Genomic DNA, 144,179 nt, shown 5'->3' with positions numbered 1-144,179 from the left:
TATACTAAGTGAAGTGAGCCAGACCCAAAGAAACATGGACTCTATGGTCTCCCTTACTGGGAGTAATTGGTATAGGTTTAGGCAAGTTACAGCAGAGGATCACAAGAGCCCATTAGCTACACCTTTATGAACACATAAGATGATGCTAAGTGAAATGAACTCCATGTTATGGAAACGATCGTTATATCTCAGTTGTAATTACTTTCAATGTACCATGTGTATCTGTAGCATCTATTATAGATGATGTTCTTGTATCACCTTCCTGTGGTTGTACCTAAACTATCTAAGTAACATTATGTGAGTATATTGGAAACCATGTATACTGCTTTTAAAACTAGGAAATTGAAAGGGAATACCAAAATTGGGAGACTCAGGGTAAAAAAAGAAAAAAAAAAACAAAAGCAATACTTGCAAAACTGTTTGGTCTAAGTGAATGGAACACCTCATGGGGGGAAAGGGAAAGGGGGTAGGGGGAGGGAGGTATGAGGGATGAGGTAACAAAGAGTACAAGTAATGTATCCAATGCCTAATGTATGAAACTGTAACCTCTCTGTACATCAGTTTGATAAGAAAAATTTGAAAAAAAAATCTAAAAAGTGAAATCAAAGAGGACACAAGGAGATACAAAGACCTCCCGTGCTCATGGCCAGGCAGAAAAAAAATATAGTGAAAATGGCCATATTATCCAATTGTTATACAAATTCAATGCAATCCCCATCAAGATACCAGCTACATTCTTCACTGAAACAGAGAAAGCAATCCATAAATTCATATGGAACAGCAAAAGACCTAGAATAGCCAAAGCAATTCTAGGCAAAAAAAGAGCAGTGCAGGAGGGATCACAATACCATATTTCAAGCTATATTATAGAGCCATCATAACAAAAACAGCCTGGTATTGGTATGAAAACAGACCTGAAGACCAATGGGATAGAATAGAAGACCCAGAAATAAGGCTGCACTCTTACAGTCACCTGCTATTTAACAAAGGAGCTAAAGACATACAATGGAAAAAAACATAGCCTCTTCAACTACTGGTTCTGGGAAAACTCAGCAGCCATATTTAGAAAACTCAAAGTAGACCCTAGCTTATTTCCATGCACCAAGATCAACTCAAAATTGATCAAGCACCTCAACATCAGACCTGAATGCTTAAAACTATTGAAGGACAGAATAGGAAAGACGTTAGAACTTATAGGCACTGGAAGGAACTTCCTGAATAGAGTCCCAGGGGCACAGCAGATAGGGGAGAGTTTTGACAAACGGGACTACTACAAAATAAAAAGTTTCTGCACAGCTAAAGACATAGCCACCAAACTAGAAAGACAGCCAACCATATGGGAAAGGATCTTTACCAGCATGGCAACAGACAAAGGCCTAATATCCATCATTTACAGAGAACTCAAAAAACTAACCCCCTCCAAGCCCAGTAAACCAATTTAAAAGGAGAAAAGGAGCTAAAAAGAGACTTCACAAGAGAAGAGATAAAAATCTCAAAGAAACATGTGAGGAAATGTTCAACATCCCTGGCAGTAAAGGAAATGCAAATAAAAACAACCCTGAGATTCAACTTCACTCCAGTTAGAATGGCCTATAATCTGAACACAGGCAACAACAAAAGCTGGATGGGATGAGGGGAAAGAGGAACCCTTCTCCATTGTTGGTGGGAGTTCAAATTAGTATAACCACTTTGGAGAACAGTATGGGGGTTCCTCAAATGCTCAACATAGACCTACCCAGCCATACCACTCCTAGGCATCTACCCTGAACAACAGGTCTCAGGATATCAAAAAGTCATCTGCACTCCCATGTTAATGCCTGCACAATGCACAATAGCCAAAATATGGAAACAACCCAGTTGCCCCTCTACAGATGAATGGATCCAAAAAATGTGGTACCTATACACAATGGAATATTACATAGTGATTAGAAATGATGAAATATTGGTATTTGCAGGGAAATGGTCAGAACTTGAACAAATCATGTTGAGCGAGACAAGCCTAGAACCCAGAAAACAAAGGGGCATGGTCTCCTTGATATATGACTGTTAAGGTAGGGGGAGGGGGAGACAGTAGAGACCAGGTATGCGAAACAAAAGACTTCTTGTCAAACTGTATCTCCTACAGGTTTGGGTCAGCGACCTTACATTATGTAACTAAAACCAAACAACTACTAAGCATAAAAAGGACTAAAATAGACCTCAATGTGGATCACAATAGCTCAAAATCTATGTATGTATGATCATATAAGGCAAGGATAAGCAAACTCTATTGTTGATGTTATATTTAAAGTTCTAGGTGAATTTCCTTTGGCGTATGCCACGTGGCTACTGTGTATGTTTTTGATACACTGGGTATTGTATATATGTCTACATGATCTAGGGAAGGGAAAGAAAAACAAAGGTGTAAGATATCACAAGAAATGTACACACTGCCCTATTATGTAACTGTACCCTTTTTGCACAAAACCTTGTCAATGAAATTTAATTAATAAATAAATTTTTAAAAACCCTCAGAGACCGTGCCCAGGCCTTGAATTCAAACCCTAGACCAGTAAAAAATATAAGTAAATAAAACAAAAAACAAAATCCATGAAAGATCTATCTGTAGTCCATGGAGCATACACCTACAAATGTCTCTGAAAAGTATCATGCTTTTCAAAATGAAAAGAAATGTTTCTTAATTTGTGATGCAATCTGTGAAGCCAAGGGCAGTAATAATTTTTGCCATCACTTCCACCAATTGTGATTGTTTATCTCCCTCACTGAAGAGGGAATGATCATTTTGTGAAGCTGAAAGGGGCTTCAATCTCATTCCCATTTTGAAGAAAGTTGGAAAAAAAGAGTGTTCGTTAAAAAAAAGCTAGGTGCAATGCCATGCGCATCTAATCATACAAAATAATAATTATCAAAATAAAATCCCAGAAATAGAAAAAAAACAGAAGTATTCATGGCTCACAAAAGTATACAAAGATTTCAAAAAAGTATACAAAGATATACTAAACATCTTTGGCAGAAAGAAAATGCAAAGCCAAATGACACTGAATTTTATCTCACTTCAGTGACAGTATCTATCCTCAAGAAGGCTAATAACAAACACTGCCAACAATGAAGACAAAGAGCCCTTACCCACAAATCACAGGAATTTAATTCCATGGACACATGAGGGAAATCTGTATGTCTGTTTCACAAGACATATATTTGTGTGATTATTCACAGCTATTACATTGGGACGCTGAGGCTCATTGCCTGCATACATATTCACATCTCAAGAAGACCTCTGTATATGCTACCAAGGATCTGTAAATTTATTGATAAAAGGCTGTATAATGTAATTAATAGTCAGGTATAATACACCACTATCAACCTCATTAGGAAGGTTTTTTTTCACCTTCATTTTTAAACTTCTTATACTGCCAAGTCCTTCCTGTATACTGTGGTAAGTATTTTGTGATAGTCACTGCATGACAATAGACAAGTGTACCATTAAATACACCTAACACTGCAGGCATGCAGAGTGTGTTCACTGCCCTGAGGTAGCTGTCTTCTCCAGGGTCACTAAAGTCTGCATGGAATTTGGGGCTCATATATTTTACCAAGCAGAAAACATAGACTTGGTTTCAATATGGATTAAGCATTTCGATAAAGAGGAATTTCATCCATCACTACATGTTTTCAGACGGGTATATCAGGGGAATAACTTGATCTATGTTAGAAAGTTTAGTACACATGACCTGTTAGAAGATAAAAGTGAAGAATGGAAATGGGCAACTCAATTTTGGCATGGACCTTGACTTTTTGAAGTGAAATTGCTGGCTTTGGTGCCTTCGCTGCTTCCTTGGGCATTAGTAACTGGGTGCATTTGTGGTGGGCTGTGCACATGGAATTCTTATTGAAACCTGCTTGAATCCACCAGTAATATCTAGTGGTTGGAATGGACTTTGGGACAGGAACGGACCCTATGGATACAATGTGCTAAGAACTTTGTTTGATATTTCACTGTCACAGATTGTTTTCTGGCCATTTCGATGCAGCCTCTGATGCAATCCAGTTGCTTCATCTCAAAGGGCTTTCATGTGAAAAATTTCTGGACACAAATGTGAAAACAACATATATCAAAAATAAGTTCATCCCTGGGGTCTCACTATCTGTGATCTGAGAGAAATCACAGCACCTGCGATGAAGAAGGAGAATGACAAACACATTTTCCAAATAATATTTTTCTCCTAGATGCAAGGCCTCAGATGCAGAGCCTCAGAGAAGGGTTTTACACACTGTCCCTGGGGATTCACAAGAGTCTACAAGGAAAGATGGACAACCGTGTATCTCTCGGTCAATAAAAAGACACATGTGCACCTGTACAAAGATATATGACTATACATCCCAGACACTGTGGGTCTCGCTTCCAGCCAGAATTTCAGCTAGGCAGATGCTTCAGGGATGTGCCCTTTCATTTTCATACTCGTTTTTCTCCAGTTTCCCCTTCCTGTCAATTCCTTGGCAGGCACTAGCTGCTTTTCCACCATGAAACGGCGAGCACACATGGATGGAGATGTGATGATTGTTGCGTTTTTCCCTCTCCACACTTTGGGAACAGATCGCAGAAACAGCGATGCTTCCAAGTATGAAGACAAGCGGTAAGTAACACCTCATCTTATTTCCATAAACTCTTTTGTTCTCAGGATTTTAAATCACTGAGGGAACTCTAGATGCACACTAGATGAATGCTCTCTTTTTCCTCTCCCCTTGCCTCCTATCCCTTTCATCAGCAGAACTGAACTCTCCAAATGGTATTTTTTTTCTTTTTGTAATACTGTTGTCAACTTTTCACAAAACCTTATCAACATATCCTCCATATGCCTACGTTCAATTAGATTTTCTTCAAAGTCACTGTTTTCTCAACCTGAGAAGACATAACTAACATGATAGGCTTCCATTATGAAATTTCACATATGCAAAATCTTCTTTATAATCACTTTATCCTATCTTTTGGATTTCCATCCTTCCTCTATTGTTTCCTTCTTCAAACAATATGTTTTTAATTTCATAAGAATGTATGTGCTTACACACATATACCTTTATACTCACAGACATGTCAGATAGAAAGTTACTTTGGTCGTTTTTCCTCCTCTGTATTTTTGCTTTCCAGTTTCTCAGTCTAACTATATTAGGAAGAGAGTAGTGATCATTGCATTTTACAATGGTGGCCTTAGAACTGGCATTTCAATATAAAGCTTGCTCACAATTCTCTCCTAATTCCCCATGTTGGAGGCTCCTCTCTCCAAGATGAGGTCCTCAAAGTTGGATGCATCCCTTTTGTTTTGTTTCATAAGAGAAAAAAAATTCTCTGATCTCATATTTGAGCTCTTTTGTCCTGGTTAATGTCACAGGAAACTGTTCAATATGTTGGGTCTGTGAGCAGAGCTTGCTATGGATTCTTAAATGACACTTTGCTTCTGAAAAATGCTCTTCAACTGAGGATTTGTTAGTTGGCCTGGCCTTGCCACAGGTGGAGGTGGTTACTCCAAGAAAAATACAACAGAATATTTGGTGTCTCTGATAGTCACATAGGACTCATTGAATTCACACACTAAGGCCAAAAGAGTATAGGCATAGGACTGGCTGACAAATCCTTAATAGCTATGTGCAGATGGTCATAGAAAATAATGCTCTATGAAATGAACTGCAAGGAAAGGAGACATTTTCAGTTGTCATTGTTCCTGTTTTTGTTTTCTTTTCCTTTTGTCCTGCTTGTATTTGAGTGGATAATGCAGTTTACATAAAAGGTTGAAGAAAGGTGAACAAGTACAATAGGGGTGCCCACTAGACAGTAGATGGACAAAGAATTGTATATCTTGTGGGTAGGGAGCGAAGGAAAATACCAGGAGGAAACGACAGAAGGAGCAACATGGTACAAAATGGAATGTACTCTTTATTTATTACCTGAACTGTGTAACTGTAATTCTTCTTTATATCTCCTCTACAATAATAATAAAAATTAAATCACTAAATTAATAAAAATATATTGTCTGCTGAGCAAAAATGAATATTTGGTGTCTCACGATAGCCTATTCCATCTCTAGTGTGCAAGAGGTTTTCACTGTGGTGCATGAAGTAGCAGGGAGCAAATAATCTCCCATTCTTGCCATAAGTAAATTTCTGAATCTCATTCATAACAAATTACCTACATATCCTTATCTAATCTTATATGCAAGCATTAGACATTATATACACACTCCATCTCCATTATTGGTGATGTTTTAACATATTCCTTGGCAGAAAAGCAAGGATTCAGTCCATCAAAACAATAATTTTCAAATACTCTGAAATTTCTGTGCTAATTACACAGGTTTACCTTCAAGAACTATCAGTTTGTTTTGGCCTTGACTTTTGCTATTGAAGAGATCAACAAAACTCCTGCTCTTTTACATAACTTGACTCTGGGATTTGATATCTGTAATGTTGAAGATAGATTGCCAACAGTATTTAAAAATTCCTTCATTTGTTTTTTTGGGAGCTACATGGTTCCTAACTACTCGTGTATAAGTGGCAGCAAGTCTATAGGAGCACTTACAGGACCATCAGGAGTAACATCTGCCCAGATAGGCACATTGCTGGACCTCTACAGGTTTCCACAGGTGAGGTTGGGAGGAGTGTCTGAATTTGTGCCATTTCAGGTGTTTAGAAGTGAATGAGAAATAGTGACTGCATTCATTATTCTATCAAATTTTGTGATATTAAAGAATAAGTATTCAAGAAAATGGGCTATCTTTGCTCCCATCTTTTGGAAAAGGAATAAAAATTCAAATCATAAAAAGGGACTATTTGGAGATTTAAAAATTATCAATAATTTTTTTTTAATTCAGGAAGTGGAAAATGACTTTAAAGTGTGAAGGAATGCTGAGCTGGGTGTTGTTGTTTCACACCTGTAAACCTAGCTACTTCAGAAACATATATCTAATTACCCTGCAAAAAACAGGAAGAAACTTGTGGTTCAAGTCTTGAGGAAAAATCAAAGAAAGTGCATGGAACTCTGACAGTAAATAATCCCGTGCAATCACACACATGCATACACACACACATACACACACACACTCGGACACGCACACACTCCTTCCCACCAGAAAGTGAAAGACATTATGTTGAAAGAAAAAGTCAGTCTCTAGAAGACAAAGGAGGCAATTGTTTCCTCATATATAAATATCAAATCTAACATAAGAGTATGAAATATGATATAAGGATAGAACACATATCACATATATATATATATGATTTACCTATAGAGTAGGTTAAACATAAATGTGGAATTCCATGCCACAATCTCTCTAATCAAATAACAAATAAACACCAGACAAATACAGCATATTTTAGCTGAAGGATGCGCGTGTTAAGGAGATGTGCAAAGGACCAAATGAAAAGGAAATAGATGGATGGCAAAATACAAAATACTATTCAAGGTACATACGGGAAAATGGAGCTAGGAATATATGGCTGGGATTGTAATAGAAGGGAGGATTTATTGGAAATAGTGACAAAGATAAAGAGACAATTTAATAACAAATTGGCATGTCGCACATATATTAACATTTTTATTTTTTTTTTCAAAAAGTAAAAGAAAATCCGGTTACCTAGTTCAACAGGTTATTTAATATACATCATGGGTGAGATTGTGATGGATAGAAATCTTCCCATTCATGAAGCATCTAATTTTCATTCCCTTTAGTTCACCTTTGGGCCTTTTGATCAGGCCTTGAATGACCACAGGAAGTTCCCTGCTCTCTATCAGATGGCCTCAAAGGACACATCCATAGCCACTGCCATGGTCTCCTTACTGCTTTACTTCAGATGGAACTGGGTGGGACTGGTAACCTTTCTAGATGAGAATGGCTTGTGGATTCTTCCTCTACTGAGAAAAGAGATGGACAAGAAAAGAGTTTGTTTAGCCTTCGATTTAGCAATCCCAAACTATGGCCTAACATTGGAATTCATGGCACTGTATAACCAGATTAACAAATCTTCAGCAAACGTCCTCATTATATACGGTGATGATGAATCCGTACTAGATTTATTGGTATGTATACATCAATATTTGATAAATGGTAAAGTTTGTATCCTGAACTCACAGTGGGAGTTAAACATGAAGAGGAGATATTTCATGCAAGGCTCATTCCATGTCCCTCTCGCTTTTGCACATCATCACCCAGATGTTTCCGGATTCACAGATTTTGTCAAGACAGTGAATCCTTCCACATACCCAGAAGACTTTTTCCTTGCTCGGCTGTGGTTTCTCTCTTTTAATTGCTCAGGTTCTGAGTCTGACTGTGTAACATGGGAGAACTGTCCTCATGAGGCCTCCTTGGATTGTTTACCTGGGCACATTTTTGACATGACCATGTCTGGAGACAGTTACAATATATATAACGCTGCCTACGCTGTGGCCCAGGCTCTCCATGAGATGCTTTTACATCACACAGAAATACAGACAATAGGAACCCAGAAAGAGACAGTGTCTTCCCCTGCACAGGTAAGGCCTTCTGTTGTGAATGACATGCACAATAAACACAGGAAATTCCTAGAGGACTTTCTTACCACGTGAAAGTAAATATTTAATTATGTTCCCCAAACTAAAGAAATTAAATTTCTATATAGGTCTGTGAGGTTTTCTAGACATGTGCTCCTGTGCTCTTTTGGAAAACAGGCCAGTTATAAGGAAGAAATCAATTCCATGCTTCTGTCCCTTCTTCTAGTGACTAACAACATCAACATACACATGGGTAATGTTGTGATAAGAGTATAAGCACCTTTTCTCTATGAGTTTCTAAGCATGACCTGCTGAGCAAGAGTATCTATATTTTTCATAAATAACCTAGTTTCATTCTTCTTTAGGTATTAAAACTTGAACAAGCTCAAGCTATAACTATTGATTCCCATAGAATTCGATGTTTTGGAAAACTCTAGCCACCTGAGAATTGCTGTATTTATGCTTATTTAAATGAAATAGGTTTCTCTTGAAAAGAGGATTTCTAGCACTTTTCTGAGTGTCCAGCTTTCTGGAAAATTATTTTTATTCCTCCAAAGACATTCTTCTGCAGTGCTTTATCACGTGTCTGCTTTTCTTGAATTCTAAATCAGAGATTAAAGACACTCAGGAGCTTTTCTTAATTTTTTTGTATAACCACTGGGATGTACTTCAACATAAGATTATGTATCTCTTGTAGCTGCACCATTTTCTAAAGAACACCCAATTTCAGAATCCTGCTGGAGATCAGGTGATTTTAGATGACAAAAGAAAATTGGAGGCAGAGTATGACATTGTGAACATTTGGAATTTTCCAGAAGGTCTTGATCTTAAGGTGAAAATAGGAAAGTTTTCTCCATTTGCTCTACATGATCATCAACTATCTTTATCTGAAGATATAATAGAGTGGGCCATAGGAACTACAGAGGTGAGTTGTTATTTAATTCTAATGACTTTCAGAATATATAAGAAAGTCAAATGTAGAACTGAATCAATGCCAGCAACTGACCACTGTAATAGTAGCTTCTCAGTTCTGAATGTCATGATTTGAAGTCAGGTCCAGTAGTAATACCTGTGAGACTCTTATCTTCATGTAACCACTACAAAACAGGTCCTGTGTGCTGGTTGATGCTTGTAATCCTATCTACTTGGGAGGCTGACATCCTCAGATCTCAGATTATAGATCCATTTAGAGCCCCACCAGGCCAAAAATCTGTGAGAATCTATGTCACTAAAACCCCCAAAAACTCAGCTAGAGCTGAAGATCAAGAGGCTGATCACTAATCTTGAAAACAAAACAGCTCAAGGACATTGCTTGGACACTGAGTTCAAACTCCAGGATTAGCACCCTCCATGAAAAATTCAGTTAGTTTCTAAATGTGAATTTTGAATATTGTAATAAAATACAAATTGCATGTTTCTTAGCAGAGTTCTAACACCAATGAAGTACCAAAAAATTGCTTTATATATTTGAAAGTTTTATTCAGTTCCCTCTGCTGGTGGTTTCATTTAATGATTAGTTGAGCTTCTACTTAGATCTCTTTCTTGAGAGGAATCATTGTATGCGGTAGCACATAAAGCTTGTGTGGTGACAGGATGTGGAATCCATGGCAGCATTCAAATCACTGACTGGATTTATTTGTATTGATATGCTATAGTAAGGAATCAAAGTTGTTCAAATAAGGGAACTTTGGGAATGTTACAAAAGCCTAAACAGTTTCTGACTCATATCTGTTGTTCCTCAGCCTGTTCATTCTGTCTGCAGTGAGAGTTGTGGTCCTGGATTCAGGAAATCCCTTCAGGAGGGAAAGGCTGCCTGTTGCTTTGATTGTACCCCTTGCTCAGAAAATGAGATGGCTAATGGGACAGGTATGTTTACGCATGGCAGATGGAGAAAAACAGGTTCTCTCCTAGTGCCCCACGAACCATGAAAAGCACTACCAACGTTATGTATTGGAATTGCAGTCAAAGCCGTCCTTCATTCACTTAGTAGTTTAATTACAACAGTGGATGATAGAGCTTCTTGAAAAGAAAAAAAAAACATGGGCTCTGTATTGTGTATAGGATTAACTTTTTCTAGTATAATGAATGCATGTTTATTTAACTACTCAGTAATGTTAGCATATTTTCTATCATATAAAATACAAAATCCTGTTAAGAATGAGATCTCCATGTTTTGGAATTTTTTTTTTACATTATAAAGAAAACACAGATCTTCATTTCCTATTTGTCCAGAATTGTTTTTAAACCAGAACAAAAGCTGTAGTTTGGTTCAAGTGTTGTACATGGACTGACTGTATAGCTTCAAAGAATGCTTATATTCTCTATTTTCTAGCGCTTTACAGGTGAGTAGGAGAAGCAAATATCACAATTACAAAGAAGGACCACAGTGCTCCTATCTATGTGACACAGAGACAGAAAAAATGCAACATCTTTTAGTCTTCATTTTACATAAGGACATTGAGTTGTGTACAAAAAAGGCTGAAAAATGTTATGGAAGAATGAAGAGATGTCTAAAATTGTTGTTAGGACATTAGGAATGGCAAAAAAGAAAATAAATAATATTCACTGCAAATTAATAGTTTCAACTAGAATTTAGAGCCAAGTGTAGGAACATCATGAAATTATAAGGATAATACTAAATATGTCTAGTAATACATGGTCATATGAAGTTGATGCGAGTAATTATCAATATGTCAGAATTTTTTTCTAGGTAGGGATTTTCTAATTATTTTTTAAGCACTGGAAAGGAACTAATGGTTATGTGTCTTCCTCACCAGACATGGAGCAGTGTGTGAAGTGTCCATATCACCAGTATGCCAACACAAAGAGAAACCAGTGCCTCCTAAGAGCTGCAAGCTTCCTGGCTTATGGGGAGCCCTTGGGGATGGCCTTGGCCTGCATGGCTCTAAGTTTATCGTCACTCACAACTGCTGTTCTTGGGGTGTTTGTGAAAAATCACAACACCCCCATTGTCAAAGCGAATAACCAGGCTCTCAGCTACATCCTGCTCCTCTCCCTCATCTTCTGCTTCCTCTGTTCCTTGCTCTTTATTGGCCATCCCAACACAGTAACCTGCATTCTACAGCAAACCACATTTGGGGTTGTATTCACTGTTGCTGTTTCTGCTGTTTTGTCCAAAACTGTCACTGTGGTTCTGGCCTTCAAGGCCACTTCTCCAGGGAGAAGGATGAGGTGGCTGCTGGTGTCAGGGGCTCCTAACTTCATCATTCCCATCTGCACCCTGATCCAGGTGACTCTCTGTGGAATCTGGCTGGGAACCTCTCCTCCCTTCATTGACACAGATGCACACTCTGAACATGGCCACATCATCATCCTGTGTAACAAGGGGTCCCTCACTGCCTTCTACTGTGTCTTGGGATACCTGGGCTCCCTGGCCCTGGTCAGCTTCACTGTGGCTTTCCTGGCCAGGAACCTGCCTGACACCTTCAATGAAGCCAAGTACCTGACCTTCAGCATGCTGGTGTTCTGCAGTGTGTGGCTCACCTTCCTGCCTGTCTACCACAGTGCCAAGGGCAAGGTCATGGTGGCTGTGGAGGTCTTCTCAATCTTGGCCTCCAGTGCAGGGCTTCTGGGTTGCATCTTTGTCCCCAAGTGCTACATCATCTTGATAAGGCCTGATATAAATTGTGTGCATGGCATTAGGGACAGAAAATGCCCTGAGCAAATTAAGCCCTCCTAAGAAGAAACTTACATATTTGTTCAAAAGTGTTTCTTCTGCCATTAGATATTATTTTACATAGTTATTTCAATAAATAAGCATCTTTTACTCATTTCTCTAGTAATGGCACAGTCCAAAGTTGTAGCTAGAGACAGGTCAATTTGAATTTCATTTCATATATTTGGGGTTCCTCCTAGTTACTATGCACATAGTTCCAGTTTTCTGATGGTTCAGAGATATTTGCAGAAAAACAAAGTATATCAGCCCATGGCACACTGTCACACCTCAAATCCTTGAGGATCAGGTGGTTAACTACAATCCACGAGGATCAAGTGGCTGACTGCAATTTGAGGACCACAGTTCAAAGCCAGCCCCAGCAGGAAAAGTCTCTGAGACTCCATGTGCAATAAAACCCCACCAAAAACCTGGAAGTGGACCTGTGTCTCAAGTGGTTGAACACTAGCCTTAAGCATAATTGCTTATGATAAAGCACAGGCCCTGTGTTCCAGGCCCAGGACAGGCACACGCCCCCACACACACACACACGCGCGCGCGCGCACACACACACACACCAGGACTTGTGGTACGGGGGAGAGGAAGGAGATCAAGGGGAATCAGGGTGAATGAATGGACAGAAGGAGCGTGGGCAAATGAATTCCTAATATTTGATGCCTAAATGTGGTGATGAAACTAGCACACATGAGAGGGTGGGTTGGGCGAGATGGAGGAGAAAGATGGAAGTGGTGACACGGATCAAGACGCCTTGCACTCACAAGGCAACATGGTGAATTTCAGCCTTTCTCTAGATGTGTGTTAATGTGTGTATGTGTGTGCCTGTGTGTGTGTGTGTGTGTGTGTGTGTTCCAGTACTGAGGCTGGCATTCTGGGACTGAGTGATGTCCCTGAGCTTCTCTTGTTCAAACCTAGGTCTCTACCACTTGAGCAACTGCACCACTTCCAGCTTTTTCTGAGTAGAACATTTCTTCCTGGGCTGACTTTGAACTTGATCTTCGATGTTAGCTTCCTGGGTTGCTAGGAAGACAACTGTGAGCTACTCATGCCCAGCATTTTTTCAAATGTAGTATGGCAAGATCTTCTCCCTCCCTGGATCACCACCTTTGCCTGTCTCTGGTCAGCTTGGTGTTTTGAGATTGCCTTCCTTATGAGCCTGATTCATGTAGCAAAGCCCTGAGCCAGAACTCCCTGTGCTGCACCCCTCTGTACCTTATCCCTCCACAGCAACACAGATTTGGGGCACCAAAAAAGCCATATATTAAGACGACTGGACTACACTTGATACACACAGAAAATGCACAGGAACAGAGATTCCTTTCTCAGGTCAGTAGGAATCAACTGAGAAATTCTGACATTTAGTGTTGTGTTGGGGACCTTCCTGAGATCATTCCGTCCTCCTATATCTCTGGTCCTGGGGTCAAAAATGAAGCTGAAGGTAGTGTTGAGTGTTGTCGGGAAATTCGTTCTGCAATCTGATAGGACCTGCTTGGTACCTATAATCCCTCTCTCAATTCTGCACCGAGAACCCCTGCATCTGGCTTGGTTTTCTTTTCTTTCTTTTTTTTTTTTTTTTTTTTTTTTTGCCAGTCCTTGGGCTTGGACTCAGGGCCTGAGCACTGTCCCTGGCTTCTTTTTGCTCAAGGCTAGCACTCTGCCACTTGGGCCACAGTGCCACTTCTGGTCATTTTCTGTATATGTGGTGCTGGGGAATTGAACCCAGGGCCTCATGTATACAAGTCAAGCACTCTTGCCACTAGGCCATATCCCCAGCCCCCCTGGTTTTATTTTCTAGATGCTTCACTTTGACAATTTTTTCCTTTCTGTAACTCCTTTTTCCATCTCTTTCAACTTGAATCAGGGTTTCATCATGATTCTTCCTTTTTAGCATGATAGTCCAAAATTTGCTTCACCTTAAAATTTTGCCCAGCTTAATAAGGGTGAACCACCAGTCAGGGTTTTATCAGGAAATCCAACAGTTCCATGATAACCGAGAACAGATATTTATTGCAGAGATTTGTATAGTACATAAGTAGCCTGGAGATGAGTGCACCGCTCTATAGAAAGCCTGTAGAGCCACAGTGAAGGACCAGAGTAACTCCATATTGTACTAAGACCCCATTCTTTACCTGACTGACTTTACTGTAAGCCCTACCCCCCACCTCTTTCTTCCCAGTAAAGACCATAAAATGCTCTGCTACAGAGAGTTCACAGAGAAACCATAAACAACAATAGGATTGACCGCCAGAGAAGAAAAACAAGTTTTGGAGTTATTCCAGAAATCCCCCACCCAGGTGTGGTTTCCAGTATCTAATTAAAAGATGCTATGATGTATGTTAAGTCCCTGCCTTCCCCAAAGAATATATAAAACAGTTGGCAGCCCTAGGCCAAGGACTTCAGTGTCATCAGTTTACTGAGTGTGTGGAGGAGTGAGCTAGCTAGAAATAAATGCCTTTTTTGCTTCTTGCATTGGTCTTTGTCTCTGGTGGGATCCACACTTGAGCATTTCAGTGAGTGCTCATACTGGATACCCCCCTAAGCCCACCCAGACACCTGACCAAGGGTTCGTAACAATCCGGCCGGTAAGTTGAGTGAGGAATTGCTGATGTGTATGTGTCCTGTGGCCCTGCAAGATGTGTGTATGTGAGGTTGCCAAAAGAGCCTTGGTGGATGTTCTATAGGGCTGCCAACAGGATCTGTGGGAGACATCCCCAGACTGCCATGTGGGTAAATTGTTCCTCGGTACAGACATTTTGGAGACAGACAATTTTTTGGATCCATGTGTAGTGTGTTCCTCCATGCATAGTCTGTTAGCTCATTTTGAACAATTTGCTACTTGCTGTGACTTCAGTAAATTGTTCCTCGGTACAGGCATTTTGGAGACAGGCATTATTTGGAGAAATCTGTGCTTAGTCTGTTCCGTGCATAGCCTGTTAACTGCATTTTGAACAATTTGCTATCGTTCTGTGATTTGGGTTTATGTTAAGTGTTTTGTATGTGGTCTGTGTGTAAGTGTTGTCTAACCTCCTCCACATTGGCAGGAGAAATTCCTCCTAGGCATTGGGCCTGAACTGAGAACGTGGCAAACAGAAGAATTCAAGGAGTGACTCCAACTTCTCTTTCTCTTTAGGTTCCCAGCAGAATTATCCTCCCTTCCTTTTCTTAGTAGTGCTGCTTCTCCAGAGTTGTCAAACTGATTTTACTCTTGCCACTTTTGTATGTTCTTCTGGTCTATGTAAAATGCTCTGAGTTGTCTGAATGATGTGCTTAATTGTACTTTGATGTAAACAGAAAGTGAAATTGAAAGCAGAAGGGCCTAGAATGAGATTGAGTACTAAGGAGACTAGGTCCAGTGGTGAATTAGGAAAGAAGGTAAAAATAAATGCAATCAGATACAAGAAAATATTGTGTTGTAGAAAAGGAAAAATTGGCTGTATTGTTACAGAACTGGTGTGGACTGTTCCTCTCTGTTTCCTGTATCTCCTGACTGTGACAGATGAAATGGGACAGACTCCCTCTACCTCCACGGATTTATGTTTAGCTCATTGGAAAGATGTACAGGTGACAGCTCACAATCAGAATGTGAATGTCCGCAAAAAGAACTCTGAGGGACCCCACCCAGCCTTCTTCAGCAGAAAATTATTTGGTGTGCTAAAATATTTTGCTAAAACTATCAAGCACTGGAAAATGAGATTGGAGAATGCTAAAATCATTCGGTAAAAGTTTGTCTTAAAATTTTGGTGTTGCAGAAGTAAGATTGCCAAAAATACCTCTTTCCACTGGAAAATGTACAGCCGATGTTTATTTTGCGCGCTTTAAGATCTTTTGAATATGTATGTGTGTGTGTATGTGTGTGAACATGTTCAAGACTGTTAGAATGATGTAAAATTGAATGAGTTTAAGTTTAAATTCAAATGGTCATCAAGTTTGGGTGTTACCAAATGCTTTAAAGGATTACTGCATTGTTTTAAAGAGGAACTATAGTTAAAAATGTTTCTCTAATTAAAAAAAAAATACTGCTTGGGTTTCTCAGTCAGAGACCAATAGGAAAGGACAGGAAAAATCTAAGATGGGCCTGTGTGCCTATCCATGGGAGGGAGGGTTGATGGGGCAAAGGTGCAGCTGAGCCAGTCCACGTAGTGGCACAGGCCTTGGAGGGAATCCACGTGGTGGGACAGCCATAAGGTGACATCCATTCATGGTGGAGAAGACAAGCCTGCACCAAAACTGTTCATCAAGCTCTGAGGAGTAGGATGGAATAGGCTGTTCTGTAGGACAGGCCAATGGGGGCCTTTCTTTTGTCTGTTTTGTTTTCAGGTGAACATTGGAAACCTGGTGGTAAAAATGGATGCTTGACTAGAATTTCTAAAACTGCTTCTTGAGAGGTACTAAGAATTGGAAAAGTTTTTAAAATGGTTAAAAAGTTTATTTACCTGATGTGATTTGATTCCTGTGCTATTTTTGCAATTTGGATGTATTGAAAAAGCAAAGATGCTGAGAGTGGATTTCTTGTGATTGTAATTCTGGTGAACACTGTTAAATGTACTTTTGTCACAATTGCTTTGGGTATCAGTTTAATGATGCAGGTACTGAATTTTATGTGTAGACTGTGATGTAATATTAAGACTCTTAAATATCTTGTTACATATAATAAGGCAAGTTTTTTTAAGTATATATATATATTAAAGTAATCGGGATAGAAGTAAACTCTCATTAACTCTCTGTATGTAGGAAGAAATGGCAAAATGCGCTATCGCTTCTCACTAATTTATTGGAAAGCTGAATGGACAAGTATTTCTAACTTTCTAATTGTAATACTTACATTAAGGAAAAATTGTCATTTGAGTTCAAAAGTCTTCATGCTGTAACTAGGACTGAAGGAAAAAAAAAAAAGGCTCTTTTAAAACAGGCATCCTGGAGGCAAAGGGCTGTACCTGGTTTCAGAATGTCTGTAAGCTTCAGAGTTTTTCCATGGCAGATAAAAGCTGAAGTGTTAGTGTTAAAGCTGAGGTTAGTAAAAGGCTTTTGAGATCAAGAATACATTTCTAGATAAGAAATTTGGAAGTGAAATTGTCCTAAATGATTGTTGCAAAGTGAGAAAAGGAAAATTATGGCTACCAAAATGAGTGTTTAATTGCCATTCTAGTTTGTTTGTAGGTTTTTTGTAACAGTTTCCAGGAGGCCCGCAGAGAAGGACAGATGATTGCTACAAGTTGTCAAGATGTAACATTGGCCCTTAATAAGTTCCAGGTAAGAGCATGCTTACAAACTACTTCTGTGTGGACCATATTGTTGCTTTTAATTGGAGTAAAGAGCCTTTTGTAAGACTCATTGGTCTGAAATCTGGGGTTCGAAGCCAGCTCATGTAGAGAAATGTCCCTGTGAGAGTCTTCATGTCCAGTTGGCCAGCAGAAGTGCTGGGAACAGAGTCATGAGTTGCTTTGAGGCTCAAAGTGGTAGGGTGGTAGTCTTGAGCTGGAGAGCTGGGGGACAGCACTCAGTCCCTGAGTCCAAGTTCAGTGATGGACCAAGAGAAATGCCAAAGGAGCTTTTATAGCAGCATGGAAAAGTCACTCCTGGGACAAAAGTGATGGACATCCAGAGGCAATAAGCCACTGCTTGGATGGCAGAGATGGTGTCAGATCCTAGAGTCACTCCTGTTTGGCCTTTCAAAAGTTAATCAGAGCTGGGAGGTCCTAGAAGAATAGTTCATAAGCATGCATTTTATTCTATGTACTTTGTAACTAGAGAGGAACTTGCCAGTCATCTGTGATAGTGGGTAGTAAAGCTAAGTTTGTTAAATGGGGGATAGTTTAAAATCCCAAACCCTTGCATCTACTCAAAGCCCTGACTGGCAGTGAGAATTTTAAGCTGATACATCTGTTCAGGAAAGAAAGTTCGTGGATCTGAGCTCTTGTGCTTATTGAGATCTAAGGTCTGCATTGGTAGTTTAGGTATAGTTACATCATCAGTTTCCCCATCCAGAGAGGAAAATGCTTTTACAAATCAGAGTGCTAAAAGACTACCATGTTATATCCCAAAAAGAGGTCTGTGCAGTTGTTAAAAGGTTAGCTGTTTACTGTCGGGGTCTTTGGCCCCCAGCACTCTCCTGACCTGTGGGAGAGATGGGGAAGCATGCCCCGACTGGGGTGGACCAAGAAAGGAGAAGGGTCAACGGACCGCCCGCACCCAGCTAAAAAGATTAGTGTCCGCCGGCCAAGGCCCAGCGCGGGCCAAGGTCTCCCAGACCCTTTTGGCCTGGGAGTCTGAGATGTCTAAACCTATGCTTTGAAGCATGAACCTCAATTCCCTAAGCGCCAATTCATCATGCTGAGTTTGAGATTGCCCCATCTTTCCCAGGGATACCCTTACCTCTCGGAACTCGCTTGACTTGGCTCGCCGATAGCTCTAAACCTACACTTTTTCGTGCCCCACGTTGGGTGCCAGTGGTCGGGGTCTTTGGCCCCCAGCACTCTCCTGACCTGTGGGAGAGATGGGGAAGCACGCCCCATCCAAGGCAGGCCAAGAAAGGACAACTGGCACCCAGCCTCCCCTCACCGGAGGACAGCAGACAAGTCCGGGAGAGTCTTGAACCCGTCTTGCATTTTTAAAATGAGCTCCACTCATAAATATGTCAGAGAGTGGCAGGAAGTGGAGGGGTGTAAGTGCACCTATCTAGGGACTGTGAAGGGAGGCCTGAGCTGTCCGTCAAGTGTGGAGGGTCTAGGGACCAATCCTAAGAGATGGCCTAATTCTATGCCACAACCCACAGGACCGCCTCCGGGTTCACCACCAGGTGCCATGTTGGCCACAGGTGGTCCCAAGGCTGAGAGGTGGGGCCAGTTTGAACCACCTTTCCGGGTTCCTCGTAATAGCCTCACGTGACCCAGGGGCCGAGAGACAGGTGGAGCCAACTAGGGCCACCTTTCCAGGTTGCAGCTTAACAGTCACATGTGGACCCGGGGCTAGGAAACCGGCGGGGCCAGGTAATTGCCTCTTTCTGATGCAAGGCATCCAGGCATTCCCCACAATTTACTCGAGTTCGTAGTAAAGTTCCTAGTAACATCTCGTCCTGACAACCCCTTGGTAAAGTAAGCTAAGGATCCAGAGGTTCCTGGCTAGGTAAGGTCAACACCCCTGAGTCAGCCTGAAGAAGTTACAGAAGATGGATGATCTCGGCCCATCAGTTCCACCTTCAAGATCAAGGAACCAGAGTCTAAGGGACTTGTGTGATGTCATCTGATTGTAAACCAGAAAGATCTGATGTGAATATCTGTAACTGCTTCATTCCCCCGCTAAGATGGTCTTGCAAAGTAAGTGAAGCCTGGATTTGCTCCTCATGTGTAGCCTTAGGAAAAGGGTGCAATTTTTATGCCAGTCAATCAGGAATCATTAAGGAAAGCTTGGCACTTGGAAAAATACAACAGAAAGCAAAAAGGAGAGAACTGGTATCAGCCACTGTTCTGCTGGTCACCGTGGGCGACTCTCCTGATAGCTGTGTTGACAGGTCCTTTGGTTCTACTGCTTTGGGCCCTAACTATTGGCCCATGCCTTATCTCAATACAAGCCCCTAGACAGGCAAGCCGTTGAAATGGACAGAAAGAAGCCATGATTGTCTCCCAAGATACCTAAGAGAAGGAGGAAAATGTAGAGCCAAAGTGAAGGACTACAGTAACCCCATATTGTAGTAAGACCCCCATTCTGTACCTGACTGATCTTACTGTAAGCCCTAAAGACCATAAAATGCCCTGGGACAAATACTTCTCAGAAAAACCATAAACAACTATATGAGTGACCAGCAGAGAAGAAAAACAAATTTTAGAGTTACCAGAACTCCCCCACCCAGGTGTGGGTTCCAGTATCTAAAACCCTGCAGATGTGCACATATCCCCATTGGTATACACTTATGGCTTAACCAATCAATTTTAAATGTGTTGGTCGCTTGATCTGACCAATGACCCTTTCCAGATTCATTCCTGCCACCAAATGTGCCAAACATGCTTTAGAATTATGTTATAATTTTCCCATGTTTTGTGTTTATTTGTTAAGATGCTATGATGTATACTAAGTCCTTGCCTTCCCCAAAGAATGTATAAAACACCTAGAAGCCCTAGCCTCAAGACCTCTTAGGGTCACTAGCATGGTGAGTGGGCAGCGGACGGAGCTAGCCCGAAATAAATGCCCTTTTGCTGCTTGCATTGGTCTTGGTCTCTGGAAGTCTTTCAGGGGATCTGAACTTGAGCATTTCAGGGGAACCCTCTTTTGAGTCCCTAAGTGCAGCAGGCTTAGGCAGGATATGGGGACTGGAGAAGGCCAAACCTAAGCCTAATAACAGGGGCCCAAAGCAGCTTGACCTAGAGCTGCTTGACCTTTGCCAAAGAAAGGAATGAACAAGACGACTCAGATTGCATATTTTAATTTAGGGGGAAGTTCCAGAAATAGAAAGATGTAAGGTTAATTAAGTTGAATAGGTACACACAAGTCGCACCCAAAACCAAGAATTGTATTGCTTTGATTGCTTTGTTACTGGAGCTTACTGGAATTATGATCACTAACAGCAATTCTCCTTCTGTATATCTGCTTGCGTGCGTGGCCTAACTTGCCAGACCACCTGGGAGTGGTACAGGCGATTTTTGCCTCTAAAAACACAACCCTACTGAGACCCAGTGCCATTTGTCACCATCCCAGTGGTGGAAATCAGATGCTATGCATAGCTAAATAAAAGACTCCTAGTCCAATTGACTGAGTGATGGTGACTATTGTCATGGTTTTGAGGCCAACCTGGGTATCTGGTGTCTAACAGACACTAGATTCCTTATGGGACAAATATTCTTCTGTATGAAATAATTTGCCCATTGAAGTAACTTGTCAAGAGGCTCAGTGACGATGCCTAGAGTAAATCCTATGAAGGGTGACTTCTACATCTATCTTTAAAAACCAGACAATGCCAGCTGCCCTTAAGATCCTTCCAAGTAGTTCCGAGTCCACAGTTGTCCTTAAGGAAGTCTGAGGACACGCTTGAATTTGGGGAAAATCACAATGTCAGCCAGGTACCTCTTGGCTCATGCCCGAAATCCTAGCTACTCAGGAGGCTGCTATCTGAGGATCATGGTTCGAGGGCATCTAGGGCAGGAAAGTCTATGACATTCTTGTCTCCAATGAACCACCAGAAAACTGGAAGAGTCGCTGTGGCTCAAAGTGATAGAGTGTTAACCTGAGCAAACAAGCTCAGGGAGAGTGCCCAGGGATGAGTGCAAGCATGAGGACCAAGACAAATGAAAATGTGCTCAGCAAATGGTTGTTGTTACTAAGGGGAATGTCTGCCTTGTTTCTGAATGAGGAACTCACGGAAGATTCAAATTAATGTCCAAATTCCACTGCCTTTCTGCTGGAGCCAGCTGGCAGTGAAAAGGGAATCCTGACTGAGGGGGGTGAGGATTAAAGAAAAGGAAAAATAGAAGACAAGAGAAAAAAGGCAAGAGGCAAAGATGGGGTACGAGAGGTCTGCCGCTCAAGACGGTAACTTAAGACTGCAGCCATGTTTATTCTTAACTTCCAGTTTATATGCAGTTTGAAAACCAGGAAATAGAATCGGCTTAAAATTCCAGAACACAAAAAGGCTTGGAGTTAGCAATACCCGACGATAGCTAAGACAGGATGAGGTTGGTTAACATAAGAATTAGCTCCAGAGCAATATTTGATGGTAGCTAAGACAGGATGAGGGTGGTTAACATAAGAATGGACTCATGGCAGACATAGTAACGCATTTCTGATTTTCCATTAAGCCATGCCCTTGCACGTCCATGAAAACACAGCCAGAGGTCAGAATGAGATTAGCTGCTAGCTTGGCTCCCAACACCTTTCCTAACTAAAGGCACTTGGGAGATGAACTGGCAGCATTCTTCCTGTGAGGTGAAGGGACTCCTAGTCACCTCTGTGATTTCTTTTTTTTTTTTTTTTGGCCAGTCCTGGGCCTTGGACTCAGGGCCTGAGCACTGTCCCTGGCTTCTTCCCGTTCAAGGCTAGCACTCTGCCACTTGAGCCACAGCGCCGCTTCTGGCCGTTTTCTGTATATGTGGTGCTGGGGAATCGAACCTAGGGCCTCGTGTATCTGAGGCAGGCACTCTTGCCACTAGGCTATATCCCCAGCCCACCTCTGTGATTTCTTGATGCTCTCTTGATAATATCATGCTGCTACCCATCAGGGTACCCAAAAACCTTGCTGGGATGGACATAGCCCAAGAGGAGAAAATTTAACAGTGTTCTGTGTCTTTATGTGTACACCTAGCCCTTCACCTAGGACTTAGTTAAAAAGTCACAAAGAAAAAGGAATAAAGATTAAATGCATATTAAATACAAGGAACCAAAAATATGTGAGAAAAATACCAATATATCCATATTAATTAAAGCAAAAATTTCATAATATAAACAACTATAGGACTGGAAAATAACTGTAGATTTATATCAGAAAATCTATAAACTAATCAAACATTCAAGTTTAATCTTAGCAATGCTTATTTCTACTTCTTTCTCTTTTATTCTTGAAGCCATGCCGACAATTCTTATCTGGCATTATCAAGATGATGTAGCACTTGGGGACAAAGATACAGTCCACTAACCCTGCACTGGAGGCCAATATGGAGAAGACCTCCACGGCTTGACTTGCCCTCGCACTGTAGTAGACAGGCAGGAAGGTGAGCCACACACTGCAGAACACAAGCATGCTGAAGTTTAGGAACTTGGCTTCATTGAATGTGTCAGGCAGGATCCTGGCAAGAAAAGCCACAGCGTAGCTGGCCAGGGCCAGGGAGGCCAGGTATCCCAAGACACAGTAGAAGGCAGTGAGGGAGCCCTTGTTACACAGGAGGATGAAGTGGCCATGCTCAGAGTGTGTGTCTGTGTCAATGAAGGGTAGAGAAGTTCCCAGCCAGATTCCACAGAGAGTCACCTGGACCAGGGTGCAGATGGGAATGATGAAGTTAGGAACCCCTGACACCAGTAGTCACCTCATTGTTCTCTCTGGACAAGTGACCGTGAAGGCTAGAACTACAGTCATAATTTTGGTCAAGACAGCAGAAACAGCGACAGTGAATGCAACTCCAAATGTGGTTTGCTGTAGAATACATGTAACTGTGTTGGGACGGCCAATAAAGAGCAAAGAACAGAGGGAACAGAAGATGAGGGAGATGAGCAAAATGTAGCTGAGTGCTGGTTATTTGTCTTGACAATGGGGGTGTTGTCATGTTTCACAAAGACCCCAAGAACAAGTGCTGTGAGTGTCAATAAACCAAGAGACATGCAGGCCAAGGCCATCCCCAAAAGCTCCCCATAAGCCAGGAAGCCTGCAGCTCTTAGGAGGCACTGGTTTCTCTGTGTGTTGGCATACTGGTGATCTGGACACTTCACACACTGCTCCATGTCTGGAAAGGAAAACTATTAGTCTGTTTGAATACTGAAAAATCAACTAGAAATTCCTACACAAAGGGAATTCTGACATGTAAATATTTACTAGCATAAAGTAAATATTACTGATTATTACCAGACATGTTGAGTATTATTTTATGTCGTCATCATGTCCTGCTCACATCCTCATAGTTTACTCTGATTTCATCTCTTTTACCTGCCCTTACAATAAGATATTATTTGTTGCAACTTCTAATAGCCAACGAATAAACAGATAATCAAATCCTTCTTTCAAGCTATAAAATTATGCTATGCAAAAAAAATTGCCCTCTTCTAATATGCCCAACCCAACCCAGATCATTTGCTCTGTTCCTAGAACTGGTCTTTGCACTAGGCACTAAACATGTGCAAGCTCTGTGTTTCCTTAGCAGTTGGAAGTTGATTTTGAAGAAGATAGAGTCTTTGTTATTTCAAAGGCTTTGCACGTAATATGATAGAAGTAAAACTTACATTACTGAGTAGTTGAGTAAGCATACATACAACAGACTAGAAAAAAATTATCCTATATGTAAATCAGAGCCCAAGATTTTCTTTTCAAGTAGTATCAACCATTGTCGCAATTAAATTACTAAGTGAGGGAAGGAAGAATGTGATTTTGCATGCCTAACACACAACTTTTGCATTGACATGCATGGATTGGGGATACTAGGACAGTGAGTTCTCCGCAGTGAATTTACCTATCCCATTAGCCATCTCATTCTCTGAGTATGGGGTACATTCAAAGCAACACGCAGCCTTTCCCTCCTGAGGGGCTTTCCTGAATCCAGGACCACAACTTATACTGTAGACAGAGTGGGGAGGCTGAGGAAAATCAGATGTGTGTGAGTAACTGTTTAGACTTGTGTAAAAATACTCCAACAACCTATTATTTTAAATAGTAGAATATTATGCATATTACTTCTGTACATACACATTCAGTCAGCGTTTGCCTGCTGTGATAGATGGCCAATCACATGACTACAAAAGGCTTATGGGCTCTAGAATCAATATCCAGCCTATTGAACTACAAAGAACCGTGGGAGCTTTAAAAATAGAGATTCAGGGTGAGAAGGTATGTTCTAGCGGCCAGCATGTCATCGCATGTTATCTCCTACTCACCTATGAAATTGTGAACAGCAAGAAGGGAGTATCCTCTTTGAAACTTGAACAGTATGCTCTAAGGTAGAGCACACAGCTCCCTTTACAGTTTATATGATCCCCATAAGCATCATATTTTAGAGTTTTCAGTGGCCATAAGAGAGAATCTACTGACAGAGTCTCAAGGATTCATCTCACCAAAGATGACTAGCAAGACAACTAACCCTTGAGTTAAACCTCCACAGAAGGAAGAAAAATAAACCTTTCAACCACATGAACTGATTCCATGGGTACTTTATGACAGTGTTCACCATTTCTTAAGCAATATGCAACTTATATTTTATGACTGTATTCTGAAATAACATTTAGAGACTGTTAATTTTCTTTTTATGTTTTGGTGCTGGTTTTGGAGTTTGATCTCAGATTATGTGCATTGCCTGGAGCACTTTTTTTGCTCAAAGTTAGTACTCTACCACTTGATACACAGTCCCACCTGAGGTTTTTGTTTGCCAGTTGAGATAGAGGTCCCAAAGACTTATCTGCCAGCGGGAGCCTCAAACAGATCTGTAATGTTAGGGTTGAGGATGTCTTCCTCCTGAGCAGATTGGATTGCAGGAATGAGTCCTGAACACTCAGCCCTGATTTTATGGTGGTTAAATGAGGAGTCTCACAGAAGTTCCTGCATGGAATGCCTTCAATCCATAATATTTGTATCTCAGCTACCAAAGTACCTAGTATTTACTGGAGTAGGTTGGTGGCGTCCTAACAGATATACATTCAGAGGGTGAATTTTTATTAGGTGTATGTCCTTAGGATCATCACAGTTCAATCCCACCCACCTCTGTAGATGCTATGGTCCAGTGTATCATTTCCTCAGATAAGGAGTGTTGATTAGTATATGAAGAAAACTTTCCTGCTTTCAGCTCCCCATAAGACCTGTGGGAAATTCCAAATGTTCACAATGTCATACTCTGCCTCCAATTTCCTTTTGACATCCCAAATCACTTGATCTCCAGCAGGATTGTGAAATTGGATGTTCTTCAGAAAAGGGTACAGCTGAGAGAGAGTCACCACATTATGGTGAAGTCTATCCCAAGTAAAGACAGAAAACTTGAAGAAAAAATTACCTGATTGCCTTTCATTTCTGATTCGGAATGCAGCAATAGCAGAGCCACCTAATGAAGTATCCCTGAAGAAAATCTATGCAGGAATAAAATGTATCCTTCTGAATCCTGGTCACTTAACAAAGGGATAATGTCTTTTCAAGAGAAACGCATTCCATCTGACTAGTCACGAATGAGATAATTCTCAGTTGCGTAGCTACAGTTTGCCATAATCTCTAATTCTATGAATGTTGTAAGTCAGGGGTTGGTAAAATTTAATACCTAAAGTAGAATAAAACTAGATCCCTTATGAAATATATGGACAATTCATTTAGTAGGTCATCCTTTGCTATTACAAACAAAACTTATAGGGAACTTTAGGGCAAAACTTATAGGAAACTTTAGGGCAAAACTTGTAGGGAACTTTAGGGCAACTTTATTTTCAAATCCCATATGTAGGAATCTATTTTTGATCTCTAAAGTCTTTCACCAATCTCAACTTTCACACTTACTCTTTAGCTTTCTCATTGGCATTTGTAGAACTCTGAAGCCTAAGTGTTGTCCATTGCTCCAGGTTGCTGTTTCCATTTTCAAGTATTTTAGCCTAGAAATGCATTCTTAATTTCTAAATCCTTTGACTAACCTTTGCTTTAACACCTTCACCTCACCCTTTATTTGCATCCAGAGAAACTATGAAGCCCAGGGGCACATTGCCTCTTGGCTGCCGGTTTTAAAAGAACCATTTTTTTCTTCAGTTCCAGTCACTGCTTGAAGAATTTTAAACTCAAATGACAATTTTTCCTTAATGCTAGAATTACAATTACTAAATTAGAAGTGCTTATCCATTCAACTTTCCAATAAATTAGTGATAAACAGCCCATTTTGACATTTCTTCCTACTTACAAAGAGTTAATGAGAGTTTACTTCTATCCCCATTAGTTTAATATATATATACTTTAAAATTCTTTCCTGATTATATGTAACTTAAGATAGTGAAGAGTCCTACTATTACATCCCAGTATACACATAAAATTCAGTACCTGAATCATTAAACTGATACCCAAAACAATTGTGACAAAAGTACATTCAACAGGGTACACCAGAATACCAACACAAGAATCCAGACTTAGCATCTTTCTTTTTTTCAATACATCCAATTTGCAAAATACAAATAAACCTATTCATCCTACTTTAAGGTTTTCCAATATTTATAATCCATCCTAGGTTTACCACCAGGTTTCCAATGTTCTCCTGAAAACAAAAGAGACAAAAGAAAGGCCTGCATTGGCCTGTCCTACAGGACAGCCTATCTCCATTCTACTCCTCAGAGCTTGATGAACTGTCTTGGTGCCAGCTTGCCCTCTTCCACCAAGAATGGACTACCCCTTAAGGCTGTCCCACCACGCAGAATCCCTCCAGGGCCTGTGCCACCACGAGGACTGCCTAACCTGCACCTTTGCCAGATCACCCCTTACTCCTGAGGATAGCCAAACAGGCCCATCTTAGGTTTTTCCTGTCCTGTTCCTATTGGTCTCTTACTGAGAAACCCAAGCAGGTTTTTTTTAAACAGGGATAAACCTTTACATCCAAATTTCTTTTTTCTTTTTTTTTTTCTTTTTTTTTGGCCAGTCCTGGGCCTTGGACTCAGGGCCTGACCACTCTCCCTGGCTTCTTCCCACTCAAGGCTAGCACTCTGCCACCTGAGCCACAGCGCCCCTTCTGGCTGTTTTCCATATATGTGGTGCTGGGGAATCGAACCAAGAGCTTTATTTGTAGGAGGCAAGCACTCTTGCCACTAGGCCATATTCCCAGCCCCATCATCCAAATTTCTTTCAGGACCCCAGTTGACAACCCACCTGCGCATTGGCTTAGGCCAATGCCAACATTTACAGATACAAGGGGGACTTTAAGCTCCCCCAAATACAGGTCAAGGCGGACACATGATCACACATAAACAGGATTCACTGATCGGTGTTGGACTCTCTAGTTCGGGGGTCCTGGGGTCTACAGGATATCCCATCATCACACAGCAAATCATGTCACACCACGGGAAAGTTATAAAATAAGTATTAAGAATGATAGACCTGATCAATGGCAGGGAGAGGCCTGTCAAATGTGATTGGCTAGCTTATGGGGTTCAAAATGGTTGGTTTATACAAATCATCTGGGTAGGGTCTCAAGGCTGTTGCCTGAGTCAACCTGAGCTTGAGGGGGCATTTGGAAATTCAGGTATTTCCTGTTACCTCTTGATCTGGGTTGGGTCGTAGGGGTATCACCCCTGTCATACTTAGCTTGACGGGACACATTAACCATATTTCAGGTACAGAAAACATACTGGCCACACCTCAATACATTTCCTTTGTGTCACAATGGCTAAAGCATTCTAACTTTAACTGATCTCTGGTCAAATGAAGTCTCTCTGGCTACCATCATTATTTCAGACTGTATTTTATTCAGGCTCTTTACATTGGCATGTTCTATAGTTACTCCAGGAAGCTTCAGGGCCTGGTTAGGCCCAAGCTACAATATAGAGGTGCTCCGCCTATTCAGGTTCTTGAATTCCAACAGTTTTCCATGAGAATTCCATATTCAGAAGCCTCCACAAATGCATCCATATGCTATTGAGATTGAAGCAATGATGCTGCTGAAACCAGCAATTATATGTCACTATTTCCAGGTCAATGCCAAAATTGTGTTGCACATTTATATTGTGAGCTTTCTCGTTCAAACAGTTTTTGTGCGCTCTTTACAGACACAAATGAAGTTATTTTCGTGATGTACACGATGAAGAATAGGTAAAAATTGTGAAATGAAGTGTGAGCATGGGACCCTAAGTTGCTGTAGGAAAAGGATGCTGTTTCTTTTGTTTTCTTTTTTTTTATCAGTTGTGATTCTCATGGTCACTGTGGGTGACTATCCTGATATCTGCTTTGGGAGTCCGCCAAAAGAGGAGTTGTTGAAGAACCTGAGCTGCCAGTGCAGCTCTATATTGTAGCTTGGCCTGATCAGGCCCTGCAGCTTCCTGTAATAACTGCAGAAATGTCAATGAGAATAGCCTGAACAAAATGCAGTCTAAAATAATGAAGGTAGCCAGAGAGACTTCATTTGACCCGAGGTCAGTCAAAGTTAGAAAGCTCTAACCATTGTGGCACAAAGGAAATGTATTGAGGTATGGCCAGTGTGTTTTGGGTTCCAGAAACATGGTTAATGTGTCCCCTCAAGCTAAGGATGATTTGGGTGTCACCCTTGCAACGAAACCCAGATTATTTGTCTAAATAAATCATTTTGAACCCCATAAGCTGGCAAACCACCTTCTCCAGGCCTGTTCCTACCATTGATTAGGCCAATCATTCTTAGGAATTATTTTGTAAGTTTCCCGTGATAGGAAATGATTTGAGGCAAATTGTATGCTGTTTTGTGATTTTCCCATGGTGTGACCTGATGTGCTGTGTGATGATGTGATGTATGGAATGTTCCCCAAAACCCTATAAAAACCCTGCTAATTGGAGGGTCAGTGCTCACGATTCACATGCGCTGTGTTGGTTATTATCCTGAGCCCATGCTTGAGCTTGCAATAAAGATTCTCATGTAATTACGGCAGCTTTCCACCCCTTGGTGGTTTTTAGGCACCCCGAAATCTGGGCATAACTTTGGAAATGTGGAGACCAAGCGAAAGTTGTAGAGGATGCCTCTTGTGAGTCCCTAGCAAGACAGGCATAGGCAAGGTAGCTGGCCTGGAAAAGGACAAACCTAGGCCTAATAACAGAAGCCCTAGGGAGCTTGACCTAGACCTGCTTGACCTGGGCAACAGAAAGGAATGAGGAAGACCACTCACGTGCATTTTTTTTATTTTAGGGGGAAGTTCCAGAAAGGGAAAGTTCTAAGGTTAATTGCCGGAGCCAGCCGGTAGTGAAAAGGGAATCCTGAATGAGGGGGCGAGGATTGAAGAAAAGGAAAAATACAAGACAATAGAAAAAAGACAAGAGGCAAAGATGGGGTACGGGAGGTCTGCATCTTAAGATTGTAGCTCAAGACTGCCTCCACGGTTATTCTTAATTTCCAGCTTATATGCAGTTTAGGAACCAGGGAATAGCATAGGGTTGCTAAAATTCAAGAACACAAGGAGGCTTTGAAGTTCGCAACATCTGATGGCAGTAAAGACGGGATGAGGTTGATTAACATAGGAATGTACTCCAACGGCCATAGCATAGCAATTGTGGATAGGGGCTCAGTTAATAGTGAACAAATGTCCTTGCACTTAGCATATCCTAGTGATAACAACACAGCCAGAGGTCAGAATGAAATTAGGTGCTCCTTTGGCTCAGAACATCTCCCCCGTCTTTGTTTAAAAAATGAACCCACCTGTCTTAGGTTGGGTGGGTCACCTAGCCTGCCTTACCCATCATTGGGAACATTCAGAGCAAAGCTCAAGGCCCTGTCATAGGTTGGTCAGACTGAGACCCCCTATTACCCATCTCTGGCCGTGGTTCCTCTCAGTGGAAATTCATTTACTTGGAACTTGGCCTTATGCAGCTGACTGACAAAAATCATGAAAGAGTTTTGCAATATGCATACAATGCAAGGAATACATAGGAAAACCATCAGCAAAAGTTTTCCTGGGCCAAGCAATGTCATTAGCAGTCCCTTAACATTAGTCAAGGAAGGGCTATACTGTTGAAGTTGTTCAAACAGTTCTTTTGCTGTTTTTGCCACTTCAGATTCCAGAGGCGGAGCTTGTTCCAGCCCAGCTACTTGCCTATGTAGTTAAAAGAGATCTAAGGACAAATTATTATGGTGCCAAATACCATTTAGATGTGCTACAACTTGTTCCCAAGGATAGCTCGACCCATTATATTTATGGAGGGTCACACAGATAAAGTCAAACCCAGCATGATAGTGCACCCATTGCAAAGTTTGTAAAGCACGAATTTGTTCTCCCAGAGACAACACAGATTCATACAATTCTTCTAATTTTTGTTCTACCTTATCATCAATCCTGCCTTGAAAGTGCAGGCCTTGCATAGTATTATGAGGAAGGTGATTAACATAGTGAGCTGTCTCTATACTTTGTATTAAAGCCACAGTAGCTGCTGCAGCAGAGGCAGCTAAGGAAATACGGGCTACAATCCCTGCTATCAATAGCCCTATAAATCGTCTAGGGCACATGAGCTCTTTTAAATGTTTTAACACTTGGATACCTGTTTCTTCATACTAAGCTTCAGATATGTTCACAGGAAGCATGACAAATGGAGGCTGCTTAATAACAATTACAGAATCAGTAAGACCACTATACAAGCAATTTGAAAAAGAACAGTTAGTACAAGTAATATTGAAATACATGGCTCCTATAGAAATATTGAAAGGTCCATACATAATAGCATAAGGAGGTGTTACACAACTCAAAATATTTTTCCAAGAAGAAGAAGTAGGCCAGGAGATATTATTTAGGGCAGCCACTAACATCCAGACATGACATTGAGGGTGTCCATTCATCCACCACAGAGCTGGATTGTACTTGTTGGTGAGATTGGCTCCGGAGCAATCCATCAGTTGAGAATTAGTTCCTGAAATATTGGTTATAAAATGATATTCATGTCTACACTTTATGGGGTGCAGTTCTCCCGTGGATTCTACAATTTGAGAAGAATTGATGCAGCGAGGTATCAAGAAGGATGAGGTAGAATTAGCATGTACAGGGAAGCCAGTAGGCAATAAAGTCATTTGTATATTATATACTTGACTGTTATCAGGAATCCAAATTCTATGATTTATGGATTGCATTACAGTACAGCCGGAATATAACTGTTGGAGTCAGTTGTGAAACATAAAGCGATTCCAATGCCAGAAGTTGAAAAGTCTCCCATTTTAACATGTTGGACAAAAGGATCTGGAGCTGTACTGTATGCTGATCTGTTGACATGGACGAATACCTCAGCTCCTTTCCAAGTCGCAGGGTGCACAATTGGTGGATCTGGCACATAAGCCCACTGGGTCAGCGCTTGTACCATTCTGATCAGCTTCCACAATCCAAATGCAACGTTCAGGTAGCCAGCGGGCATCATTTTCATCCTGTGAAGAAACACATACATGTCCTCGACCCCATGTCAATATTGGATCAGGCCCGTGCCAAGCACCTGTTAAAGGATTTTTCCACTTAACTTGGGCAAAAGCTCTTTGCTCTCTCTTTTCCCAGAACCACTGTTCTGCGGAAAGGCCATTACAGTCCAAATTTAAAAAATTTTGTATGAATAAAGCATGAGAAAGAACATTAACAGGAGAGAGGGGGTATAATTCCCACCCTTTTAATTTAGAAATTTGGTGTTTTAACAAACCGTTGGCCCATTCAACAATTCCTTGACCTTGAGGATTATAAGGAATTCCTGTAGAGTGAACAATTTGGTAAGATTTGCAAAACTTTTGAAAAGCTCATCCAACATATCCCGGACCATTATCAGTTTTAATATGTTTAGGAAGTCCCATAGTAACAAAGCAGAGTAAGGCATGGGAGATATAATGTTTGCTAGCTTCCCCGATAAGAGGAGTACCCAAAATAAAGTTAGAGTAAGTGTCTATGGTAACATGGACAAAGCGGAGCCATCCAAAAGAGGGAATGGGTAACATCCATTTGCCAAATATGGTTGGCCACTAAGCCTCGAGGGTTAATGACATTGGAGGGCCCAGGTAGGAAGGTAGTACAGTTGGGACAAGTTTTTACAATTTCACGAGCCGCCTCACATATGATATGAAAATGCTGACGTAAGGATCAACTGTTTTGATGGTGGGCAGCATGTGATTGATTTGCTAAGTCAATTTGAGTGAGAAAAATTTGAGTAGCCTCATCCAAAATAGCATTGCCCTCACTTAATGGTCCAGGAAGCTTAGTATGAGCATGTATAAATCCAAAAAGCATGGACAGGTGCGAAAGCGAAGAAGTTGTTTCTGTCGAAAAAGAGTTTGGATAGTGGAATTACTGTTCCAAGAAAAGGGACAGTTTCAATGACCTGAAGGGCTGGAATAACATAATGACTATCTGAATATAAATAAAAAGCTTTAGGAGGTAAAAGTGTAAGGGCCTCTAAAACTGCTTGAAGTTCAACTTCCTGGGCAGAAGAAAGACCAGTGTCCCAAGATTTAGTTTCCCCATCAATAGTATGAAATGCCGTTCTGTTAGAGGATCCATCTGTAAACACCAAGGCAGTCATAGAAAGAGGTGATAGAGATACAACCTGAGGAAATATAAAAGTGTAAGAAGAGGCAAAGTGAAGTAATTTGTTGGAGGGATAATTATGTAAAATTGTGCCCATGAAATTGGCCCAAGCATTGGCCCAGGAATCACAATTAATATAAAGCCATTCTTGTTGTTGTAAAGTATAGGGGATATAAATAACCTGTGGATCTCATCCAAGGTACTTACAAGATTCCACATGACACATATGGACTAAGGTGGCCACCAATTCATAATAGGGAGTTAACACTTTTGAGGGAGTAGCAGGCAAGGAAAGCCATAGAAGGGGTCCCTTCTGCCAGAGGACTGCTGTTGGAGAATGAGGTGTAGTTAAAATATATGCTTCCCAAGGAGTTGAGTAATCAATATAATTTACATGTTGGGAAGAAATGGCAGAATTTACTATGCTTAAGGCTTTAGGTACTTCAGTTGTCATTTGTCTGGGAGATGTAGGGTCAGGGTCCCCCTTTAATAGATCAAATAAGGGTTTTAATTCAGCTGTGGTAATTTAAGATAAGGGCGAAGCCAATTAATATCTCCCAGAAATTTTTGAAAATCATGCAAAGTACGCAAATGAGAAGTCTTAATCTGTAATTTCTGAGTAGTAAAATAATAAGGACCTAAAATATGACTAAGATAAGTATGCGGAGGATGCTCTTGCACCTTTTCACTAGCTATTATTAACCCAAAAGAGGTGAGATCTTGTTTTAATTGTCCAAAAGCTTGGCGTACTACTGCAGGGTTTAGATGAGCTAATAAAATATCATCCATATAATGAATAATATAAACAGAAAAAAATTGCCAGTAGAAGAGAGAGCCAGGGCTACAAAGCTTTGGCACAAGGTGGGGCTATTCGCCATGCCTTGGGGCAACACTAGCCAATGGTATCATTTCGTGAGTTCTTTAAAATTAGTAGAGGGGACACTAAATGCAAAGTGTATAAAAACAATCTTTTAAGTCAATTATTATTTTGTATGTATTTTGAGGAATTGCCATAGGACAGGGCAAACCTGGTTGTAATGCCCCCATAAGTTCCATTGTGGCATTTACTCATCGGAGATCCTGAAGAAGTCTCCATTTACCAGATTTCTTTTTAATAACAAAAATAGGTGAATTCCATGGGGAAGTAGAAGGAGCAATGTGTCCCAAGTCCAGCTGTTCCTGTACCAGCTGTTGGGCGACAATAATCTTTTCAATTGATAGGGGCCATTGATCCACCCACACCAGAGTCTCTGATAACCATGTGATAGGATCGGCCTGAGGGACAGGATGAGCAGCAGCCCCCATTAAAAATATCCCAGCCATTCTCTATGAGGTCGGGGCTGCGATTGAATTGGTTCTCAAATTCCTTGTTGATGAATTCCCAATCCTCCTGAAGGCAGTAGCCCTTGACTTAAGAGTTGATGAGTAATTTCATCACTAGGGCTAAAGAAATAAACTCACATTTTTTCCATAATATCCCTCCCCCACAAATTTATGGGCAAATGATCTAATACATAAGGCTGGAATGTCCCAGAATGGCCCTCACCATCTCTCCAGTTAAGGATAGCACTGCTTTGTTGGGGATCTGTGGCATGGCCAATACCCTGTAAGGATGTGAGAGATGCAGTAAGGGGCTAGTGGAAAGGCCAATGTCTCTTGGCTATCACATCTGCTTCTGTATCCAATAGGCCTCGGAAGGGCTTTTCTTGTATATAAATTGTAAGCTTGGGCCATTCCTGTTTTATGTTTTGAACCCAAAATATGTCTGAAGACCCAAAACTCCTTACTCCCATAGGGTTTGCGGTGGCTGAGGCACCGACTCAAATTAAAGGAACAAGGATGACCTGAGCAATTCTTTGTCCTGCAGGGATAGAGATAATACTAACAGGCACTGAAGCCATGATTTTTATTTCTCTAGTATAGTCCTGATCTATCACTCCTGGAATAATATGTAGGCCTCTCAGTGCAGAGCTGCTGTGGCCTAACAGTAAGCCAACAGATTCCCTCAGAAGGGGGCCAATGACTCCAGTAGGGAGGGCCTGGACTCCCATTTCCGGAGTCAGTACTGCGCCGGTGGAGGAACAGAGGTTGAGTCCTGCACTCCCAGCGTCGCTCGGAGGAGACTGGAAACTGATTGTAGCTGCGGGTTGTCGGGGGATAGGCTTGAGGTTGGGGGAAGGAAGGAGCCACCCCAAAATTTTTCCGTGGGGCCAGGGGCTGGCCCCTCTGCCAGTTTCCCGAAATTGGGCAGCCAGAGTCATTCAAAGTAGATCTGCAATTCTTAGCCCAATGCTTCCCCTTTTTACAATGGGAAAAATTCCAGGCATAGCTGTCCTTTTCTGATTAGGGCAGAGAGCCATTAAGTGGCCCATTTGTCCACAGGAAAAACACCTGCCAGGAGACCCAGCAATATGTAGATGACCCCTTCCCTTTCCCCCAGTATGGGGGGGGGGGTGCGTAAGAACTCAGTTACAGTATGCCCTTGGAGTGCTGCAGCCAGCGTGAGGCCCTGCATATAGGATGGACCAATGTCAGCACAGAGCTGAATATAGTCAATTATTCGTCCCTTTTTCTTAAAGGGCCTGATAGCCGCTTGGCAAGTTGCATTAGCATTTTCATATGCCAATTGTTGTACAAGAACCTTGCCAGCATCTTCATCTTTGATCAGACAGCCTGTCGCCTCCAATAATCGAGAGACAAAATTTTGATAAGGTTCATCTGGTCCCTGTCTAATTTTGGAAAGGTCTTCAGTCTTACTAGAGCTAGGGAGTCTATTCCAGGCACGTTCAGTGGCAGCACTGATCTGACCATAAACGTCCGGAGTGTAATTTAACTGGGTCTGGGTATCATTGTAATCACCTTCCCCAGCAGGCTCTGCAAATGAAGCAGGCACATTATTTGCTTTGTTGGCCTCTGCTGTGGCCTGACACTGTTCCACAAATTCAGACTTCCACAATAAGTAATCTCCTCCACTAAGACAAGCCTTAGCCAACTGTTTCCAATCATTTGGGCATAAAGTTTTAGTAGCCAAGGTTTCAAGCACAACTTGTGTAAACGGCGTTGTAGGGCCGTATTGGGCACAAGCATTCTTTAGATCACTTACTTGTTTAAATGGCAAAGGCTGATGAACTGTTTTGTTATCTTCATTTCTCCTTACAGGGAATAAGTGAAAACCAGAAATGTCCTCCCCTCTCTGAGCAGCCTGCGCCAAGGAGAGTTGCAGGGCACTATGCTTAGGGGTGAGATTAGAACTTGTCCCAAAGGGGAGTTCACTATTAGGAGGGCCAGGCGTCTTTAACAGCACAGGCTGAGATGGTACTGGCTGTGAGACAATAAGAGGCAGAGGGGGTGGTGGGAAAGGATCAAAGTCCGCCAGGATTGTGGGTGGGGCCCACAAGTCTCTACCCTTACAGGAGTTGTTGTTCTGGAAGAAGCTGTGACAATAGGGCTACAATTGATTCCAACATATTCTCAACATCTATCTTTAGTAGGCTCATTGCATAATTTTTTCTCAGTGTCTGAGCCATCTGAGTCTTTCTTATTATCTAGCCCAGTGGGTTCAGATCTTATTAATTTTCTCAGCTCTACCTGGGCAGCAGCATATGCTCTTGGGACTGAGCAATGCTCATCAGATCCCTGTTCAGTTTCTCTGATAGACTGATTGAATCTAATCCGTTCATGTCTAGGATCTAAATAATCTCGGACCAGGTTCCAGAGAGTAACAGTGTCCACTGGGGTTTTCTCAGGGCCATTTGCACCATAATGTTCCTGAATCTTTTTTCCAATTTTCTGCCAAGTTTCTAAGTTAATGATTCCTTCCTCCGGGAATCAGGGGCATGCTTCCTCAATAAAGTGAAAGAAACATTCTAATTGACTTTGGCCAACATTCACTCCCTGGGCATGAAGCATACCTTTGAGGGCCTGTATGTATAGTGTACGGCTATTACCCTGTCCCATAACTTCTTACTCCCGACGATCTCTCTCTCTCTCCCGCTCTCCTTCCCAAGTGATCTGACGTCCTTACCTGAGCGGGGTCCACTGCCATTGTCCCAGGTGTTCAGGTCCCTGTTCAGGCGGCACTCTGCCAAAGCCAGCCGGTAGCGAAAAGGGAATGCTGAATGAGGGAGGCGAGGATTAAAGAAAAGGAAAAATGCAAGACAACAGAGAAAAGACAAGAGACAAGATGGGGTACGGGAGGTCTGAAGCTCGAGATTGTAGCTCAAGACTACAGCCATGTGTATTCTTAACTTCCAGCTTATATGCAGTTTGGGAACCAGGGAATAGCATAGGGTTGCTAAAATTCAAGAACACAAAGAGGCTTTGAAGTTCGCAACATTTGATGGCAGTAAAGACAAGATGAGGTTGATTAACATAAGAATGTACTCCTTGGGGGCTGGGAATATGGCCTAGTGGCAAGAGTGCTTGCCTCCTACACATGAAGCTCTCGGTTCGATTCCCCAGCACCACATATATGGAAAACGGCCAGAAGGGGCGCTGTGGCTCAGGTGACAGATTGCTAGTCTTGAGAAGCCAGGGATGGTGCTCAGGCCCTGAGTCAAAAGCCCAGGACTGGCCAAAAAAATAAAAAAAAGAATGTACTCCAGCGGACATATTAAAGCAATTCCAGGTAGGGGCAGAGTTACTAGTAAACAAATGTCCTTGAACTTAGCATATTTTTGTGATAGCAACACAGCCAGAGGTCAGAATGAGATTAGCTGCAGTTTTCAGCTCCCAACACAGTAAATCAATGATGAAATTCAATTTGAATTATCTGCATATAATACTTAAAACAGAGGCAATAAACTAGAAGACAAGGACCAACTTTTGTTGTTATACAAGAAAAAACAACTTTTTAAATGTAAAGTCCATGATTGATTTGCAGTGATCGGTGTTCCTTGTGGCCAAGAACTGGGCAGCCCTGGGTAGTGGTTGTTGAGTTCCTTATTTCCCAGTTAGGAGGCATCTGTGGTGTGGGTAAGCTGGGATGTGAAATCCCTACATGCAAAAGGTTGGGGCATAGTTGGAATCAGAATCATTCTTGATATGAGGGCGTGGCTGTTACCTAGGTTCCTCTACTCTTTCCAGACTTCGGTAGGTCTCCTTCAAGACTGGAACAGGTGGGAGTGGGAGGGGAGGGGTTTTCTGTGCTAACACAGGTGGCTGTTATCTGCTGCCTTGAATCACTGTGCAGTGCTTGTGTGTGGGTGGCATGGAATCAGTAGCCTTCCCAGGTATGTGGGGGTTCCACCTGCTGAGATCCTGCTCTTAAGACAGCCTGAAATCACCCTCAGTTTTTATGACCTCTCCAGCTTTTTTTTTTTTCCGATGAGGATTTAGGTTTTGAAATTCCGAGTAGCACAGCTATCCAAGAGCTATGTTACAATATGGCAGCAAGGCTGAGCTTGTCCTGATTCACTGCTGAGGAGTGGGTTTTCCTTTCTCTGCATTGGGCCTTCCATTTGTCACCAGAGAGGGGTAGTGTGGGGGATCACATCCCTTTGCCCTTTCAAAAATGGCATTCATCTAGGTTGGGGGGAGGTATGCCCTTCCAGATGCAGTTCTCTGGGAGAAAGGGCAGATGGTTTTGGAGAGGAAAGCACTTACCCATCCCCTTGCCAGACCCTCTGTAATGGAATGAATTTTCTCTATGTCCAGCTGTGTCCAGTTGGGTTGTGGGCTCCCATTCCTGATGCTTAAGTTCATGCTGAATGTACAAGTAAAGCCCGTGAGCTAGGCCGCTGCTGTTGCCACCTCTAATTCTGCTCCCCACTTCTTTGGTTTCTATCTCTGTACAATTATCACTTACTGGGCTCCCTTCCTCCATGTGGAAAGCCTGATGGGGACCTAAAGCTCTGCTTCTTCAGACTGAGATGAATGTGTTCCCTGTTCTCTTTTGGCCATCATCTCCTCCTCAACATTGAATTTAATCTCACAGCAGTGACAATGTCTATGAAGAAGGCTAAGAACAAATGCTGCTAAGAATGAAGGGAAAGGGAACAATTGCATATGATTCTTGTAACATCATGCATGCACCACAGAAATCCATATGTAGGTCCCACAAGGAAGTATACAAAGCTTTATGATATGAAGCATGGCCCCTACATTGTGAGACTCTGGCCACCTGCAACTGTTTGAAGGGGAAATTTCAGAATATAAACGTGCAACAGAATTTCCATATCAACTTTGACTTATTGACATGTAGTTGCTGGTTTCACCAACATGGTTGCCTACCTTAGGCAATAGTAAACTGATACATTTGTGTACACGGATTTCTTATGGAGACATACTTGAATCAACTAGTAATGTTCTGCGTCTTTTATGGAAATTGGATGTGTGAACTGACCATCTGGGTATGATACCCTAATAACTTCGGGTAATATATCACTGGCAAAGATATTTTTGTGGCCATATATCTTTGCATCTGACATGACATCCTCTGATGCAATCCAGGTGCATCCTCCCAAATGGCTTTCATATAAATAGTTTCTTGACCCAGATGTTGGACCAAGTACATCAAAGTTAAGTTCATCCCTGGGGCCTCCCTATCTTGGGATCTTGGAGGAAATCAGCACCTGTTATGAAGAAGAAGAACCTGCAAACATGTTGTCCAACGCATGTTTTTCTCCTGGATACAAAGCCACAGATGCAGAGCCCCAGGAAAGAGTTTTACACATTCTTCCTGGGGATTCACAAGAGGCTTCAATGTCAATGTCAATTAAAAGACTCATGAGCACCCATACAAAGACATATGAATATATATACATACCAGACACTGTGGGTCTCAGCTCCAGAGAGAATTTCAGCTTGGCAGATGCTTCAGGGATGTGCCTTTGGGTTTTCATACTCGTTTTGCTCCAGTTTCCCCTCCTTCTCAGGTCTTGGGCCGGCACTAGCTGCTTTTCTACAGTGAAGCACCGAGCACACATGGATGGAGATGCGATGCTTGCTGCGTTTTTCCCCCTCTACACTTTGGGAACCGAGGGAAGTCACAGTGATGCTTCCAAGGATGAACAGAACAAGCCGTAAGTAGCTCAGCATTTTATTTCCAGAGTTTGCTTCTCAGGATGGGCCAGGGCTGTGGGAACTCTGGCTGCATGGACGAATGCTCTCCACCTTCTCTACCCTGACCTCCCATCCATAGTCACCAGAAACAGCTGCTTTTCATTATGCTATCGTGCATCTATTCTAGAGTAATTTTCTGTCTGCTACTAGGAAAGAACTTGAGATAACCACTTCTCTTTATTCCAGCACCGCTGTATTTCCTGAAGCCCAGTTCTCATTGTAGAGAATGAAGTGCTGTTAACACACACACACACACACACACACACGCACACATACGCACACACACACACCAAACCTGAGTCAATGGCTTGTATTCTGTACTAAAAGGCTTCAGACACAATCCTTCCCCACAAACCAGCAGGCTGAGATTTATTTACTAACACTAATATTGTGAGGATATTGATGATAAAATGTCTTGTTGTAGGCTGCTGGCTCATGACTGTAATCCTGGCTACTCAGGAGGGTGGTGTCTGAAGATTGGGATTTGAAGGCAGCCAGAGCATACAGATCTATGAGAACTTTATCTCCAATTAAGCAGCCATAACTAGAGGAGAACTCTAGATCAAGTGGTAGATGATAGCCTTGAGGAAATAAGCTCAAGGATAGTATCTGGGCTCTGATTTCAAGTGGAAGGACAAACAAACTCTCTCTCTCTCTCTCTCTCTCTCTCTCTCTCTCTCTCTCTCTCTTGCTATAGAAAAGTACTCTTTCAAATTAAGCACTGTGGCATTATTTCATGTCAGATATATATGTGCCACAATCGAGACATAACCAGGCATTATAAAAGATCCCTTAAAAGAGAATTTTATCTGCCCACAGTGAGTTCTGTTTTACTCATGTACATGCAAAACCTTGGCAGAGGGTCTCAGTTAGAAATGGCTATACAAAAGAAAAGAAAAATGTCTGTAGGGAACTTCACTGGTATTTCTGCTTATCTTTCTTTTGTGCTAGTCCTGGTACCCCAAGGCCTGGGCACTTGACCCTGAGCTTTCTTTCACTCAAGGCTAGTGCTCTACCACTTGAGCCACAGCTCCCTATCTGTCATTTTTTGGTTGTTAAATGGGTATTAAGAGTCTCACAGGGGTGGGGATATGGCCTAGTGGCAAGAGTGCCTGCCTCAGATACACAAGGCCCTAGGTTCGATTCCCCAGCACCACATATACAGAAAACGGCCAGAAGCGGCGCTGTGGCTCAAGTGGCAGAGTGCTAGCCTTGAGCGGGAAGAAGCCAGGGACAGTGCTCAGACCCTGAGTCCAAGGCCCAGGATTGGCAAAAAAAAAAAAAAAAAAAAAAGAGTCTCACAGACATCCCTGCCCTAGATGGGTTCAAAACTTTATCCTCAGATCTCCGTTTCCTGATTAGGTAAGACTACAGGCATGAATCACCTGTACCTGGGGTAGTGTATTTGACTTATTCCCCCATTCTCTACCCTTGTTTTGCTCATCTTCCTTCTTTTACTTTCCCAAAATATGGTTGTGTATTTTTGTTAATGTGCTAATATAGAGACATTAAGTATTAGAGTTTCAGCTGGTGGACGTTCTTAGCTATCTACAGATATGAAGAGAAGTATGATCTGGGTTTCATGCATGATATTGAGAACAAATAGCAGTATTTATTCATGATGTCTTTCTTGTATCAGTGGACCACTTCCATTAGACATTATTAGCTTAAATATTTGACTCGTTTCTATATCCACTGATGTTCCAACAATGTTCCTTTACTATTATACAAGATGGTATTTGTGCCAACTATGGTTCATTTTGTAGCTCTCCGCTCCATGTCACATACTTTGATTATAGTCACCTTCTCTATTCATAACCGTTTTGTACCTAATCCCACATTCTTTTTTGTTTCTCTTCCATGTCTCTAATTTCCTCTGTTCCTTTTCAGCTGTCTTAGGTTGTTAGAATTACAGGTATGAGCAACTAATGCTGATCTTGCTTTACACTTTTGACTGGCCTTTTCTCCCAAGGCTAGTGCTCTACCACTTGAGCCACACCTCCACTTCTGGCTTTATGTTGGTTAACTGGGAAGAACAATGATAATCTGCTTTTCTGCTCCAGCTGGCTTTGCTGCAAGTAATTTTAATCACGTGGGGTATCCCTAATTTTTAATTATTATGTACCATCACCCAAACTGAAATTCTTTTAGATTTTTAAATTTTTTATTGTATTCTAGAATTACTACAAATTACTACAAATTATATTTTGAAGAGGTACCACTGTGCCTGTTGTTTTATACAGAGACAGACTTAGGTGTAAATGAATGACTAATAGACGTGTAAGTTATATACCTATTAATATATATGAAGAGTCATTACTAAAATGACAACCCTCTAGTTATCATGACATTTATGTGACAAACTTTATAGAAACAGGCAATGAATAAAAATGTACACTCATTCTTTATCCATGGGAACCTTTAAGATAATAATTTTTAGGCTCTTTTCTTACAACATTTAAAAAAAATAGATGTTACAAGTGTTTAATTTACATTCATTAATATATCTGGAGTATCTACTTCTTAGGGTCTACCAGAGGGAAACAGCATTTAAATACTATATTTCTAGCATGATTCTCCAGCTCAGATCATAGTTTTTATATACTTGATGTCATCATAATGTAAACTGAATCACTCAAAACACAAGATTTTTCCCACAGCTGGAGCTAATTACAACAAGATAAAGGCAAAATATTTGGTGTCTCATGAGAGCCTATTCCATATGTAATGGACAAGGGATTTTTATTGAGGTGCATGTTGTAATGGAGAGTAAGGGAGATCTCTTTCAGCTGAAGTAAATTTCTAGATCTCATTGGTGTCCTTATCTAAGCAGAAGATACTACATTCACCTTCATCACAATAAGGGGTAATGGTTTAACATAATTATTGGAAATGAAGCAAGCACTCATCCCATCAAAGTAATAAGTTCTGAAGTAGTCCTCCTAAATTTCAACGCTCATTTCCCAGGTTTACCTTCAAGAATTACCAGTTTGTTTTGGCCTTGACTTTTGCTGTTGAAGAGATCAACAAAAATCCTGCTTTTTTACATAATGTGACTCTGGGGTTTGATGTCTCTAGTGTTCAATTTGAAGCTTGGAAACAATTTAAAAATCCTTTCATGAGCCTCTTTGGGAACTATAACAGTCCAAACTATTCTTGTATGAGAGAGAGGAAGTCTATAGCAGTACTAACAGGACCATCAGGATTAACATCTGCCCAATTGGGGACATTACTGGACCTCTACAGGTTTCCACAGGTGAGGATGGGAAGAATGGTGATATATTTTTTAAAGGTCATTTGGTGCCATTACAGGTGTTAGAACTGAATGCTGTGAAAAGACAGGATTTACAAACCTATTAAAATTTTAAACTTTATCAATTTTAATTAACTTATATATTGTCAAAGTGATGTATAGGGGGGTTACAGTTTCATATGTCATAAGTCACCTAAGTAGCTAGGATTACAGTTGTAGCACACACACACACACACACACACACACACACTCAGGTACAAGATACGTTGAATGAAGTAAGTCAGTCTCAGAAAGAGAATGGTGCCATAGGTACTCTTATATGTGAAAGTTAAACCTAAAATACGAACATGAAGTACAAAATAAGTATGGACCACATACACATCAATACGCATATGAACAAGGTTAATCCATATAGCACACATTGGCTTGGAATTCCTTGTTATAGCCTCCTTCATCTAACAGAATAAAAAATGAATGCAAGAAAAACAAAGCAGGGGTTGTGGATATGACCTAGTGGCAAGAGTGCTTGTCTCATATACATGAAGCCTTGGGTTCAATTCCCCAGCACCACATATATAGAAAACGGCCAGAAGTGGCACTGTGGCTCAAGTGGCAGAGTGCTAGCCTTGAGCAAAAAGAAGCCAGGGACAGTGCTCAGGCCCTGAGTCTAAGGCCCAGGACTGGCAAAAAAAAAAGAAAAAGAAAGAAAGAAAAACAAAGCATATGTTGTCTGAAGGGTGTAGATATTAAAGGGATGTGCAAAGGGGCAAAGAAATAGAGTACATGGTTGGAAAAATAAAACACAATATTCAGTTGACATATGTTAAAATGAAACTGGGAATATGTAGGATTGATATAGATGGAGAAAGGTGACTGAAATAGAAACAAAGGCCAAGAAGCACTGTATAAACAAATTGATATGTAGTAAACTATCAAAAATTATTTTATAGGTCTGGGAAAGAGTCTTAGTGGTAAAGTGCTTGCCTTGCATGCATGAAGCCTTGGGTTCAATTCCTCAGCACCACATATGCAGAAAAAGCCAGAAATGGTGCTGTGGTAGAGCACTAGCCTTGAGCAAAAAGAAGCTCAGGGACAGTGCCCAGACCCTGTGTTCAAGCCCCAGGACTCGCAAAAAAAAATTATTTTTTATTGCTGGGCACTGGTAGTTCATGCCTTCCATCCTAACTACTCATGAAGCTGAGATCTGAGGATTGTGGTTCAAAGACAACCAGGGCAGGAAAGTCCATGAGACTCTTCTCCAATGACACACCAGAAAACAAGAAATGGTACTAAGGCTAAAGTAGTAGAGTGCTAGCTTTGAGCGCAAGGAGAGCACCCAAGCCCAAAGTTGAAGCCCCAAGGCTGACCAAAAATGATTCTTTTATTAAATATTAAAGGAAAAACATACATTCCATGTACTTCAACTTGTTTCATACTGCATACCATGATTGAAATTGTGGTGCATAGAAATCTTCTCATTCATGGAGCATCCAATTTTCATTCCCTTTAGCTCACCTTTGGACCTTTTGATCAGGCCCTGAGCGACCATAACAAGTTCCCTGCTCTCTATCAGATGGCCCAAAAGGACACATCGATGGCCACTGCCATGGTCTCCTTACTGCTTCACTACAGATGGAACTGGGTGGGACTGTTGACCTTAGAAGATGAGAATGGATTATGGATTCTTCCTGCATTAAAAGAAGAGATGGCCAAGAACAGAGTCTGTATAGCTTTTGAACTAACAATCCCAAACTATGCCATGTCATTAAAATTCATGGTAGTTAATGAACAGATTAATAAATCTTCTGCAAATGTCCTCATCATATATGTGGATAATGAATCCCTACTGCATTTAATGATCTGTATTGAGCAGTATTTCATAAAAGGCAAAGTTTTTATCATGAACTCACAGTTGGATTTCACCACTAGAAGGAGATATTTCCTGCTAGGATCATTCCATGTCCCTCTCCTTTTCTCACACCATCACCCAGAGGTTTCTGGATTTGCAGAATTTGTTAAGGCAGTGAACCCTTCCACATACCCAGAAGACTTTTTCCTTGCTCGCCTGTGGTTCCTTTCTTTTAATTGCTCAGATTCTGAGTCTGACTGTGTAACATGGGAGAACTGTCCTCATGATGCCTCCTTGGATTGGTTGCCTGGGCACACTTTTGACATGACTATGTCTGGAGACAGTTACAATATATATAACGCTGTCTACGCTGTGGCCCAGGCTCTCCATGAGATGCTGCTACATCAAACAGAAGTACAAACAATAGGAAATACAAAAGGGATGGTGCCTTCCCCTGCACAGGTAAGGCCTACTGTTACAGATAGCAAATACCATGAGCAAAGTCGCTTCTTAGGTGGTTTTCTTACTATATGAAATTAAATATTCCAGGTATTTCCCAAAACCCAAGAAATTATACTTGTTTAAATGTCTGTGAGGCACCCAAGACATGTGTTCCTATGCTCTTGAGGAAAACCAGGCGAGTTACAAGGACAACATTAATTTTATAAATTATTTCATGTACAAGTGACCTCAACATAGTCATAGCTGATGTTTAGAAAACTGTTAATGCAATTTTTCCTATGAATTTCTTTTTAATCTGCTAATCTTGAGGCTTGAACTCGGAGCCTGGGCACTGTCTCTGAGCTACTTTTACTTAGGGATAGCACTCTACCACTTGAGCCACAGCTCTTCTTTCAGCCTTTTCTGTTTATGTGGTACTGAGGACTAAGCTATATTCCCAGCCCCTTAATTTCTTACATAAAAGAAAAGGATGACCTGCTGAAGGAAATTAAATATGTTTTCATAACTGACAGGTTCAATCTGCTTTAGGTATTAATCATGAAGCAAGCACACACTAGCGACATTCATAAAATAAGTGCTGGTGGCAAACTGTAGCTAGGCAAGAGTTTCATTCATGACTATTTACATGGAATTGGCTTCTCTTGAATTCGGGATCAGAAATTAAAGGCAATCAGGAGCTTTACTTAGATCAAGTTTTTGATCTTAACTCTGGAATAAACTTCAACATAAAATGGTGAATCTCTTTTAGCTGCATGGTTTTCTGAAGAACATCCAATTTCACAATCCTGCTGGAGATCAAGTGATTTTGAATGAGAAAAGGAAGTTGGAGGCAGAGTATGACATTGTAAACATTTGGACTTTTCCAGAAGGTCTTGAACTTAAATTAAAAGTAGGAAAGTTTTCTCCATATGCTCATCAACTATCTTTCTCTGAAGATATGATAGACTGGGCCATGAGAACCACAGAGGTGGGTAGGGTTTAACTGTAATGATTTTAAAGACAATTTAGTAAGCCAAATTCACCCTTAAAATGTACGTCTGTTTGAATGCCAACAATTTAGTCCTGAAATGCAACCTACTCAGGTAGCTGAGATCTGAACATCATGGTTTGAAGTCAGTTCAATCATGAACACCTGTTGAGACTCTTTTGTTCATTTAACCACCAGAAAAGCAACTTGGGTGCTGATAGCTCATACCTGTAATCCTTTCTCCTCAGGAGACTGACATCCTCAGATCTAAGATTGTATAAGTCAGTTTAAAGCATGACCTGACAGGAAAATTGCTGAGACTCTTATATCAAGGGACTACCTAAAAGCTTGGGTTTTGATGTGGCTCAAGCCCTAATACAGGGCACACATCTTGTTTTGAAGCTGTAGGATAAGTATCAAAATAAAAAAAAGAAATCAATACTCCCTAATTTTCATTTGGAATATTGGCCGAAAATAAAAATTGCGTATTTCTTAGCATGTTTCTAACACTTTGACAAAGTACCACAGTAATCGTATGGCTGAAGTCTTTATTTTGCTGCCTTCTGTGGAGTTTCGTTGATTCCTTAGTGGGCTTACTACTTAGGTGTTTCTCTCATCAAGTGTGAGAATCGTTTAAAGAGTTTGTGTGACAGGATTATCACCTCGTGGCCACTGGAAAGGTAAGAAGAAGATACAGTGGGTATGGGGTCCACATAACCCTATAAATAGGGAAGTCTTGACATTATTTACAGCATAATTGTACAGCCTCAAAGAGGATTATTCCTCCTTGCTCTTCACAATTTCACAGATGAATATTAGAGAACATCAATTAAAGGAAACTCCATAGTGCTGGCCAATAATATTTACTTTCTCTCCATTAATCTCTAATCTGTTGAAGGTTTCACACTTCTCTGTAGCTCAACAGACTAGAGATCAAGGCTACAGCACATAAGCCATTTGGGATCACATGATAAGCAATCTATAACAGCATTCGATTTACTGACTGGATTTATGTACATCAAAATACTATACTTAATAATCCAATTCTTTAAAATAATGAATGCCTGGGAATGTAGGTCAAAGTCTGGACAGTTACTGACTCCTACTAGATTTCCCTCAGCCTCCTCACTCTGTCTGCAGTGAGAGTTGTGGTCCTGGAGTCAGGAAATCCCCACAGGAGGGAAAGGCTGCCTGTTGCTTTGACTGCATCCCTTGCTCAGAAGATGACATTGCCAATGAGACAGGTAAATTTGTGGCTGAGGGAGAAATGGAATGCCCCAATATATGCAAGCAATGAAAAAGTCGTGTCTTAAGATTCCAGAATCAATTTTGTGCTTCCTTCACTTAGCAATTTAATTGCAACTAGGATGATAAAGCCTCTTGAAAAAAGAGATAAGTATGGGCTCTGAATTACCAATAGGATTAATGTTTTTCTTCTCTCTTGTATGCATTTCTTTTTTTTTCTTTTTTTCCTCATTTAATTTGTTTATTCTTATATGCATTTCTACTCAACTTCTCAGTCATGTAAGTTTAATTGCTATGATATGAAATGCAAAGCCTTGTTAAATACAAGGTCTTTGTGTTTCTCAAAGTACCTTTAAAATACAATGAAAACATCAACTTGTACTTCTTTATTTCCTTCTGCCCAGAACTGTTCTTGCAAAAGAGCAAGTGCAAAGAGCTATGTTTGGGTTCAGAGGGAGTAACAAGTGTTTTGTATAGCATGATTTTATAGCTTCAAACAGTGATTTTATTTTCTGTTCTCCACCACTTTACAGAGGCATGGGAGAGACGAATACAAAACATTAAGGAAAGGTCACAGTACTTTTATTTACATTGCAAAGAGACATCTAGGGAAGTGCAAGTTTTACTATCTGTGATTGTGAATGAGGTATTTCAGTTGTCAAATCAGGCTCAGGATTATTGTGGCAGCATGAGAAGGCACTGAGAAGAATTGTAAAGATATTAGAATGGCATGAAATAGCATCTGACATATTCACTACAACAAAAAATGTTCCAATCAGACCGAAAAAAGAGAATGTGGGCAGGAGTGTGAGAACATGGTAAAGACACAAAAATAATATTCAACATGTCTGGTAATAGTTGGTAATATTTACTTCATGCAAGCAAGTACTGATATGTCAGAATTAACTCTATATAGGGATTTCTTAATTTCTTTTTACATACTGGAAATGCACTAATGGTTATTTTACTTCTCACCAGACATGGAGCAGTGTGTGAAGTGTCCAGATCTCCAGTATGCCAACACACAGAGAAACCAGTGCCTCCCAAGAGCTGCAAGCTTCCTGGCTTATGAGGAACCCTTGGGGATGGCCTTGGCCTTCATGGCTCTGTGTTTATCTACACTCACAGCAGCTGTTCTTGGGGTCTTTGTGAAACATCACAACACCCCCATTGTCAAGGCGAATAACCAGGCTCTCAGCTACATCCTGCTCCTCTCCCTCATCTTGTGTTTTCTCTGTTCCTTGCTCTTTATTGGCCGTCCCAACACAGTCACATGTATTCTACAGCAAACCACATTTGGAGTTGCATTCACTGTCTCTGTTTCTGCTGTCTTGGCAAAAACTCTAACTGTAGTTCTGGCATTCAAGGTCACTTCTCCAGGGAGAAGGATGAGGTGGCTGCTGGTGTCAGGGGCTCCTAATTTCATCATTCCTGTCTGCACCCTGATCCAGCTAATCCTCTGTGGAATCTGGTTGGGAACCTCTCCTCCCTTCATTGACACAGACACACACTCTGAACATGGCCACATCATCATCCTGTGTAACAAGGGCTCCCTCACTGCCTTCTACTGTGTCTTGGGATACCTGGGCTCCCTGGCCCTGGCCAGCTTCACTGTGGCTTTCCTGGCCAGGAACCTGCCTGACACCTTCAATGAAGCCAAGTTCCTGACCTTCAGCATGCTGGTGTTCAACAGTGTATGGCTCACCTTCCTGCCTGTCTACCACAGTGCCAAGGGCAAGGTTATGGTGGCTGTGGAGGTCTTCTCCATCCTGGCCTCCAGTGCAGGGCTCCTGGGCTGCATCTTTGTCCCCAAGTGCTACATCATTTTGATTAGGCCAGATAGGAATTGTTTGCATGGCTTCAGGGATAAAAGACATAAAAATATAAATAAACATTGTTAAGATTAAACTCGCATGTTTGATTATTACATGGATTTTCTGCACTAAGTCTACACTCATTAGCCAGTACTGTAGTTGTTTTTATTTTGAAATTTTTACTTCAATTAATAAGGATTTATTATGATTTTTCTTACATAATTTTTGTTCCTGCTATTGAATATGCATTTAATCTTATCCCAGCTTATTATAGTCTTTTGTACTAATTCCTAGTTGAAGGGCTAGGTGTACACATAATGACACATAGCACTGGTAAGTTCTCTCCTCTTGGGCTAATTCCATCCCAGCAAGGTATTCTAGTACCCTGATGGGTAGCATCATGATATTATGAAGACAGCCTCATGAAATCACAGAGGGGATTAGGAGACCCTTCATCTCACTGCAAGAAGGCTGCAAGTTCATCTCCCAAGTGCCTTTAGTTAGGAAAGGCAGTGAACTTTGCACATGAATTATGATACTTCCGTGAGTTCCTCATTCTCAAACAAGGTAGACATTCCCCTTAGTAACACCATTAGCTGAGCACATTTTCATTTGGCTTGGTCCTCAGGCTTGCAGTCAGGGCCTGGGTACTCTCCCTGAGCTTGTTTGCTCCAGGCTAACACTCTACCACTTTGAGCCACAGCACAACTTCCAGTTTTCTGGTGGTTCATTGGAGACAAGAGTGTCACAGACTGCCTAGCTGACATGGAACCATGATCCTCAGATAGCAGCCTCCTGAGTAGCTAGGATTTCAGGCACATGCCAAGTGGTACGTGACATTGTAATTTTCCCCTCAGTCAAGCATGTCCTCAGACCTTCGTAAGGACAAGAATGTACTCTGAACCACTTGGCAGGATCCTAAGGGCAGCTGGCATTGTATGGTTTTTAAAGTAGATGCTGAAGTCATACTGTGTAGGATTGAATCTAGACATTATCACTGAGCCTCTTGACAAGTTAATTCAATGGACAATTATTTCATACAAAATAATTTTTGGCCCATAGGAAGTCTAGTGTCTATACCAGAAGTCTGTTCTATACCAGATACCCAGGTGGGCCACAAACAGACAACAATATTCATCAGTACTGTCACTGGGCTAGAAGTCTTTTATTAGCTATGCATAGCATCTGATTGCCACCACTGGGATGGTGACAAACAGCACTGTGTCTCAGTAGGATTGGATTTTTAGACACAAAAATCACCTGTACCACTCTCAGGTGGTCTGGCAAGCTGGGCCAAGCAAGCAGGCAGACATACAAAAGGAAAATTGCTGCTAATGATCACATTCCCAGTAAACTCTGGTACACAAAACAATTAAAGCAATACAATTCTTGGTTCTGGGTGTGACTTGTGTCTGCCTATTTTCATCATTAACTTTAAATTTTTCTCTTTCTGGAACTTCCCCCTAAAATAAAACATGCACCTTAATGGTCTTCCTCATTCCTTTCTTTTGCAAAGTTCAATCAGCCATAGGTCAAGCTGCTTTGGGCTCCTGTTATTAGGCCTAGGTTTGCCCTTCCCCAGGCCAGCTTGCTTGCCTATGCCTGCCCTTTCTCGAGCTTCAAAGGAGGCTTCCTTTACACCTTTTGCTTGCTTTACTCATTTCCAATGTTATGCCCAGATTTCGGGGTCCCCAAAGACCACCAAAGAGCTGAAAGCTGCCATAATTACATTATTGCAATTATTGCAAGCTCAAGCCTGTGCTCCTGATAGTCACCAACACAGGGCATCTGAATCGAGAGCACTGACCCTCCATTCACCATTGTTTTTACAAGGTTTTGGGGAACATTCCATGCATCACATCATCACACAGCACATCAGGTCACACCACAGGAAAATCACAAAACACCAAAGCAACACGCAGCAAATCATTTTGTATCTCAGGAAACTTACAAGATAATTCATAAGAATGATTGGTCTAATCAATGGTGGGAACGGGTCAGGTAAAGGTGATTGGTAGGCTTATAGAGTTCAAAATGATTGGTTTAGACAAATGATCTGGGTTGGGTCGCAAGGGTGTCACCCAAATCATCCTTAGCTTGAGGGGACACATTAACCATGTTTCTGGAACACAAAACTCACTGGCCACACCACAATACATTTCCTTTGTGCCACAATGGCTAGAGCTTTCTAACTTTAACTAAACTCTAGTCAAATGAAGTCTCTCTGGCTATCTTCATTATTTTAGACTGCATTTTGTTCAGGCTCTTCACATTGACATGTTCTGCAGTTTTTAAAGTAAGCTTCAGGGCCCGGTCAGGCCCAAGGTAAAATTTGGAGCTGCACCAGCTGCTCAGGTTGTTCAACAACTCCTCTTTTGGGTGACTCCCAAAATATATATCAGGGTAGTCACTGACATTGACCATGAGAATAACAACTGATTTAAAAAAAAAAAAAAAGAAAAGAAACAGCATCCTTTTCCACGGCAACTTAGGGTCCCATGTGTTAGCATTTCCCTAGCCTCAGGTCCTCAGCCCCTCCCACTAGCCCCCAGATCCACCCATACCTAATGAGCCACTCCTACTCACTACCTATCTACTTCCCCTTTACCCCCAGAGAAAGAAGCTGCCACCTGGATAAGGTGCAGATGCCATGTAGCTCCCTCTCCTGTGGGAACTATGGCCCAACTAATAAACCTCCTTAAAACTTGCATGAACAATTTAAAATAAATTCGAAGTTCACCCTAAAGCTTTTGCACAACTGTCTGTATGTATGTCTGTCTGACTGTTGGTAAAACATGTAAAAACTGGCATCATGGTTTCAAAATTACTTGCTTTTGACTACTATTTTAACTTACTTTAAGTCTTGTGTTAAACTGATCTTTGCAGCCTGTGCGTGGAGTCACAGTGAACAGCCTGCAGGCAATCCTGACTCTTATCACCAGACTCCAAGCCAAAAGAAAAATACCCAGGTTTTAAACCCAAACCGATCATGTTTGGGTGCAAGCAAATGTGTCTAAGAAAAACTCCAAAATGTTCTAATATGCAGCATGTGGTAAAACCAGTATGTTATTCTTTATGTCATCTATGCTAAAAGTCAAGTGTACATCTGATCTTGACAATTCTTTGGTATAGACTAAGATTTTGCTTCTCCATTTTTCTATCCTGTGCTCTCATAAACTCTTTAAGATTAAGGGACCAGAGTCATTTTGAAACAAGTGTGCCAATGTGGCTGCTAACCTCAATTTTCCTGACCCAGGATTAATATTTTGCTTTATAGGATGCAGGTCAACATGTGTGCTATCTGCAAGGACTGTGGCGGTCTGTGGCTACAGGAAGCTGCCTCCACAGTCTGCTCCCAAACTGCCTAGTTTCACTACTAGTGATTCCTTATTCTCTCTCTCTTGCATGGAAAACTGCTCAGGGAATCTAGGAGTCACTGGTGGTGTTCCTGTGAAGATTTTGACAGGCCCAGAGTGCTCCTGCACTGGCCTGCCCCCTCCCCCCAAGGTTAGAGTTGGGTTTATAGCAGGCCTATCATGACAGAGTTGCAACTGAGACTTACTCCAAGGTTAAAAGCATCAGTGTTGTGTTTGGTGGCCACAGGGTTGCATTGGGGTAGCATTGGTGTCTTCCCCCTCCATGTCTCAGAAACTGTCCTGGCTGCTGCAGAGAGCAGACTTGGTTGGCCTTTGGTCTGTGTGGATTTTGTGACTAGGAAGATGGTTAAAGGTCCAAGCCTTCTAAAATCTTTTTTAAAGTTGTCACCCTGATTAATCCAGTAGGGCACCAGCCTACAAAAGCCAGAGTACTCAGAGTAAGCAACCAAGAAATCCTGGGAGATTTCAAATATCTTTAACCAGTCTGTGTAGAAATTTGCAGGCAACCCAGAAGGAGGTGTGGCAATCTATCCAAGGGACTCTGAGATGCCACTACAGCCTCACCCAGATCCAACCCAACTCTCCTGCCTGCCTCCATCACACATGACTAATGAAACCTGCTGATTCAGGATTGAAGACTCAGCCACGTTGGATCTGCTGAAGCTGAGACTTTTACATTGTCCTGACCATTTGCCCTCTTGATTGCTATTCATTTGTGTTCTCTTCCACCTTCCTGTAAGGTTAAATGATATGATTTGATGGCACATGGATCTCATTCAGTCTGCTGTTCTCTAAGTATTACAGCAGAATTCTGGCAAGTATGTATTGCTCAATTCTCAACAAGTTACAGGTAAGCTCTATTCAAATTGTTCTCCTGTTGCTTTAATTGGAAATAAAAAGGGCTTTTATGGCTGAGACTCCTTGGAATTCAGTTCGAAGCCAGTCCCGGCAGAGAAAAAAAATTACTCTAAAACTCCATCTCCCAACTAACCAACAAAGAGCCAGACTGGAAACTTGGCTCAAGAGCACCAGCCAAATGCTGAAAGTGGCATCGTGGCTCAAAAGGTAGAGCACTAGCCTCAAGCAGAATTGCTCAGGGACAGTGCCCAGGCCTTGAGTTCAAACCCCGTGAAAGCCAATTGGGATAAGCTATCCAAGCAATGAGCACCTAGATCTTCAGGACGAGGTCATTCCTGACAACGAGGAACCATGGAGAGGAGTAAGAGGAGATGAAGTCTCATCTGAAAAGAAGTCATTTTAAGCTTGTCTTTTCAAAATTATTCAGAGATGGGAGATCAAGAGGAATTGTTGTTTACCCACCTAATGTCCATGCCTGTCCATTTTCCATCTGGACAGAAACTTGCATTCTTTCCCTTGTTATATATATATATGTATCTGACTGGTTACTGCCAACCAGCCCACTATCCCTAAATACTTCCTTCCTGCCCCAATCCAATTATTCCTCCTTCCTTGAAATAGGCCAATTGGGCTTATGTTCCAATTGGAACTTTTCTGGCTTGTGCCCAGGGTGTGTTCTCCCTCCCATGTCGTTCATATCAACTGGTCCTGTGAAGTTGTCAGCCTTTTGCCTCACCCTTTTCAAGTCTCTTTTAACAGGATAACATCCCTCACACAGGATGCCACCTGGGAATTTTCAGTTCAAGACCATCCTCTTACTACACTGCTCTGCCCAGCACAGATCTGGACCCTGAAGATCCCAGACCTAGTCACTCTTTGATGTGCCCCAGCTGCAGAAGGTAGCCAGAGGAGACCATGACACCCATGGGCCCTGAGAACCATTCTCGTAGAAATGATGAGGACTTTTACCAACCAAACTGGATGGTACTAGTCCAAATGATGAGTCAAGGACCCCTGACTACTTCGCCCCTTTACAGCAGGAGTTAGCTCCAGAAGAAACAACCTTCGTACATACTCCTAGTCTGGTACCATTCATTTGTTATTAATACAAAAACAAATGGGGGAATGTTAGCATTACCCTAGCATCAGGTCCTCAGCTCCTCCCACTAGCCCCAGATCCACCCATACCTAATGAGCCACTCCTACTCACTACCTACTTACTACCCCTTTACCCCCAGAGAAAGAAGCTGCCACCTGGATAAAGTGCAGACGCCATGTAGCTCCCTCTCCCATGGGAACTATGGCCCCCCCTAACTAACCTTCTTATGAACCTTTTTCTCTTCTCTGTGATTATCTCTGCATGGTCCTCTGGGATGGCCGGGACCTATGCTTGCACCATGTTCACACTTCATTTCACTATTTCCACCTGTTCTTAGTCATGTACATCATGAAAATAACTTCATTTAGGTCTTTAAAGAGCGCACAAAAATTGTTTCAACAAGAAAGCTCACAATATAAATGTGCAACAAAATTTCGGCATTGACCTTGAAATAGTGACATGTAATTGCTGGTTTCAGCAGCATCATTGCTTCATTAGGAAATAGCATATAGATGCACTTGTGGAGGCCTCTGTATATGGAATTCTCACGGAAAAATGTTGGAATTGAAGAACCTGAGGAGCTAGTGCACCTCTATATTGTAGCTTGGGCCTGCCCAGGCCCTGAAACTTCCTGGAATAACTGCAGAGCATGTCAATATGAAGAGCCTGAATATAAAATACAGTCTAAAATAATGAAGGTAGCCAGAGAGACTTCATTTGACCAGAGATTTGTTAATGTTAAAATTCTTTAGCCATTGTGAAACAAAGGAAATGTATTGAGGTGTGGGCAGTATGTTTTGTGTTCCTGAAAGATGGTTAATGTGCCCCTGCAGCTAAGGATAACAGAGGTGATACCCCTATGACCCAACTCAGATCAAGAGGTAACAGGAAATACCTGAAGTTCCAAATGTCCCCTCAAGCTAAGGTTGACTCGGGCGACAGTCTTGCAATCCTACCCAAATTATTTGCCTAACCAACCATTTCCAACCCCATTAGCTAGCCAATCACCTTCACCAAGCCCATCCCTGCCATTGATTAGGCCAACCATTCTTAATAATTATTTTATAACTTTCCCACATTGTAACATGATTTGCTGTGTGATGATGTGATGCATGGAATGTTCCCCAAAACCCTATAAAATCACTGCTGAATGGAGGGTTGTGGCTTCCCTTCTGACTGAAGGCTTTCCCACTTTGCTCACACCTATAGGGCTTCACCCCGCTGTGAACTCTTCGGTAATCAGCCAGGTTGCTCTGATTCCTGAAGCTCCTCTGGTAGATGGCGCACTCGTAGGGTTTCTGTCCTGTGTGGAGCCTCTCGTGCATGGCCAGGCTGCCTCGCTGGCTGAAACTTTTCCCACACTCCTGGCACTGATAGGGCTTCTCTCCCATGTGGATTTGCTGGTGGGTGACAAGGTTGCCTTTGGCCCTGAAGCTCTTTCCACAGTGGGCGCATTCAAAGGGCTTCTTAACTGTGTGGATTCTCTCATGTAAGGTTAGACTGCCTTTCTGCCGGAAGGACTTCCCACATTCCTGGCACTCATAGACCTTCTGTCTCCCTCCGGGGGAGTCTTCGTGAAGTGACTTAGAATCCTGGGACTTGGGTTCCAGCTTCTCCCTTCAGAAGGAAGTCGGGAAGTCCCAGCTTGAGGATCCTGTGGCCTCAGAGTGCTCATATTTGTGGGCTTCTGTAATCACATTGAAAAAGGCTACATTCTGGGCGTATCTTCCATGACAGTCCAGCAGGGTAGCAGTTGGAAATCCAAACATGGCCACTCCTGCTCTGTGACCTCAATTTCTACCTCTTCATATGATTTTTCCATGGGCTGCTTGTGAACACCGCAGCGGCAAGCGGCCACCCGCAGACAGACAAAGCTGGCGCTGAGCCCGTAGCAGCCTCAGCAGCACCAACGCGGTGGTTGGACTACCAAGGCCATTGATTTTTGAAGGTCTATTTTATATCCTGCAACTTTGCCAAAGTTTTGGATCAGCTCTAGTAGCTTGGGGGTAGAGTCTATGGGATTCTTTAGGTATAGGATCATGTAATCTGCGAAGAGAGAAAATTTAACGTCATCTTTTCCTATTTGGATCCCCTTTATATTTTCTTCTTGCCTAATTGCTCTGGCTAGGAATTCTAGTACTATGTTGAAGAGCAGGGGAGAGAGTGGACATCCCTGCCTTGTTCCTGATTTTAAAGGGAATGGCTTTAGTTTTTCACCATTTAGAGTTATGCTTGCTGTTGGTTTGTCATAAACTGCATTGATTATATTCAGGAATGTTCTCTGGAATCCCAGTTTTTCCAGGGCTTTTAGCATAAATGGGTGCTGTATTTTATCGAACGCTTTTTCCACATCCAGAGATAAAACCATGTGGTTCTTTACCTTGCTCCGGTTGATGTGGTGGATTACATCAATTGACTTGCGTATATTAAACCAACTTTGCATCCCTGGGATGAATCCAGTTTGATCGTGGTGTATGATTTTTTTGATGACCTGTTGAAGTCGATTGGCCAGAATTTTGTTGAGAATTATTGCGTCTGTGTTTATCAGGGAAATCGGTCTGTAGTCCTCTTTCTGTGATGAGTCCCTGCCTGGTTTTGGGATGAGGGTTATACTGGCTTCATAAAATGAGTCGGGTAGTGACCATTCTCTTTCAATTTCATTGAAGAGTTTGAGAAATATTGTTATGAGTTCTGATTTGAAGGTCTTGTAGAATTCTGCAGTGAATCCATCTGGACCTGGGCTTTTCTTGGATGGGAGATCATTTATTGCCATTTCTATTTCAATACTGCATATGGGTCTGTTTAGAAGGTTTAAATCTTCATGGTTGAGTTTGGGGATATGAATTTTTTCTAGGAAATCATCCATTTCTTCAAAGGTCTCGAATTTGTTGGCATAAAGGTTTGCAAAATAGTCCCTTATTTTCTGAATTTCGGTTATTTCTGTGGTGATGCTACCTATTTCATCTCCTATCTTGTTTATTTGAGTGTGCTGCCTTCGTTTTTTTGGTCAGGTTTGCCAGGGGTCTGTCTATCTTGTTTATTTTTTCAAAGAACCAACTCTTTGTTTTGTTGATACTTTCAATTTTTTTTTTACTCTCTACTTGATTTAATTCTGATTTGATTTTAATTATTTGCTTCCTTCTGTTGACTTGGGGTTTGGCTTGCTGTTCTCTTTCAAGGAAATTAAGGTGCTTCCTTAAATTATTCAGTTGCTGTTTCTCCAGTTTGTTGGTATATGCACTCAGAGATATAAATGTTCCTCTGAGTACTGCCTTTGCTGTGTCCCAAAGGAGCTGGTACTTTGTGTCCTCAATCTGGTTGAATTCCACAAACACTTGAATTTCCGTTTTAATTTCATCAATGACCCACTGATGGTTAAGCAGTGTGTTGTTTAGTCTCCATGAATTGTAGGATTTTCTGTGGTGGCTGTTTGAGTTGAGCTCTAATTTTATTCCATTGTGGTCTGAGAGAATGCAGGGGATGGTTTTGATACTTCTGAATTTGTACAGATTTTCTTTGTGCCCTAAGATGTGATCTATTTTGGAGAATGTTCCATGTGCTGTGGAGAAGAATGTGTATTCTGTTGTTGCTGGGTGGAATATTCTGTAGATGTCGGTTAAGTGTAGTTGGTCTATGCAATTACTAAAATCTGTGGTTTCTTTGTTCAGTTTTTGGGGTGTTGATCTGTCCAGAGGTGACAGTGGAGTGTTAAAGTCGCCAACTATCAATGTGTTTGGGTTTATGAGTGATTTTAGAGCCAGTAGTGTTTGTTTCATGAAGTTGGGTGCTCCTGCATTTGGTGTGTAGATAGTTAGAATGGTTATATCTTCCTGTAGGAGAGATCCCTTTACTAGTATGTAGTAGCCTTCTTTGTTTCTTCTTACCTTTTTTAATTTGAAGTCAATTTTGTCTGATACTAGGATTGCAACTCCAGCCTGTTTATGGGGGCCATTTGCTTGATAGATTTGATTCCTGCCTTAAACTTTTAAAAGATGTTTACTTTTGCTGGATAGATGTGTCTCTTGGAGGCAGCAGAAAGATGGTTCTTGATTTTTGATCCAACTTATGCACCTATGTCATTTGATTGGAGAAATAAGTCCAGTAATGTTGAGAGTTAGGATTGAGAGATGATCGTTTGTTCCTTTCATTATCACTATCTTGTTTAAAGCTGTGTCTTTCCAATTCTTGATCTGATGTTAACTATTTAGGGTTCATTTCTCTGCCTGTATTGGGATCTTGATTATTTTCCCTGTATAGTACATCTTTGAGGAATTTATGTAAAGCTGGTTTGGTGGAGGTATATTGTTTCAGTTTTTCCTTACTGTTCAAGACTTTTATTTTCCTTCAGCTTTGAACGAGGGTTTGGCTGGGTACAGAATTCTTGGTTGGTAGTTATTTTTATTTAGTGTTTGGTATAATTCATTCCCGGCTCTCCTTGCTTTCATGGTTTCTGCTGAGAAATCTGGGGTAATTCTGATTGCTTTTCCTTTATATGTTATTGTTTACTTCTCCCTAACAGCTTTAAGGATTATTTCCTTGTACTCTACTGATCCTGTTTTGATCACAATGTGTCAGTGGGATGGCCTATTCTGGTCTGGTCGGTTTGGGGTTCTAAATGCTGCTTTTACCTGTATAGGCCTTTCCTACTGGATATTTGGTAAGTTCTCAGCTAATATTCTGTTAAATAGGTTGCCTATGCCATTAACTTCTTTCTCCAAGTTTTCCTCAATACCTATTATCCTTAAATTGGGCTTCCTGATCATGTCTTGAATCTGCTGTAGCGATCTGTTTTGTTGATTAGACTGGATTTGTATTGATTTTTTTTTTATCTTTCTCCATATAATCTAGGGAATCTTCAGCTCCTGAGATTCGATCCTCTGCTTCAGTTAGTCGGGTCTGTAGGCTAGCTACTTGATTTCGAATCTCTTTTCCTTCTGACTGGTCTTAAATGATGATTTCCATGTCATTTCTTAGGTCTTGCATGGACTTCTTTACTTCATTAATTTGGTTTTGAGTGCTGTCTCTCAAATCTTTTAGCTGGGTAGCTATCTTTTCATTTGACTCTTGAAGTTCATTTATCTTTTTATTTGTTGAGGCCATGAAATTCTCCATTATTTTTGCTTTGCCTCATCACGTTTTAGAATAATTGACTGAAAAGATTCAAACTTTTCATTTATCATGTTTATCAGTAGACTTTGCAGAGCATTTTGAGTGTTCTCTTCTATGTCTTTGACTGCTCTGTTTCCTGCTTGTTTTGAGTGGGGGATAAGACTTCATTGTTTGCCATCTTTCTTGTGTTCCTTCTTCCCATTTGAATTGGAAATGCCAGTCTACCAGCACCTGTGAGCACCGTTTAAGACCCAAAGCAGCCCTTACCAAGCACTGTTGTGTGAATCTTACAACTTCACAATTATATACAGATACCTTGTATACCTGTCTATAAAATTAGATTTAGTGTTCCTAAAGAATACAATTTCAATATAACAACCGATCCTGGGCCCTGTATTCAGTAGTTACTTATTTACTGTTACAAACCTATAAGCAATTCTTGTTCTTATATTGAGTTCTTTTAGGACTGGCTTTCTCTATGAAACCTTTTGATTCACTCAGATTAAGCAGGAATACTCTCTATCCAATAACCAGGAGTCAATGCGACTTGGAGGTCCAGGCAGTAAGTCAGGAGGGTAAGTTAGAGGTAGTAAAGAGAATAGAGTAAAATGTATTGAGGGCGGGGGTGGTGATTTTGGTTTAGTTTCAGTGATGTGGAAATGTGGAGAAGAGTAGGATCAGTAGAGAGAACAAGGTTAAAATGATAGACACTGGAGAGTTAGCAGAAAAGAGTGGAAGTGTTATTCATAGGAAAGTAATTTTTAAAGAAAGAGAACGCGAAGAGAAAAATAAAGTAAAAATACTGGAAGACAGATGTACAAAACAGAGAAAAATGATTTAAAAAAGAAAAAATAAAAAGGAAAAAAACAGAAAGACAAACAAAAAAAGGACTTGATAAAACAAACAGGTAAAAATGGAAAGCAAAAAAATCCAATGACATTTCAGAAGTGAAAATTTTTTTTAGAAATTTTTTTTAAAGTTTAAAAAATGTTTGAAAAGAAAAAAAATGGATTCCTCCTTGTTTGGGTGGTCTTTCCCCAGTCTGGTTTCCTTGCCATGGTCTGCAGTCTATTTTTGTGATTGGCTGGTTTGACTTGCTTTCAGTTTGCAGGGGGTGGATCTGATCTGACCCTTCTCCCCTGTTGGTACAGTTCTGGGTCTCTGTGTTTCGCACAGCTTGCAGGTAGACCTTGGGCGTCCTCTGTAGATGTGGACATGGGCAGTCTTGGGAACCGTGGCTCCTCTGTCAGCTGTGGGACCTAGGCCTTTAACGTCTGGCTTTGAATAGGACTTAGTTCAAAAGACCCTAAGAAGAGGGAATAAAGATTAAATGCATGTTAAATAGAAGGAAAATATGTCAGAAAATATGTCAGAAAAATTTCAATATATCCATATTAGTTGAAGCAAAATTTTATAATATAAACAACTGTAGGAATGGAAAACGACTATAGATTTAGTTCAGAAAATCTATGTACTAATCAAACATACGAGTTTAATCTTAGCAATGTGTATATCTACTTCTATCTCTTTTATCATTGAAGCCATGCAGACAATTCCTATCTGGCCTTATCAAGATGATGTAGCACTTGGGGACAAAGATGCAGCCCAGGAGCCCTGCACTGGAGGCCAAGATGGAGAAGACCTTCACAGCCACCATGACCTTGCCCTTGGCACTGTGGTAGACAGGCAGGAAGGTGAGCCACACACTGCAGAACACCAGCATGCTGAAGGTCAGGAACTTGGCTTCATTGAAGGTTTCAGGCAGGTTCCTGGCCAGGAAAGCCACAGTGAAGCTGGCCAGGGCCAGGGAACCCAGGTATCCCAAGACACAGTTGAAGGCAGTGAGGGAGCCCTTGTTACACAGGATGATGAGGTTGCCATATTCAGTGTGGGCATCTCTGTCAATGAAGGGAGGAGCAAGTAACAGATGGAACAGAAAATGAGGGAGAACAACCGGACGTAGCTGAGCCTGGTTATTCACCCTTACAATGGGGATGTTGTGATGTTTCACAAAGACCCCAAGAGGAGCTGATGTGAGTGTCGATAAACCAAGAGTTATGCAAGCCAAAACTATCCCCAATGGCTCCCCATAAGCCAGGAAGCTTGCATCTCTTAGGAGGCACTGGTTTCTCTGTGTGTTGACATACTGATGATATGGGCATTTCACACTCTCTCTATATCTGGTGAGGACGTCAAATATGTATTAGTTCCTTTCAGTATTTCAAAGTAAATTAGAAAATCTCTACAGAGAGAGAATTCTAAAATGTCAATACTTAATAGCATAAAAATATATACTAACAATATTACCAAGCATGTTTAATATTATTTGTATGTCTTCATCATTTTTCCACATGCATTCACATTCTCTCTTTTTCAGTCCAGAGCCTGAGGCCTGAGGGAGAGTCAGGAGCCTGAGTCCTGAGGCAGAGGTAGGAGCCTAAGGCCTGAGGGAGAGTTGGGAGGCTTAGTCCCACAGAGAGCCTAAAGCCTGTGGGGAGGCTTAAGGCTTAAAGCTTGAGGAGAGGAGAGGCCTATAGGAAGGAAGCTTGTTCCTCTGGAGGTTTGGATATTTGGAGGTTTGGAGGCTGATTAAAGTGTGGGGGTTAGGAGTATAGTTCCAAACAGGTCTCAGGTCTGGGTTCTGGGTAACTAACCCAGGACAAGATAGTCGCAGGCTAGTATTTGGAGGTGAAGGTCTTCTCTGGTTCTGGGTTTGAGGTTGTAAATAAAACCCCTTCCCACCTCAAGTTGTGCTTGATGGATTACTCTCACACTCAGAATTCAACTGCAATACCAGCCCAGCAGGGACACCTGGGCCCAAGCACACGCCCCACCTCACAGCGGAGGCACAGAGTTCGTGGGCACAGACCCACGTCCACACACTGGAACCTGCTGGGGACCACGCATACCGCCCCCACAGTAGATTCACGAGAGGGCACAAGCACCCTCTAACAACTCAGGGCAGCATTCCCCCAAAAGAAGCACTAGAGTGCACATGCACATGCCCCCTGGAGGGCCAGCCTGGGTCAGCGTGCTAGCCCTCCAGCAGGAGGATCTCCTGCCCAAACGGCCGCAGGATCACACAAGTGGGCAACCTGCTCCCTTAGCAACAGCATCCACTCTGATAGGCACACTCCGCACAGGTAAGCAGGCCACCCCTCAACAGCAACACCTGCTCCGACAGGAACACTTCACACAGGTGGGAGAGCGGCCCCTCAGTGGCAAGTCTCAATCTGAGAGGTGATCTCTCTTGACCCACAGCAACTGGTGGGAAAAGAATCAAAGAAGAGAAAAGTCTCCACACCATGCTGAATCAGCGACCCTCAAACCCCCAACAGGCACACACAAAGGTCAGCACAACACAGCTGCAGAGCACAGTCCTGCAGAGAAAGATACAGAACCTACCCTTCCCCAAGTGCAGTGATGATGTCCGCCTTGGCAAAAACCGAGACGGTCATGCTCACCCCTTGGGCAGTAAGGCTCAACAGCCAAACTCAAACCCCGAGCCACGACACTAGTCCCCATGGATGGACCAGCAAGAACCAGCACAAAACCAAGTCAAGGTCGCCATCTACAGGTGCAGTTCTACACATACGTGAATCAAAAAGAAATATTACAAATTTCATGGAAGGTCAAGCCAACTCGCCAGCTCCAAAAAGTAGGACGACCGAGGAGTAGATAGAGAATTAAAAAACAAATGAGACTAAGATAGAAGAAATGATCGAAAGCCTCAGGACCAAATTCAGAAAACAGATACAGGAACTTAGAAGGGAAGTCTGGAAGGACCTTCAAGAATCCAAGAATAAAATGGTAGCAAAAATGGATACACTCTACTCCTCTCTTAAAGAAGACCTTGACATCCTGAGAAACAAAATGCATGAAAAAATAGATTCAAAATACAACTCATTGAAAGAAGAAATCACCACAATGAGAGCTGTTCTGGAAACCATACACAGCTCATTGGCATTCAATGAACACCACACTCGAAGCCACATCACAAAGAATCCTTCATATCGAATCCCAAATCTCTCTTTTGGATGAAGATGCAGCTGATAAGGACCAGAAGATTACCACATTCCAAGAAACTGTCAAACTCCAGGGCAGACTAATCCAGGAGCTAGTGGACAAGGACAAGAGATAAAATCTACGTATAATTGCAATAGATGAAAGTGAGGAGTACCAGACCAGAGAGATACAACATATTTTCAAAAGAGTTATTGCAGAAAACTTCCCCAATCTCACAAGGGACTTCACCCAAATAACAGAAGCCTATAGGATGCCTGGCAGACCAGACCCTAGGAAATCCTCGCCTAGGCACATAATTATCAAGACCTCAGATCTCAAGAATAAGGAGCAAATTTTAAATGCAGCCAAAATGAAGAAAGAGCTATATTACAATGGAAAAAGAATCACAGAATCACAGAAGACCTCTCCACACAAACCTTCAATGCGTGAAGAGACTGGAAGAACACAATCCAAGTCCTCCAGGCCAACAATTGCCAACCCAGAACGAGATATCTAGCAAAATTAGAATTTACCTTTGAGGGAAAAAACAGATCTTTCCATAGCAAAGAGGATCTAAGGAGTATGTGAATAAAAAACCAGCCATACAGCGAATTCTAAGAGGGGAATCCCACCCAACAGAAAACATACAGGACCCCCAGATAGAAACAGATAGAAACTACAATAGCCAGAGACCAACAGGAAGAGCAGCTCAATAAAGACAAGAAAAAAGGGAGAGGAAAAACAGCCTAAAGGAAAATGGAAGGGAAAAAACACACTTATCCATGATCTCTTTGAATATAAATGGTATAAACTCTCCAATAAAGAAGAGCAGACTGACAGAGTGGATCCGTAAACAAAATGTTGCTATCTGTGGTCTTCAACAGACCCATCTTACAGCAAGGGACAAAAACAGGCTCTGAATGAAAGGATCGAGCAAGATCTTCCAAGAAAACACACCTCCCAAAACGGCAGGAGTATCCATCCTGATTTCAGACAAGCTGGAATCCTCATTAAAATCAACTCAAAAAGACAAAGAAGGACACTACATTTGAATACAAGGAAAAATGCAGAATCAAGACAACACGATGATAAATTTATACTCACCAAACAAAAGAGGCCCTAAATATGTCAAACAAATTCTCACAGAGCTACAGAATAAGACAGACCCAAACACAATCATAGTGGGAGACTTTAATGCTCCACTCTCTCCAAGAGACAGATCCAACACACAGAGGATTAGCAAGGGAGCTGAAGACCTAAGTAACACCATATCCCAAATGAATCTGATAGATCTGTACAGAGTCTTTTACCCTACAGAGACCCAATACACATTCTTCCCTGCAGCCCATGGAACATACTTCAAAATAGATGATGTCATAGCCCACACAAAGAACCTCAGCAAATACAAGCGTATTGACGTCATCCCATGTATTATATCTGATCACAGTGGAATCAAGGTAACCCTCAATAACAAAGGCTACCACAGAGGCTATACAAATACTTGGAGACTAAACCCCTCACTGCTATCTAACACTTGGAACACAGACCAAATTAAGGATGAAATTAACGAATTCATAAGCCACACGACAATGAAAATACATCACAAAGAAACCTATGGGATACAGCTAAGGCAGTGCTGAGGGACAAGATCATTGCCCTCAGCACTCACATTAAAAGAATGGAAGTAGAGCAAGTGAATAACCTCACGATGACACTAAAATTTCTGGAGAAAGAAGAAATAATTGAATCTAAAATGACTAGGAGGAGAGAGATCACAAAGATTAAAGAAGAGTTAAATCTGATTGAAAATAGAAAGACCATTCAACAAATAAATAAAACTGAAAGCTGGTTCTTTGAGAAAATAAATAAAATTGACAGACCCCTCGCAAGACTTACAAAAAAAAAGAAGAGACTTATATCCATAAAATCAGAGACTCCACCGGAAAAATTACAACAAATACACACAATACTCAAACAATCATAAGGAACTATTTCCAGAACTTCTACTCACTAAAAAGCAATAATTTTACAGAAATGGATTAATTCTTAGAAAAGTATAAACTGCCCAAACTGAATCAAGAAGAAATAAATCAACTAAATAAACCAATAACTTACAATGATATACAGGGGGTAATCAAGAGCCTCCCAACAAAGAAAAGCCCAGGCCCGGATGGATTCACCAATGAATTCTATAAAACCTTTAGTGAGGAGCTAATAACAATACTCCTCAAACTCTTCCACGAAATAGAAACAGAGGGAGAAAGCCCAAACTCATTCTATGAAGCCAATATTATACTCATGCCCAAACCAGGCAAAGACCAACAAAAAAAGAGAACTAGAGACCAATATCACTAATAACACAGACACAAAGCTCCTCAATAAAATATTAGCTAACAGGATCTAGAAACTGATCAAGAAAATTATACATCATGACAAAGTAGACTTCATCCCACAGACACAAGAATGGCTCAACATCTGTAAATCAATTAATGTAATTCACCACATAAACAGAGCTAAAACCAAGGATCACATTGTTATCTCAGTCGATGCCCAAAAAGCCTTTGACAAAATACAGCATCTATACTTGTTAAAAGCTCTAGAGAGAACAGGAATAGATGGAACATTACTTAAAACAATAAAAGCCATATACAACAGACTAACTGCTATTACCGTATTAAATGGGGAGAAACCAAAACCATTCCCCCTAAACTCAGGAACAAGAAAAGAATGCACATTCTCCCCACTTCTTTTCAACATAGTGCTGGAATCCCTAGCCATAGCAATAAGGCAACAGGAGGGCATCAAAGGGATCCACATTGGCAAAGAAGAAATCAAATGATCCCTAGTCGCAGATGACATGATCTTATCTCTGAAGGACCCAAAATACTCAGTCCCCAAACTCCTACACCTAATAAACCATTTTGGCAATGTAGCCAGACACAAAATCAATCCACAAAAGTCAGCAGCTTTTCTGCACACCAGCAATGTACAAGCAAGAAAAGGAATTTATGGAAATCATACCATTTACAATAGCTAAAAAAAGAATGAATTACATAGGGGTCAACCTAACTAAAGACGTGAAGGACCTATTTAATGAGAACTATAAAAATCTAAAAAGGGAAATCAAAGATGATACAAGGAGATGGAAAGACCTCCCATGCTCATGGATAGGCAGAAACAATATAGTGAAAATGGCCATATTGCCCAAATTGTTATACAAATTCAATGCAATCCCCATCAAAATCCCATCTACATTCTTCACTGAAATAGAGAAAGCAACCCATAAATTCATATGGAACAGCAAAAGCCCTAGAATAGCCAAAGCAATTCTAGGTTAAAAAAGAAAAGAAAAGAAAAGAAAAAAGCAGTGCAGGACGTATCAAAATACCAGATTTCAAGCTCCATTATAGAGCCATCATAACAAAAACAGCCTGGTATTGGTATGAAAACAGACCAATGGAATAGAATAGAAGACCCAGAAATAAAGCCACACTCTTACATTCAGCTGATGTTCAACAAAGGAGCTAACAACATACAATGGAAAAAACATAGCCTCTTCAACTACTGGTGCTGGGAAAACTGAGCAGCCATATTTAGAAAACTCAAAGTAGACCCTACCCTATTCCCATGCACCATGATCAACTCAAAATGGATCAAGGACCTCAACATCAGACCTGAATCCTTGAAACTACTGACGGACAGAATAGGAAGGACACTAGAACTTATAGGCACAGGAAGGAACTTGCTGATAGAGTCCCAGGGGCACAACAGATAGGGGAGAGTCTTGACAAATGGTACTACTACAAAATGAAAAGTTTCTGCACAGCTAAAGTTACAGCCACCACACTAGAAAGACAACCAACCATATGGGAAGGGTCTTTACCAGCACAACAACAGACAAAGGCCTAATATCCATCATCGACAGAGAACTCAAAAACCTAACCCCCTCCAAGCCCAGTAAACCTATTATGAAAGGGGCAAAGGAGCTAAAGAGAGACTTCACAAGAGAAGAGATAAAAATGGCAAAGAAACATATGAGGAAATGTTCAACATGCCTGGCAGTAAGGAAACGCAAATAAAAACAACCCTGAGATACCACCTCACTCCAGTTAGAATGGCCTATAATCTGAACTCAGGAAACAACAAATGCTAGAGGGGATGCGGGGAAAGAGGAACCCTTCTCCATTGTTGGTGGGAGTGCAAATTAGTACAACCACTTTGAGGAACAGTATGGGGGTGCCTCATAATGCTCAACATAGACCTAGCTTAGGACACAGCCATACCACACTAGCCTACCGCATCTAGCCTGAACAACAGGTCTCAGGATATCAAAAAGACATCTGCATGTCCATGTTTATCACTGCACAATTCATAATAGCCAAGATATGGAAACAACCCAGATGCCCCTCTATAGATGAATGGATCCAAAAAAATGTGGTACCTATATACAGTGGAATACTACATAGCGATTAGAAATGATAAAATACTGGTATTCTCAGGGAAATGGTCAGAACTTGAAAAAATAAAGTTGAGTGAAACAAGCCTAGAACCTAGAAAACAAAGAGGCATGGTCTCCTTGATATATGACTATTAAGGTAGGGGGCAGGGGAGACAGTAGAGATCAGGTCTGCGAAACAGAAAACTTCTTGTCAAATGGTATTTCCTACAGGTTTGGGTCAGCGACCTTACATTATGTAACTAAAACCAAACAACTACTAAGCATAAAAAGGTCTAAAATAGACCTCTCAGTGGATCACAAGAGCTCAAAAGCTATGTATGTATGATCATATAAGACAAGGATAAGCAAACTCTATTGTTAACATTATACTTAAAGTTCTAGGTGAATTTCCTTTGGCGTATGCCACGTGGCTACTGTATATGTTTTTGGTACACTGGGTATTGTACATATGTCTACCTGATCTTGCGAAAGGAAAAAAAAAAAACAAGGGTGTAAGATATCACAAGAAATGTACACACTGCCCTACTATGTAACTATACCTCTTTTGTACAGCACCTTGTCAACAAAATTTAATCAATAAATAAATTTTTTATAAAACTCAGGGACCGTGCCCAGGCCCTCAATTCAAGCCCTAAACCAGTAAAAAAAAATAAGTAAATAAAACAAAAAATAAAATCCATGTAAGATCTATCCTTAGTCCTTGGAGCATACAACTACAAATAACTCTGAAAAGTATCATGCTTTTCAAAATGAATAGAAATGCTTCTTAAATTGTGATCCAAGCTGGGAAGCCAAGGGCAGTAATAATTTTTGCCATCACTTCCACCAATTGTGATTGTTTATCTCCCTCACAGAAGAGGGAATGATCATTTTGTGAAGCTGGCAGGGGCTGCGAATTCACTCTGACTTTGAAGTACACAAGACCTGTTAGAAGATAAAAGTGCAGAATGGAAATGCGCAACACAATTTTTGCATGGTCCTTGAATTTTTGAAGTGAAATTGCTGTTTTTGGTGGTTTTGTTGCTCCTTGGGCACTAGTGAATGGGTGCGTTTGTAGTGGGCTGTGCACATGGAATTCTTATCGAAACCTGCTTGAATCCACCAGTAATATCTGGTGGATGTAATGGACATTGGGTGTGTGAACGGACTCTGTAGATACAATGTACTAAGAACTTTGTTTGATAGTTCACTGACAGAGATTGTTTTCTGGCCATTTCCATGCAGCCTCTGATGTAATCCAGTTGCTTCATCCCAAATGGCTTTCATGCAAAAAGTTTCTGGACACAGATGTGAAACCATATATATCAAAAATAACTTCATCCCTGGGGCCTCACTATCTGTGATCTGAGAGAAATCACAGCATCTGCGATGAAGAAGGAGAATGGCAAACACATTTTCCAAATAATATTTTTCTCCTGGATGCAAGGCCTCAGATGTAGCGATTCAGAAAAGGGCTTTCCACATTGTCTCTGGGGATTCACAAGAGGCTGAAAGGAAAGATGGACAACAGTGTATCTCTCTGTCAATAAAAAGACACATGTGCACCTGTACAAAGATATATAACTATACATCCCAGACACTGTGAGTCTCGCTTCCAGCCAGAATTTCAGCTTGGCAGATATTTCAGGGATGTGCCCTTTGATATTCATACTCGTTTTTCTCCAGTTTCCACTCCCTGTCAGTTCCTTGCCTGGCACTAGCTGCTTTTCCACCATGAAGCAGCGAGCACACATGAATGGAGATGTGATGATTGTTGCGTTTTTCCCTCTCTACACTTTGGGATCAGATCTCAGTAACAGCGGTGCTTACAAGTATGAAGACAAACCGTAAGTAACACCCCATCTTATTTCCATGTCCTGTTTTGTTCTCAGGATTTTAAATTACTAAGGGAACTCTAGATGCACACTAGATGAATGCTCTCTGTTTCCCTCTCCCCTGGCTGCCTATCCTTTTTATCAGTGGAACTGAATCCCCCAAATGGTATTATTTGCTTTTCGTAATATTGTTGTCAACTTTTCACAAAACTTTATCAACCTATCCTCCATGTGTGTATGTTCAATTAGATTTTCTTCAAGGTCACTATATTATCACCCTGAGAAGACATAACTTCCATGATAGGCTTCCATTATGAAATTTCACATATACAAACACTTCTTTTTAATCACTTTGTCCTATCATTTGGATTTCCATCATTCCTGTATTGTTTTCTTCTGAAAACATGTTTTTAATTTCATAAAAATGTATGTGCTTACCCACACACACCTTTATACTCACAGACATGTCAGATAGAAAGTTACTTTGATCATTTTTACTCCCCTGTATTTTTGCTTTCCAGTTTCTCACTCTAACTATATTAGGAAGAGAGTAGTGATCATTGCATTTTACAATGGTGGCCTTAGACTGGCATTTCAGTATAAAGATGCTTACAATTCTCTCCTCATCCCCCATGTTGCAGGCTCCTCTCTCCAAGATGAGGTCCTCAGAGTTGGATGCATCCCTTTTGTCTTGTTAGATAAGAGAAAATAAAATTCCTGATCTCATATTTGAGTTCTTTTTTCCTGGTTAATGTCACAGGAAGCTGTTCAATACGTTGGGTCTGTGAGCAGAGCTTGCTATGGAATTTTAAATGACGGTTTGCTTCTGAAAAATGCTCTTCAACTGAGGATTTGTTGGTTGGCCTGGCCCTGCCATGGGTGGAGGTGATTACTCCAAGAAAAACACAACAGAATATTTGGTGTCTCTGATAATTTTATAGGACTCTAGGCATTCAAACACTGAGACCAAAGGAGTATAGGCTTAGGAGTTGGTGACAAATCCTTAATAGCTATGTGCAGATGGTCATAGAAAATGATACTCTATGAAATGAACTGCAACAGTTGCCACTGTTGTTGTTTTTGTTTTCTTTTCCTCTTGTCCTGTTTGTATTTGAGTGGATAATGCAGTGTACATAAAAGGTTGACGAAACGTGAACAAGTACAATAGTGGTGCCCACTAGACAGTAGATGAAAAATGAAGTGTATATCTTGTGGGTAGGGACAGAAAGAAAATATCAGGAGAAAAGTACAGAAGGGGAGACATGGTTCAAAAAGGATTTTACTCTTCATTCATTACATGGACTATATAACTCTAACCCCTCTTTATATCACCTCTCCAATAATAATAAAAATTAAATCACTAAATTAATAAAATATATTTTCTGCTGAGCAAAAAATGAATACTTGTTGTCTCACGATAACCTATTCCATCTTTAGTGTGCAAGAGGTTTTCACTGTGGTGCATGAAGTAGCAGGGAACAAATAATCTCTCATTCTTGGCATAAGTAACTTTCTGAATCTCATTCATAATAAATTACCTGCATATCTTTATCTAATCTTATATGCAAGTATTAGACACTACATAGACATTCCATCTCCATTATGGGTGATGTTTTAACATATTCCTTAGCACAAAAGGAAGGACTTAGTTCATCAAAATAATAAGTCAAATTCTGAAGTTTCTATGCTAATTATGCAGGCTTACCTTCAAGAACTATCAGTTTGTTTTGGCCTTGACTTTTGCTATGGAAGAGATCAACAAAACTCCTGCTCTTTTACATAACTTGACTCTGGGATTTGATATCTGTAATGTTGAAGATGGATTGACAACACCATTTAAAAATTCCTTCATTTGCTTTTTTGGGAACTACATGGTTCCTAACTACTCATGTATAAGTGGCAGCAAGTCTATAGGAGCACTTACAGGACCATCAGGATTATCATCTGCCCAGATAGGCCCATTGCTGGACCTCTACAGGTTTCCACAGGTGAGGTTGGGAGGAGTGTCTAATTTGGTGCCATTTCAAGAGTTTAGAAGAGAATGAGAAATAGTGACTGCATTCATGATTCTACCAAATTTTGTGATATTATAGAATAAGTATTCAGGAAATTGGGCTATCTATGTTCCCATGGTTGAAAAAGGATTAAAAATATAAAGCCTAAAAAGAGACTATTTGGAGCTTTTAAAGTTATCAATAATTTGTTTTCATTCAGGAAATGGAAAACGACTTTAAAGTGTAAAGGTATGCTGAGCTGGGTGTTGGTGTCTCACACCTGTAAACCTAGCTACTTAGGAAACATATCTAATTACCCTGCAAAACCCAGGAAGTAATGTGTGTTTCAAGTCTTGAGGAAAAATCCAAGAAAGTGCATGGGGCTCTGATTCTAAATAATCCTATACAGTACACACACACACACACACACACACACACACACACACAAACACACCCCTGCCCAACAGAAAGTAAAAGACATTATGTTGAAAGAAGTAAGGCAGGCTCTGGAAGACAAAGGAGGCAATTGTTTTCTCATATACAAATATTAAAACTAACATATGAATATGAAATATGATATAAGGACAGAACACATATCAGTTATATATGCATATATAAATATGATTAACCTATATAGTAGGTTAAACATAAATGTGGAATTCTATGCTACAATCTCTCCAATAAAATAACAAACAATATACAAATGAACACCAAACAAATATAGCATATATTGCCTGAAAGTTCCAGGTGTTAAGGAAATGTGCAAAGGAACAAATTAATAGGAAATAAACAGGTGGGAAAATACAACATACTATTCATATACATATGGGAAAATGGAGCTAGGAATATATGAGTGGGATTGTAATACAAAGGAGTATTTATTGGAAGTAGTGCCAAAGATACAGAGACAATTTAATAACAAATTGACATGTTGCACACATATTAAAAGTTTTAATGTTATTTCAATAAGGAAAACAAAATCCTGCCACCTAGTTCAACAGGTTATTTAATGTACATCATGGCTGAGATTGTGATGGATAGAAATCTTCTCATTGATGGAGCATCCAATTTTCATGCCTTTTAGCTAACCATTGGGCCTTTTGATCAGGCCCTGAATGACCACAGGAAGTTCCCTACTCTCTATCAAATGGCCTCAAAGGACACGTCCCTAGCCACTGCCATGGTCTCCTTACTGCTTTATTTCAGATGGAACTGGGTGGGACTGTTAACATTTCTAGATGAGAATGGTTTATGGATTCTTCATCTACTGAAAGAAGAGATGGACAAGAACAGAGTTTGTGTAGCCTTTGAGCTAGCACTCCCAAACTATGGCCTATCATTTGTAAGCATGGCACTGTATAACCAGATTAACAAATCATCAGCAAATGTCCTTATCATATATGGTGTTAAGGAATACTCACTAGATTTCATGGAGTTTATTGAGCAGTATTTAATAAAAGGTAAAGTTTGTATCCTGAACTCACAGTGGGAGTTACCAATGAGGAGGAGATCTTTAAGGCGAGGTTCATTCCATGTCCCTCTCGCTTTTGCACACCATCACCCAGATGTTTCTGGATTTACAGATTTTGTCAAGGCAATGAACCCTTCCAAATACCCAGAAGACTTTTTCCTTGCTCGGCTGTGGTTTCTCTCTTTTAATTGCTCAGATTCTGAGTCTGACTGTGTAACATGGGAGAACTGTCCTCGTGGTGCCTCCTTGGATTGGTTGCCTGGGCACACTTTTGACATGACTATGTCTGGAGACAGTTACAATATATACACACGGTGTGTATGCTGTGGCCCAGGCTCTCCATGAGATGCTGCTACATCAAACAGAAGTACAAACAATGAAAACAGGAAAGAGACAGTGCCTTCCCCTGCACAGGTAAGGCCTTCTATTTCGAATGGCACGCACAATATGCACAGTCAATTTGTAGAGGACTTTCTTACCTCATGAAATTAAATATTTTAGTTATGTTCCACAAACTGAAGAAATTAAATTTCTATAAATGTCTGTGAGGTTTTCTAGACATGTGCTCCTGTGCTCTTATGGAAAAGAGGCTAGTAGCAAGAAAGAAATCAATTCCATGCTTCTATTCTTTCTTCTAGTAACTAACAAACTCCACATGTACATAGGTAATGCTGTGAAAAGAATATAAGCACCTTTGAGTTTCTAAGGATTATATGCTGAGATCAAGTATCTCTATTTTTCATAAATAATCTAGATTCATTTTCCTTTAGGTATTAAAACTTGAACAGGCTCAAGCTGTAGCTATTGACACCCATAGAATTAGTTGTTGTGCAAAATTCTGGCCACCTGAGAATTGCTGCACTTATGCTTATTTAAATGAAATAGGTTTCTCTTGAAAAGAGGCCTTCTAGCACTTTGCTGGGTGACCAGCTTTCAGGAAAATTATTCTTATTCCTCCAAAACTTTCTTCTGGAGTGTTTTATCAGTTGGCTGTGCTTTTCTTGAATTCTGAAACAGAGATTAAAGACACTCAGGAGATTTTCTATTTCTTTTCTTTTTTCTTTTTTTTTGTAATCATACGTGAGTCTTTATTGCAAGCTCACTCATCACTGATGCAGTGGGTCTGAATCTAGAGTCCCAACCCTCTCAGGAGCTTTTCTTATATCAGCTTTACTTTCTAACCACTGGGATATACTTCAACACTAGATGATGTGTCTCTTGTAGTTGCTCCCTTTTCTGAAGAACACCCAATTTCAGAATCCTGTTGGAGATCAGGTGATTTTAGATAACAAAAGAAAATTGGAGGCAGAGTATGACATTGTGAACATTTGGAATTTTCCACAAGGTCTTGATCTTAAGGTGAAAATAGGAAAGTTTTCTCCATTTGCTCTACATGATCATCAACTATCTTTATCTGAAGATTTGGTAGAGTGGGCCATAGAAACTACAGAGGTGAGTTGTTATTTAATTCTAATGATTTTATGAGCATATAAATAAGTCAAATGTATACCTTATTGAATGCCAGCACTGGCTCCTGTAATAGTGGCTATTCTGTTCTGAATGTCATGTTTAGAATTTCAGGCCCAGCAGTAATACCTGGGAGAATCTTATATTAATTTAACCACGACAAAAGGGGTCCTGAGTGCTGTTTGATGCTTCTAATCCTCTTTACTTGGGAGGCTAACATCTCAGATCTCAGATTATAGCTCATTTTAGAGCCCCACCATGCAAAAAAAATCTGTGAGAATCTATGTCAATAAAACACCTCAAAACTAAGCTAGAGCTGTGGATCAAGTGGCCAATCATTTATCTTGAAAACAAAATAGCTCAGGAAAATTGCTTGGACACTGAGTTCAAGCTCCAGGATCAGCACCCTCCAAGAAAAATTCATTTTGTTTCTAAAAATGAATTTTGAATATTTTCATAAAATAAAAATTGTATGTTTTTTAGTAGAGTTCTAACACCAACGAAATACCAAAGGAATTGCTTTATGTATTTGAAAGGTTTACTTAGTTCCCCTTGCTGGTGCTTTCATTTAATGCTAGGTTGAGCTGCTACTTACATCTCTTTCATGAGAGGAATCATTGAATGAGGTAGCACATAAAGCTTTTGTGGTGACAGGACCTGGAATCCATAGCAGCATTCAATTCACCGACTGGATTTATGTGTATTGATATACTACTCTAATGAATCAAAGTCACTCAAAAAAGAAAGTTTGTGAATGGTAGGAAAAGCCTAAACAGTTTCTGACACATATCTTATGTTCCTCAGCCTGTTCATTCTGTCTGCAGTGAGAGTTGTGGTCCTGGATTCAGGAAATCCCATCAGGAGGGAAAGGCTGCCTGTTGCTTTGATTGTACCCCTTGCTCAGAGAATGAGATGGCTAATGGGACAGGTAAGTTCACAGCAGAGGGAGAAATACAGGTTCTCTCCTAGTGCCCCACAAACCATGAAAAGGACTATGAATGTTATGTATTGTAATTGCAATCAAAGTCTTCCTTCATTCACTTAGTAGTTAAATTACAACAATGGATGATACTGCTTCCTGAAAAGAAAAAAAAATCATGGGCTCTAAATTGTATATAGGCTTAACTTTTTCTACTATAATGTATGTATGTTTATTTAATACTCAGTAATGTTAGCATATTTTCTATCATATGAAATAAAAAATCCTTTTAAGAATGAGGCTTCTATGTTTTCCAAAATATTATTACATTATAAAGAAAACACAGATCTTTATTTCCTAGTTGTCCATAACTGTTATTAAAGCAGAGAAAATGCTCTCGTTTGGTTCAACTCTTGTGCATGGCCTGAGTGTATAGCTTCAAAGAATAATTATAATCTCTGTTCTCTAGTGCTTTACTGGTGAGTAGGAAAAGCAAATATCACAACCACAAGGAAGGACCACAATGTTCCTATCTATATGAAACAGAGACAGAAAAAATGCAACAACTTTTAGTCTTCATTTTAAATAAGGACAATGAGTTGTGTATTTAAAAGGCTGAAAAATATTATGGAATATTGAAGAGATGTCTAAAATTATTGCTAGGACATAAGGAATGGCAAAGAAGAAAATGAATGATTTTCATTGCAAATTAATAGTTCCAGCTAGAATTTAGAGCTAAGTGTAGGGACATGATGAAATTATGAAAATAATAAGAAATATGTCTAGTAATACTTGCTCATATGAAGTTGATGCTACTAATGATCAATAAGTCAGAATTTTTTTCTAGGTAGGTATTTCCTAATTTTATTTTAAGCACTAGAAAGGAACTAATGATTATTTGTCTTCCTCACCAGACATGGAGCAGTGTGTGAAGTGTCCAGATCATCAGTATGCCAACACACAGAGAATCAGGTGCTGCCTAAAAGCTGCAAGCTTCCTGGCTTATGGAGAGCCCTTGGGGATGGCCTTGGCCTGCATGGCTCTTGGTTTATCGACACTCACAGCAGCTGTCCTTGGGGTCTTTGTGAAACATCACAACACCCCCATTGTCAAGGCTAATAACCAGGCTCTCAGCTACATCCTGCTCCTCTCCCTCATCTTCTGTTTCCTCTGTTCCTTGCTCTTTATTGGCCATCCCAACACAGTCACCTGCATTCTACAGCAAACCACATTTGGGGTTGTATTCACTGTAGCTGTTTCTGCTGTTTTGGCCAAAACTGTAACTGTGGTTCTAGCCTTCAAAGTCACTTCTCCAATGAGAAGGATGAGGTGGCTGCTGGTGTCAGGGGCTCCTAACTTCATCATTCCCATCTGCACCCTGATCCAGACGACTCTTTGTGGAATCTGGCTGGGAACCTCTCCTCCTTTTATTGACACAGACACATACTCTGAACATGGCCACGTCATCATCCTGTGTAACAAGGGCTCCCTCACTGCCTTCTACTGTGTCTTGGGATACCTGGGCTCCCTGGCCCTGGCCAGCTTTACTGTGGCTTTCCTGGCCAGAAACCTACCGGACACCTTCAATGAAGCCAAGTTCCTGACCTTCAGCATGCTGGTGTTCTGCAGTGTGTGGCTCACCTTCCTGCCTGTCTACCACAGTGCCAAGGGCAAGGTCATGGTGGCTGTGGAGGTCTTCTCCATCTTGGCCTCCAGTGCAGGGCTCCTGGGCTGCATCTTTGTCCCCAAGTGCTACATCATCTTGATAAGGCCTGATATAAATTGCGTGCATGGCTTTAGGGACAGAAAATGCTCTGGGTAAATTAAGCCCTCCTAAGAAGAAACTTACATATTTTTAAGTGGGTTTCTTTTGCCATTAGATATTAGTTTACATACTTGGAATCATTTCAATAAATAAGCATCTTTTACTCATTTTTCTAGTAATGGCACAGTCAGAATTTTTAGCTAGAGACAGGTCAATTTGAATTTCATTTCATATATTTTCAATTCTTTCTATTTACTAAGCACTTAGTTCCAGTTTTTTTGATGTTTCAGAGATATTTGAAGAAAAACAAAGTATATCAGCCTTTGGCACACTGTCACTCCTCAAATCCTTGCTTATCAGGTGGCCAACTGCGATTTGAGGACCACGGTTCAAAGCCCGCCCCAGCAGGAAGTCTCTGAGACTCCATGTCCAATATACCCCCACCAAAAAGCTGGAAGTGGAGCTGTGTCTCAAGTGGCAGAACACTAGCCTTAAGCATAATTGCTTAATGATAATGCACTGGCCTTGTGTTCCAACCCCAGGACAGGCACACACACACACACACACACACACACACACACACACACAGAATACCGGGACTTGTGGTGTGGGGGAGAGGAAGGAGATGAAGGGGTTGTGGGGTAGATGAATGGATAGAGGGAGCATGGGCAAATGAATTCCTAATCTTTGATACCTAAATGTGGAAATGAAACTAACACACATGAGAGGGTGGGTTGGGAGAGATGGTGGAAAACATGGAAGTGGCGAAAAGGATCAAGACGCCTTGCACTCACAAGGTGACGGTGAATTTCAGCCTTTCTATAGGTGTGTGTGTATGTGTGTTTGTGTGTGTGTGTTCCAGTACTGAGGCTGGCACTCTGGGACTGAGTGATGTCCCTGAGCTTCTCTTGTTCAAGCCTAGCTCTCTACCACTTGAGCAAGAGCACCACTTCCAGCTTTTTCTGAGTAGAATGTTTCTGCCTGGGCTGGCTTTGAACTTGATCTTCGATGTTAGCTTCCTGAGTAGCTAGGAAGACAAGTGTGAGCTACTTGTGCCAGCATTTTTTTTAAATGAAGTATGGCAAGATCTCTCATTCTCCCAGGACAACCACCTTTTCCTGTCTCTGGTTAGCTGGGTGTTTTGAGATTGCCTTCCTTATGAGCCTGATTCATCTAACAAAGCCCTGAGCTAGAACTCCCTGTACCGCACCCCTCTGTACCTTATCCCTCCTCAGCAACACAGATTTGGGGCTCCAAAAAAGCCATACGTTAAGTCGCCTAGACTACACTTGATACACATAGAAAACACACAGGAGCAGAGATTCCTTTCTCAGGTCAGTAGGATTCAACTGGGAAATTCTGGCATTTTGTGTTGTGTTGGGGACCTTCCTGAAGTTATTTCATCCTCCTTTATCTCTGGTCCTGGGAACAAAAATGCAGCTGAAGGTAATGTTGGGTGTTGTGGGGAAATTTGTTCTACAATCTGATAGGACCTACTTGGTACCCATAATTCCTCTCTCAAATCTGCACCAAGAATCCCTGCATCTGGCTTGGTTTTATTTTCTAAATGCTTCACTTTGACAATGTTTTCCTTTTTGTAACTCCTTTTTCTATCTCTTTCAACTTGAATCAGGGTTTCATCATGATTCTTCCTTTTTAGCATGATAGTCCAAAATTTGCTTCACCTTAAAATCTGGCCCAGCTTAATAAGGATGAACCACCAGTCAAGGTTTTATCAGGAAATCCAACAGTGCCATGATAACCGGGAATAGATATTTATTGCAGAGATTTGCATAGTACTCAAGTAGGCTGGAGGTGAGTGCACAGGTCTATTGAAAGGCTGTAGAGCCACAGCAAAGGACCAGAGAAACTCCATATTGAACTAAGACCCCATTTTGTACCTGACTGACCTTACTCTAAGCCCTACACCCCACCTCTCGCTTCCCAGTAAAGACCATAAAATGCCCTGGATCAGAGAGTTCACAGAGAAACCATAACACCCACAAGATTGACCACCAGAGAAGAAAAACAAGTTTTGGAGTTATTCCAGAACTCCCCCACCCACGTGTGATTTCCAGTATCTAATTAAAAGATGCTATGATGTATGATAAGTCACTGCCTTCTGCAAAGAATGTATAAAACAGCTGGAAGCCCTAGGCTCTGGGCCTCTTAGCGTCATCAGTCTAGTGAGTGTGTGGAGGACTGAGCTACCCAGAAATAAACGCCCTTTTTGCTGCTTGCATTGGTCTTGGTCTCTGGTGGTCTTTTGGGGAATCCACACTTAAGCATTTCAGCGGGGGATCATACTGGATACCCCCCTAAGCCCACCCAGACACCCAACCAAGGGTTCGTGACAATCCGGCCACTGAGTTGAGTGTGGTATTGCCGATGTGTATGTGTCCTGTGGCCCTGCAGGATGTATGTGTGTGAGGTTCACAAAAGAGCCTTGGTGGACGCGCTAAATAGGGCTGCCAATGGGATCTGTGGGAGACGTCCCCAGACCCCCATGTGGGTAAATTGTTCCTCAGTACAGACATTTTGGAGACAGACAATTTTTTTGGATCCATGTGTAGTGTGTTCCTTCGTGCATAGTCTGTTAGCTCATTTTGAAAAATTTGCCACGCGCTGCGACTGCAGTAAATTGTTCCTCAGTACAGGCATTTTTGGAGACAGGCATTTTTTGGAGAAATCTGTGCATGGTCTGCTCCGTGCAAACCCTGTTACCTGCGTTTTGAACAATTTGCTACTGCACTGCGATTTGGGTTTATGTCAAGTGCTTTGTGTGTGGTCTGTGTATAAGTGTTGTCTAACCTCCTCCACACTGGCAGGAGAAATTTCTCCTAGGTATAGGGCCTGAACTGAGAACGTGGCAAACAGAAGACTTCCAGAAGTGAATCCTTCTCTTTCTCTTTAGGCCCCCAGTGGAATTCTCCTCCCTTCCTTTTCTTAGCAGTGCTGCTTCTCTAGATTTGTCAAACTGCTTTTACTCTTGCCATTTCTGTATGTTTGTCTGACTTATGTAAAATGCTCTGAGTAATCTAAATAATGTGGTTAATTGGACTTTGATGTAAAAGAGAAAATGAAATTGAAACCAAAAGGGCCTAGGTAAAAATAATCCATGAAAATATATACTCATTCTATCTACATGGGACCTTTTAAGGCACTCATCTTAAAGGCTCTTTCCTTACCTTAAATAAACCAAATGAGTTTCAATAACAAATTAATTAATATAACTTCTACCACAGGGAAGCAGCAATTAAATACCAAGTTTCAAGCATAAATCTCAAGCAGAGAGTTTATCTCTGAGTTTTATATGCTTGATACTATCACTTAAAAATGCATGTTCCTTTCTTCCAACACTGCCATTCTCCAATGAATAAATAAATTTTCAGGTTTAATTTCTCTGGCCCTGACTTCTCAGCTTGCTATTTTCCATTCCTTCACTGCCTATATTCATTTTTCAGTTCCAGTAAGACAAACAACTACAAAAGCAATACTTGGAAAACTGGTGTAAGTGAACTGAACACTTCATGGGGGGAAAGGGAAATGGGGAGGAGGTAGGGGGGTATGAGGGACGAGGTAACAAACAGTACAAGAAATGTATCCAATGCCTAACGTATGAAACTGTAACCTCTCTGTACATCAGTTTGATAATAAAAATTTGGAGAAAAAAATTGCAATTCCTGTCTGAAGTGATAAGTAAGTAATTATACCTTTGATTTCTATTGTACTGATTGCCCAAATGGTTGATCTTTTTTTTCTGAATTGATTTTCCATGTGTATTTTTCAATATTTTAATCTTATGCTCATATGTTTCTTTTTGATTGGACTTTTTCCTACTAGTATTTAAATTTTAAGAATTGGTTTATCCTAGGCTATTAATCCTCTGTTAGATGAAGAGCTACCAAGATTTTCAACCATTCATTTGGCTCTCCCACCATTTCTTTCATTTGTTACACAAATAACAATAAAATTCCCTCACCTCATTTTGAACCCTTGTTCTAGCTGATATTGCAGGAAGAGTCCTTCTATATGTTAGGGTCTGTGAGCTGAGTTGGCTGTAAGAACTTCCTTCAGCGACACTTTGCTTCAGAAAGATGCTTTTAAATTGAATCTTCTTTAGTTAACCCACCCTGTCCTGTAGCCACATAACATCAACGAGATGACTCAAATGCAGGATGTTTCACACAGGTGGAGTTGATTACACCAAGAGAATGGCAATACAGTATTTGGTGTCTCATGAAAGCCTATTCCATGTTTAAGGGACCACAGGTTATTGCTGTGTTGGACTTGGTATTGGAGAATAAGCAAGCTCTTGCTCAGCTTAAGTAAGTTTCTGAATCTCATTCGTGAAAAATTCTCTTCATGTTCTTATCTAATCCTATATTCAAGCATAAGATACTTCATCCCCTTTGCATCCTAACTGAGAGTAGTGTTTGAATATCTTCCTTGGCAAAAAAGCAAATATTCAATCCATCAAAGTCATTCATTTGGAAATATTCCTCTTAAATTTCTTTGCTCAATCCACAGGTTTATCTTCAAGAACTACCAGTTTGTTTGGCCTTGATGTTTGCTATCGAAGAGATCAACAAAAACCCTGAAGGTTTGCATAACTTGACTCGGATTTGATATCTATAATCTTCGATTTGGAGCTTGGACAGCATTTAAAAATCCCTCCCTTGGGGCTGGGGATATGGCCTAGTGGCAAGAGAGCCTGCCTCATATACATGAGGCCCTGGGTTCGATTCCCCAGCACCACATATACAGAAAACGGCCAGAAGTGGCGCTGTGGCTCAAGTGGCAGAGTGCTAGCCTTGAGCAAAAGGAAGCCAGGGACAGTGCTCAGGCCCTGAGTCCAAGGCCCAAGACTGGCCAAAAAAAAAACAAAAAACAAAAAAAAAATCCCTCCCTTAGCCTCTTTGGGAAGTACAACACTCCAAACTACACATGTATGAGAGACCACAAGAGTATAGCAGTACTTACAGGACTATCAGGAATAACATCTGCCCAGATTGGGGCATTATTGGGCCTCTATAGTTTTCCACAGGTGAAGGTATTAGGAGTGGGGGCATATTTAAAAATGTTTCATTTGGTGCAATTTCAGGCACTAGAAAATAGTACCAGAAAGAGACTGGATTTATAAACCTATCAAATTTTATGACAACAAGGTAGGAATCAGGTAATGGGATGTCAATTGTCTCACTTTTTTGGAAGGGAAATATTAGATGAGACAAAGGGAATATTTGGAGGTTTAAGGCTTATCAGTCATGTTCTTAAAAAAAACTATTATTTTAGTTTTAAAAGAAAAGAATCTGCCTTCCATCTAATTCAACTGGTTATTTAATATACATGATTACTGCATAGAAATCTTCTTACTCATGGAGCATCCAATTTTCATCTGCTTTAGCTTAACTTTGGGCCTTTTCATCAAGTCCTGAATGACCATATCACGTTCCCTGCTCTATACCAGATGGCCCCAAAGGACACATCGATGGCCACTGCCATGGTCTCCTTAAAGCTTTACTTCAGATGGAACTGGGTGAGACTACTAATCTTAGAAGATGAGAATGGCTTGTAGATTCTTCATGCATTGAAAGAACAGATGGCCAAGAACAGAGTTTGTATAGGCTTTGAGATCCCATTTCCAAACTATGCCCTATCAGATTTATTAAATGCCATGAGACTTTATAACCAGATTAATAAATCTTCAGCAAATGTCCTCATCATATATGGTGATAATGAAGCCCTCATACAGTTGTTGATGAGTATTGAGCAATATTTCATAAAAGGCAAAGTTTGTATCTTGAACTCACATTGGGATTTCATCATGACAAGGAGATATTTTGTGCTAGGTGTATTCCATATACTTCTCATTTTCTCACACCGTTACCCAGAGGTGTCTGGATTCATTTTTTTTAGGTCATCAGAGATCAGTTCCCCAGCCAGTCAGGAAGAAGCTTTTACAAACTAGAATGTTAAAAGGCTACACTGCGATAGCCCAAAAAGAAGTCTGTATAGTTGAAAGTTAAAATGTTGAATATAATTTCCAGATTGGAGTAAAGCTCCTAATGGACATCTGATCCTGCAGCCCCTTTGTAAAGTAGACTAAGGTTATAGGTTCCTGGCTAGGTAAGGTCAACGTCCCTGAGTCAGCATGAAGAAGTTATAGAAGATGGATGATCTTCGCCCATCAACCCCTCATTTTAGGACCAAGGGACCAGAGTTGTTTTATGTTTGTTTTGTTTGCCAGTCCTGGGCCTTGGACTCAGTGCCTGAGCACTGTCCCTGGCTTCTTATTGCTCAAGGCTAACACTCTGCCACTTGAGCCACAGTGCCACTTCTGGCTGTTTTCTGTATATGTGGTACTGGGGAATCGAACCTAGGGCTTCATGTATTCGAAGCAAGCACTCTTGCCTCTAGGCCATATCCCCAGCTCCAGAGTTGCTTTTCGGAAGATGAGGCAGGATAAACTAGAGGCAGGGAAAACAGAGGTAACAGTATAGACTGTACCTGTGAGAAATGGTTACAGGCCAAGCCGCCTATGTTGGCTTAAAAAAAAGTCCTAGTCTTAATATCTGATTCAAACTTATTGCCCTGGCAAAATTATCCAAGGGCCATTGATTGCCTAAAGCTGTCTTGACTTTCAGTGATGTGCCAGCCTGAAAAAGCTAGTGTGCTTAAGAAGGAATCAGGAAAATACGAGGAAATTTGACTAAAGTTAGGCTTTAGGTTAACTTAGGTTAAGCTTCTCTAACCAGTCTATGGAGAAAGTTGCAGGTAACCCAGCAGAAGGTGTGTCATTCTACTGGAACCACTGCCACTGCTGCCTGACACCATGGATCCTGCCCATTGCATTTGAGTGAGGATTAAGGACAGTCTAACAGTCATCACATGCAGCTGACAGGCTGGAGAGTCACTTCCAGGCAATGCCTGGGGTGGGAGGTATGTCCAAGAGTATTAAAATGTGTCCAGATGGATTAGGGTGTGACCTCAGAAGAGAGGGAGGTAACTGACATCAGGTGTGCCAGGTACCAAGGTAACTGCACAGAGATTTAAACTGCTGGGGGCATCTTCATGGAGTCCTCCTGGTGGTGGATCTCGCAGATGCCACTGGCCAACCTTAGGCACTTGGAGGAACTGGAAACTGGAGAAATCCACCCTAGAATAGTTGGCTCATGATATAGAATATAGATATAGAATATTTGGCTTATGATAGTTGGCTCTGGTCTGGCTTCTTAGGAGCAGCAGTCCCATTGAACTGACGGTTACCCCATCTTTGTCTTCCCCAACAGCCTGTGGGTGGAGTCACAGTAAATTGCTTTGATGTCATTGAGATAAACCAGAAAATGTAGACAGTTTAAAACTCTAGCAGCAAAGAAGCCCCAGGAAATGTAAAGAGGAAAGTTAGTATAGAAAGCCTTGCAGAAAGGCATAGAGAAATGGTTTCCTCTGGATAAGAAAGGGAAAAGTAAATTGTCACAGAATGTTCCAGTAAGGCACTGATGGTGTGAGGAAGTAGAAGATGGTGTGTGTGTGGATATGTTAAATTTTATAAGACACAGATTATAAAACTGTATAAGGAAAGATTTTAGAGAGAAAACAAAAATGTTTCCTTCAGATTAAAAGGTTTTGGGATGTTAAAGGTGAGAAAGACAATCCCTAGAAAGTGAGTATGTAACAAATGGTATCAGTATGTCTTAAAATTAGAGCATATCAGTAAAGTTGGTATGTAATCAAATTGGCTATAATATAAATAGGGTCAGAATTGGGGCTTTGGTGTAAAACTGTTTATCTGTACCTGTATCTGCAGGGCTAAGGGACTTGTGTGATGTCATCTAAATGTTATTCCTAACTTGTAACCACATTTGTTATGTGTCGGGGCCTCTGAGGACCCCTTCTCCTCACTTCTCCGGAGGAGATGCCCAAATGTTGGGGTCTCTAGGACCCCTTCCCCTCCATCTCCCGGGGGAATGCCTGAACCTCGATTCTATGGAAGAAACTCTGCCCTACCCTTCATACCGGCAGAAGGAGTAAGGCATGTCCTTATCGGACTGCTCTAAGCTGAAGTGGGTTGCCGAAATCCCTTCCTCGGCCCCCTAAAATGTGTCAGGAGCCGCAGGACAAAGATATCGGGGAGACGGTTGGGTGGTTGAATGGGACTCCAAGGATTTAATTGGGAGGGGGGTTTATATAGCAGTAATGGTGGGAATGGGAAGGACTTGGGCCATTGGCTAAGCCGGGCTGCCCATTAGGTGATGTCATGAAACTTCCTTTGTGGGCTGGACAACCCTATCATGGTGGCACGCATGTGTTTGCCCCCCAGGGGGGGGGCTTCTTTTCTGGTTGAGGCCAAAAGGTGGGAGGGGCTCCCTCCCACACTGCCCCAGGACTGGGGAGGGAAGGGCAGCGTCTGGCTCTTGTCGCCCATCCCCCATTAAGGCCAAACTAAATCCCCAACACCTCCCCCTTTTTGTTTTTTCAATGAGCAGGGGATGCGGTAAACACATGGCCTATGTGGGCATAAGGCAAATGCTGACATAAGATCTGTGGGGCCCCTTCCACAAAAGGGGTGAGGGGTAGGTAAGGGGCCATCCATGTGATGTCGTCCAGAGACACTGGAGTCCTTAGCGTCTCTGTGCCATTGAAAATAATGCAGGCATCATTCCTCTTTTGGCGGTAAGGTAGAAGTAGGCTGAAGCTCTGACATCCCTGGTAGTTCACAGTAGCTGATAACTTAAACATAAGTGATTAGTAAAACATTTCTTTTTCTTTATAAACATTGAAGCGAACGTGCTAAACCTTTGCGCTTACTTTTTAAAAACATTAAGGTTGGGTGTCAAACCCTCAGCTCCTATTTCCCTCTAACAGGACTCCCCTAAACCAAACCGTAGGGGGAGAGGAATGGAAGAAACATGGTGCAAAATTTATTTAATTTTTGTACAAAACTGCAAGCGACACTGCCACAGCTAAATATTGCGCCTCAAGAAGCGCTCAAGGAAGAGTTTAGAACGCAAACAAACAGGGAAGGGAAGCTGGCTGCTTTTTTTTTTACCGCTAGCACTGTTGCATGCAGGCAGGCTTTCTGTATTCCCTTAGAAGAGCAGAAGAAATCCAGTATTCCTTGTTTTCCTGAAGAGAACAAGAAGAAAACATTTCTCCAGAGCGTGTGCTCTGGGTTTAATTTTCCAATCTGGAAAAACATATATACAGTACTCCATCCCACACTGATTCGGGATGATTTAAAATTTCTTGATAATTAACATATGCATAACTATCCTTAATTAATCCTGGGGCCTACCCCCCCCCTTTGTTTTTTTTAAAATTATGACACCGGCGGGCACCAGCCAGGGAATATGGGTGGAGGTCTCTTCTTCTGTAGCTACTTCCTGCTGTCAAGGGGGCGACGTAATCAAGGGCCCCTCAGCCTGGGACCATCCAGTGTGGCTGGCAAAAGTTTCCATCATTACCATGAGAATGATTACTGAGGCCATAGAGTGCTATGGTTTCCTCTGGCCCCTCCTGCATCTTGGGCATACCCAGAAGTTTCCAGGGCTGGGGCCTCCAGGGTTCAGGTCTGTGTTAGGGTGACGGCTACGAACGGCAAATTCCCAGGTGGTGATCTCAGCAAGAGATTTCATTCTGTTAAAAGAAGCTTTTGAAAAGGTTAGGCCAAGTATTGACAAGTTCTCAGAGCTGGTTGGCATGAATGACATAAAGTATATCCTGGGCATAAGCCAGAAAAGTTCCACTTGGAGTACAAACCCAATAGTAAAATGAACATGTAAGGAGAAATGACTGAAAGAAGTGTTTAGTGATAGAAAAACTGATTTGGCGTAGCCAGTCAGAGGCAGAAAAAATAAATATATATATACATATATACACTGGCAGAAAAAGAAAAATGGACAGGTATTACTTCTCTCGATTTCCCAGCTTTGATTCATTTTGAATGGGTGAGACAAGGCAGCTCCCTTTAGGATATGACACCATTTTCCTCTCACCCCACTCCACATTCCCATCTCCTGGACTGGCCAAGTCCCAGGACTTTCAGCGTTTGTTGCTGGAATGGCATTTTTCCATCCGCATTTACAAGTTTTGAACTCGGGGCCTGAGCACTGTCCCTGAGCACTTCTGTTCAAGGCTAGTGTTCTACCACCTGAGTCATGGTGCTGCTTTCAGCATTTTGCTAGTTCTTTTGAGCCAAGCTCTCAATCTGGCTCTTTGCTGGTTAACTGGGAGGTGGAATTTTAGAGAGATTTTTCTTTTGCCTGGGCTGGCTTTGAACTGTATCCAAGGAGTCTTAGTCATACAAGCCCTTTTTTATCTCCAACTGAGCAACAAGGAAACCAACAGAGACAATTCATTTGTAACTCGTTGAGAACTGACCAAAAACTGCTTGTTAAGATTTTGCTGTAACACAGATCTGGGCCAGGCTGAAGTGGCATCTCTGGATAGACTGTCACATCTCATTTTGGGTTACCTGCAAAATTTCTATACAGACTGGTTAATATTTAACACCCCCCCCCCCAGCATTCCTGGCTCTGGTAGGCTGATGCCCTTCTGGTTTAAGCAGGGTGAAAAGATTTTCTTAATCACAAAAATCCACCTGGCTAGCTCTGTGGGCACTAACATAACCATGGTGATTTAACCTGGAGTAACTGTTAGGATGGGACAATTCACATCCTCACAAGGCTCATAAATTGTTTGAGCAGCTTCCAATGCGAGAGAGAGAGAGACCAAGGGATCATTAGTAGTGAAACCAGTGAGTTTGGGAACAGACTGTGGTGGCTCTCTGTCACAGTCCATGCAGTTAATACATACACATTGGACCTGTATCCTAGGAAGCAAAATGTCAATTTTGGATCCGGAAAATTTAGGTTAATAGTCACATTTGTATGAAACAATTCCAATTTCTTGATCTTGAGAGTTTATGAGAACACAGGAGAGAAAAAATGGGAAGGTAAAATCTTAATTTATGCCAAAGAATTGTCAGGACTAGATGCACACTTAACTTTTAACACAGTGAATATAAAAATAACACACTGGTTTTACATCACTGTACTTATACCACATGCTGCATATTTGAACCTTATGGAGTTTCTCTTAGGCCCATTTGTTTGCATCCAAACTTTGGCCTGAAAACCTATTTTGTTCTGCTTTTAAATCTTACCAACAGCCACACACACACACACACACACACACACACAAAAAAAAAAAAAAAAAAAAAAAAAAACCTGAGCACTCTTAAAATTGCTTTTTTGATTGGTCATTTAAGTTTTCTGGAATTCCAGTGGAAAATGGTATTAATTTGTCCATAATAGAACCACGTGGTTGAATAAAAAACAAAAAGGAAACCTCTCCTAGTCACCCAATCCCAAGACGAATCTGTGACTCCCAACATGACAATTTTTTAAACCACACCAAACAAGCAAACTTTTACATCCATCCAGAAAAACTCCTCCAGTTTTTAGTATCTTTGAACTGGTAATTATAGGAAATCCAATCAAGTTACTTATTGCTGTATCAAAACGCTTTGTTTTCCTTTTAATATTCCGTTTTAGTTTATAATTTGAGACTTTCCTGGTTCCAACCCCATCTGTAGCTGTAAGTCTGACACAGAGAGAAAACATGCAGGCAAGCACAGCCGGGGCACTAGCCCCTCCCAGCTGCAGCGCAATCGCTGGAGGCCTGTTAGTCTGAGTCCCCGCCCAGCTCAGGGGAGTCTGGCACACCCATCACCTGGAGAAATGGGTGGGCCTCCACCTTCAAGAATTTTTTGAACCTTGAGGGAACCAAAATGGAGGACTCCATTGCCCACCACGTGCATTGACCAGCTAGGGAAAACAGGATTTAACCAACAACAGGCAGAACTTAACGGAATCTCCAAATGACAGGCGGATGCAGCAGGGGTCCCCCCACAGACCGCTCTGGGGCCACAGGCAGGCCGCTGGCCCCGCCCAGCCGCTGAAAGATCCACAGCTTGACCCAAAAGCAGCTTTCTCCCAAAAGCTCTGCCACCGCCGTGCTGCAGTTTCCCAAGTGGCGGAACCGCGCAGCGGTGGCACCGCACTTCCGCCGCGCCACCGTGCTCGCCCCGCCGGACTCGGCTGCCCAAAGACTTCCACACTAGATTCCCTGCGCCGCCCTAGGCCATGTGGGCCCCAGCACATGCCGTTGCTCACAAACCTGGGCATGCGGAGCCCAGACTGCACTCCATGCCCAGCCTGCGACCCATTCACAGATCAGAACCTGGAAATGCCAGGTGGGCAAGAGCCCACGCAGCCATCCCAGCATTCCCCTGCCGTGTCTCTGTGGGACTCGCACCCCACTCCTCTGCCTGGCCCCAAATCACCGCGGCGGGGCAACTCCCTCCGGTGCTGCAGAGCCCCACAAGCCCACCTGCTCTTTATGTGTTTGCCCCCCCATTTGGAGGACACGTCCCACTTCTGAAAACCATGTACTTAGAGCAGCCTGTGGGGTCGCTGAACCCCAAAATTCCCGGCGGTGTGTAAAAGCCCCATGTGGGTGCCATATGTCGGGGCCTCTGAGGACCCCTTCCCCCTTACCTCCCAGGGAAATGCCTGAACCTCAATTCTATGGAAGAAACTCTGCCCTACCCCTCATACCAGCAGAAGGAGTAAGGTGTGTCCTTACCGGACTGCTCTAGGCTGAAGTGGGATGCCGAAATCCCTTCCTCAGTCCCCCATAATGTGTCAGGAGCCGCAGGACAAAGATATCGGGGAAACAGTTGGATGGTTGAGTGGGTCTCCAAGGATTTAATTGGGAGGGGGTTTATATAGCGGTAATGGTGGGAATGGAAAGGACTTGGGCCATTGGCTAAGCCGGGCTGCCCATTAGGTGATGTCATGAAACTTCCTTTGTGGGCTGGACAACCCTATCATGGTGGCACACATGTGTTCACCCCCTAGCAGCGGGGGCTTCTTTTCCGGTTGAGGCCGGAAGGTGGGAGGGGCTCCCTCCCACACTGCCCCAGAGCTGGGGAGGGAAGGGCAGCGTCTGGCTCTTGTCGCCCATCCCCCATTAAGGCCAAACTAAATCCCCAACAGTTATGAGCTTTTATCACCCCCTCAGAGCCGTATAGCAAGTCCACCAAGAGATCTGGCTCAAGCTAAAGGACCTTTATGAGACTGGACCTCATCCTGAGCCACACCAGCTACCAACTGAGTAAAGCGCCATGGACAACTTATGGTATTGCGGGCACAATACCAGTCTATCCCTACCGATTCTCAATCAGAATCAAACTAATAAGCAAGGAGAACCACGATTGGTTCTTGAGTTACCTATCAGAAGGAGGAATGAAGGGTGGAATGAAGAGCTAAAAGTAAACCCCATTTTCAGGCAGCCCCCTGTTTTGTTGTCTGGGCAAACCCAGGGCAAGCTTATTAGGGCCCAGCTGGTCAAGAACTCTAACTGTCTGGGAATGCTTAACTCTAACCACCCCTAGAATGCCTCAAGCCTAGTGCCTCGAGCCCTGAACCAATCAGAATTGTACCCGAATCCTAATCTTGCTTGCTTAAACACCTGATTATTGTAACTTTGTTTTTTGCCTTTATAAGCCCAGTGTAATCGCAGCTCAAGGCTACCTACTAACCTCCTCTGTGTCAGTGGGTAGGACAAGGCCTGGGCCACGGCCCCACTTGAATAAAGTCTTGCCCTGCTATTGCATTTCAGAATGTCTGAGTCTCAGTGGTCTTATTGGTGGTGGTTTCGCAACTTGGCATAACACTTATCTGATTGGGGGATGGGAATGGAAAGCACAGAAAGGAAGAGTAGCAATGATCAATAAAGCAAAGGGTCGCTTCCACAAAAACAAAAGGGGGATAAGACTGAAGTGAAAATCATGAAGATCTTATCAGCAGGGAAAGGAAAAGCTAAATGGAAGGGAATCAGAGTCCTCTCCTACTAGCAAGCAGAAAATCACTCAAAAGAAGAAAAAAATAAAATAATGAACCTGTGGTGTTTGTCTTGAATAGGGATGGGAGATCAGGGTAGAGCATTCATGTGATCAACTAGACTTCCCTCAGACATAGCCCATCTTGAGGACAGATCAGTAAATGGAAATTAAATGATGAGATACTTACTGTATTTCCTTTTCATGCTCAAGAGCATCATTGTCACGGCTAGGTACTCTCAAGATGTGGAGAGGAAAATACGCAGCAATCATCACATCACTGTCCATGTGCACACGCTGCTTCATGGTAGACAAGCAGCTAGTGGCAGCCATGGACCCGACAGGGAGGAGAAGCTGGAGAAGAAGGAGTGGAAATACCAAAAGGCACATCTCTGATACATCTGCCAACATGGAATTGTAGCTAGAAGTGAGGCCCACTGTGTCAGATTTGTATATTCATATATATATACACATACATACATACATACATATATGTGTATATATGCGTGTGTATGTATGTATATATATATATTTATTTATAAGTGTATGTGTGTGTCTTTTTATTGACAGAGAAGTACACTTGTAGCCCACCTTTCATCAAAGTCTCTTTTGAATCCTGTCCCGACTCGCAGGACATCAACAGGGGAGACCACCTACGAGAGACAATGAAGGGAAAGGGAGACGCAAAGAGGGCAGCAAGACAAATGGGTGCCTGTTCAAGCTGCCAATTTATTTTGATTTTTCACACACTTATATACTCTTGAAGCAGGAGGGGGCAGTTCTTCAGCACCTGCAGGAAGTGGGCTTGGGGTAGCAGGACGTTGGCAGGGTGAAAAGGTTACTGGTCTTGCTATAGGGGAGGGTTGCTAAGTGACCTGACCGCAGAACGTTCCTATTACTCTGGGTGCAGCCGGGGTTGCTAAGAGACTTAACTGTAAGACGTTCCGGTAAGTTTATTCTCAAGAATTATCTTTTGTTATTGCTCTTTGAACTGGGCCATCTAGTTTAACCGGGGTGGCGCCATCTAGTTTAAACGGGGTGGCGCTGGCTCAACGGTTGGTTTCTTAGCAGGTTTCCATGGTGGCTTCTAGCCAGAGGCTCAAGTCAGGGTCTCGGTCCCTGACAAAATCCCCAGGAAGAATGTGTAAAACCCTTTCCTTGGGCTCTGCAGCTGCGTCCTTGCATGCAGGAGAAAAACATGAGTTGGACAACATGTTTGCAGATTCCCCTTCTTCATCCAAAGTGCCATGATTTCCTTTAAGATGACAGATAGTGAGGCCCCAGGGATAGAGTTATCCTTAACTTTGATCCAACACCTGTGTCACGAAAACTATGTGTATGAAAGCCATTTGGGATGATGCAAATGGATTACACCAGAGGATACCGTGTCAGACGTACAGTGAACCAGTCGGACAAAAAAAATCCTTTGCACAGATAAATCAAATAACCAAAGTTATTGAGGCATCATACCCAGATGGTCACTTCACCCACCCCATTTCCATAACATCCACCACACATTGCTGATTCTATTATGCCCACATTTTGGGGTCCTCAAAGAACACCAAAGAGCTGAACGCCACTGTAATCACATGAGAGTCTTTATTGCAAGCTTGAGCCTGGGCTCACAATCATCACCAACCCAGTGGGTCTGAAGCAAAACCCCTGACCCTCCATTCAGCAGGGTTTTTATAAGGTTTTGGGGAACATTCCATGAGAAACATCATCACACAGCAAATCATGTCACACCACGGGAAAGCTATGAAATAATTCTTAAGAATGATTGGCCTAATCAATGGCAGGGAAGGGCCTGGTGAAGGTGATTGGCTAGCTTATGGGGATCTAAATGATTAATTTAGACAAATGATCTGGGTTGGGTTGCAAGGATGTTGTCTTCCAGAGTCATCTTTAGCTAGAGGGGGCATGTGGAACTTCAGGTATTTTCTGTTACCTCTTGATCTGGGTTGGGTCATAGGGTGTTGCCCCAGCCATTCTGAGCTTGAGGGGACATATTAACCATGTTTCTTCAAGGTCACAGATAGTAAGGCCCTAGGGAAGGAGTTATCTGCAATGTATTTGGTAGAATGTCTGTGTCAAGAAACTATTTGTATGTGAGATCCATTTGGGATGATGCAACTTGTTTAAATCAGATGATGTCATGTCAGGCTTACAGTAAAACAGTCAGACAAAGAAATCCTTTTCACGGATACATCAAATAACCAAAGTTATTAAGGCATCATCACCAGATGGTCACTTCACCCACCCAATTTCCATAACATCCATTGCACATTGCTAGCTGATTCCAACAGTTTTCCATAAGAATTGCATATACAGAGGCCTGCACAAATGAATCCATTTACTATTGCCTATGGAAGCAATGATGCTGCTGAAACCAGTAATTACATATCCCCATTCCTAGGTCAATGCTAGAGAAGTGAAAGGGAATATCAAAATCGAGAGACAAAGGATAAAGACAAATGACTGTAAAAGCAATACTTGCAAAATCAATTGGTGTAAACCAGCTGAATAACTCATGGAGAAAGAGGGAAAGGAGGAGGGGGAAGGTGGGAATGAGGAAGGAGGTAAGAAAAAGTACAAGAAATATACTCAAGGCCTAATGTATGAAACTGTAAGCTCTCTGTACATCACTTTGACAATAAAAAAACAAATCCAACCCTACTGAGATCTAGTGTTGTTTGTCATCATCCTAGTGGTGGCAATCAGAGGCTATGCCTAGCTAAATAAAACACTCCTAGAGCAATTGATTGAGTGCTGATGACTACTGTCGTGTGTTTGATGCCCACCTGGGTATCTGGAATACAACAGACACTAGATTTCTTATGGGAAAAACATTCTTCTGTATGAAATAATTAGCACAACAAAGTACCTTATCAAGAGGCTCAGCGACGATGCCTAGATTCAATCCTAAAAACGGTGACTTCAACATCTATTTTTAAAAATCAGACAATGCCAGCTTCCCTTAAGATATTGCCAAGTGGTTCAGAGTCCACTCTTGTCCTTAAGGCAGTCTGAGGACATACATGCGTGACTGAGAGGAATATCACAATGTCAGGTACAATTTGACTCTTGCCTGAAATCCTAGCTACTCAGGAAGCTGCTATCAAGGATCATGGTTCGAATTCAGCTAGGCAGGAAATCCATGACACTCTTGTCTCCAAGGAATCACCAGAAAACTGGAAGTGGTGCTGTGGCTCAAATAGTACAGTGTTAGCCTAGAGCAAACAAGCTCAGGGAGAGTGCCCAGGCTCTGAGTGCAAGCCTGAGGACAAAGCCAAATAAAAATGTTGTGCTCAGCTAATGGTTGGTGTTACTAAGGGGAATGTCTACCTTGTTTTAGAATGAGGAACTTATGGAAGCATCACAATTCATGTGCAAAGTTTACTGCCTTTCCAAAATAAAGGCACTTGGAAGATGAACTGGCAGCCTCCTTCCTGTGAGATGAAGGGTCTCCTAGTTCCCCTCTGTGATTTCTTGAGGTTCTTTTGATAATATCATGCTGCTTCCCATTAGGGTACATGAACATCCTGCTAGGAAGACCTTAGCCAAAGCAGAGGGCACTTATCAGTTTTATGTGTCATTATGTGTACACCTAGAATTTCACATATGACATAGTTCAGAAAACACTAAGAAGACAGGATAAAGATTAAATGCATATTAAATAGAAAGAACCAAAAATATGTGAGAAAAATTGCAATATATCCATATAAACTGAAGCAACAATTTCATAATAGAAACAATTATAGGAATAGAAAATGACTGTAGATTTAGTTCAGAAAATCTATATACTAACCAAACATATGGGTTTAATCTTAATATAGTTTATTTCTAATGCTATGTCTTTTGTCCTTGAAGTCAGGCAGACAATTTCTATCTGGCCTTATCAAGATGATGTAGCACTTGGGGACAAAGATGCAGCCCAGGAGCCCTGCACTGGAGGCCAAGATGGAGAAGACCTCCACAGCCACCATGACCTTGCCCTTGGCACTGTGGTAGACAGGCAGGAAGGTGAGCCACACACTGCAGAACACCAGCATGCTGAAGGTCAGGAACTTGGCTTCATTGAAGGTGTCAGGCAGGTTCCTGGCCAGGAAAGCCACAGTGAAACTGGCCAGGGCCATGGAGCCCAAGTATCCCAAGACACAGTAGAAGGCAGTGAGGGAGCCCTTGTTACACAGGATGATGAGGTGTCCATGTTCAGAGTGTGTGTCTGTGTCAATGAAGGGAGGAGAGGTTCCCAGCCAAATTCCACAGAAAGTCACCTGGATCAGGGTGCAGATGGGAATGATGAAGTTAGGAGCTCGTGAAGCCAGCAGCCACCTCATCCTTCTCCCTGGAGAAGTGACCTTGAAGGCTAGAACTACAGTTACAGTTTTGGCCAAGATAGCAGAAACAGCTGTAGTGAATGCAACTCCAAATGTGGTTTGCTGTAGAATACATGTGACTGTGTTGGGACGGCCAATAAAGAGCAAGGAACAGAGAAAACACAAGATGAGGGAGAGGAGCAGGATGTAGCTGAGAGCCTGGTTATTCGCCTTGACAATGGGGGTGTTGTGATGTTTCACAAAGACCCCAAGAACAAGTGCTGTGAGTGTTGATAAACCAAGAGCCAAGCAGGCCAAGGCCATCCCCAAGGGCTCCCCAGAAGCCAGAAAGCTTGCAGCTCTTTGGAGGCACTGGTTTCTCTGTGTGTTGGCATACTGGTGATCTGGACACTTCACACATTGCTCCATGTCTGGTGAGAAAGACAAGTTAGCATTAGTCCCTTTTCACTACTTAAAAGGAAATTAGGAAATCCTAACCTAGAAATTCTGACACATTGATAATTACAACCATCAACTTCATATAACTGAGTGGTACTAGACATGTTTAGTATTATTTTTATAACTTCATCATGTTCCTACACTTGGCTCCACCTGTGTAGTTGGAACTATTAACTTGCAATGAAATTCATTCATATTCTTCCTTGCTATTACTAATGTCCTAACAATAATTTTAGTCATCTCTTCATGCTTCCCTAATAATTTTCAGCCTTTTGTGCACAACTCAATATTCTTATTTAAAATGAAGAGTAAAAGATGTTGCATTTTTTCTGTCTCTGTGTCATATAGATAGGAACACTGTGGTCCTTCCTTGTAAGTGTGATATTTGTTTCTCCTACTCAGCTGTAAAGCACTAGAGAACAGAGACTATAATCATTCTTTGAAGCTATAGAGTCAGGCCATGTACAACACTTGAACCAAACTATAGCATTTGATCTGGTTTAAGAACCATTCTGGACAAATAGGAAATGAAGATCTGTGTTTTCTTTATAATGTAAATAATTTTGCAAAACTTGGAGACCTCTTGTATTTTTAATGATAGAAAATATGCCAACATTATTGAGTTGTTAAATAGACATGCATACATTATACTAGAAAAAGGTAATCCGATACAAAATTCAAAGCCCATGATGTGTTTTTTCTCTTTTCAAGAAGCTGTATCATCCATTGTTGTAATTAAACTACTAAGTGAATGAAGGAAGGCTTTGACAGCAATTCCAGTACATACCATTGGTATTGCTTTTCATGGTTTATGGGGCACTAGGAGAGAACTTGTATTTCTCCCTCTGCTGTGAACTTACCTGTCCCATTAGCCATCTCATTCTCTGTGCAATGGGTACAATCAAAGCAACAGGCAGCCTTTCCCTCCTGAAGGGATTTCCTGAATCCAGGACCACAACTCTCACTGCAGACAGAATGAACAGGCTGAGGAATGTCAGATATGTGTCAGAAACTGTTTAGGCCTTTCCTAACATTCCCAAAGTTCCCTTATTTGAACGACTTTGATTCATTATTGTGGTATATCAATACACATAAATCCAGTCAGTGAATTGAATGATGCTATGGATTCCACATCCTGTCACCACAAAAACTTTATGTGCTACCTCATTCAATGATTCCTCTCATGATATAAGTAGTTGCTGAACTAATCATTAAATGAAACAACGAGAAAAGGGAACTAGGGCTGGGGATATGACCTAGTGGCACGAGTGCTTGCCTCGTATACATGAGGCCCTGGGTTCAATTCCCCAGCACCACATATACAGAAAATGGCCAGAAGTGGTGCTGTGGCTCAAGTGGCAGAGTGTTAGCCTTGAGCAAAAAGAAGCCAGGGACAGTGCTCAGGCCCTGAGTCCAAGGCCCAGGACTGGCCAAAAAAAAGGAACTAAGTAAAGCTTTAAAATACATAAAGCAATTCCTTCGGTACTTCATTGGTGTTACAATCCTGCTAAGAAACATGCAATTTGTATTTTATGACAATATTCAAAATTCACATTTAGAAACACACTGAATTTTTCTTAGAGGGTGCAGACCCTGGAGCTTGAACTCAGTGTCCAAGCAATGTCCTTGAGCTGTTTTGTTTTCAAGATTAGTGATCAGACACTTGATCTACAGCTCTAGCTGAGGTTTTGGGTGTTTTAGTGACATAGATTCTCACAGATTTTTTTGCCTGGGGCTCTAAAAGAAGCTATGATCTTAGATCTGAGGATGTCAGCCTCCCAAATAGAGAGGATTAGAAGCATCAAACAGCACCCAGGACCTCTTTTGTTGTGGTTAAATGAACATAAGAGTCTCACAGGTATTCCTGCTGGGCCTGACTTCAAACCATGATTTTCAGAACTGAGTAGCTACTATTACAGGAGTCAGTTGCTAACATTGAGTCAGGTATACATTTTACTTACTTATATATTCTGAAAATCATTAGAATTAAATAACAACTCACCTCTGTAGTTCCTATGGCCCACTCTACCATATCTTCAGATAAAGATAGTTGATGATCATGTAGAACAAGTTGAGAAAACTTTCCTATTTTCACCTTAAGATCAAGACCTTCTGGAAAATTCCAAATGTTCAAAATGTCATACGCTGCATCCAGTTTTCTTTTGTCATCTAAAATCACCTGATCACCAACAGGATTCTGAAATTGGGTGTTCCTCAGAAAAGGGAGCAGCTACAAGAGATACATCATCTTATGTTGAAGTACATCCCAGTGGTTAGAAAATTAAGAAAAGCTCCTGAGGGTATTTTATCTCTGATTCAGAATTCAAGAAAACCAGACAAGTGATAAAGCACTGCAGAAGAATGTCTTTGGAGGAATAAAAATAATTTTCCAGAAAGCTGGACACTCAGAAAAGTGCTAGAAATCCTCTTTTCAAGAGAAACCTATTTCATTTAAATAAGCATAAATACAGCGATTTTGAGGTGGCTAGAGTTTTCCACAAGAACTAATTCTATGGGTGTATATAGTTATAGCTTGAGCTTGTTCAAGTTTTATTACCTAAAGAAGAATGAAACTAGGTTAGTTATGAAAAATATAGGTACTCTTGCTCAGCAGGTCATGCTTAGAAACTCATAGCGAAAAGGTGCTGATACACTTTTCACAACATTACCCATGTGTATGTTGAGGTTATTAGTCACTAGAAGAAGGTACAGAAGCATGGAATTGATTTCTTCCTTGTTACTGGCCTGTTTTGCATAAAAGCACCATAGTACATGTTTAGAAAACCTCAGAGACATTTATAGAAATTTAATTTCCTTAGGCTGTGGAACATAACTAAAATATTTAATATCATGTGGTAGAAAGTCCTCTAGGAATTGCCTGTGTTTATTGTGCCTGTCATTCACAACAGAAGGCCTTACCTGTGCAGGGGAAGGTACTGTCTCTTTTCTGTTTTCTATTATCTGTACTTCTGTGTGATGTAGCAGCATCTTATGGAGAGCCTGGGCAAAAGCATACACACCGTTGTATATATTGTAACTGTCTGCAGACATAGTCATGTCAAAAATGTGCCCAGGCAACCAATCCAAGGAGGCCCCATGAGGACAGTTCTCCCATGATACACAGTCAGACTCAGAATCTGAGCAATTAAAAGAGAGAACCCACAGCCGAGCAAGGAAAAAGTCTTCTGGGTATTTGGAAGGGTTTACTGCCTTGACAAAATCTGTGAATCCGGAAACATCTGGGTGATGGTGTGAAAAAGCAAGAGGGACATGGAATGAACCTCTCATGAAATATTTCCTCCTCATGGGTAACTCCCACTGTGAGTTCACGATACAAACTTTACCTTTTATTAAATACTGCTCAATACACACCAATAAATACAGCAGGGATTCATCATCACCATATATGATGAGGACATTTGCTGAAGATTTGTTAATCTGGTTATACAGTGCCATGATTTCAAATGATAGGCCATAGTTTGGGAGTGCTAGCTCGAAAGCTACACAAACTCTGTTCTTGTCCATCTCATCTTTCAGTAGATGAAGAATCCACAAGCCATTCTCATCTAGAAAGATTACCAGTCCCACCCAGTTCCATCTGAAGTAAAGCAGTAAGGAGACCATGGCAGTGGCTATTGAAGTGTCCTTTGAGGCCATCTGATAGAGACCAGGGAACTTCATGTGGTCATTCAGGGCCTGATCAAAAGGCCCAATGGTGAGCTAAAGGGAATGAAAATTGGATGCTCCATGAATGAGAAGATTTCCATCCATCACAATCTCAGCCATGATGTATATTAAATAACCTGTCGAACTAGGTAACAGGATTTTCTTTTACTTTTTGATAAAAATTTAAAATATGTGTGTAACATGTCAATTTGTTATTAAATTGTCTCTTTATCTTTGTCACTATTTCCAATAAATCCTCCCTTCTATTACAATCCCAGCCATAAATTCCTAGCTCCAAATTCTCATATGTACCTTGAATAGTAAATTGTATTTTCCCACCCATCTATTTCCTATTCATTTGGTCCTTTGCTCATCTCCTTAATACCTGTACCCTTCAGGCAATACATGTTCTATTTGTCTGGTGTTCATTTGTATACTGTTTGTTATTTGATTAGAGAGATTATAGTATGGAATTTTACAGTTACGTGTAACCTACTTTATAGGTTAATCATACATATATATATATATAACTGATATAGGTTCTACCCTTATATCACTTTTCATATTTATATGTTAGATTTAATATTTATATATGAGAGAACAAATGACTCCTTTCTCTTCCAGGGCCTGACTTTCTACTTTCAATGTAATATCTTTGACATTCTAGTGGGCAGTTGTGTGTCTGTGTGTGTGTGTGTGTGTGTGTGTGTGTGTGTGTGTGTGTGTGTGTTTGTACAGGAATATTAACTGTCAGAGCCCCATGCACTTTCTTTGATTTTTCCTCAAGACCTGAACCACACATTACTTCCTGATTTTTTCAGGGTAATTACATATGTGTTTCCTATGTACCTAGAATGACATGTGTGAAACACCAACAGCCATCTCAGCATACGTTTTCACTTTAAAGTCATTTTACATTTCATGACTTTTTTAAAGGAAATTATTGATAATTTCAAAAACTCCAAACTATCCCTTTGTACGCTCTAAATTTTCACTGCTTTTCCAAACGATGGGAGCATAGATAGCCCATTTTCTTGAATAGTTACTCTTTGATATTACAAAATTTGATAGGATCAGGAATGCAGTCACTATTTCTCATTCTCTCTAAACACCTGAAATGGCATTAGATTAGAAACTCCTTCCAACCTCACCTGTGGAAACCTGTAGAGGTCCAGCAATGTGCCTATCTGGGCAGATGTTAATCCCGATGGTCCTGTAAGTGCTCCTATAGACTTGCTGCCACTTATACACGAGTAGTTAGGAACCGTGTAGTTCCCAAAAAAGCAAATGAAGGGATTTTTGAATGCTGTTGCGAATCCATGTTCAAAATTACAGATATCAAATCCCAGAGTCAAGTTATGTAAAAAAGCAGGAGTTTTGTTGATCTCTTCCATAGCAAAGGTCAAGGCCAAAACAAACTGATAGTTCTTGAAGGTAAACCTGTGTAATGAGCACAGAAATTTCAAAATATTTCAAAACTTATTATTTTGATGGATTCAATCCTTCCTTTCTGCCAAGGAATATGTTAACACATTACCCATAATGGAGATGGAATGTGTATATAATGTCTAATACTTGCATATAAGATTAGATAAGGATATGCGGGCAATTTGTTATGAATGAGATTCAGTAAGTTACTGCCAAGAGTGAGAGACTATTTGTTCCCTGCTACTTCATGCACCACAGCGAAAACCTCTTGCACACTAAAGCTGAATAGGCTTTCATGAGACACCAAATATTCTTTTTTTTTGCCCAGCAGACAATATATTTTTATTAATTTAGTGATTTCCTTTTTATTATTATTGTAAAGTTGATATTAAGAGGAATTACAGTTATATAGTTCAGGTAATGAATAATGAGTACAATTCTTTTTGAACCATGTCTCCCCTTCGGTGGTTTTCTTCTGGTATTTTCTTTTGTCCCTACCCACAAGACATACATTTCATTTTCCATCTACTGTATAGTGGGTGCCACTACTGTACTTGTTCACCTTTCTTTAAACTTTCATGTACACTGCATTATCCCCTCAAATACAAACAGGACAAAAGTAAAAGAAAACAAAAGCAGCAACAATGGCAACTGAAAATGTCTCCTTTCCTTGGAGTTCATTTCATAGTATTACTTTCTATGACTATCTACACATAGCTATTGGGGAATTGTCAACCATCCCTATGCCTATACCCTTTTGGCCTCACAGTGTGAATGCCTACACTCCTATATAACTATCAGAGACACCAAATATTCTGTTGTGTTGTTCTTGGAGTAACCACCTCTACCAGTGGCAGGGCCAGGCAAACTAACAAATCCTCTGTTGAAGAGCATTTTTCAGAAGCAAACCGTCATTTAAAATTCCATAGCAAGCTCTGTCATTTAAAATTCCATAGCAAGCTCTGCTCACAGACCCAACATATTGAACAGTTTCCTGTGACATTAACCAGGACAAAAGAGCTCAAATATGAAATCAGGAAATTTTATTTTCTCTTATTTAACAAAACAAAAGGGATGCATCCAACCTTGAGGACCTCATCTTGAAGAGAAGAGCATCCAACATGGGGGATGAGGAGAGAATTTTAAGCAAGCTTTATACTGAAATATCATTTCTAAGACCACCATTGTCAAATGGAATGATCACTACTCCCTTCCTAATATAGTTAGATTTAGAAACTGGAAAGCAAAAATATGGGAGAGTAAAAACAACCAAAGTAACTTTCATTCTATTTGTCATGTCTGTGACTGTAAAAGTGTGTGTGTGTGTGTGTGTGTGTAAACACATACATTCTTATGAAATTAAAACATGTTGTTTTAAAAAGAAAACAATAAAGGAAGGATGGAAATCCAAATGATAGGATGAAGTGATTAAAAAGAAGTGTTTGCATATGTGAAATTTCATTTTGGAAGCCTATCATGTCTTCTAAGGATGAGAAAATAGAGCTTGAAGAAAATCCAATTGAACGTACATATCTGGAGGACTTAATCTGAATGCAAGAATGAAGATATATTGATAAAGTTTTGTCAAAATTTGACAACAGTATTACAAAAAGCAAAAAATACCATTTGGGGGTTCCGTTCTGCTTATGAAAGGGATAGGAGGCCAGGAGAGAGGGAACAGAGCATTCATCTAGTATGCATCTAGCATTCCCTCAGTAATTTAAAATCCTGGGAACAAAATAGGACATGGAAATAAGACGAGGTGTTACTTACGGCTTGTCTTCATACTTGGAAGCATCGCTGTTACTGCGATCTGTTCCCAAAGTGTAGAGAGGGAAAAACCCAAAAATCATCACATCTCCATCCATGTGTGCTCGATGCTTCATGGTGGAAAAGCAGCTAGTGCCGGCCACAGAATTGACAGGGAGGGGAAACTGGAGAAAAAACAGTATGAAAATGAAAGGGCACATCCTTGAAGCACCTGCCAAGCTGAAATTCTGGCTGGAAGCGAGACCCACAGTGCCCGGTATGCATAGTCGTATATCTTTGTACAGGTGCACATGTGTCTTTTTATTGACAGAGAGATACACTGTTATCCATCTTTCCTTTTGGCCTCTTGTGAATCCCCAGAGACAATGTGTAAAACCCTTTTCTGAGGCTCTGCATCTGAGGCCTTGCATCCAGGAGAAAAATATTATTTGGAAACCGTGTTTGCTATTCTCCTTCTTCATCGCAGGTGCTGTGATTTCTCTCAGATCCCAGATAGTGAGGCCCCAGGGATGAAGTTATTTTTGATATATTTGGTTCCACATCTGTGTCCAGAAACTTTTACATGAAAGCCCTTTTAGATGAAGCAACTGGATTGCATGAGAGGCTGCATGGAAACAATCTATGTCAATGAACTATTAAACAAAGTTGTTAGTACATTGTATCCACAGGGTCAGTTCACACACCCAATGTCCATTAGAGCCACCAGATATTACTGGTGGGTTCAAGCAGGTTTCAGTAAGAATTTTGTGTGCCCAGCCCACCACAAACACACCCAGTTACTATTGACCAAGGAAGCAGCAAAGCCGCCAAAATCAGAAATTTCACTTAAAAATTTCAAGGTCCATGCCAAAATGGAGGTGAGCATTTCCATTCTGCACTTTTATCTTCTAACAGGTCATGTTTACTGAACATTCTAACATAGATCAAGTTATTTCCTGATAAACTTGTCTGAAAACATGTCGTGATGGATGAAATTCCTCTTTATCATAAGGCTTAATCCATATTGAAAGTAAGTCTATGTTTTCTGCTTGTTAAAGTCTATTAGACCCAAATTCCAAGCAGACTTTAGTGACCCTGGAGAAGACAGCTACATCAGAACAGTGAACACACTCTGCATGCCTGCAGTGTTGAGTGTGTATTATGGTACACTTGTGCATTGTCATGTAGTGGCTATCACAAAATATTTATCACAGTATACAGGAAGGGCTGGGCAGTATAAGAAATGTAAAAATGAAGGAAGAAAAAAATACCTTAATAATGAGATTGATAGTGATCTATTATACCTGACTATTCGTTACATTATAGAGCATTTTATCACTGAATTTATAGATTCTTGGTAGCATATATATAGAGAGAGTCTTCTTGAGACGTGAACATGTATGCATTCAATGAGCCTGAGCCTCACAATGTAATAACTGTGAATAATATCACACATATATGTCTTGTGGAATAGACATACAGATTTTCCAAATGATCCATGAAATTAAATTTCTGTGATTTGTGTGTAAGTGCTCTTTTTCTTCATTCTTGGCAGCATTTCTTATTATCTTCTTGATGATAGATACTGTCACTGGAGTGAGATAAAATTCAGTGTCATTTGGCTTTGCATTTTCTTTCTGCCAAAGATGTTTAGTATATCTTTGTATACTTTTTTGAAATCTTTGTATACTTTTGTGAGCCATGTATGCTTTCGGTTTTGAGAAATGTCTTTAAGTTTATTTTCCAATTTGTTAGTTGCCCAGTTTATTCCTTATGAGTTTATGTTTCTGTGCTTCCAGCATATTATGGTTACTAATCCCTTACCATGTGTTTAATATGCAAAATCTGTAGGCCATATATTCAGTCTGGTGACCCATTACTGCATGCGCCAAAGTTTTTGAGTTTGATATAATCCCCTTTGTCAATTCTTGCTCTTATTTGCTGCCTATACATTTTTTTTCACTGTTGTTTTCTGTGCTGTAGTGCTTTACCTTAAACTTGAGCTCTTTAATATTTTGAGGCTCGAAAAACAAGGTAAAAAAACCACCAGGTCATTCACAGTGTAAGGTTTTCTGGAAACAGTATTTAGGAGAAGATGGCCACAAGTATGATCACAGAGAACGAAACTCTGTGAGGGGAGACATTCAATTAGTACATGCATGGGCTGTGTGTGTCCTCATGTGGGGCCTTTGCAGCCAGAGGGAACATGGCTGGCTCATAAACCAGACGAGCCTCTGTAGCCATCCTTTACTCCCAGGACTGTGAGAAAAGCAATTCAGTGCATGAATAGACCAAGAAAATGTGGCATATGAACACAATGGGATTCTACACTTCCATCACAAAGAAAGATATTGTACCATTTGGGAGGAAATGGGACAACTTGGACAAAAAAAAAAATATTCAGCAACATAAGCCAGACCCAAGTAAATCCCACGTTGCATGGCTTCCCTCATTTGTTGTAATGACAATTAAGCCTGTAAATTTATAAATAAACACACTAGATGGTAAAAGTCAAAGAAAAACACTTCCACATCCTTCACAATCCAGGATTCTAGATAAGAGACTCACAATGGCTCATTTGTTCTATGCGTGAGAGAAAGACAGACTTATTCAGGAAGGGAGTACCAAATTCTATCTGGAAGGAATAGCCTTAACCCAGATACACATACACACACAGAGAGAGCAAGGATGCTTAGAGAAGAAGGAGAGACTCTAGCCACACAGGATTATCTGGCAAGGAGCTGGTTGTCCTTACACAATGCAGAAGATAAGCACGCAATGGCATTTCTCCAGACACTGAGCATTGCATACACACGTGCACACATACACACACATACACACACACACACAAACTAGGCTAGGGTTCTCTCTCTCTCTCTCAATATGTATGTATATATAGAGAGATTAGTTGTGACAAAACATATGTGTATATATATACATGTGGAGATAGAATATATGTATGTGCATATATATCTATACATAAATACATATGTGTATATATATATATTTATATATGGCTGGTGAAGGTAGACAGCCATGTGATTCAGGCAGAAAATAGTTTATTTGGGAGGGCCATATTTCAGGGCTCTACTCCAGAGTAGGGTCTACCATTTAGCAGCCTGACTAATCATGGAGAGACATTCCACAGGGGAAGGAAAGAAGGAGGGATGGCTGAAGTGAAGGAGTGAGGGACCTCAGAGGAAGAGGAAGTGGCCTCAGAGCCTGGAGGACCTCCACTGTCCTGCAGGTGGTCAGTGACCAGTTACCTTGGTTACAGCTACTGGGTGCAGGTGCAGTCTTGAATGGAGAGGGAACAAAGGGGATGGGGGTATATATCTACTTATACATGGAGAGGAAATGAACGGCCAATATTCCTGAGTGTACCTAATGTGTGTGTGTGTGTGTGTGTGTGTGTGTGTGTGTGTGTGTAGACAGAGAATATGAAGGGGACACACACACAGACACACACATACACACACAGAGCACCACATAGAAATAATCCTGTCTTCAGATAATTTTCTACAAGTCCAGTGTGCCTTGGGCCTCTCTACTTTTCTAACTCAATTCTGCTTTTGGTCTATTGAAGTTTTTGGCCTACAAGTTGCTGTTGGGTTTTTTGAGTTTTTTGTTGTTGTTTTTTTTTTACAATTATTTCCTTGATTTTTTTTCTAGAGACAGGGAGAATGAGGGGAAAACCGGAGAATTATCTTCCTTTAAAATTGTACTCGTGTTCTTAGGCACCATATATAATCACTTCTTTTTCTAAGCTAAAGAGGAGTCACTGCTTTCCTTCCTCATTGGGTCAACTTTGAGATGTTAGAACTTGTTATCATTTTCCTCTGTGATCACTTGTTACCATTTTCCTCTGTGATCTCTTCAGGATTGTGCTCTTCACTAGGTGTGAGGCTCCACATTGTGTCCTCTGTTCCAATGGGAGATTCAGATATTTCCAAATACAGGGTTGGGAGGGATAGTCTGGTTATTCCCCCCATCTACATAGTTCACCATAATGGTTTGTGATTTATCCTCAAAACACTTTTCAAAAGCACCTGAGTAGAATTTTACTATGTGATGTGGGGCAGTATATTGGGAATCGAAAGAGGTCCTTCCTAAGAAGCAAGTGTAATCAGAAGGTGTGAATTAAGAGACCCATAAAATGAGAAGGTTGAGGTGATATAGTAGCAAAAATAGTCATGAGACATCAAGACTTAAGTACAGCATCAAATTAGATTTTGTAAATTTACATTTAACTAATAACATTTATCATTTTAAACAGAGATATGTTAACATGAGCATGTAAGATTTGGTATACTGTCTCAAGTCTCCAGTACAACAATATTCACAAAACAATTTCATCAAAATCTCTACATTTCCTTAAGTTACTCCACTTCATCAACATAAAAGCAATTTAATTTGAAATAATTAAACCCAAAATTCCCCCCAAAAGATGAATATAATCTAGATAAATCTCCATCTCTGAGTCATTAATTGCTTAGGAAATAAAAAAAAGTCTATCCATTGATTAAAGAAATATTGTATTTACACAAATGTGGAAAGGCTTAGCTCAAACTCATACAATTCTGGTGGATCAGTAAAATGAGACTTAAATTTTAAGAAAATAAAAGTTGTACTATTGAAAATGCAGGCTTTGGACAGCTCTCTGTCACCTAGCCAAAGAAGAGTGTGATATTCTACTGGAACTAAATTAAAAGGTATGGCTGATTTATCATATCCAGAAGCACTTTGATAAAGCACAAAAACTTCTGGGGCACAGATAAAAATGGGAAGAAGTAGCCAGGCCCCTACCAAGCGGCTCACGCCTGTAATCCTATCTCCTCAGGAACCTGAGATCTGAGGATTTCAGTTCAAAGCCAGAATGGGCTGAATAGTCTATGAGACACTTATCTCCAGTTAATCACCTAGTGACTGTGTGGCCCAAGTAGTAGAGTACTAGCCATGAGCAAATTTTCCAAAATAATCTCAGGGACAGTAAACAGGCCTTGAGCTCAAGCTGAAAAATTGGCACTAAAAAAAAAAAGAAAAGAAAAGAAATTAAAGAAAGAGCCTGTGCACTTTGTGTCTAGGCATTCACAAAGAGTGAGACTGATGGAAGATATTCTTAGGAGAGGAACACAAAGGCACAATAGCTATGTGCATCTTATCAAATAAAATGCTGTTTACTGAAATGAATTCAAGTAAATGGAAACAAAGTTTTGGGGGTTTTTGGTTGCTGTTTTGTCTTCTTTCCCTTGGGTTTGTACAATCATTTATTGTCTTTAGGAGTGTAAGTGGGGCACAGACATGGAGGGACCAAGGGTAAAGAAATGAAGCAGTTAGAACTCACTGGAATCTATGTTGAAAAGGAAGGATAAAAATTGTGGGTGGGGATGGGAAGGAAAAAGTGGGACAGAGAGATGCATAGGGTAACATTGTCCGAAAAGAAATGTAATGGATTGGGAATATGGCCTAGTGGCAAAGTGCTCGCCTTATATATAGGAAGCTCTGGGTTTGATTCTTCAGCACCATATACATAGAAAAAGCTGCAAATGGCACAGTGGCTCAAGTGGTAGAGTGCTACCCTTGAGCAAATAGAAGCCAGGGACTGTGCTCAGGCCCTGAGTTTAAGCCCCGTGACTGGCAAAAAAAGAAACAAAGAAGTGTACTCTTTCTATGACTTTTGTAACTGAAAATAACAATAAAACAATGCAAAAAAAGAAATAACATCTGTTTAGTAAAAACAAAATTGTGAAACATTTACTGTCAATGATTTGCCTTCTGTGTGTACCCACAGTAACAATACATTGAGTCCCATTTCTCTCTTTCTCTCTGTCTCTGACATCTCTATCTCTGTCTGTTCCTCTTTCTTTACCCTCTCTCTTCCCTTCATGACTCTCTCCCATCTCTTTTTCTCTCTATGCTTTGCTTTTCTCCTTTTCCTCCTCACTTTATTCACAGTAAACCTACTCTCCACAATAACTACACAGGTCTTTATCCTGTGAAATGAAGGGCTTCCTTATCCCCCTCTGAGATTTCTTGAGGCTGTCTTGGTAATATCATGCTGCTCCCCTCCTGGGTTCCCTAACACCAAGCTGGGATGCATGTAGCACAAGAAGAGAATATGCCAGTGTTATGTGTTATTAGCCCTTCACCTTGGACTTAGCTGAAAATGCAATAAGAAGAGGAGATAAAGATTAAGTACATATTAAATAGTAGCAATGAAAAAACACACAAGAAAAATTGCAAGCAATAGGCCCTATTCATTGGAGTAAACTTAACATAATACAAACAAATATAGCACTAGAAAATTACTGTCGATTTAGTTCAGAAATTGTATATAATAATCAAATATATGAGTTTAGACCTAATGATGCTTATTTCTACTTCCATGTCTTTTGCCCTTGAAGCCATGCAGACAATTGCTTCTGGCCTTATCAAGATGACGTAGCACTTGGGGACAAAGATATAGCCCAGGATCCCATGCAGCACAGGTGGCCAAGATGGAGAAGACCTCCACAGCCACCATGACCTTGCCCTTGGCACTGTGGTAGACAGGCAGGAAGGTGAACCACACACTGCAGAACACCAGCATGCTGAAGGTCAGGAACTTGGCTTCATTGAAGGTGTCAGGCAGGTTCCCGGCTAGGAAAGCCACAGTGAAGCTGGCCAGGGCCAGGGAGCCCAGGTATCCCAAGACACAATAGAAGGCAGTGAGGGAGCCCTTGTTACACAGGAGGATGAGGTGACCATGTTCAGAGTGTGTGTCTGTGTCTATGAAGGGAGGAGAGGTTCCCAGCCAGATTCCACAGAGAGTCACCTGGATCAGGGTGCAGATGGGAATGATGAAGTTTGGACCCCTAACACCAGCAGCCACCTCATCCTTCTCACTGGAGAAGTGACCTTGAAGGCCAGAACCACAGTTACAGTTTTGGCCAAGACAGCAGAAACAGCTATGGTGAATGCAACTCCAAATGTAGTTTGCTGCAGAATGCAGGTGATTGTGTTTGGACGGCAAATAAAGAGCAAGGAATAGAGAAAACAGAAGATGAGGGAAAGGGGCAGGATGTAACTGAGAACCTGGTTATTTGCCTTGACAATAGGGGTGTTGTGATGTTTCACAAAGACCCCAAGAACAGCTGCTCTGCGTGTCGATAAACCAAGAGCCATGCAGGCCAAGGCTATGCCCAAGGGTTCACCATAAGCCAGGAAGCTTGCAGCTCTTAGGAGGCACTGGTTTCTCTGTGTGTTGGCATTCTGATGATCTGGACACTTCACACACTGCTCCTCATCTGGTAAGGAAATCAAGTAATGATTTGTCTGTTTGCAGTACTGAAAAGTCAAGTAGAAATTCCTATATAAAGAGAATTCTACATATGAATATTTATTAGAATCATGTAAATATTACTGATTATTACAAGGCATGTTGAGTATTTTTTTATGTCTTCATCGTATCCTGCTCACATCCTGATATTTTAGTCTGATTTCATCTGTTTTACCTTCATTGACAATAAGATATTAGTTATTGCCATTTCTAATAGCCTACAAATAATTTTCTGTACCTCTTCATTGTACCTTAAATCTCAGACTTGTTTGTGGAACTTAAACTCTTTATTCAAAATTCTGGACAGTGGGGATGGGAATGTGGCCTATTGCTCGGGTCCCTGGCATGCATGAAGTCCTGAGTTTGGTTCCTCATCACCATATACACAGAAAAGCCAAGGGTAGTGCTGTGGCTCAAGTGGTAGAGTGCTAGCCTTGAGCAAAATGAAGCAACGGCCAGGGCTAAGGCCTTGAGGTCAAAGCCCCAGCACTGGCAAAAATAATTGTGGACAGTGAATCTTGCACTATCCTTTATGTCTATATACAATAAAAATAAGTGTACTGTTGCCTTCCCTTCAGCAGTTATAGTTGTCTCATGTACTCACCTGTAGGAAACAGAAAACCAAATGCTTCTTTCAAGCTATAAAGTTATACTATGCAAAACACCTGTGCCCTATTTTTAATATGCCTAATCCAACCCAGAGCACTTGCTCTGTTCCAAGAACTAGTCGTTTCCCTAGACATTAAACGTGCAAAATCTGTGTTTCCTTTGCAGTTGGAATTTGATTTTGAAGAAATTAGAGTCTTTGTTCTTTCAAAGGCTTTGCACTTAATATAATAGAAGTCAATCATATTCTTGTATCCCCTTCCTGTGGTTGTACCTGTACACTCTCTGCATCTTATCTGAGTACCTTGGAATCTGTGTATACTGGTATTAGAACTAGGAAACTGAAAGGGAATACCAAAATCGGGAGACATGGGGTAAAAAAGACAAACAACTACAAAACAATACTTGAAAAACAGTTTGCTACAAATGAAATGAACAACTCATGGGGGGGGGGAAGAAAGGAGGAGCGGAGAGGGGAGAATGAGGGAGGAGGTAACAAACAGTACAAGAAATGTATCCAATGCCTAACCTGTGAAACTGTAACCTCTCTGTACATCAGTTTGACGATAATTTTTTTTAAGTTTATCATATATTACTGAATGGTTGAGTAATCATACATACAACATACTAGAAAAAAATTAGTCCTATATTTTAACCAGAGCCTTTTCCTTGATTACCAAGGGGCCAGTGGGGGAAAACTCCTACTAAGGGATTTCTTCTGTTTGATGGCCAAAGAAAGTCACTTTTGTCATGAGATTCTCCTTCCATAGATAGTTCCTGGCTTGTATTGTTTGCCCAACCTAATCCAGAGAAGGGCTTTCAAGAGCTGTATTGTCTGCACAATTACTCCAGAGAAGGGCTTTTAGGGGTTTGCACAACTACTCCCAAGAAAGGCTTTTATGGGTTGTATTGTCTACCCAATTACTCCAGAGAAGGGCTTTTACAATATTAGGGAATTCCATTGTCAAGACAATTGTGTTTTCGGAAGCTAATTAGAGCTTTACTTTTGCTAATCTGGTCTTTGTTACAATGATATCCTTGGTGTAAATGGAGCTGTAAATCGTTCTGTTTTGTTCTTGGATTTATGAATAGATCTTTAACCCAGTCTAACCTTCACTTCCCAAAAATAAAGCACGGGTCTTCTTCTCACAGAACCACATCCCCCATGTCGAGTCTTTGTTTCAGTTACCTGTGCCCCAACAGTTGAGGCCTTTTCTTTTAATGGTTGAGAATGCCTAAAAGTAATAATGCTTGTCCTAAGAAATGCAGGAAATTCTACCAGTGTGTGCTAGAGTGGCTGAATGAATAAAATCTCAAGGCCACAGGACAGGTTGATGCCAACAAACTCACTTTACTATCAGTGGCCCTCAGTGAGGATAAGCAAGAGTAGTCCATGCAAATGAAACATAAAGGAAACCAAAAGCGTCTATATAAAACATCACATCCAATAGAATTTCATCAAAGAAAAAAAAAGGTGACATGTCTGTAATATCATGATGAAAGGTACAAATATACAAGATGAAATAGCAATTTGAAATTTGTATTTACCTGGAATCCAACCACAGAACAATGGTAAGCAGACTTTAAGGTAGCCCTTAATACAATAATACCTGAAGATTTAATGGAGTGATGATGGAGACAAAATCAACATTGAGGCACTAGAATTTAATTTCACACTAGTTTATGAAAGCCTGACACCCACTAACAGAAGATTTCATCCAACTTCTGAATAAAACTTCTCTTATCAACATACTAAAGTTCTCCAGGAGAAATCCTGGGATGGGACACAAAGCAACCAGATTTTTCAAGTGTTGAAAGTGTATTGAGCCCTTGCAGACACACACTGTGGTAAAGCTGGAAATTCACAAGGAAAATATGCACACAACATGAAATTCACCAACCATAATTAAATAGTATAATACTAACTAAAAATCTTCAATTTAATTACATGATTAACGCAGGTTAAAGTGAATTGTTTGTTCTAGATAAATTTGAAGAAATGAACAGACCGCAGGAACAAATGAAACTGTAAACCAGATGGATATTGAAAAAGGAGGAATAAAAGGAAACTACCCTTTCTTTAAATCAAGAGGACAGATACTGAACTAAAGAACTGCACTGCTTCTCAAGGAATGAGAAATGAGGTTATATTTTTTTTCTGTACTGTTTGTTGTTCTCCCTTTCCCCTCTTTTTTCTGTTGTTCTTTTTTCTTTCTTTTATTCTTTTCATTTTACCTTGATTTATTCACTCTTCCCGCTGTTTTTGAGTTCTCAATGATTTCCCTAGTGTAAGCTTATCTGATTGGGGGATGGAAATGGAAAGCACAGAAAGGAAGAGACAATGGTGAATCAATTTAGCAGTGGAATCTATTAGACACTATTGTGGAAATAAACTGTATAGTTTGGTGGAGAGAGAAGTCAATGGGAAAACTGAGAGAATGAGGAAGGGAGTAACATTGTTCAAGAGTGTACCCATTTGCTGAGATATGCAACTGTAAACCCTCTGAAATATCATATTTATGATGAAATTTTTTTAATGGATAAATAAATAATAAACGAATAAATGGAAAAAATGATCTGTAAGGAGAGAAAATGTAATAAACATTGCTTAAGTTAAGGTCGTAGTTACTGGATGATAGAACCTGCATTGCCTCTCAAGGAACTAGAAATAACAAACCTCAGCTTAGTAAAAGGAATGAAAGAATCAAGGAGAAGTAATGGGACAAAGGGTGAATCAATTCAATCGTGATCCTCACTTGACACTGTATTGGAAATGAACTTCACAACTTGGAGGGAGGGCTGTTTGGAGGTAATGAAGCAGGAGAATATGAAGGAGGTGGTAGCATTGTTCAAAAAGAAATGGACCCATTGCCTGACTTAGGTAACTGTCACCTTTATAATAAGATTTCTATGAAGAAAATGAAAAAGAAATAGACTAGGAAATCACAGTATCAATGATCACTGAAGCAAAGGGTAGGTTCCACAAAAACAAAAGGAGACTAAGACTGAAGTAAATCATGAAGATCTTACCATCAGGGAAAGGAAGAGGGACATGGAGGGAAACCAGAGTCCTCTCCTACTAGCAAGCAGAAAATCACTCAAATGAAGATGGAAAATAAAATAATGTACCTGCAGTGTTTGTCTTGCATAGGGATGGGAAATCAGGGTAGAGCATTCATGTGAGCAAGTAGACTTCCCTCAGACATAGCCCATCTTGACAACAGAACAGTAAATAGAAATAAAATGATGAGATATTTACCGCCTTCCATTTTTATGCTCAGGAGAATCTTTGTCACGGGTATGGTCTTTTATGGCGTAGACAGGGAAATAGGCAGCAATCATCACATCACCGTCCATGTGCACATGCTTCTTCATGGTAGAAAAGCAGCTAGTGGCAGCCAAGGATCCAACAGGGAGGAGAAGCTGGAGAAGAAGGAGTGGAAAACCCAAAAGGCATATCCCTAAAGCACCTGCCAATGTGAAATTGTGGCTTGTAGTGAGGCCCACCATGTCAGATATTCATATTCATATATATTTTTATAGGGGTGTGTGTGTCTTTTGATGACACAGAAGTACACTGTGTAGTCCACCTTTCATGGAAGCCTCTTGTGAATCTCCAGGAAGAATGTGTAAAACCCTTTCCTTGGGCTCTGCAGCTGTGGCCTAGCATGCAGGAGAAAAACATGAGTTGGACAACATGTTTGCAGATTTCCCTTCTTCGTCCCAAGTGCCATGATTTCCTCTAAGATGACAGATAGTGAGGCCCCAGGGATGGAGTTATCCTTAACTTTGATCCAACATCTGTGTCATGAAAACTATTTCTATGAAAGCCATTTGGGATGATGCCAGTGGATTGCATCAAAGGACACCGAGTCAGAAGTACAGTAAACCGGTCAGACAAAAAAATCCTTTCCACAGATAAATCAAATAACCAATATTATTAAGGCATCATACCCAGATGGTCACTTCACCGAACCCATTTCCATAACATGCACCACACATTGCTGATTCTGTTATGTCCAGATTTTGGGGTCCCCAAAGACCTCCAAAGAGCCGAAAGCTGCTGTAATCACGTGAGAGTCTTTATTGCAAGCTTGAGCCGGTGCTCACAATCATCACCAACGCAGTGGGTCTGAAGCGAGAGCCCCGACCCTCCATTCATCAGGGTTTTTATACGGTTTTTGGGAACATTCCATGAGTCACATCATCACACAGCAAATCATGTCACACCACGGGAAAGTTATAAATTAATTCTTAAGAATGTTTGGCCTAATTTATGGCAGGGAAGGGCCTGGTGAAGGTGATTTGCTAGCTTATGGGGTTCGCAATGTTTGGTTTAGGCAAATGATGTGGGTAGGATCGCAAGGGTGTTGCCTGCCCGAGTCATCCTTAGCTAGAGGGGGCATGTGGAACTTCAGGTATTTTCTGTTACCTCTTGATCTGGGTTGGGTCATAAGGGTGTCGCCCCAGTCAGCCTTAGCTTGAGGGTACACTTTAACCACGTTTCAGGAACACAAAACACACTGGCCACACATCAGTACATTACCTTTGTGCCACAATGGCTAAAGCATTCTAACTTTAACTGACCTCTGGTCAAACGAAGTCTCTCTGGGTACCTTCATTATTTTAGACTGCATTTTGTTCAGGCTCTTCACATTGACATGTTTTGCAGTTCTTCTGGGTAGCCTCAGGGCATGGTCAGGCCCAAGCTACAATATAGAGGTGTACCAGCTGCTCAGGTTACTCTTTCCCCCCTCCTACTTGTGACTAAGGGGGACCATCCTGGTCCTCTTCTATCCATTTCAATGGCGTGCGTGTCTAGGGGCTGGTATTGAGAAAGGCAAGGGCCTATAGCTAGGGCCAAACTAGTAGAACCAAAGAACCTATCAACACAGATATCAGGGGAGTTGCCCATGGTGACCAGGGTAACAGTGGCTGATACCAGTTCTCTCCTTCTCTCTGTGATATTTCTACCAAATGCCAAGCTTTCCCTAATGAGTACTGATTGATTGGCATAAAAACAGCACCTTTTTCCTAAGGCTACACATGAGGAGCAAATCCAGGCTTCACCTACTTTGCAAAAACCTTCTCAGCATGGGATATTTACATGAGCTATTTCTGGTTTAAATTTAGATGATATCACACAAGTCCCTTAGCCCTGCAGATGCAGGTACAGGTAAACATCGTTTCACACCGAAGCCCCAATTCTGACCCAATTTATGTTATAGCCAATTTGACTACATACCAACTTTACTCATAAGCTCTAATTTTAAGACATACTGATACAATTTGCTACATCTTCAAACTTTCTAGGGATTGTCTTCCTTTTTCTAATCTGAAGGGAATCACTTGATTTCCCCAATTCTCTTTCTAAAGTCTTTCCTTTTCCCCACTCATGCCCTCTTCTACTGTCATCATCAGCCACTTTGTTGAACATTCTGTGACAATTGACAAACCTTACTTTTCAAATCCCTTTCTTATCCAGAGGAAACCATTTTGTTTCCTCTATTTTAGCAGCAGGCCATCAGTTCCATGGAATTGTCTACTTGAAAATCTCTTACAATATGCAATTTTTTAAATAGAGCTAGTTAACTCCAGTCACGTCAAGAATGTTCCCCCCAAATCATAGTTTCAGCAGATCCTAAGCACTGTCCATCAGGAATCAGCTGTGTGTGATAGAGTCCCATCTGCTTTTACCATGGTAGGGGTGCTCAGGGTGAGGATATAGATTTTTGCATATGACTGTCAGGCTGTCCTTGACCCTTGCTGAAATGTATTGGGCAGGGCCCATGGTGATGTCAGGCAGAAGTGTATCCCAGTGGCTAAAGTAGAATGTCACACCTTCTTCTGGGTTGCCTGCAACTTTCTGCATAGACTGGATAGAGAAGCCTAACCTAAGTTAACCTAAATCCTGACTTTAGTGAAGTCTTCTAATGTTTTCCTGGTTGCTTGTTAGGCACACTAGCTTTTGTAGGCTAGCACATGACTGGATATCAAGGCAGCTTTAGACAATGGCAGTTGGCCATAATTTTCCAGGGCAATAACCTTCAGTAATCAGATATTTCCAATAAGGCTAGGATTTCTTTAATGACTCTGGTTCCTTGATCTTGAAGGGGGAGCTGATGGGCAGAGATCATCAAACATCTGTAACTTCTTCAGGCTGACTCAGGAGCATCGAGTTTACCTAGCCAAGAACATATAGAACTTTAGTCTACTTTACTAAGGGGTTGTCAGGACTAGTTACTGGGAACTTTACTCCAAACTGGAGTAAATAGCTAACCTTTTATCAACAACAAAGACCTCTTCTTCAGATATAACATAATATTCTTTTAGCACTTTGGTTTTTAGAAGCATTTTTCTTTCTGGCTGGGGAAACTGAGGACATAACAATACCTAAACTACCATTGTAGGCCTTAGATGTCAATAAGGACAAGATCTCAGATCCACCAACTTTCTTTCCTGAACAGATGTATCACCTTAAAATTCTCACTGCCAGTCAGGGCTTTGAGTAGATGCAAGGAGGTTGTGATTTTAAACTATCACCCATTTAGCAACCCACTACCCACTACCACAGATGACTGGCAAGTCCCTGTGCAGTTACAAAGTAGATAGACATGGGCAAGAAAAAGTATGCCTAAGAACTATTCTTCTAGGACCTCCCGGCTCTGATTAACTTTTGAATGGCCAAACATGATTGACTCTAGGATCTGACACCATCTCTGCCATCCAAGCAGTGGCTTACTGCCTCTGGATGCTCCATCACTTTTGTCCCAGGAGTGACTTTTCCATGCTGCTATAAATGCACCTTTGGCATTTTTCTTGGTCCATCGCCGGACTTGGACTCAGGGCCTGAGTGCTGTCCCTCAGCTCTCCAGCTTATGGCTAGTACTCTCACACTTTGAGCTCCACACAACACCATTCCCAGCACTCTGCTGGCTGATTAGAGACACGGCTCTCACAGGGACCTTTCTCTGCCCAGGCTGGCTTCAAACCGCTGATTTCAGATCAATGAGTCTTCCAAAAGGCCACATTACTGCAATTAAAGCAACAAGGTGGTCCACACAGAAGTAGTTTTTAAGCATGATCTTACCTGGAACTTATTCAGGGAACTTGTAGGAATCGTCTGTCCTTTTCGTGGGCCTGTTGAAAAGTGTTACAAAAACCCTACAACCTGGAATAGCAATAAAACAATCATTTGGAAGTCTTAATTGTTTCTTTTGTCCAATTTGAAACAAACATTTAGGGCAATTTTATTTTCGAATCCCGCATCTAGAAATCGATTTTAGATCTCTAAAGTCTTTCACCAATCTCAACTTCACACTTACTCTTTAGCTTTCTCGTTGGAACTTCCAGAACTCTGAAGTTTAAGTGTTGTCCATTGCTCCAGGCTGCTGTTTCCACTTTCTGATAGAGGCATAAAATTCCATTGTATATATGTACCACATTTTCCTAATCTATTCGTCTACTGAGGGGCATCTGGGTTGGTCCCAGATTCTAGCTATGACAAATTGTGCTGTGATGAACATTGTTGTGCTGGTGGCTTTAGTGTGATTTCGTTTGTGGTCTTTTAGATAGATACCCAAAAGTGGTCTAGCCTGATTTTAGCTACAAGCATTTTACAATTTTTTAAGATTAGCCAGCTGTTTGAACCAGGTCTGCTCAAATTCCGTGCACTTGTGCCAGGATGTCGGCGCAGTCATCCAAGTCATTTTGCCCTGCTTTAATTCCATTTCATTCTGCCCTGGCTGGACAGTCTCAGAAGATCAGGATCATATGCGGCACCTGTTCCTGATGTTGTGGAAGCAAGAACGTTTCTAACCATTAAGGGGAAGTCTCAACTAAATCTTCCCAAACCAGAAGGTTATGGGAGTTGGTTTAGGTGGCCACTTCTTCCTGGAGACCAAACTATATTCTTTACTGCATGAATAGTGGTGAGATCAAAGGTTCCCTCTGCCAGTCAACCGACCTCAAAGGCTGACCATTCTGTACTACAGAATTTGATTAGTTTATGCTCTTTAATTTCTTTTACACTTCAAGTCTGTCCTCTTTCATGTCTTTAAAGTTGTCAGTGAAAAGAGAGAGCAAAATATTGTCAGTCTGTCCCATTTCTCTATAAAACAGTCCACCAACAAAGCTAGTTACAAACAGAAACACACAAACATAAAAGACAGCACGAGAAAAATGGGCCGATATGCAGCTGAAGAAAAAATAAACACTCTCGAGGGGAGAAAGAGAAACTACTGGCCCGTCTGTAATTAAGACAGGATTCATAAAAAGATAGGTGGAACTTCTCTGGAGGCATGATAAACATAAAAAAGGTGAACGCTGGCCTCTCACACCGGATCTGCAGGAGCGACCCACTGCATTTGAATTATAAACAGGGGGACTTTAACGCCAGGAAAAATACAGGGGGGACTTTAACCCCAAGAAAAATACAGGGAGGGAAGTGGAATGTCTTCCAGGACACCAGTTGACAGCCCACCTGTGTGTTTGCTTAGGCCAATGCCAACATTTACAGATGGAAGGGGCACTCTAAGCCCCCCCCCCAATACAGGTCATTCAGACACATAAACACACATAAATAGGACTCACTGATCAGTGTTGGACTCTCTAGTTCAGGCATCCTGGGGTCTGCGGGACATCCCAGAAAAGCCCCTAACTGTTATGCCCAGATTTTGGGGGTCCTAAAGACCACCAAGGAGCCAAAAGTTGCTGTATTCACAGGAGAGTCTTTATTGCAAGGTCGAGCCTGAGCTGACGATCATCACCAATAAAGTGGATCTGAATCGAGAGCCCCAACCCTCCGTTCAACCAGGATTTCATAGGGTTTGGGGGAATATTCCATGCATCACATCATCACACAGCAAATCATGTCACACCGCGGGAAAGTTATAAAATAATTATTAAGAATGATGGGCCTAATCAATGGCAGGTAGAGGCCTGTAGAAGGTGATTGGCAGGCTCATGGGGTTTGAAATGGTTGGTTTAGACAAATGATCTGGGTAGGGTCGCAAGGGTTTCACATGAGTCAACCTGGGCTTGAGGGGCCATTTGGAATTTCAGGTATTTCCTGTTACCTTTTGATTTGGGATTGGTCGTAGGGGTATCACCCCTGCCATACTTAGCTTGAGGGATACATTCACCATGTTTCAGGAGCACAAAACATACTGGCCACACTTCAATACATTTCCTTTGTGTCACAATGTCTAAAACCTTCAAACTTTAACTGATCTCTGGTCAAATGAAGTCTTTCTGGCTACCTGTATTATTTTATATTGTATTTTATTTAGGCTCTTCACACTGACATTTTCTTTAGTTATTCCAGGAAGCTTCAGGGCCTGGTAGGCTCAAGCTACAATAGAGGTCCACCGGCTACTCAGGTTCTTCAATTCCAACAGATTTCCATGAGAATTCCTTATACAGAGGCCTCCACAAATGCATCCATATTCTATTGCCTAATGAAGCAATGATGCCGCTGAAACCAGCAGTTACATGTCACTATTTCAAGGTCAATGCCGAAATTGGGTTGCACATTTATATTGTTAGCTTTCTCGTTGAAACAATTTTTGTGCTCTTTACAGACATCAATGAAGTTATTTTCATGATGTATATGATGAAAAACAGGTAGAAATAGTGAAATGAAGTGTGAGCATGGGACTCTAAGTTGCTGTAGGAAAAGGATGCTGTTTCTTTTTAATTTAAGATTTTTTTTATTATATATATTTTTATTATCAAACTGAATTACAGAGAGGTTACAGTTTCATGCATTAGACATTGATACATTTCTTGTACTGTTTGTTAACTTGTCCCTCATTCTCCCCTCTCCCCTCCCCCTCACCCTTCCCCCCCCCCATGAGTTGTTCAGTTCATTTACACCAAACAGTTTTGCAAATATTGCTTTTGTAGATGTTTGTCTTTTATTACCCTGTGTCTCTAGATTTTGGTATTCCCTTCCAATTTCCTAGTTCTAATACCAGTATACCCTGTTTCCGATATACTCAGATAAGATACAGAGATAGTGTAGGTACAACCATAAGAAGGTAATACAAGAAGATCATCAATAATAGAGGCTACAGTTACATATGGCACGTTGAAGGTAGTTACAATTGTGATATAACAATCGTTTCCATAACATGGAGTTCAATTCACTTAGCCTTATCTTATGTGTTCGTAAGGGCATAGCTATTGGGCTCCTGTGATCCTCTGCTGTAACTAGCCTAAACCTGTGCTAATTTTTCCCTATAAGGGAGACCACAGAGTCCATGTTTCTTTGGGTCTGGCTCACTTCACTTAGTATAAGTTTTTCCAAGTCCTTCCATTTCCTTACAAATGGGGCAATGCCATTCTTTCTGATAGAGGTATAAAATTCCATTGTGTATATGTACCACATTTTCCTGATCTATTCCTCTACTGAGGGGCATCTTGGTTGGTCCCATATTCTAGCTATGACAAATTGTGCTGCAATGAACATTGTCGTGCTGGGGGCTTGAGTGTGATTATGTTTGTGGTCTCAGTAGATACCCAAAAGTGGGGCTGCTGGGTCATAGGGGAGTTCTATGTTTAGCCTTCTGAGGAATCTCCATACAGCATGCCAGAGTGGCTGAACCAGTTTACATTCCCACTAACAATGAAATAGGGTTCCCTTTTGGCCACATCCCCTCTAACAATTGTTATAGTTAGTTTTCTTGATATATGACATTCTTACTGGGGTGAGATGGAATCTCAATGTTGTTTTGATTTGCATTTCTTTTATGGCCAGTGATGTAGAGCACTTTTTCATATGTCTCTTGGCCATTCTCATTTCCTCATCAGACAAGTCACTTTGTAAGTCTTTAGCCCACTTGTTCAGGGGGGCTATTGGTTCTTTGCAGTTTTGTTTTGGAGGAAGGTAATTTTTTTAGTTCTGCATATATTTTAGGTATGAGACCTTTGTCCTTTGAATGGCCGGTAAATATCTTCTCCCAAGCTGTGAGTTTTCTGTTTATCTTGCGAGCTATGTCCTTTGCACTGCAGAAGCTCTGCAGTTTGACGCAGTCCCATTTGTCCAACCTTTCTTTGATTTCTTAATTTCTTTGAAAGAGAACAACAAGCCAAACTCCAAGTCAATAGATGGAAGCAAATAATTAATATCAAATCAGAATTAAATCAATTAGAGACAAAAAAAAAAACCATCGAAAGAATCAACAAAACAAAGAGTTGGTTCTTCGAAAAAATCCGAAAGATAGACAGACCCCTGGCAAACCTGACCAAAAAACGAAGGCAGAACACTCAAATAAACACAATAAGAGATGAAACAGGTAACATCACCACAGAACCAACTAAAATTCAGACTATAATAAGGGACTGTGCAAACCTTATGCCAACAAATTCTAGAACTTGGAAGATATGGATGATTTCTGTTTCTTTTTTTTATCAGTTGCGATTCTCATGGTCACTGTGGGTGACTACCCTGATATCTGTTGTGGGAGGCCCCCAAAAGAAGAGTTGTTGAAGAACCTGAGCAGCCAGTGCAGCTCTATATTGTAGCTTGGGCTTGAGCGGGCCCTGCAGCTTCCTGGAATAACTGCAGAAATGTCAATATGAACATCCTGAACAAAATGCAGTCTAAAATAATGAAGGTAGCCAGAGAGACTTCATTTGATGAGAGTTCAGTTAAAGTTAGAAAGCTCTAGCCATTGTGGCACAGAGGAAATGTATTCAGGTATGACCAATGTATTTTGTGTTCTTGAAACATGGTTAATGTGTCCCCACAAGCTAAGGATGATTTGGGTGACACTCTTGCGACCAAACCCAGATTATTTGTCCAAATCAATCATTTTGAACCCCATAAGTTGGCAAACCACCTTCAGCGGGCCTGTTCCCATATTGATTAGGCCAATCATTCTTAGTAATTATTTTTTAAGTTTCCCATGATAGGAAATGATTTGAGGCAATTTGTATGCTGTTTTGTGATTTTCCCATGGTGTGACCTAGTGTGCTGTGTGATGATGTGATGCATGGAATGTTCCTCAAAACCCTATAAAAACCCTGGTGAATGGAGGGCCGGTGCTCTTGACTCAGATACACTGTGTTGGCTATGGTTGTGAGCCCATGCTAGAGCTGGCAATAAAGACTCTCAAGTAATTATGGCATCTTTTGCCCCTTGGTGGTCTTTTGGGACCCTGAAATCTGGGCATAACATTGGAAATATGGAAACCAAGCAAAAGTTGTACAGGAAGCCTCTTGTGAGTCGCTGGCAAGGGCAGGCAAAGGCAAGGTAGCTGGCCTGGAAAGAACAAACCTAGGCCTAATAACAGGAACCCAAGGCAGCTTGGATAGAGCTGCTTGACCTTTTACAAAAGAAGGAATGAGGAAGACCACTCAGTTGCATGTTTTATTTTAGGGTAAAGTTCCAGAAAGGGAAAGATCTAAGGTTAATGACAATAAATAAGCAGACACAAGTCATATTCAGAACCAATAATTGTATTTCTTTCATTGTTTTGTTTAACAGAGTTTACTGGAATTGTGATCACTAACAGCAATTCTCCTTTTGTATGTCTGCCTGCTTGCTTGGCCCAACTTGCCTGACCACCTGTGAGTGGTACAGGTGATTTTTGTCTCTAAAAACCCAATCCTACTGAGACCCAGTGCTGTTTGTCACCATCCTAGTGGTGGCAATCAGATGCTATGCATAGCTAATAAAAGACTTCTAGCTCGATTGACAGTGCTGATGGCTATTGTCATGGGTTTGAGGCCCACATGGGTATTTGGTATACAACAGACACTAGACTTCCTATGGGTCAAATATTCTTCTGTATGAAATAATTTGCCCATTGAAGTAACTTGTCAAGAGGCTGAGCCATGACACCTAGATTCAATCTTATGCAAGCTGACTTCAGCATCTACCTTTAAAAACCAGACAATGCCAGCTGCCCTTAAGATCCTGCCAAGTGGTAGTCAAGGACCCAACAGGGAGGAGAAGCTGGAGAAGGAGTGCAAAACAAAAAGGCACATCCGTGAAGCATCTGCCACCGTGAATAATGGCTGGTAGTGAGGCCCACTGCGTCAGATATGTATATTCATATATATTTTTAAAGGTGTGTGTGTGTGTGTGTGTGTGTGTGTGTGTGTGTGTCTTTTTATTCACAGAGAAGTACACTTCTAGTGCACCTTTCAGGGATGCCTCTTTTGAATCCCCAGGAAGAATGTGTAAAACCATTTCCTGGGGCTCTGCAGTTGAGGCCTTGCATGCAGGAGAAAAACATGAGTTGGACAACATGTTTGCAGATTTCCCGTCTTCATCCCAAGTGCCATGATTTCCTCTAAGATGACAGATAGTGATGCCCCAGGGATGGAGTTATCCTTAACTTTGATCCAACATCTGTGTCACGAAAACTATGTGTATGAAAGCCATTTGGGATGATGCAAATGGATTACACCAGAGGATACAGTGTCAGACATACAGTGACTCGGTCACACAAAAATAATCCTCTGCACAGATGAATCAAATAACCAAAGTTATTAGGACATCATACCCAGATGGTCACTTCACCCACCCCAATTTCATAACATCTCCCATACATTGCTGATTCTGTTATGACCAGATTTTGGGTTCCCAAAAGACCACCAAGGAGCCGAAAGCTACTATAATCCCATGAGAGTCTTTATTGCAATGTCCAGCGTGGACTCACAATCATCACCAATGCAGTGGGTTTGAATCGAGAGCCCTGACCCACCATTTATCAGGTTTGTTTTTTTTTAATAGGGTTTTGGGGAACATTCCATGAGTCACTTCATCACACAGCAAATCATGTCACACTACGGGTAAGTTATAAAATAATTCTTAAGAATGATTGGCCCAGGCTGGGGATATGGCCTAGTGGCAAGAGTGCTTGACTTGTATACATGAGGCCCTGGGTTCAATTCCCCAGCACCACATATACAGAAAATGACCAGAAGTGGCACTGTGGCCCAAGTGGCAGAGTGCTAGCCTTGAGCAAAAAGAAGCCAGGGACAGTGCTCAGGCCCTGAGTCCAAGCCCAAGGACTGGCAAAAAAAAAATAAAAGAAAGAAAAGAAAACCAAGCCAGATGCAGGGGTTCTCGGTGCAGATTTGAGGGAGGGATTATGGGTACCAAGCAGGTCCTCTCAGATTGCAGAACAAATTTCTCCACAACATGCAACACTAACTTCAGCTTCATTTTTTTTTAATTTTTATTATAAAACTAATGTACAGAGAGGTTACAGTTTCATACGTTAGGCATTGGATACATTTCTTGTACTGTTTGTTACCTTGTCCCTCATACTCCCCTCCTGCCTCCCCCTGTCCCCCCCTGAGGTGTTCAGTTCACTTACACCAAACAGTTTTGCAAGTATTGCTTTTGTTGTTGTTTCTCGTATTTTACCCTTTGTCTCTCAATTTTGGTATTCCCTTTGAATTTCCTAATTCTAATACCAGTACACACTGTTTCCCATATATTCAGATAAGATTACAGAGATAGTGTAGATACAATCACAAGAAGGTGATACACGAACATCATCAATAGTAGAAACTACAGATACACATGGGATGTTGAAAGTAGTTACAACTCTGATATAACAATCATTTTCATAAAATGGAGTTCATTTCACTTAGCATCATCTTATGAGATCATAAGGGTATAGCTATTGGGCTCTTATGATCCTCTGTTGTGACTTGCCTAAACCTGTGCTAATTATTCCCAATAAGGGAGACCATAGAGTCCATGTTTCTTTGGGTCTGGCTCACTTCACTTAGTATAAGTTTTTCTAAGTCCTTCCATTTCCTACAAATGGGGCAATGTCATTCTTTCTGATAGAGGCATAAAATTCCATTGTGTATATGTACCACATTTTCCTGATCCATTCACCTACCGAGGGGCATCATGGTTTGTTCCAGATTCTAGCTATGACAAATTGTGCTGCGATGAACATTGTTGTGCTGGGGGCTTTAGTGTGATTATGTTTGTGGTCTCTTCAGTAGATACCCAAAAGTGGGGCTGCTGGGTCATAGGGGAGTTCTACATTTAGCCTTCTGAGGAATCTCCATACTGCTTGCCAGAGTGGCTGAACCAGTTTACATTCCCACCAACAATGAAGTAGGGTTCCCTTTTGGCCACATCTCCTCTAACAACTGTTATTGTTAGTTTTCTTGATATATGACATTCTTACTGGGGTGAGATGGAATCTCAATGTTGTTTTGATTTGCATTTCCTTTATGGCCAGTGATGTAGAGCACTTTTTCATATGTCTCTTGGCCATTCTCATTTTCTTATCAGAGAAGTCTCTTTGTAGGTCTTTAGCCCACTTGATGAGTGGGCTATTAGTTCTTTGTGGTTTTGTTTTGGAGGAAAGTAATTTTTTTAGTTCTGCATATATTTTAGATATGAGGCCTTTGTCCGTTGAATGGCCGGTAAAGATCTTCTCCCAGTCTGTGGGCTTTCTGTTTATCTTGCAAGCTATGTCCTTTGCCGTGCAGAAGCTCTGCAGTTTGATGCAGTCCCTTTTATCCAACCTTTCTTTGATTTGTAGCCTTTCTGGGTCTTTGTTCAGGAAGTTCCGTCCTGCGCCAAGGAGCCCAAGTGTTTCTCCTACTTCTTCCTTTAGTGTTTTCAGGGTGTCTGTTTTGATTTCGAGGTCTTTGATCCATTTGGAATTGATTTTGGTGCAGGGTGATATATAAGGATCTAGTTTTAGTTTGTTGTATGTGTTGAGCCAGTTTTTCCAGCACAATTTGTTAAAGAGGCTATCTTTCTTCCAAACTATTGTCTTAGCCCCTTTATCAAAGATTAAGTAGGCGTAGTTCTGTGGGTTCATTCCTGGGTCTTCAATTCTGTTCCATTGGTCTTCAGGCCTGTTCCGGTGCCAATACCAAGCTGTTTTTATTACTATAGCTTTATAATACAGCTTCAAGTTGGGTATTGTAATTCCTCCAGCACTGTTCTTTCTGCTTAGGATTGTTTCTGCTATTCTAGGTCTTTTATTATTCCATATGAATTTCTGGATTGCTTCCTCTATTTCATAAAAAAAAAGGTGCTGGGATATTAATGGGTATTGCATTGAATTTGTAGATAGCCTTTGGCAATATTGCCATTTTGATTATATTAATCCTCCCAATCCAGGAGCATGGGAGGTTTTTCCATTTCCTTAGTTCTGACTTAATTTCGTTTTTGAAGGTTTTAAAGTTCTCCTCAAAGAGGTCTTTCACTTCTTTGGTTAAGGTTATTCCTAGGTATTTTATGTTTTTGGAGGCTATTGCAAAGGGGGTTGCTTTCCTGATATCAGCCTCGGTCTTCGGGTCGTTAGGATACAGAAAGGCCATTGATTTTTGAAGGTTTACTTTATATCCTGCAACTTTGCCAAAGTTTTGGATCAGCTCTAGTAGCTTGGGGATAGGGTCTATGGGATTCTTTAGGTATAAGATCATGTCATCTGCAAAGAGAGAGAGTTTAACTTCATCTTTACCTACTTGGATCCCCTTTATATTTTCTTCTTGCCTGATTGTTCTGGCTAGGAATTCTAGTACTATGTTGAAGAGCAGGGGAGAGAGTGGACATCCCTGCCTTGTTCCTGATTTTAAAGGGAATGGCTTTAGTTTTTCACCACTTAGAGTTATGCTTGCTGTTGGTTTGTCATAAACTGCCTTGATTATATTCAGGAATGTTCCCTGGAATCCCAGTTTTTCCAGGGCTTTTAGCATAAATGGGTGCTGTATTTTATCAAACGCTTTTTCCGCATCCAGAGATAAAACCATGTGGTTCTTTAGCTTGCTCCGGTTGATGTGGTGGATTACATTAATTGACTTGTGTATATTAAACCAGCTTTGCACCCCTGGGATGAATCCAGTTTGATCGTGGTGTATGATTTTTTTGATGATCTGTTGAAGTCGATTGGCCAGAATTTTGTTGAGAATTTTTGCATCTATGTTCATCAGGGAGATCGGTCTATAGTTCTCTTTCCGTGATGAGTCCCTGCCTGGTTTTGGGATGAGGGTTATACTGGCTTCATAGAATGAGTCTGGAAGTGAACGTTCTCTTTCAATTTCATTGAAGAGTTTGAGAAATATTGGTGTGAGTTCTGTTTTGAAGGTCTTGTAGAATTCTGCAGTGCATCCGTCTGGACCTGGGCTTTTCTTGGATGGGAGATCATTTATTGCCGTTTCTATTTCAACACTGGATATGGGTCTGTTTAGGAGGTTTAAATCTTCATGGTTGAGTTTGGGGATATGAATTTTTTCTAGGAAATCGTCCATTTCTTCCAAGTTCTCGAATTTGTTGGCATAAAGTTTTGCAAAATAGTCCCTTATTATTTTCTGAATTTCGGTTATTTCTGTGGTGATGTTACCTGTTTTATCTCTTATCTTGTTTATTTGAGTGTGCTGCTTTTGTTTTTTGGTCAGGTTTGCCAGGGGTCTGTCTATCTTGTTGATTTTTTCAAAGAACCAACTCTTTGTTTTGTTGATTCTTTCAATGGTTTTTTCTTTGTCTCTAATTGATTTATTTCTGATTTGATTTTAATTATTTGCTTCCGTCTAATGACTTGGGGTTTGGCTTGTTGTTCTCTCTCAAGGAAATTAAGGTGCTTCCTTAAATTATTCAGTTGCTGTTTCTCCAATTTGTTGATGTATGCACTCAGAGATATAAATTTTCCTCTGAGTACTGCCTTTGCTGTGTCCCAAAGGAGCTGGTACTTTGTGTCCTCAACTTGGTTGAATTCCATAAACATTTGAATTTCCGTTTTAATTTCTTCAATGACCCTCTGATGGTTCAGCAGTGTGTTGTTTAGTCTCCATGAATTGTAGCAATTTCTGTGGTGGCTGGTTGAGTTGAGCTCTAATTTTATTCCGTTGTGGTCTGAGAGAATGCAGGGAATGGTTTTGATACTTCTGAATTTGTATAGATTTTTTTTGTGCCCTAAGATGTGATCTATTTTGGAGAATGTTCCATGTGCTGCCGAAAAGAATGTGTAATCTGTCCTTGCTGGGTGGAATATTCTGTAGATGTCGATTAAGTCTAGTTGGTCTATGCAATTGTTTAGTTCTGTGGTTTCTTTGTTCAGTTTTTGGCGTGTTGATCTGTCCAGAGGTGATAGTGGAGTGTTAAAGTCCCCAACTATCAATGTGTTTGGGTCTATGAGTGATTTTAGAGCCAGTAGTGTCTGTTTGATGAAGTTAGGTGCTCCTGCATTTGGTGTGTAGATATTTAGAATGGTTATGTTTTCCTGTAGGAGAGATCCTTTTACTAGTATGTAGTAACCTTCTTTGTCTCTTCTTACCTTTTTTAATTTGAAGTCAATTTTGTCTGATACTAGGATTGCAACTCCAGCCTGCTTATGGGGGCCATTTGCTTGATAGATTTGTTTCCAGCCTTTCACTTTTAGAAGATGTTTACTTTTGCTGGATAGATGTGTCTCTTGGAGGCAGCAGAAAGATGGATCTTGATTTTTGATCCAACTTATGAGCCTATGTCGTTTGATTGGAGAATTAAGTCCATTAATGTTGACAGTTAGGATTGAGAGATGATCGTTTGTTCCTTTCATTATCACTATCTTGTTTAAAGCTGTGTCTTCCCATTTCTTGATCTGATGTTTACTAATTAGGGTTCATTTCTCTGCCTGTGTTGGGATCTTGATTATTTTCCCTGTATAGTACATCTTTAAGGATTTTGTGTAAAGGTGTTTTGGTGGAGATATATTGTTTCAGTTTTTCCTTATTATGGAAGACTTTTATTTGACCTTCAGCTATGAAGGAGAGTTTGGCTGGGTACAGAATTCTTGTTGGTAGTTATTTTTATTTAGAGTTTGGTATACTTCATTCCAGGCTCTCCTTTCTTTCATGGTCTCTGCTGAGAAGTCGGGTAATTCTGATTGCTTTTCCTTTATATGTGATTGTTTTCTTTGCCCTAACAGCTTTGAGAATTTTTTCCTTGCACTCTGCTGAAGCTGTTTTGATCACAATGTGTCGGTGGGATGTCCTATTCTGGTCTGGTCGATTTGGGGTTCTAAATGCTTCTTGTATCTCTATAGGCCTTTCCTTCTGGATATTTGGGAAGTTCTCAGCCAATATTCTGTTAAATAGGTTTCCTATCCCAGTAACCTCTTTCTCCAAGTTTTCTTCAATACCTATTATCCTTACATTGGGCTTCCTGATCGTGTCTTGAATCTCCTGTAGCGATCTGTTTTGTTGATTGGACTGGATTTGTATTGATTTTTTTTCTTTCTCCATAGAGTCTAAGGAATCTTCAGCTCCTGAAATTCGATCCTCTGCTTCAGTTAGTCAGGACTGTAGGCTAGTTACTGGATTTCGAATCTCTTTTGCTTCTGACTGGTCTTTCCTGATAATTTCCATGTCATTTCTTAGGTCTTGTATGGACTTCTTTACTTCATTAACTTCATTACTTTGGTTTTGAGAGTTGTCTCTCAAATCTTTAAGCTGGTTAGCTATCTTTTCATTTGACTCTTGAAGTTCATTTATCTTTCTGTTTGTGGATGCCATGAAATTCTCCATTAATTTTTGCTTTGCCTCCTCACGCTCTAGAATAATTGACTGAAGAGATACGAACTTTTCATTTATCATGTTTATCAGTAGACGTTGTAGAGCATTTTGAGGGTTCTCTTCTATGTCTTTGATTGGCTGCTCTGCTTCCTGCTTGTTTTGAGTGGGAGATAAGACTTCATTGTTTGCCACCTTTCTTGTGTTTCTTCTGCCCATTTGAATTGGGGATGCCAGTCTACCAGCACCTGTGAGCACCTTTTAAGACCCAATGCAGCCCTTACCAAGCACTGTTGTGTAAATCTTACAAGTTCACAATTATGTACAGATGCCCTGTATACCTGTCTATAAAATTAGATTTGGTGTTCCTAAAGAATACAATCTCAATATAACAACTGATCCTGCGCCCTGTATTCAGTAGTTACTTATTTACTGTTACAACCCTATACGCAATTCTTGTTTTTATATTAAGATCTTTTAGGACTGGCTTTCTCTATGAACCCCTTTGATTCACTCTTATTAAGCTGGGATACCCTCTATCCAATAACCAGGAGTCATTGGAGACTGGAGGTCCAGGCAGTAAGTCAGGAGGGTAAGTTGGAGGTAGTAAAGAGAATAGAGTAAAATGTATTGGGGAGGGGAGGTGGTGATTTTGGTTTAGTTTCAGTGACGTGGAAGTGTCGAGAAGAGTAGAATCAGTAGAGAGAATAAGGATGCAATGATAGATAATGGAGAGTTAACAGAAAAGAGTGGACGTGTTCTTCATAGGGAAGTAAGTTTTAAAGAAAGAGAACGCAGAGAGAGAAATAAAGTAAAAGTAGTGGGAGACAGATGCACACAACAGAGAATAATTATTTAAAAATGAAGATAAAATAAAAAGAAAAAAATTTTAAAAATCAGCAAAGGAACAACTCAAACAAACAGAAAAGAAAAAAAAACTTGATAAAACAAACTGGTAAAAATAGAAAACATGGGGGGAAAAAAGATGACGTTTCCGAATTGAAAAAAAAATTTTTTTTTTTAAAGTTTAAGAAATGTTGAAAAGATAAAGAAAAAAAAAATGGAGTCTTCTTTGTTTGGGTCATGTTTCCCCAGTCTCTGGTTTCCTTATGATGATCGGCAGTCTATATTCCTGATTTTCTGGGTTTGGCAGAATTCAGCTTGCTCCTCTGTTTGCTGCAGGGCCGTGGCCTTTACAGCCTGCCTTTCAATAGGCTGTGAACTCAGCAGGGAGGGGTGCCTCTGGCCTCTTTTACCCAGCTGAGAGGTGCTTGCCTGTGCAAGGCTTCTGCCTCCTGCACCGGGTGGCCTCTTTCGCGGAGGAGGCTTTGGAAAGCAGCTGCTTTTCGGGCAGGGAATTGGGCTTCCTCTGTGACGGGACCATTTAACTGTCTCAGGAACCTCAGTCTGGTGTTTCCCTGCTGCTGGGAGCTGGTGGCTGTTTTCGCGTTAAATTTAGAAGTTCCGGCAGGCAGGGCGGGGCACCTCTGGGTAAGCCAAGGCCCAGGGCACACCTCCCACCTGGGCAGGGGGCGTTCTCCTGGGCAGAGTTGGCTCTCGCTGATTGGTCCCTCTTGCCCTTTTCAAAGATGGCTAATTTGACCTCGCTTTTCCCAGGCCCGCTTTAGTTTCAATCTGGTCTGACCCTATGCCAGTGGCAAAGATGGCGCTTTGCTCTGGCGGTGGGGGCAGGGCTGCCTTGCTGGAGTTGCTCTGTGGTCGCAAGTGAGAATATCATTTGTGAGTACTCACGCTTTCTCGGCGATTTCAGGTCGTCCATGCTCAGGCGCCGGCGGGTCTCCGCTGTGTACTTTACCTCCTTGGAGTGCGGGTTGCTCTGATGGGAACTGTGCCGGTGGCGCCGACACTGGCGGAGCAGTGGGAAACTGCCCAGAGCTCGAATCTGTGTTTTCAGATGTGTAAAGTCGGTTTTTCCTTCCTGGCCAGAATCCCTGTACTGTTACAACTTAGGCTGGTTGTATTTCTAGTGGTAAAAGTTTCTATGGGGTGAGAAATATGTGGTGCTGGAGGGAGCTGAGCTATTGCACTGCAGCTGCTCTGCTGTCTTCCCGGAAGTCTCCTTCAGCTTCATTTTTGTGCCCAGGACCAGAGATAAAGGAGGATGAATGATCTCAGGAAGGTCCCCAATACAACAACAAATGTCAGAATTTCTCAGTTGATTCCTACTGACCAAAGAAAGGAATCTCTGCTACTGTGCATTTTCTGTGTGTATCAAGTGTAGTCCAGTCGTCTTAATATATGGCTTTTTTGGTGCCCCAAAATCTGTGTTGCTGAGGAGGGAAAAGGTACAGAGTGGTATGGCACAGGGAGTTCTGGCTCAGGGCTTTGCTACATGAATCAGGCTCATAAGGAAGGCAATTTCAAACATCCACCTAACCAGAGACAGGCAAAGGTAGTGATCCAAGGAGGGAGGAGACCTTGCCATACTACATTTGAAAAAATGCTGGGCATGAGTAGCTCACACGTGTCTTCCTAGCAACCCAGGAAGCTAACATCGAAGATCAAGTTCAAAGCCAGCCCAGGCAGAAATGTTCTACTCATAAAAAGCTGGAAGAGTGCTGTTGCCCAAGTGGTAGAGACCTAGGCTTGAACAAGAGAAGCTCAGGGACATCACTCAGTCCCAGAGTGCCAGCCTCAGAACTGGAACACACACACTCACACACACACACACACACACACACACACACACACACACACATCTAGAGAAAGGCTGCAATTCAACATGTCACCTTGTGAGTGCAAGGTGTCTTGATCCATGTTACCACTTCCATCTATCTCCCCCATCTCTCCCAACCCACCCTCTCATGTGTGCTAGTTTCATCTCCACATTTGGGCATCAAATATTAGGAATTCATTTGCCCATGCTCCCTCTTGTCCATTCAATCACCCTGATTCCCCTTGATCTCTTCCTCTCCTCCACACCACAAGTCCTGGTATTCTGTGTGTGTGTGTGTGTTTATGTGTATGTGTTTGTGTGTTTGTGTGTGTGTGTGTGTGTAAGTGTGTGTGTGCCTGTCCTGGAGCTGGAAAAGAAGCCTTGTGCATTATCATTAAGCAATTATGCTTAAGGCTAGTGTTCTTCCACTAGAGACACAACTCCACTTCCAGGTTTTTGGTGGGGGTTTATTGGACATGGAGTTTCAGAGACTTTTCCTGCTGGGGCTGGCTTTGAACTGTGGTCCTCAAATCGCAGGCGGCCACCTGATCCCCAAGGATTTGAGGAGTAACATTGTACCAAGAGCTGATATACTTTTTTTTCTGCAAATATCTCTGAACCATCAGAAAACTGGAACTAATTGCAGAGTAACTAGGAGGAACCCAAAATATATGAAATGAAACTCAAATTGACCTGTCTCTAGCTACAACTTCGGCCTGTGCCATTACTAGAAAAATGAGCAAAGGTGCTTATTTATTGAAATAATTCCAACTACGTAAAATAATATCTAATGGCAGAAGAAATACGCTTGAACAAATATGTAAATTTCTTCTCAGGATGGCTTAATTTGCCAAGGGCATTTTCTGTCCCTAAAGCCATGCACACAATTTATATCAGGCCTTATCAAGATGATGTAGCACTTGGGGACAAAGATGCAACCCAGAAGCCCTGCACTGGAGGCCAAGATGGAGAAGACCTCCACAGCCACCATGACCTTGCCCTTGGCACTGTGGTAGACAGGCAGGAAGGTGAGCCACACACTGCAGAACACCAGCATGCTGAAGGTCAGGAACTTGCCTTCATTGAAGGTGTCAGGCAGGTTCCTGGCCAGGAAAGCCACAGTGAAGCTGGCCAGGGCCAGGGAGCCCAGGTACCCCAAAATACAGTAGAAGGCAAAGAGGGAGCCCTTGTTACACAGGATGATGATGTGTCCATGTTCAGAGTGGGCATCTGTGTCAATGAAGGGAGGAGAGGTTCCCAGCCAGATCCCACAGAGAGTCACCTGGATCAGGGTGCAGATGGGAATGATGAAGTTAGGAGCCCCTGACACCAGCAGCCACCTCATTCTTCTCCCTGGAGTAGTAATCTTGAAGGCCAGAACCACAGTTACAGTTTTGGCCAAAACAGCAGAAACAGCCACAGTGAATACAACCCCAAATGTGGTTTGCTGTAGAATGCAGGTGACTGTGTTTGGACAGCCAATAAAGGGCAAGGAACAGAGGAAACAGAAGATGAGGGAGAGGAGCAGGATGTAGCTGAGAGCCTGGTTATTGGCCTTGACAATGGGGGTGTTGTGATGTTTCACAAAGACCCCAAGAACAGCTGCTGTGAGTGATGATAAACTTAGAGCCATGCAGGCCAATGCCATCCCCAAGGGTTCCTCATAAGCCAGGAAGCTTTCAGATCTTTGGAGGCACTGGTCTCTCTTTGTGTTGGCATACTGGTGATATGGACACTTCACACACTGCTCCATGTCTGGTGAGGAAGACACATAACCATTAGTTCCTTTCCAGTGCTTAAAATATAATTAGAAAATTCCTACCTAGAAAAAAATTCTGACTTACTGATCATTAGTAGCATCAACTTCATATGAGCAAGTATTACTAGACATATTTAGTATTATGATTATAATTTCATGATGTTCCTACACTTGGCTCCAAATTCTAGTTGAAACTATTAATTTGCACTGCAAATCATTCATTTTTTTCTTTGCCATTCCTATTGTCCTAACAACAACTTTAGACATCCCTTCATTCTTCCATAATATTTTTCAGCCTTTTTTTGTACACAACTCAATGTCCTTATTTAAAATGAAGACTAAAAGATGTTGCATTTTTTCTGTGTCTGTGTCATATAGATAGGAGCACTGTGGTCCTTCCTTGTAATTGTGATATTTGTTTCTCCTACTAACCGGTAAAGCACTAGAGACCAGATTATAAAATCATTATATGAAGCTATACAGACAGGCCATGCACAGGAGTTGAACCAAATGAGAGCATTTTCTCTGCTTTAATAACAGTTCTGGACAACTATGAAAAAAAGATCTGTGTTTTCTTTATAATGTAAAAAAAAATTGCAAAACATAGAGGCCTCATTGTTAAAAGGATTTTGTATTTCTTATGATAGAAAAGATGCTAACATTACTGAGTATTAAATAAACATACATATATTTTAATAGAAAAAGTTAATCCTATATACAGTTCAGAGCCCATGATTATTTTTTCTTTTCAAGAAGCACTATCATCCATTGTTGTAATTAAACTACTCAGTGAATGAAGGAAGATTTTGACTGCAATTCCAATATATAACGTTGGCAGTGCTTTTCATGGTTTGTGGAGCACTAGGAGAGAACCTGAATTTCTCCCTGTGCCATCCGTGAACTTACCTGTCCCATTAGCCATCTCATTCTCTGAGCAAGGGGTACAATCAAAGCAACAGGAAGCCTTTCCCTCCTGAAGGGATTTTCTGAATCCAGGACCACAACTCTCACTGCAGACAGAAAGAACAGGCTGAGGAACATAAGATATGTGTCAGAAACTGTTTAGGCTTTTCCTAACATTTCCAAAGGTCCCTAATTTGAACAACTTTGATTTCTTAGTGTAGTATATCAATACACAAAAATCCAGTCAGTGAATTGAATGCTGCTATGGATTCCACATCCTGTCTCCACAAAAACTTCATGTGCTGCCTCATTCAATTATTCCTCCAATGAAAGATATCTAAGTTGCAGCTCAACTAGTCATTAAATGAAACCACCACCAAATGGAACTAAGTAAACCTTTCAAATACTTAAAGCAATTCCTTTGGTACTTTGTCAGTGTTAGAACTGCTAAGAAACATGCAATTTGTGTTTTATGACAATATTCAAAATTCACATTTAGAAGCAAACTGAATTTTTCTTGGAGGGTACTGATCCTGGAGCTTGAACTCAGTGTCCTAGCAATGTCTTTGAGTTATTTTGTTGTCAAGATAAATGATCAGCCACTTGATCCATACCACTAGCTTAGTTCTGAGGAGTTTCAGTGACATAGATTCTCACAGATTGTTTTGCCTCATGGGGCTCTAAAATAAGGTATAATCTGAGATCTGAGGATGTCAACCTCCCAAGTAGATAGAATTAGAAGCATCAGCCAGCAACCAAGACCTCTTTTGTGGTGGTTTAATGAAGATAAGAGTATCACAGGTATTCCTGCTTGGCCTGACTTCAAACCATGACATTCAGAACTGAACAGCTACTATTACAAGAGTCAGTGCTGGCATTCAATCAGGTATATATTTGACTCACTTATATGCTCTTAAAACCATTACAATTAATTAACAACTCACCTCTACAGTTCCTATGGCCCACTCTACCAAATCTTCACATAAAGATAGTTGATGATCATGTAGAGCAAATGGAGAAAACGTTCCTATTTTCACTTTAAGATCAAGACCTTCTGGAAAAATCCAAGTGTTCACAATATCATACTCTGGCTTCAATTTTCTTTTGTCATCTAAAATCACCAGATCTCCAGCAGGATTCTGAAATTGTGTGTTCTTCAGAAAAGGGTTCAGCTACAAGAAACACATCATCTTATGCTGGAGTATAACCCAGTGGTTAGAAAGAAAAGCTGAATTATGAAAAGCTCCTGTGTGTTGGGACTCTAGATTCTGACTCATTGCATGAGTGACTAGTGTGAGCCTACGCTTGAGCCTCCAATAAACATTCTCATGTGATTACAAAAAAAGAAAAAAGAAGAGAAATAGAAAAGCTCCTGAGTGTCTTTAATCTCTGATTCAGGAAATCAAGAAAAGCACAGACACCTGATAAAGCACTCCCGAAGAAAGTCTTTGGAGGAATAAGAATATTTTTCCTGAAAGCTGGTCACACAGCAAAGTGCTAGAAGGCCTCTTTTCAAGAGAAACCTATTTCATTTAAATAAGCATAAGTGCAGCAATTCTAAGGTGGCTAGAGTTTTCCACAACAACTAATTCTATGGGTGTCAATACTTATAGCTTGAGCTTGTTCAAGTTATAATACCTAAAGGAAAGTGAATCTAGATTACCTATAAAAATTAGAGTTACTTGTGCTCAGCAGGTCATCCTTAGAAACTCATAAGAAAAAGGTGATTATAGTATTTACACAACATTACCTATGTGTATGTGGACTTTATTAGTTAGTAGAAGAATGTAGAGGCCTGGAATTGACTTCTTTCTAGCCACTCACCTGTTTTCCATGAGAGCACAGGAGCACATGTCTAGAAAACCTCACAGATATTTATTGAAATTTACTTTCTTTAGTTTGGGGAACATAACTAAAATATTTAATTTCACCTGGTAAGAAAGTCCTCTAGGAATTTACTGTGCTTATTGTGGGAGCCACTCAAAATAGAAGGCCTTACCTTTGCAGAGGAAGGCACTGTCTGTTTCCTGTTTGCTACTGTTTGTACTTCTGTTTGATGTAGCAGCATCTCATGGAGAGCCTGGGCCACAGCATACACAGCGTTATATATATTGTAACTTTCTCCAGACATAGTCATGTCAAAAATGTGCCCAGGCAACAAATCCAAGGAGGCCTCATGAGGACAGTTCTCCCATGTTACACAGTCAGACTCAGAATCTGAGCAATTAAAAGAGAGAAACCACAGCCAAGCAAGGAAAAAGTCTTCTGGGTATTTGGAAGGGTTCACTGCCTTGACAAAATCTGTGAATCCAGAAACATCTGGGTGATGTTGTAAAAAAGAGAGAGGGACATGGAATGCACCTCGCATGAAATATCTCCCCCTCATGGGTAGCTCCCACTGTGAGTTCAGGATACAAACTTTACCTTTTATTAAGTACTTTTCAATAAAATCCATGAAATTTAGTGCATATTCCCTATCACCATACATGATGAGGACATTTGCTGAAGATTTGTTAATCTGGTCATACAATGCCATATATTTAATTGAAAAGCCAGAGTTTGGGACTGCAAGCTCGAAGGCTACACAAACTTTGTTCTTGTCCATTTCTTCTTTCAGTAGAAGAAGAATCCATAAGCCATTCTCATCTAGAAAGGTTAACAGTCCCACCCAGTTCCATCTGAAGTAAACCAGTAAGGAGACCATGGCAGTGGCTATGGATGTGTCCTTTGAGGCCATCTGATAGAGAGTAGGGAACTTCCTGTGGTCATTCAGGGCCTGATCAAAAGGCCCAATGGTGAGCTAAAAGGCATGAAAATTGGATGCTCCATGAATGAAAAGATTTCTATCCATCACAATCTCACCCATGATATATATTAAATAACCTGTCAAACTAGGTGACAGGATTTTCTGTTACTTTTTGAAATAACATTAAAAATTGCAACATGACAATTTGTTATTAAATTGTCTCTTTATCTTTGTCACTACTTCCAATAAATCGTCATTTCTATTACAATCCCAGCCATATATTCCTAGCTCCATTTTCCCATTTGTACCTTGAATAGTACATTGTATTTTGCCACCCAATTATTTCCTATTCATTTGGTCCTTGCATATCTCCTTAACACCCTCACCCTTCAGGGAATATATGCTATATTTTTCTGGTGTTCATTTGTATATTATTTGTTGTTTGATTAGAGAGATTGTAGCATGTAATCCCACATTTATGTTTTACCTACTTTATAGTTTAATCATATATATATATAAGTGATATGTGTTCTATCCTTACATCATATTTCATATTCATATGTTAGATGTAATATTTATTTATGAGAAAACTATTGTGGCCTTTGTCTTCCAGAGATTGAATTACTTCTTTCAATGTAATGTCTTTCACTTTCTGGTGGGAAAGGGTGTTTGCATGTCCGTGTGTGTTTGTGTGTGTGTGTGTGTGTGTGTGTGTATGTGTATGTGCGTGATTGCATAGGATTATTATTGTCAGAGCCCCATGCACTTTCTTCAATTTTTCCTCAAGACTTGAACAACACGTTACTTCCTTATTTTTGCAGGGTAATTAGATAAATCTTTTCTAAGTAGCTAGGTTTACAGGTGTGAAACAGCAACGCCCAGCTCGGCATTCCTTCACACTTTAAAGCCATTTTCCATTTCCTGAATTAAAAAAAAATTATTGATAATTTTTAAATCTCCAAATAGTCCCTTTTTATGCTTTAAATTTTTAATCCATTTCCAAACGATGGGAGCATAGATTGCTCATTTTCTTGAATACTTATTCTTTGATATCACAAAATTTGATAGAATCATGAATGCAGTCACTATTTCTCATTCACTTCTAAACACCTGAAATGGCATGAATTCAGACACTCCTCCCAACCTCACCTGTGGAAACCTGTAGAGGTCCAGCAATGTGCCTATCTGGGCAGATATTACTCCTGATGGTCCTGTAAGTGCTCCTATAGACTTGCTGTCACTTATACACGAGTAGTTAGGAACCATGTAGCTCCCAAAAAAGCAAATGAAGGAATTTTTAAATACTGTTGTCAATCCATCTTCAACATTACAGATATCAAATCCCAGAGTCAAGTTATATAAAAGAGCAGGAGTTTTGTTGATCTCTTCCATAGCAAAAGTTAAGGCCAAAACAAACTGATAGTTCTTGAAGGTAAACCTGTGTAATTAGCATAGAAATTTCAGAGTATTTGAAAATTATTGTTTTGATGGACTGAATCCTTGCTTTTCTGCCTAGGAATATGTTAAAACATCACCCATAATGGAGATGGAATGTGTATACTATGTCTAATGCTTGCATATAAGATTAGATAAGAATATGTAGGTAATTTGTTATGAATGAGATTCAGAAAATTACTTATGCCAAGAGTAAGAAATTATTTGTTCCCTGCTCCTTCATGCATCACAGTGAAAACCTCTTGCACACTAAAGATGGAATAGGCTATCAAGAGACACCAAATATTCATTTTTGCTCAGCAGACAATATATTTTTATTAATTTAGTGATTTAATTTTTATTACTTTTGTAGAGGAGATATAAAGAAGGATAACAGTTACGTAGTTCAGGTAATGAATAAAGAATACATTCCTTTTGGATCATGTCGCCCCTTCTGTCATTTTCTCCTGGTATTTTCCTTCTCTCCCTACCCACAAGATAAACACTTCATTCTCCATCTACTGTCTAGTGGGCATCACTATTGTACTTGTTCACCTTTCTTCAACCTTTTATGTACACTGCATTATCCACACAAATACACACAGGACTAAAGGAAAAGAAAACAAAAACAGCAACAATGGCAACTGAAAATGTCTGCTTTCCTTGCCATTCATTTCATAGAGCATTATTTTCTATGACCATCTGCACATAGCTATTAAGGATTTGTCAACCACTCCTATGCCTATACTCTTTTGGCCTCAGTGTGTGAATGCCTAGAGTCCTATATAATTATCAGAGACACCAAATATTCTGTTGTGTTTTTCTTGGAGTAACCACCTCCACCTGTGGCAGGGCCAGGCCAACTAACAAATCCTCCATTGAAGAGCATTTTTCAGAAGCAAAGTGTCATTTAAAATTCCCTAGCAATCTCTGCTCACAGACCCAACATATTGAACAGCTTCCTGTGACAATAACCAGGTCAAAAGAGCTCAAATATGAGATCAGGGAATTTTATTTTATCTTTTCTAACAAATCAAAAGTGATGCATTCAACATTGAGGACCTCATCTTGGAGAGAAGAGCCTCCAACATGGGGGATGAGGAGAGAATTTTAAGCAAGCTTTATATTGAAATGCCAGTTCTAAGGCCACCATTGTAAAGTGCAAAGATTACTACTCTCTTCCTAATATAGTTCGAGTGAGAAAGTGGAAAGCAAAAATACAGAGGAGGAAAAATGACCAAAGTAACTATCTATCTGACATGTCTGTGACTATAAAGGTGTGTGTGTGTAAGCACATACATTCTTACGAAATTAAAAACATGCTGTTTTCAGAAGGGAACAACAGAGGAAGGATGGAAATCCAAATGATAGGATAAAGTGATTAAGAAGAAGTGTTTGTATATGTGAAATTTCATAATGGAAGCCTATCATGTTAGTTATGTCTTCTCAGGTTGAGAAAACAGTGACTTTGAAGAAATTGTAATTGAACGTACGCATATGGAGGATATGTTCATAAGGTATTGTGAAAAGTTAAAAACAGTATTACAAAAAGCAATTGTTGTCATTTGGGGGGTTCAGTTCTGCTGGTGAAAGGGATAGAGCCCAGAGGAGAGGAAAAAGAGAGCATTCATCTAGTGTGCATCTAGAGTTCACTCAGTGGTTTAAAATCCTGAGAACAAAACAGGACATTGAAATTAGATGAGGTGTTACTTACGGCTTGTCTTCATACTTGGAAGCATCGATGTTCCTGCGATCTGTTCCCAAACTGTCGAGAGGGAAAAACGCAACAATCATCACATCTCCATCCATGTGTGCTCGCTGCTTCATGGTGGAAAAGCAGCTAGTGCCGGCCACAGAATTGACAGGGAGGGGAAACTGGAGAAAAACCAGTATGAAAATGAAAGGGCACATCCCTGAAGCATCTGCCTAGCTGAAATTCTGGCTGGAAGCAAGACCCACAGTGTCCGTTATGTATAGTCACATATCTCTGTACAGGTGCACATGTGTCTTTTTATTGACAGAGAGATACACTGTTGTCCATCTTTCCTTGTAGCCTCTTGTGAATCCCCAGGGACAATGTGGAAAACCCTTCTCTGAAGCTCTGCATCTGAGGCCTTGCATCCAGGAGAAAAATATTATTTGGAAACCGTGTTTGCCATTCTCCTTCTTCATCGCAGGTGCTGTGATTTCTCTCAGATCACAGATAGTGAGGCCCCGGGGATGAAGTTATTTCTGATATATATGTTTTCACATCTGTGTCCAGAAACTTTTCACATGAAAGCTATTTGGGATGAAGCAACTGGATTGCATCATAGGCTGCATGGAAATGGCCAGAAAACATTCTATGTCAGTGAACTATCAAACAAAGTTATTAGTACATTGTATCCACAGGGTCAGTTCACACACGGAATGTCCTTTACAGCTACCAGATATTACTGGTGGATTGAATCAGGTTTCAATAAGAGTTCCATGTGCACAGCCCTCCACAAACGCACCCATTTACTAATGCCCAAGGAAGCAGCAAAGACACCCAAACCAGCAATTTCACTTCAAAAATTCAAGGTCCATGCCAAAATTGAGTTGCACATATACATTCTGCAGTGTTCTCTTTGAACAGGTCATGTGTACTGAACTATCTAACATAGACCAAGTTATTCTCCTGATACACTTGTCTGAAAACATGTAGTGATGGATGAAATTCCTCTTTATCAGAGGTTTAATCCATATTGAAACAAAGTCTGTTTTTTCTTCTTGATAAAATCTATTTGACCCAAATTCCATGCATACTTTAGTGACCCTGGGGAAGACAACTACCTCAGGGCAGTGAACACACTCTACATGCCTGCAGTGTTAGGTGTATTTTATGGTACACTTGTCTATTGTCATGCAGTGACTATCACAAAATACTTACCATAGTATACAGGAAGGACTTGACAGTATAAGAAATTTTAAAATGAAGGTGAAACAAAACCCTTCCTAATTAGGCTGATAGTGGTCTATTATACCTGACTATTCATTACATTATACATCCTTCTATCAGTGAATTTACAGATTCTTGGTAGCATATAGAGAGGTCTTCTTGAGATGTGAACATGTATGCAGGCAATGAGCCTCAGCGTCCCAATGTAAAAGCTGTGAACAATATCAAAAATATATGTCTTGTGGAGCAGATATACAGATTTCCCTAATGTGTCCATGAAATTAAATTCCTGTGATTTGTGGGTAAGTGCTCTTTGTCTTTATTGTTGGCAGTGTTTGTTATTAGCCTTCTTGAGGATAGATACTGTCACTGAAGTGAGATAAAATTCAGTGTCATTTGGCTTTGCATTTTCTTTCTGCCAAAGATGTTTAGTATATCTTTGTATACTTTTTTGAAATCTTTGTATACTTTTGTGAGCCATGTATATTTCTGTTTTTTTCTATTTCCTGGAGTTTATTTTGATAATTATTATTTTGTTTGATTAGATGCGCATAGGCATTGCACCTAGCTTTTTTTTTAACGAACACTCTTTTTTTCCAACTTTCTTCAAAGTTGGAATGAGATCGCAGCCCCTGTCAGCTTCACAAAATGATCATTCCCTCTTCAGTGAGGGAGATAAACAATCACTATTGATAGAAGTGATGGCAAAAATTATTACTGCCCTTGGCTTCACAGCTTGCATCACAATTTAAG

General features: G+C 41.0%; 4 protein-coding genes across 4 annotated transcripts; 2 read left to right on the top strand and 2 right to left on the bottom strand.

Annotated features, from left to right (window-relative positions):
* Positions 1–4,539: 4,539 nt before the first annotated feature.
* Positions 4,540–12,218, top strand: LOC125342774 (vomeronasal type-2 receptor 116-like). Its single transcript, XM_048335084.1, has 6 exons — positions 4,540–4,634; positions 6,347–6,635; positions 7,721–8,521; positions 9,216–9,443; positions 10,261–10,384; positions 11,296–12,218. The coding sequence occupies exons 1-6, from the start codon at positions 4,540–4,542 to the stop codon at positions 12,216–12,218; spliced, it is 2,460 nt and encodes an 819-aa protein (XP_048191041.1).
* A 27,765-nt stretch (positions 12,219–39,983) lies between these two features.
* On the top strand, positions 39,984–90,175 carry LOC125342773 (vomeronasal type-2 receptor 116-like). The gene is made up of 9 exons (XM_048335083.1): positions 39,984–40,081; positions 43,089–43,377; positions 44,885–45,685; positions 75,122–75,349; positions 76,169–76,292; positions 77,198–78,101; positions 80,464–80,560; positions 82,312–82,376; positions 90,055–90,175. The coding sequence occupies exons 1-9, from the start codon at positions 39,984–39,986 to the stop codon at positions 90,173–90,175; spliced, it is 2,727 nt and encodes a 908-aa protein (XP_048191040.1).
* Positions 90,176–95,784: 5,609 nt separating this feature from the next.
* On the bottom strand, positions 95,785–101,801 carry LOC125342772 (vomeronasal type-2 receptor 116-like; the record flags this gene model as incomplete). Its single annotated transcript, XM_048335082.1, has 5 exons — positions 95,785–96,707; positions 97,596–97,719; positions 98,738–98,965; positions 99,655–100,455; positions 101,553–101,801. Coding segments are annotated over 5 exons (2,325 nt in total), but the record flags the coding sequence as incomplete, so codon positions are not given.
* Positions 101,802–114,757: 12,956 nt separating this feature from the next.
* On the bottom strand, positions 114,758–140,506 carry LOC125342771 (vomeronasal type-2 receptor 116-like; the record flags this gene model as incomplete). Its single annotated transcript, XM_048335081.1, has 8 exons — positions 114,758–114,925; positions 118,593–118,642; positions 132,740–132,873; positions 134,516–135,419; positions 136,330–136,453; positions 137,271–137,498; positions 138,326–139,126; positions 140,222–140,506. Coding segments are annotated over 8 exons (2,694 nt in total), but the record flags the coding sequence as incomplete, so codon positions are not given.
* Between the last annotated feature and the right edge of the window lie 3,673 nt (positions 140,507–144,179).

This window comes from Perognathus longimembris, chromosome 27 (genome assembly GCF_023159225.1).
Source record: "Perognathus longimembris pacificus isolate PPM17 chromosome 27, ASM2315922v1, whole genome shotgun sequence".
NCBI classification, from domain to species: domain Eukaryota; kingdom Metazoa; phylum Chordata; class Mammalia; order Rodentia; family Heteromyidae; genus Perognathus; species Perognathus longimembris.
The sequence above is the reverse complement of the archived record's forward strand: the minus strand, read 5'-3'. Positions and strand labels throughout refer to the sequence as shown.

What these genes read in the sequence shown, in the direction of transcription:
- LOC125342773 (XM_048335083.1), top strand. Translation starts at nt 39,984, where the DNA reads ATGGATGGAGATGCGATGCTTGCTGCGTTTTTCCCCCTCTACACTTTG. An exon ending in ACCTCTACAGGTTTCCACAG is followed by an intron (nt 43,378 to 44,884) that starts GTGAGGATGGGA and finishes CATTCCCTTTAG; the next exon opens with CTCACCTTTGGACCTTTTGA. An exon ending in TGGTGCCTTCCCCTGCACAG is followed by an intron (nt 45,686 to 75,121) that starts GTAAGGCCTACT and finishes TGTCTCTTGTAG; the next exon opens with TTGCTCCCTTTTCTGAAGAA.
- LOC125342774 (XM_048335084.1), top strand. Translation starts at nt 4,540, where the DNA reads ATGGATGGAGATGTGATGATTGTTGCGTTTTTCCCTCTCCACACTTTG. An exon ending in TCCAAGTATGAAGACAAGCG is followed by an intron (nt 4,635 to 6,346) that starts GTAAGTAACACC and finishes CTAATTACACAG; the next exon opens with GTTTACCTTCAAGAACTATC. An exon ending in ACCTCTACAGGTTTCCACAG is followed by an intron (nt 6,636 to 7,720) that starts GTGAGGTTGGGA and finishes CATTCCCTTTAG; the next exon opens with TTCACCTTTGGGCCTTTTGA.